The following is a 101,904-nucleotide window of genomic DNA, read 5'->3' as shown; positions in this document are numbered from 1 at the left end:
ACGAGGCACACCACCATTAGAAAATGTTAAAAAATTTAACTCTCTGCCTATATTGACTATATATAAAGTAATTCTCTTGAATAGGAATCAAATAAACACAAAGAAAGTATTTTATAATTACTTTATTACGAAATAAAAATTATAAAATACTTTATTCAGTGCGAAACCTGGGCCTGTTTGGCTGAACACAAAGCTGATATTCTGGCTGGAATCGAAGAAAGACACACACATAGCTCTTCGTCAACAGCTCTCAGTCTCTCTCTGTATTTGGTTTTTATAGCATACAAAATAGACAAATATACCCTCCATCCTTTTTATTAAACCACAATAGCAGTTTTTAGCGCAGGGAGCTGCGCTGAATGTCCAGCGCTGCACTTGACGCTCATAGGCTCCCTGCGCTAAAAACCACTATTGCGGTTTAGTAAAAGGGGACCATATTGTAAAATATAGACAGCAGATATAAATTCAGAACTGTGCATAGTAAGTGAAGGGAAGTTTTCATCTCTGGGAATTTACCCAGTTAACTATTAAGTTATTTGGGCAAATTCCTTTGAAAACTGTGGTAATACTGCCTCCACTTTGCTAAATTTAAAATAAAATCATTTTTCCTACCTTGTCTGGTGATTTCATGAATCTCTGGTTGCACTTTCTTCTTCTGACTGTGCATCCAATCTTTCTTCTCTTCTATCAGCCTGTATGCTTTCTCTCCTCCACACCTCATTCCCTCCCCCAACTTTTTCTTCCTCTCTCCCTGACCTTTCTTTCTTTTTTTCTGTTTCTCTTCTTTCCTTCTGTTTCCCTGCCTGCCCCCTTTCTTTCTTTCTCCCTGCCGTTCCCCAAGCCACTGCCACTGCCGCTGCCATCGGGGAACAGGACCCACCAATGGATAACAGGCCCCAAAGCCGACGCCGACGCATGCTCTCCCTGACGTCAATTCTGCAATCGGAGAGGAAGTTCCGCCTAGCCAGGCAGCGATTGGCTGGCCCGAACTTCCTCTCCGACTGCAGAATTGACGTCGGGGAGAAGAAGACTTATCGATTAGATCGCCAAGACAAAGTGAGTCCTGGGTGATCGACTCACTTTGCCTTGGCGAGCTACTGGCGCCCCTGCCTCGGGCCCCCTGTCAGCTCCGGGCCCGGCGGCCCTGCGGCACACCAGGCAACATCTCGCGGCACACTAGTGTGCCGCGGAACAGCGGTTGAAAAACACTGTTCTAGAGCACTATCTAGGGTTACCAGGGGAAAACCCGGATATGTCCTCTTTTATAGAGGACTGCCAGAGTTAGGGTTACCAGACGTCCAGATTTGCCTGGACAGCTTTTCAAAACCTGGCACTTTGTCTCCCCTTACTAATATTCATTAGGGCTAGCCTGAAAACCCAATTGGCCTGGTGTTCCTCCAGGACAGGGTTGGGAATCACTGACCTAGAGCACAGCGTCTGCTTCATCTGGTTCACAGATGAAAAGATATTTATAGTAGCTCCTGAGGCAAGTCTGATGGCCGAATCATGTACATGTCGAGTCATTGAGTCGATGAATGTGTTATTTTGATGTTTGAACAATAAAGATCTTCAAATTACCAGACGGATTGGAGCACACCATTCTTTTTCTAGACAATTCCACTCTGTTTTGTACATAGTTGCGGTTCTTTAGCTAAATTGACCATTGGGCTACCAGAGTTCACAGAAAATGCTTTAGTAATTGGAGGGATTGAGTCAGAAGATATTTGTACTTTCTCTCTTAGATATTTCTTCAACATTTCAACCAGTGATAACATTGGTGATTGTGGAAAATTCAACAACCTCAAGTTCAACCTGCGTTCATAATTTTCTAATCTCTCCAACTTTTGATGAACATTCAAATTATCTTTAATCAAAACTGATTGAACAGATTGCATTTTCTCAGATGTTCCTTCTAACTGCTGAACTCGAGCCTCAATACTAGTGACTGAATCCACCGATTGCTTTACCTGGTCTTTAATCTGCTCTGGAATCTGTAAAACATTATCTAGCCCAGCAGTCAATTCAGCTTCCACTGCACTTACAGCGTCCCACACGACCTCTAAAGTAATTTTCTCAGGTCTCTTCTTCAGCTTCTGGGTAGCTCTCTTACCAGCTACCGGTAGGCCTTCTGCGCTTCCAGTGTCCGCTCCAAGGGAAAAATTCCTAACTGGGCTTCCTCCTTCAGCTCCCCAACAGACTGTCAACGCTAGGTGTCCCATTAAACCGGGTGAGAGAGCAGGCAGCGTCCCAGCATTAGAGGAAGTCCCATTAACCACTTCAGAGTTAAAGACTTCACTCCCCAACTGCGCTCCACCTCTAGGCTGATTGGGAGTCTCAAGTTTCAAGTTTATTCATGTTTTTGATTAAACGCTTATCCTAAGGTACAAAGCGTTGTACAAAGAGTAAAAAGATAAAAGGACACTAACATTTAAAAAAATTAAATATACATTATACAATATAGGACATAGTCGGGTAACTGCTTTTTAAAGCCACAAGAAACAATAGGAAAGAGAGGGAGAACTACAATTTTAAAGAAAAAGTACATAGAAGGAAAGTACATTAGGGGAGTGGAAAGAAAAGGATTGCTGGCAAAGATATATGTTAAATTTGGAAAAACTGCTAAAATTGATAAGCAATACATTTTTAGTGAAAAGCATTGTATTTTCAGTTAAAGGCATCTTTAAAAAGAAAGCTCTTTAAACTGCTTTTAAATTTCTGCAAATCTTGTTCCATTCTTAGATATAGGGGAAGAGAATTCCAAGTCATTGGAGCAGTTACAGAAAAAATAAGAGCACGACGAGTTACAATTATTTTTAGGGAAGGGACGTTAAGGGTAAACTGTGAAGTAGATCTAAGAACTCTCGAGGGGTCATACGGTATCAATAGTCCGTCTAAAAATGCTGGGGCGTTGGTTTGTATAGTCTCGCGTTGTTCGGGGCTTAGCAAGGTGTCTAAATCACAAGCAGAATCTTCCTCCACGGCCTGCTCTTGCTCCTGAAGATTCTGTTCCTTCGGCAGAAAGAATTCCTGTAGTGTTCGTTGACCCAAAGCCGGAGAGGCAGCCGCCTCAGCTGGGTAAGTATGTGGCTTGCCCTTCCACTTCACCATTGCTGCAAGCGAAGTCGCTACTCAAGTGGAACTTCCTCCTGCACGTCCGATCACAGCGCCATCTTTCTCCTCCTCCGGGACATCCTCTTGATGCAAAAGTTGTTGCCAACGATCTGTCACATTCCAGAAAACTTATTTTCCAACAGAACAATGCCCCACCACATTAGGCAAAGGACACTGTAGAACTGCTACATTGGGAAACCCCAAACTTCATTGGTCCAAACCTCTGTCCTGCAAATTCACCAGACTTAAAACTAATTGACTACCGGATCTGGGGGCTGATACAGGAACACGTCTACCAGACAGTGATATGACATTGAAGACCTTAAACAATGCCTCATCTCTGTTTGGGCAGAGCTGAAGCAGTGCATCATTGACAAGTCTATAGACCATTGAAAGGCAAGGCTGAGGGCACTTTGAGCATCTGTTTAATTGAAACATTACTTTATAACTTTACATTTTTCTGCAAGATATGCCATAAAACTTTTTTATTATTTATTAATTTTACAAAATACACAAGAAATCCTCTAGTTACAGCAAAACAGTATGTAAATCTTAATTTCTAATAAAGATAATACCTATGTTAGAAGAAAATTAACAAAATTATGAATAATATATCATGAATCAATATTCAACTTAAATTATTCACATAGGTATATAATTTATCACCAAATTTAAACTCTTATGTCCTCAAAATAAAGAGCATAAAGAAACAGTATAAGATAAGATAGAGAGCTCTAAATAACTCAAACAACTATTTAGCATGCCATAAAACTTTTTGATGGGTTTTCATTCAGTTTACAATTTGCTTTCACAAGGTAGTATTATGGTGCAGTGAGAAATATTTACAACATTTTACAACAAGCTCATTCAGGACACAAACTAAATTTCATAAGAATTGGCAGGAGTCAACGTTACTATTTATTTACTTGCAGCCATGTTTCCTCCAAATTCCAACAGCCTCCCATGTTTTGTAATGATATTCACTATTCAAGCAATGAATGTCCCAAGTTTCAGTCTGGAATTCCTGCTGCCTCTCGGGGCATTCCAAGCCTCATTCTGATGCTTCAACTGCCTCTCTCCGTATGTTCCAAGCCTCATTCTGGAAACACCAGATTTTGACTATACTGTTACAGGAATCCCACAGCAACCTCTTCCATCCCTGCAGGTTCCGGGGCATTCCTGCAATCCCCATTCCTGTGGCAGCTTAGTGTCCACACTTCTAAGACTCATTGCCTGCCATTTCTGCCTGGTTTTCTTTAATTCCCAATAAACTTTCTCAGGTTAACTCTGTAAAGAACTGGTAAACTAGGATCCCAAGTGGAGACCCCATCTCCTTTAATGACTGATCTTCCTAGGACATAGCACCCCAAACTGTCAGTCAAAACCCATTATGAAACCTGTTTAAGGTTCATGCCCAGATCACCCCAAAGATCATCATTATCCTACATCACTAGGGGTTTGCTCACTTTCTGTAACCACTCTTCTCTTAGAAACATGGCAGATAAAGGCCAAATGGCCCATCCAGGCTGCCCATCCGCAATAACCATTATCTCTTCCTCTAAGAGATCCCATGTGCTTATCCAAGACTTTCATGAATTCAGTCTCTGTTTCCACCACATCTTCCAGGAGACTGTTCCACGCATCTACCACCCTTTCCGTAAAAAAGTATTTCCTTAGATTACTGGGCAGGAAAAAATACTTGCGGTTTGTTGCTGTGAAGCAGTCTGTCTGCCAGTGAGTGAACTGTCGTAGACATGATTTTGTTTAAGTCTTTTTTTTTTTTTTTTTACAGTATGCCCTAAGGGCTTGAAAACTAAGGTTTTCTGACGTAAATGAATATGTTTTTTTTCTGAAGAGGGAGAGAGAGCAGCGACTGTTGAAGGAGCAGGTCAGAAAAAAACTGACAGGAGGAGGGGAGGGGGCTCGAGGAGTAGGGAGTACGGATGCTATTTGGCTCAGACTCCGGAGAACACCTAGCACAAGTTTCTGGGTGATGCTCAGGCCCCAAGCACTGGAGGCACCAGCAATTTGGGTCAGTGACTGAGATGGGCCAAGCAGTGTCCACACTTTTTAAGACCCGTCTGTGGCCAGAACATCGATGGGAAGACTCCACTAAATCAAAGTCAGAGGCCAAAGTGGTCGAACAGGCTGGGCCCAGTCCACGACAGAGAAAAAACGAAAATGTTTTTGATTTTGATTTTTTTTTTTTAAAAAGAAAGTTACAATAAAAAATATGACTTAGTCACAAATGTGCGAGAGCAGGAAGGCAAACAAAAAAGTTTCAACAGCTGTTGAAAAATGTGTCGTCTTAGCTCCATGGAAACTAAGAAACTGAGAGACCGTGCACCTACGTCGGGCAGGAAGGCACTCGCACATGTGCGGTTCTTGCTATCGCAAACTTTCTAAAGACAAAGTGGCAATGCACTTTTAAAGAGGTCCGTACCGGGACTCCGTCGGTGACATCACCCATACGTGAGAATATCTGCCTGCTTGTCCTGGGATAATATAATTTCCTGAATCACCTCTGAATCCTTTTAAAAAATCAGTGTCAGGGTCACCCCTCCAGTCTTCTGGTACTATGTTGGATTTCAGAAAAAAAATTACAAATAGCTCTGCAAGTTAATTTTTCAATTCTATGCGCACTCTGATTTATACCGTCTGGTCCAGGCAATTTGCTACTGTTCAATTTGTCAAACTGATCCATTATTTCATTCAGTGTTAGAGATTTGTGTGTTTCTCTGATTCATCAAAATTGAATACCATTTCTGGCACTGGTAATTCCTCCACATCTTCCTTGGTGAAGACTGAGACAAATAATTAATTTAATCTTTCCACTATGGCCTTGTCTTCCCCAAGAGTCCTTTTTATCCCTTGGTTGTCTAGCAATCAACTGATTCTCTTCCTGGCCTCTTGCTTTTAATATACCTAAAAAAGTTTTTACTGTGTTTTTGCTTCCAGAGCAATCTTCTTTTCAAGGTTTCTCTTCACCTTCCTTATTAGCACCTTACATTTGACTTAAAATTCCTTATGCTGTTTACAATTATTTTTAATCAGATTCTTCTTCCACTTTCTGAAGGATTCTCTTAGCTCTAATAGCTTCCTTCACCTCAACTCATTAACCACGCAGGCTGTCATTTAGTCTTCCTTTTTTTTTTTTTGTTTTTAAAGATGGAATCTCTCTAGTCTGGATTTCCAGGATGGTATTTTTGTCTCCAGAATGGTATACCATTGTCTTAGATGTTGAGGAGCATCGGTACCGGCTGAAGGAGCATACTGAACGTAAAGTCAAACTATGCTCCCTAGATAAAGAATGGTATCTGGGTACCAAGCAACGTCAGTGCGGACTGCAAGATCTGGTTCTCAAGGAATAATGCAAGTACTGCTTGGATTGGGCTGATCCTGAAGGTGTCACAGTTGGTACCTTGCTCTGGCATGACTGGAGGACCACAGTCAACTCTTTGCACCATTTCCCTAATCTGGTCCTGAAAGGACAGCACTAGTACCAAAGCTGTTGTAGGTGGTACAGGCTGCTTCTGACATTGAGGTGTTGGTGATCTCAACAAGGCACGCCTCAGGGAAGACTTTGGTGTCTAAGACTGTCACTACAGAGGCATCTGTATCTTGGCAATTGACATCGATGTTGCAGAGGAGGCTCCAAAGAGCTTTTTGTGTTGCAGATGCCTTAACTTTAGAGACCTTTTCTGCAGCATGGAGCAGGACTCAGGGCGATGGACAGGACCAAGGCATTGAAGACACCAACAATTTTTTTTTTTTGAAGGGGGGGGGGAGGGGGGCAGTGGCTGAGATGGTCCTGCTACACCGAGTGCACAGCTGAAAACCAACTGGCCGTTTGGTCATTGATGAGAAGACTGCAGATGTGAGGTCAAAGACTCAATTGTCAAGGGAGACTGAGTAAACGAGATACTGAAAATAGGTCAATACTCCTTGCCTAAAAACAGGCTCTAAGGTGCCCAAAGGCCCCAAATCATAAAACAAGGAAAAATGAAAAATTATTAAACCTGGTAGGGGGAGACGGGGAGAAACAGAAAAAATATGAAGAAAAGAAACAGGAAGGCAGAAAAATATGCAACTTCAGTGCACTTGGAGGCACTCCAAGCAAAGGTAGTTTAGCAGTTCTGCAGAAAAAGTCCTGCGAACTGACATCTGGCAGGAAGTTATCAGCGCATGCACGATATGGGCAGTCTCAAGACTTTCAAAACACTTTTTACACTATCTGTACCAGGCTCTGTGGATGACATCACCTACTTGTCTTAGGATAACTAAATGTATTGGTGAAAACATCTTACTGCACTATTTACCAAGGAAAAAGTAAGTTCTTAGGAACAGACAGTCATAGAAGTGATGGAAAAGGGGTTACATACCTGCAGGCAGCTAAATATACTTCAGGTAACCATTACTTATACAGAGCACTACAATTTTTTTTTTTAATTTCTTAAACAGCAAACACACTAGCAGATAACCATCTCAGCACTCTCTCCCATCCACAGCACTGCAAATGATAGGAAACTGATCTCTACCAGGCTACAGGAAAACACATCCCCAAAGATAGTGGAACCATGCCCCTTCTCTGAAAAGGCTCAGGGATTCTATGTCAGGAGTCAGACTACTTAACAGCGTTTGAAATGAGGGAACAGTTCTCTGCATGGTTAGTCAGTAAAAAATTTCATCAGCTGCTGGCTTAGGCTTTTTTTCTTTAAGAAACTGCTTGTATACATGGTTTGCACTGATATTTAAATGTGGCTGCATTATTTAGAGAACATAGAATGCTCTATGCCTCTGAGCTTGGGAAGGGGCCTGCAATAAGGAATCGTCTTGCAGACTGAAATAGTCACTGAACCAAAGGCAGACCCTTCACCTTAATCACCTATAGTAAGGATGAGAAACCAAAGTAATGTCAAGCTGGACTTTGGTAAAGCTATCTCTATGTAGCATGGGAAAAGTCCTAATGGCACCCATTCCCAGAAGAGTAGCAACAGCGTCACAGGACTGGGAGTGAAATGCAGCTGTAGTCATGCAACACTGAAAGCCTCCCCTCCACCACTTTTTTTTTTTTTTAAGTGCTGGCAGCCAGTGTGGTGTTTGTACCCAGTCTGCCAGCCACAGAGAGCTGCCAGTGGAAGAAATACCTAGCTCTTTGCAGTTGAGAACTTGAATACTTTATTTAGTCCCAGTAGAGCTTCATATTCAATTGGGCATCTGAGTGAGAATACAATGCCATTTGCTGAAGCAGCAGAACGGAAGTGAACTGAGCCTGGCAGTTTCCTATTGATAGTGTTTCCAGGTCCATTGGGCAGTAGGCTTTGCTTTTAGGCTGGTGAACACCTACAGACACCATTACACTAGGGCCCTTTGGATTAGAGTTCATACCTTACAAAGACACTAGCTCACAGAGCTGCAACATGTTATAAAGAAAAACCCACATGTACTGTTTCACAGCTCTGTTGGTGGTATGTGGAGGAAAACACTAGTACCATTTCGATTGGCTTTAAAAGACTTGAGGCATAAACTTTGAGAAATGCTTTTACTTTTATTCCTTTCTTGCTTTTAGGAGGTAGTCAGCAAGAGAGCAGATCATTTCCTGCTTTGCCAAGCAGCAGTCACACAAGAGAGGACACTTAAATATACTCAGTTTTCTAGACTCTTCTGGAGTGACTCTGGTAGAGCAGATCAAACTTGGCACTATCAAGGAACATATAACTTGTGTGGCTGATAATATTCTATTTATCCATGGAAAAATCCTTTTGTAAAACTTCCTTTTCTTTAATCTCATACAGCTTGACAGCTTCAATCCAGGAGATACTCAATGAACTTCTCCCAAACTTTGAATCATAGAATTAAGTACCCCCAGACCAATAGAACCAGCATAACCAGTTCCAGGCTAGCAATGACTACAGCTCTCTGAAGTCTTACTGGCATGCCCAAAAAAACCTAGTCCAACAGAAGACTAGGGGACTTATAAGATCTCCCTGAACCAGAACTCGATCTGCTCAAGACTGAGAAATACTGACTGGTTCAGGGTTGCACAGGTAATTTATTAAAACTTGACACACTGCCAGTATACTGTATATGAGGGTCATTTCATAAATAATGCATATTATTTTTAAAAATTTACATGTTTTATTTTTTTTCCCAAGTATTTCTTTACAATCCTTCAATATAGTCTCCCTGTAGGGCATGGCTTGGGAGCGCAGCCGGATGGTCAGGTGAGGACTGAGCTCTGCATTTACAAGCATTTGAAGGTTATTTTAAGCCGTTAATTCAGCTTCATTTTAAAATAATTTTTGAGGTTCAAATCTCATAATGGCCTCGAGTAAACAGGCAAAAAATGAAATGGCTGGCACAGGAGGGGGGAGTGCTAAAAGATCAAAGATAGAGCCGGTGACTCCTTCTAAGGTGCCATTGCCTAAGGATGATAATGGTAACATCTTTGCAGTTGAAGCTAATTACAGATATAGTTTCTGACAATGCTCAGAAATTGAAGGAGGTTAAAGATGAAGTTAAGAATCTCACAGCACGTATGGAGCAGTTTGATTTAAAAGTTGAAAACATGGAAAAAAGAATAACAAATGAAATGGAATTAAAGAAATGTAAAGTATACAGGGAAAAAGTGGACGCTTTATCTAAGGAGCTGGAAGACTGTATTAATAGGGGGAAACGGAACAATTTGAGAATTATTGGGCTCCTGGAGGGAGTTGAAAATAATGATGCTGTTTTTTTACTTGAGCAATTTCTTCCAAAGATTCTGCCTCTCAAATCAAAATATCCATTAGAATTTGAGAAGGCTCATAGGATCCCTGCAAGAAGAACTGGCAGGGATCAGAGACCATGTCTGATGATTTTTAAACTTTTGAGGCATCAGCAGGTAATGGAAATTATTCAGCTTGCAAAAGAAAACAAGAATCTGAAATGTCAAGATTCAAAAATTCATATTGTGCCAGATTTTGCTAAAACCACTGCTGAAAGAAGGAAAAAGTTACTTGATTTAAGACCTCAAATGAGACATCTTGGTGCTAAATATGAATTGCTTTACCCTGCTATAATGAGGGTTACTTATGCCAATAAGTCACTAAGTTTTGATGATCTGGACAAGTTAATAGTTTTTGGATATATGTGAGCAACTGATGGTGTCATAAAAGGAACTAAGGAAAAAAGAAATGTGACAATGTTAAAATATCTTTATTTTGTTTGATTTTTTATTTTTTCATGGCAGTGATTGCTATATAAGAGATTGATTCGTTGAAAAAATAGAATCTTATTTAAATTCAATTGCAGTAACTGTCTTGGATACATGGTTCTGGTGGATAAATTCTTTTTAGAATTCTTCAAAAGAAGTTCCATGGAATTATGCAAATCAGTTCGTGGACTAAGGCCTCTAAATTCTATTTGCTACCGATTCCACATTTACTCTGGCGTTGACTTTTTTGTAAATATCAGCAGGATTCATCGGACTTCATATGGACACACTACTGGATATATTGGTATATTTATGAAAGATATAATGTATTGTTCTTACTTTATGCCTGATCCAGAAATATTTCTTCATAAGGATATGTGCGATAGCGATGGATTTGTGCAAGTGTAAGGGTTCAACGTGGATTGAACTATATCAATTTCTAGCGTCTTAATTTATCGGTTCAATCTTCTTGGTGAAACGAAAAAGATCTTCACTTTGGTTCGGGGACTGTAATTTGGATTTTGGATGTCATTACATGGGTTTATGTAAATTGCTTTTTCAGCGTGATTGGAAGGATGGATTTTGCTAATGGTATATTCCTCAGTCTGTTATTGTTCCTCCTGGGTCAAAGGTAACACGGAAGCAATTTATACACTAAAGCAGGGGTGTCCAATGTCGGTCCTCGAGGGCCGCAATCCAGTCGGGTTTTCAGGATTTCCCCAATGAATATGCATGAGATCTATTAGCATACAATGAAAGCAGTGCATGCAAATAGACCTCATGTATATTCATTGAGGAAATCCTGAAAATCCGACTGGACTGCGGCCCTCAAGGACCGACATTGGACATCCCTGCACTAAAGGGAAAAAAAAAAGTTTCAAAGGATTAAGCATCGTTCGTATGAAAAGGAAGAACTGTTGCTCGATGGATGGACATGAGGATGAGACTGTTTTGGTTATGTATTTACACAACCTTGAGATTCTAATGTTTTGTTTAATATATGTTATCTAAATATTTATGATCTAAATAGGATGACTTCGGGTCATATTTAGTTATTATTAATTCAAAGGATAATTACAGAGCTGTGTGGTTATTAAATGAAATAGGATGGGTATGTTTTCATTTAATATTAGTACTAATACATTATACCTTTGAAGAATTGAGATTTTATTTGTTGTTTAACTAATTTAAGAATAATTTACTGGAGCACATTTAAGGTTGAATATGTTTTGAATGGAGTTTACATAATGATTCTTTTTAATACATTAATTTTTATGTTATGGACTAATAAGGAATGATTTGAGGGGTTGTTTTTTAGATGGGACATTATATAATAATAAGAGATTTATATTTTATCTCATTTCATTTTAAAGTTTCTTTAGACAAAAGGATTATAACTTAAAGTCTTGGATAATATTATTATTTAAAATATTGTAAAGTCATCTATTTCTTTGATAATTTGATTCTTAATGGTATTTTTTTAAAGTAAGGTTCATAATTAATACTATTATTTGCTAATAATTAATATGCTTTAGTTACTAATGAAAAATATTTTGCATTCAACTTAATTGTATTTTAGCGGCTTATCATACTGCTATAATCAATTTAAATTTATTCTTGTGTAGAGTATTTCTTCACCCGATATCAAATGTGCGTTTCCAAGATTTCAATATTAAATGGGGGGGGGGGAGGGGGGTTTAGGGAGGGTTGGGATAATAGGGGTAAGGTTCAGGTTCATATTTGTAAAATCAGGAAAATGATGCCTATTTATGAAGACTGGGAATATTTGTTTTATTGTTTTGGAAAGATTATTTTACTTATAATTTAAGGATGGATATTAAAATTTTCTCCTTGAATGTAAATGGCCTCAACCATCAGATTAAAAGGAAAAAAAATTAGCATTTTTAAAAAAACAGAATGCAGATATCTACTATATTCAAGAGACCCACCTGTCTATAATAGAATCAAAGAAACTGGAAGGGGGTTGGGTGAAACAATGTTTTTTCGCCCCTGCAGATGGGAAAAAAGCAGGGGTAGCTATTCTGATTAATAAAAAATGTTCAGCCAATTTTAAATTAGTAGGTTCAGATCCGAAGGGTAGATGGGTCCATGTGGAGATGAGTATGGGAAATAATGCCCTGGCTTTGTTTAATGTGTATGCCCCTAATTAGAATCAAAATGAGTTCTTTAAAATGTTACAGCAATTGTTACTCACACTGGCTGCTTCTAAATTAGTTGTGGCTGGAGATTTTAACGCTGTTATGGATCCATTATTGGATAAAAAAAACCTTGTAGAAATATAAAATCATTAGGGTTAGATAATTTGGCGCATTCATGTGATTTAAAAGATATTTGGTGTATACTTCATTTTAATGATCAGGAATTTTCCTTTTGTTCACAAGTTCATAAATCTTTCTCTAGAATTGATTATATTCTTGTCTCAACTCAAATAGTTCAGCAAGTGATTAAAGCTTCCATAGATCCAATTATTTTATCTGATCATGCGGGTGTATGGATTGAACTACAAATAGATCAACAAGAGTATAGGAGACCTATTTGGAGATTTGATAATACATTGCTTGTAGATACTAAATTCTTAGATGAATTACAAATAAAAATTATTGAATTTTTTCAGTATAATTTATTAGATGAAACTTCTTTGGAAAATGTTTGGGATGCTTTTAAGGATAAGAGGTAATATTTCATACTCTGCTTATATTAGAAAACAAATTAAAAATCAATATTCTAATTTGGAAAAGGAAATTAAAATTTTGGAATCTAAAATGATTGATAAATAGGAGCATGACACTTTGCAAAACCTTTTAAAAGCAAAAGATAAATATAATAAATTAGCTTCAAAATTAATAAGGAAAGATCTTTTTTCTCAGCAAACTCCGTATTATGGAAATTCAAATAAGGCGGGCAGGTTATTGGCAAATTACCTTAAAGCAAAGAAAAGAACAAAAATTAGTGCAATTAAAGATGAGAAAGGAGTTATGCACTACCAAATTGATATTTTAAGTAAATTTTTAAAAAGATCTATACTCTTCTGAATCTTATGATGGTAGGGAGAAAGATGGTTTAGATTTTTTGAATTTAATTATTGGTCCGAAGGTTCCTGATCATATGAAAAGAAGTTTAGATGAGCCTATATCACTAAAAGAATTAGAAACAGCGTTAAGTCTCTTAGAGTTGGATCCGCTCCAGGTGGTGATGGATATACAGTAGAATTTTATAAATCATTTCAAAATTCCCTATTGCCTCATTTGTTAAGTTTATTTCAATCGCAATTATCTAAGGGATGTATTACAGGTACTATGGCTGAATCATTAACAATTGTTTTGCCAAAACCAAACAGAGATCCCACTTTGGTTTCAAACTACAGGCCTATTTCATTAATAAATGTTGATGGTAAACTTTTGGCTAAGGTATTGGCTTTGTGCTTGGCCAAGGCTCTCCCTTTTATTATTGATATGCATCAAACTGGATTCGTTGCAAAGAGACATTCTTCTAATAATACTAGATTGGCCTTTCATATGTTAAATTTATCTAAAGAAATCGCTGATCCGTTTTTTTCTATATCTTTGGATGCGGAAAAAGCTTTTGATTGTGTTAAATGGCCTTTCATGTATCAAGCACTGGAATGGTTTGGTATAGGTTCGGGATTTATACAAATGATTAAAACTTTGTATAGCTCCCCTTCTGCAAGATTATATATTATAATTTCTCTGATCGTTTTACGTTGCAGAGAGGTGTTAGACAGGTTTGTCCTCCATTTCCTTTGCTTTTTGATGTTGTATTAGAACCCTTATTAGCCATTCAACAAGCAAAGGGGATACAGGGTATTCTCTTTTTCTGATAGAGAATACAAAGTTTCGGCATATGCAGATGATATTATGCTTTATTTGAGAAATCCAGAAACTACCATTCCATGCTTATTAGAATTGATTTGATACATTTAGAAAGTTTTCAGGTTATAAAATAAATTGGAGTAAGTCAGAAATTCTTCTTAATGTGCATTGGTTGTTTTTTTTATTTATAATTTTGAATACTTTACAATATCCAACAGTTTGAAAGAAAAAAGGATAACAGCAAAAAGTAATACATACCAAATCATACATACATACAAAGCTCCTTTCAAGCCCACATTAATAGGGAGTATATCTCATTATTTCTAATAAAATAAAATTCAGGAAATATAAAGGATAATAATGATTCTTGATTTATTCTCATGAACCCTGAGTCATTTCTTAATCCGGGATACTATTTTATTAATTCTCCTCATATTCTCAGTAAAGTGAAACAAATCTCATTTCTATTTCTTTTCTCTTGCAATCAAAAATTGTTGTAGTTGTATTGGATCCCAAAATGAATATTCAATGTCTTGTAATTTAACCATACATTTACAGGGAAATTTCAGGTAAAAGGATGCATCCAGCGCCAACACTCTATCCTTCAGTTTCAAAAATTATTTCCTCCTCAACTGTGTGGTTCTGGATACATCCGGAAAAATCCTGACCAAATCCCCACAGAATTTTGTTAACCTATTTTTAAAATAAAGTCTCATTATCAACATTTTATCCATCTCGCTCACGCATGTTATTACCAGGGTGGACCTAGTCTGAATCACATCCTGTGTGTCTTCTAAAAAATCAGACAAATTTATCTCTGGTGTGGTCAGATGGTCCTCCCCCTGGGCAGATTCAAGTTTTTTAAAGGGAATATAATAATAATTGTTTATTGGAAAATTCTCTGCGTTGGTCAATCCCAGTACTTCTTTAAAGAACTTCCTTAATAAAATCTCAGGTGACAATAGGTGAGTTACTGGGAAATTGATCAAGCGTAGATTTTTCACTCTATTCATATTCTCCATAGATTCAATTTTAGAATGTATTACTGTTGAATCTTTAACAGCTGATACAGAGACAGCTTGCAAATTATTACATTGATTTTCTACCACATTTAGTCATTTATCCAAACAGCCTAAATTAATGTCCACATTTTCCAATTTGGAAGAAACTGACTGAGAATAATCTCCCATTTGCTTCATCATTGTCCTGAGAAACCCTTCAACTCTGGATATTCCTAACCATAAATCTTTTAAGGTAATATCCTGTGTTTCTTCTGTTCGTGTGGTTTCATCCTCTCTGCCCAAAAAAGTCAAAGGTTTAGGTATTTCAGCATATACTAATTTACTTGAATGGGTGGGTGAAGTCACTTGAACATCGGATATAGTGGGGGTTATATTCCCACCATCACTGGGTACCGGATGAAGGGGGGGAGTACGATTGAGAGGACTTATTGAGGCTCCTAACAAGGAGGAGTCTACATCTGGTGGTAACACTGGTGGATTATCCGATAATAATACTAAGTGTCTGTCCATTGGACCAGATACCACTGGTGTGGAACTTTTAATCTTTATCTTTCTTTTCCCCATATTCTTAAAGTCATATAAAAGGAATAGAAAGATTTTATATTTTTACCAAACCTGTCTCCGGCTCCTGAGCTCCGCGTGTCTCCCAAGGGGCCTGGTGTGCCCCTTAGGGCATGCCCCTTCGGCCACACCCTGTGGCCGCGCGGCTGCGGCCCGACTTTAAAGTGGTGGAGACGGACCCGGTGACGTCAAGGGGTCCGTCTCTGAAAGTGCCTGCCTGAAATGCCAAATTAGCGTTCAGCCCGCTGCTGCAGGAGACCAGGAACAGGCAGCAAATCCTCCCAGGTAGTATCCTCAAATATGAGACAGCTCCCAATTCAACCGCGGCAGTGGCCCGACTTTAAAGTGGTGGAGACGGACCCGGTGACGTCAAGGGGTCCGTCTCTGAAAGTGCCTGCCTGAAACGCCAAATTAGCGTTCAGCCCGCTGCTGCAGGAGACCAGGAACAGGCAGCAAATCCTCCCAGGTAGTATCCTCAAATATGAGACAGCTCCCCTTAATGTGCATTGTAATAAAGGTTTATTTGATTCTTTCTCATTTATATGGAAAGAGGATGGATTAAAATATTTAGGTATCATAATAAAAAAATACTCTGGAAGACATTTTGAAAGAGAATGAAAAACTTTTATTAAAAAAAAAAGTAACAGAAATGTGTGAGCAATGGAATCCTTTACATCTTTCTTGGTGGGGGAGAGTTCAAACTATTAAAAAGTGTAGTTGCTTACCTGTAACGTAGGTTCTCCGTGGACAGCAGGATAGTCAGCCACATATGGGTGTTGTCCCAACAGCTCCCAATTTGCGGATAAGCTCTCCAATAGCTCAGAGAGATTTTTTTTTCTCTCTTTCTGAGCACATGCAGTGCCCGAGCCCTACCCATTTCCCCCTGCTTCCCCCTAATCCCCAGGATGTTCCTAGCTGTGACCAGTTTGCAAAGACCAAGTCCCAATGTCCGGGAAGCATTATTCCATCCCGAGACATCGTTTTTGTTCAGTTGCCAAATGGCTCAGGTAACAGTGGAAGAAAGCTCTTCCAGAGATGCAAAACAATGTCAACACATAGGTTCTTTTTTTTAAATAAATCTTTATTCATTTTTAAATCTTACATCAAGTGAATTATAAATAATACATCAATTTTCACAAATCACTTGTAAATACAATCATATATTCTTATAAAATAAAAATAGATACCCTCCCTATTATCAATATTCCCATGACCTTATAATACATGTTTCCCACCCTAACCCAATATAAACTAACCATGTGCTTAAGACATCTGATCATTAGAGTAAGTAATCAATGGTCCCCATATTTTTTTTAAAAAAAATTAAATTTTCCTTGTTGTAACGCTATCATCTTTTCCATCTTGTATATGTGGCAAACTGAGTTCCACCAAAATGTATAATTTAACTTAGTATAATCTTTCCAATAGGTTGTTTCAACTTTGGAAAAAGGTTGAAGTCTGATGGACTCATGTCTGGACTGTAGGAAGCATGAGGTAACACCTCCCAGCTGTATTTGTGTAGTTTTCAATGACGACATTCCCTATGGGTGGGCAAGAGTTGTCATGAAGAATGAGTGGCCCAGCTAAGAGCAACTGAGATCGGTTTTTGTGCATTTTTTGCAAAAAATCACAATACACTGCTGTGACACTTCTTTCATATGGAATTTGTCTATGATGATGATGCTTTCACGATCATAAGCAAAAATCATTATTTGACTTTTGATTTAGCTCAAAATGTTTTTGAGTTGTGGGGAAGATGGAGCTCTTTATTCGTTGGACTGTAATTTCAGCTCTGGCTCAAAGTCTCTGACTAGAAGTCTGCACGGGAACGGGGATCCCCTTAAGGTCAACAGGACGCTTCCCAGGCCCACAGGACTCCCGCGGGAACCCCTCCCAGGCCCATGGGGATGGAACTGGGATCTCCCATTGAGGTCTACCTAATTTTCAAGATACCAGTCTGGCGCCGCGGCGGGAATAGCCATTCTGAGCAGTGAGCTCAGCACGTAGGCACTCAAGTGTGCCTACGTGCTGAGCTCACTGCATTGCTGCTGATTGGTCGGGCAGTGGCACATGTAAGGGTAGAACAGGAAGTCAGCCTATATGAAATCCACCCTCCCCACCCATAACGTCCTCCCTCAACCCAGCTGTGGCCAATTGGAAACAAAGACACGCGACAGGGATCCACCTCCACCTCTTTTGGAGGAAGGCTGAGAAAGTTGAATCGGGGCTCTCCAGTGTGCAGGGAGAGTGTGAGGTGGGCCGGGAGAGGACATCCTGTTATTCTTAGAATGCCTTCATTTTCAGCGTTTACAGATTTCCCTTTCATGCAATAAGGTACTGAGGCTGGTGCAATCAGATTACAGAGATCTTTATTCGCCTTATGTGTATAATTGGGGGGGGGGGGAAGAGGGGGGCAAAAACTATGTCCGACACACTTCGAGCTTCTTACATTTCTCAGAGTTATCCTTTGTGCAGTTGTGAAGCACGCACATTGCACAAACAAAACTATGTCTTCACAGTGTAGAAATTATTTCAGAGGGCTAAGGCAGGGGGAAGAGGAGAACTGAATGGAAGGGTCGATGGACAGCTGAGAATGGCATGCATGGTGATAGTGTAAAGAGACATACTGCAGGAAAGGAATTCCCTGTTAGTCTCTCATTTAACTTTTTTTTTTATGACAGCAAAGAGCAATAGCAAAGAAAAGCTGGCCAGAAGCCCTTGATAAGACATTAGCAGCACACTGCATACTGAAGCAGAGAGATAGATGAATGAATGATGGAGTGGAGGGAGTGATGGTATGATAGACAGATTCAGGCTTCTTAGTCAACTTCTTTAAGAGCTTAAACAATATGGCCAAATAGTGTCAGACAGGTTAAAGAGTAGCCTAATAGTGCAGAGGCCTGAGATCCAAGGGAACTAGGTTTGATTCCCACTGCATCTCCTTGTGATTCTGGGAAAGTCACTTAACTCTCCACTGTCCCAAATGCAAATACGTACTAAGGAGACAGGAAACTTATGGGGGACGGGTGGGGACAGTGGGGATTCTGATGGGGACGGGTTGGATATCTGTCCCCGCGCAACTCTATCTCTGACCCACATTTCATCAATAACAATGTGATTCATGAATGCCTGACCTTCAACGTGGAACCTTTGTTTTAGCACGGTTGCATTGTCTAGGTGGCTCTGCTGCTGTTCAGCAGTCAAGAAGTGGGGGACCCATCGCAAATAAATTTTTCTCTTTTTTAAATCATTTGTCAGAATTCGGTATACTGATGTCAGTGGAATCCCTGTGGTTTCAGAAAGTTCCTTGCGTGTCACACGATGATCTTGTTCAAGAGCATCAGCCACGAGTTTCACACATCATTCATCGGTTTTTGATTTCGGTCTTCCTAGTCTTGTATCATCACCTATACTCAACTTGACCACTCCGAAACAAGTTGCCCACCGAGAAACTTGATCCCGTTAACTCACCACAAACGTCATGTAACGCACTGTGGATTTCTGTTGGGTATTTGCCACATAGAGTTTCAATCTTAATGTACGACTTATGATTGCCAAGACAGTACCCGAGACATCTGCAGCCTCCATTTCCCACACTTGGCACAGCAACACTATGTACACTACAGAACTCCTAAGCAAATGTCCTGCTGCTTCAAGCACTGAAGTGAAAGTGAAACAAGGTTTACTGCAATTGCATCATCCACTCCCCAATGTTGCCAACCTGTGCATTATTTATGAAATGACCCTCATATATTATAAAAAATTTAGGCAGTATACAAGACATGAAAACGAAAGGAACTAAAATTTCAATATCTGGGGGCCACTGACAACTTATTGCAATGATTAGACACCATTTTCCATTGCAAGTACATTTATAATATGGGGGAGGGGGTGGTATAAAGTTCTATTTAAGGTTTCATCATTAGATAAGAATGTAATATTTATACAAACTTTATGATTAAAAGTTTTGTGGGAAGGGTGGGTGGGGAGGGAATAAATTTATGTAATTAAGATAATAGAAAGAAATTAAAGTGATATGTATAAATTTTAATGATGTAATATTGTGCACTTGATGTAAGATGAAAAATGAATAAAGACTTTGGAAAAAAAATCTGAAAGCATAAAACACAACCAATCAGCTTGGTCTGGAGTTTCTACTTGCTGTTAAAGCAGTGCAACCCACTTATCTGGACTGGTTTGAGAGACTAAGAACGCACACATTGTATTCGAGTCCATCACAATTTTCTGTCAAAAAAACCCCTGGCATTAAAAGCTCAAAATGCTTTAAGAGTCAAATTTTTATTTTTAAAAGAAACTGGGTACAAACAGGTTTCAACATAGTTCCATGAAACATGAAAGCAGCATTCTAAAAAATATACAAGCAAACACTGAATATGCAACCTGTTAAAAAAAAAAGAAAGAAAAAGTCTACTTAAAGGGGGAAAGCTTTCACCATTTTAACAGATACAAGCGTGAGATTGAGCAAGTAATTTTTAATACAAAACCATAGGGTGGGAGTGGAAAGAAATCTTTAAGTCTTTAAAGAAATGTTCACCGTTACAAAACATAGCACATAACCAAAGGCGTTTTGAGAGGGAGGGAGTGGCAGCAAAGAAGCTAATACACATGGCAAGGAGCTGCACAGTATAAGGCAAAAGCAGCTAAAGAAAAACATGTGAAACAGTTGCCACTTTCAATGGTTACAGAACAGATGTTTCTTTCCCTGCAGGTGGAAATACATTCTAGTTCCCTTCACTTTGGACAGATGCAATATAACCACCTTATTTCAAGTAAGGGGGCTAGGGAATTGAGAAACTTGTATTTTATGTAAGTGGGAGTACTGAATATAAAAACAGAACAGACTAAACAGGAAATGCAAATTGTGCATCCTGAGTGAAGCAAGTCAGATTTACTTCAGCCAAGCTGCTGAACAAGCAGTTAAATAGTGACCTCGGGCAAGGAAAAATGGGCAAGATGTTACCATCCTCAGCCATATAGAAGATTGGGTTTTTCAGGATATTTGCAATGAGTATTCAAATTTACTTACATTTATATCCAAGAATTCACACAATTATCCTAAATAACCAAACCAGCCTGTGGCTCCCAAAGTCCACAATTGCCTTGTTTGAGTTATGTTCCCCCAACTTACCAGGCAGTGGGGGGCTACAGGTTTTCCTAAGTGTGAATGACAGAAGGCACAGTCTCTCAAGATAACACTGCAACCAATGATCTCTAGAACATTTACTGATGTACAAAAAATGATGCAGGCAGAGATGAAGAGAGAAAATTGTATTTACTTAGCAGTGAAAACAGATTTTTGATAGGAAGGAGGCAGGCAGGGCCTCTGCTGTATGCTACGGAGTAAACATGAAGCACAAAATGCCTACCCAATTGGTCAAGTTTTTCCTGCAAAGTTACAGCATGCCTGTCAAGATAGGAGAACAAGGAGTCTAAATATATTTTTTGAAGATCAATGACCAAAGATAAACCATTTACTCAGGAGTCTCAGCAAAGAAACTACCATTCAAATGATGGCAAGGGAGGGGTGAGTTCCGACTGAGGCAAAAAGTAAGCTTTCTGGATTCTGCTTTCATTCCTCCTCCAAGTTGCTCTTAACCACAGGGATGGCACTCTCACTGGTTGTACTAACTGGGGTACTCCTGTGTGTCAGGCTATTGCTTTCGCTCTGCTGCTCTTCCTCTGGCATCACTTCTCCCAAGATGCAGGAGAACTTTCTGTCGCCAAATTGCACGCTCAACTTGGTCTCGAAGAATGCCTGCAGTCCAATTATGGATTGCACCACCTCTTTGTCCTGTTTAGACCAAGAATATATGGATTACATACAGTAAGAAATCTGTACATGAATACAGTAAAGGACACAAACCTTTTTAACTTCCCATAACATTAAGTAGGTTACTAATATACCAAGAAACCTACCTATAAGCACTGAAGTAGTCAATAAGAAAGTTGAGTGTCTGCTGAAACAAAAATGGTTGCCTTTATCTGGGAGGTAATGGGAATTTCAATTTTAAGGTCTCCCAATAGTGAATGGTGTTGGAATGGAAATTTCTTACAAACAGAGGTTGCAAGGATTGGGACAGGGGCAGATAGTGAAGAAGTCCATGGATGAGAAAGCAGTGCTCACCAATCTTGACAACTACAATACCAATATTCATGATTACTGAAAGCATGCAACCTCCAACAGATGAATAACAATGACATCCTAAATAGCATTCACTTAGGTTGTGATCCCAAACACACTTTAGAGCAGTGGTCTCAAACTCAAACCCTTTGCAGGGCCACATTTTAGATTTGTATGTACTTGGAGGGCCTCAGAAAAAAATAGTTCATGTTTTATTAAAGAAATTATAATTTTGCATTAGGTAAAACTCTTTCTAGTTTATATATCTTTCCTTTAGGTTAAAAGTCTTAATAATAATATTGTAATTTATAGCTAAAGAGACATATGATCAAGAAACTGTTTTATTTTACTTTTGTGATTATGATAAACATACAGAGGGCCTCAAAATAGTACCTGGCGGGCTGCAAGTTTGAGACCACTGCTTTAGAGTGACAACCCACAGTTTGGGAACCTATAGGTTGGAGCAAATGGCACTGGAAAGGTAAAGCTAGCCTGAATGATAAGTTAAAGAATTGGTGGATGGTGTGCTCTGATGATGTTGTTAGGAAAAGTAAGAAAACATCAAATGAGTAGTTCTCATTCTCCCTCATCTACTGGTAGGCAGGCATATATCCACTCGTCAGGAAAGGTCTGGAGAAACAACGAATGCGGTTTTGTCTGTCCACCACAATAGCTCTGGCTGAAAAAGGGAGACGGACAAGGACTCGCTGCAATGGATGTATGAGAATCTGGGGCCATAAGATCACCAGGTAACTGTCATAAAGCCCAAAAGCTGAATCCCATGCTCTGGGAGCCACTTGGGCACAAAATCTATGCTTTGGCTACCTGCTCCTGCCTCAAATTAGTAAGTAAGCACATGCCCAGGACTTCCAATTCCTGAGTCAGCTAGGGATGCCTCTTCAAAGTTGATGACCCAGTCAAGGCTCTGCTGTACCAGAATCACACAGAACCACTGAAGCTACCTGTGCCAAGGCAAATTAGGATGTTAAAGTAGGTCACCGCCGAGGATGGGGTTGATAGGTGATGTTAGGAATTAGAAAAGAGATGGTAAATAAGAAAGGCCACAGTGCCTCTATCGCACATTAATTGACCACTTCCACTCGGATGGGACCACTGGCTCTGGACTGGACTATTCGCGCAAGGAGCACTCAAGTCATGTAGGCTAGCATCTGGGACAGAGATGGAGGATTTAACCACCAGGCCAGACTGTTCTGAGCCTCAGTCGTCCAAGGGAGCCAAACATGCAGCAGATCTCTCTGCAGACTTGAGTGAAATAAGTGCATCCTGTAGCAGGCACAGGTGGACCCTCGCCCAGGGACCCACATCTATGGTCACAGCCATAGACCCCCCAGGACCTGCAGGTTCTGCCAGGCTGTTGGGAGCTGGAGTCTCCAGGAAGGCACGTATCAGCTGGCAAAGCTTCTCCTGGCACGAGTTGGGTAGAAACACCTTGTTCAGCCCATGGTAAAGCAGACCCCCAAGTATTCCAAGTCCTGTGTCAGAATGAGCTGGCTTTTCCAAAAGATTATCACCCAGCTGAGGCGTTGAAAACAGCTAAAAAACCTGGCGAACCACCCGACACCCTGACCACCTGACTCTAATGAGCCAGTCATCCAGATATGGATGGATTTGTATTTTGAGTTTTCCGTAAGTGGGCTGCCACTACCATCACTTTGGTGAAGGTCTTGGGCACTGTCAACTCGAAGGATAAGGCTGCAAACTGGAAGTGCTTCTGCAGAACACAGAACCTCTGATATTTTCTGTACTCTGAAAAAAATGGAGATTTGAAGATAGGTCTCAGTCAAATTCAGAGAAGCTAGAAATTCCCCAGGAGCCACCAAAGCGAGCACAGACTGCATTGTTTCCATTCTGAAGCAGGGAACCTTGAGGGATGCATTGACCGCCTTGAGATCCAAGATCTGTCTTCAGTCTTTGGAGCCTCTTTGGCACAATGAAGTATTAATAGAGTACCCGCAGGAGCCCGAGTGACTCTGGGATAGATTTTATGGCCATAATGTGCAGCAACCTTTGGACTGTGATCTCCACCCGAGCCGCCTTGTCTGTTTTAAATTCTTTATTCATTTTTGCACATTACAACAAGTGTAGCAGATAAACTCATATGAACTTATAAATACACACTTGATTAACTCTCATATAACACTTTAAGTATAACATTTCATTACAAATTAATATTCTATAATATTTAAACTATTCTTATTAAATAGAAAAACCTCCCCTCCCATCCCAATATTACAGACAAGTACCATTACAATGAAACTATTGATATATCATATATTATGAAATAATAAAAATAACCCCCCCCCCCATATTTCCCCTCTATTCAAATATCTTATCTTGGGAAAAGTTTATCATTCATTACAAAAATCTGTTAATGGTCCCCATATCTTCTGAAATTTACCAAAATAACCTTTTTGTGTCGCTATTGTACATTCCATTTTGTATATATGACATACAGAATTCCACCAAAAGTTATAATTTAACCTGTCATACTTTTTCCAATTGTATGTTATTTGCTGTATTGCTACTCCAGTCAAAATAAATAAAATTTTGTTATTATTTGACGAGATTTGACTCCCCAGGGAGTCCAGAAAGAGCTCTGAATAAAGACCAATAAATCGAGTTTGTAGCCATCTCAAAGAATAACCAGGACCCAGCGATCAGAGGTGGTGGCCATCCACTCTTTCAGGAAGGCCGAAAAGCACAGTTACTTACCGTAACAGGTGTTATCCAGGGACAGCAGGCAGATATTCTTAACACATGGGTGACGTCACCGACGGAGCCCTCGGTACGGACCTTTTTAACTAGAAGTTTCTAGTTGGCCGCACCGCACGTGCGCGAGTGCCTTCCCGCCCGACGTAGGAGTGCGTGGTCCCCAGTTAGGATAAGCCAGCTAAGAAGCCAACCCGGGGAGGTGGGTGGGACGTAAGAATATCTGCCTGCTGTCCCTGGATAACACCTGTTACGGTAAGTAACTGTGCTTTATCCCAGGACAAGCAGGCAGCATATTCTTAACACATGGGTGACCTCCAAGCTAACAAAGAGGGAGGGGGGATGGTTGGCCACCATGAAAATAAATTCTGTAACACCGATTGGCCGAAGTGACCATCCCGTCTGGAAAAGGCATCCAGACAGTAGTGAGTAGTGAACGTGTGAACTGAGGACCAAGTGGCAGCCTTGCAGATTTCCTCGATGGGCGTGGAACGGAGGAAAGCTACAGAAGCAGCCATAGCTCGGACTCTGTGGGCCGTGACAGCACCTTCCAGTGAGAGACCGGCCCGAGCATAGCAGAATGCAATACAGGCAGCAAGCCAATTTGAAAGTGTCCGTTTGGAGACAGGACGACCCAAACGGTTGGGATCGAAAGACAAAAATAGCTGAGGGGATGTATGGTGAGCTCTGGTACGATCAAGGTAGTAAGCAAGGGCACGCTTACAGTCCAGCGTGTGCAGCGCCTGTTCCCCAGGGTGCGAGTGAGGCTTAGGGAAGAAGACGGGCAGCACAATGGACTGGTTGAGGTGAAAAGCCGAGACCACCTTGGGAAGGAATTTAGGGTGGGTACGCAGAACAACCTTGTCATGGTGAAAAACAGTGAACGGTGGGTCAGCAACCAGTGCATGTAGTTCGCTAACTCTCCTGGCAGAGGTGATGGCAATTAGGAAAAGAACCTTCCAGGTAAGAAGCCTGAGCGAAGTTGTGGCAAGAGGCTCAAACGGAGGTTTCATGAGTGCTGAGAGAACTACATTCAGGTCCCAGACGACAGGAGGAGGCTTGAGAGGCGGCTTGATATTGAAGAGCCCTCTCATAAATCTGGAAACCAGAGGATGAGCCGTGAGGGGTTTTCCGAGGATAGGCTCATGAAACGCAGTGATGGCACTGAGGTGGACTCTGATGGAGGTAGTTTTGAGGCCAGCGTTGGACAGCGAGAGCAAATATTCCAATACAGTTTCCACCGCTAAGGAGGTGGGTTCCTGATGATGCCGGAGACACCACGAGGAGAATCTGGTCCATTTCTGATGGTAACATTGGAGGGTGGCCGGTTTCCTGGAGGCGTCCAAGACGAGGCGGACCGGCTGAGATAGATTCTCTGGAGAGGTCAGCCCGAGAGAAACCAAGCTGTCAGGTGGAGCGAAGACAGATTGGGATGCAGTAGAGACTGATGCTGCTGTGTAAGTAGAGTAGGAAACACAGGAAGAGGAATGGGCTCCCTGGAGCTGAGTTGGAGCAGGAGGGAGAACCAGTGTTGTCGAGGCCACCGAGGGGCGATGAGAATCATGGTGGCGTTGTCCCTGCGGAGCTTGGACAAGGTCCGCAACATCAGAGGAAGTGGAGGGAAGGCATACAGGAACCGGTCCCTCCAATCGAGCAGGAATGCATCCGGGGACAGACGGTGAGGAGAGAAGAGTCTGGAACAGAAGAGGGGCAGTTGATGATTGTGAGATGCTGCAAAGAGGTCCACCTGCGGCGTGCCCCATCGAGCAAAGATGGAGAGCAGAGTCGGAGGGTCCAACGTCCACTCGTGAGGTTGAAGGATGCGGCTGAGATTGTCGGCCAGGGAGTTCTGTTCGCCCTGGATATATACCGCCCTGAGGAAGAGATTGCGGTCTGTGGCCCAGGTCCAGATGCGCAGAGCCTCCAAACAAAGGGGGCGAGATCCGGTGCCGCCTTGTTTGTTTATGTAGTACATGGCGACTTGATTGTCTGTGCACAGGAGGAGGACTTGAGGACAAAGGAGATGTTGGAAAGCCTTGAGGGCATAGAACATGGCTCTGAGTTCCAGGAAATTTATGTGATGACGACGCTCCTGTGGGGTCCAAAGTCCCTGGGTGCGTAGATCTCCCAGGTGAGCTCCCCACGCATAGGGGGATGCATCCGTGGTGATGATCATAGAGTGAGGGGGTAGATGAAAAAGAAGACCCCTGGAAAGATTTGAGGAGTTCAACCACCATTGGAGAGATTGCTGAAGAGATGATGTCACAGCGATGGGATGAGAAAGAAGATCTGTAGTCTGTGACCATTGGTTGGCGAGGGTCCACTGAGGTGTGCGAAGGTGGAGACGTGCCAGAGGAAGGACATGCACCGTCGAGGCCATGTGACCCAGAAGGACCATCATCTGACGGGCAGGAATGGAGGGATGCAGAAGCACCTGACGACAGAGGTGGAGCAGGGTTTGCTGACGATCGGAGGGGAGAAAAGCCCTCATTAGTGTGGTGTCCAGAACTGCTCCAATGAACTGAAGTCGCTGGGTGGGAAGCAGATGCGACTTGGGGTAGTTGATCTCGAACCCCAGGAGGTGGAGGAGAGAGATGGTGTGATGAGTAGCCTGTAGCACAAGTTGAGACGTAGGTGCTTTCACCAACCAATCGTCCAAATAGGGGAACACCTGGAGGTTGTGAGACCTGAGAAAGGCCGCCACTACTATAAGGCACTTGGTGAAGACCCTGGGTGAGGAAGCGAGGCCGAACGGTAGCACCTTGTACTGATAGTGGTGGTGCAGCACCTGGAACCGCAGGTAGCGGCGAGAATTCTGATTGATGGAGATGTGAGTGTAGGCCTCTTTGAGGTCCAGGGAACATAGTCAGTCGTGTTGAGAAAGAAGAGGGTAGAGCGTGGCAAGGGAGAGCATTCTGAACTTCTCCTTGACCAGACACTTGTTGAGGTCCCTGAGATCGAGAATGGGACGGAGGTCTCCCGTCTTTTTGGGTACCAGGAAGTAGCGGGAGTAGAATCCCTGACCCCTTTGATCTGGAGGTACTTCTTCGATGGCATTGAGAAGGAGGAGGGATTGAACCTCCCTCAGGAGGAGGGGGGTTTGAGATGAGTGTGAAGCAGACTCTACGGGAAGATTGTCCGGTGGAAGAGTCTGGAAATTGAGAGAGTAGCCGTGGCGGATGATGTTGAGGACCCACTGGTCCGATGTGATGACCTCCCAACGGCTGGAGAATATGGTGAGACGACCTCCGATTGGTTGTGGAAGAGGTAGCGAGGGTGGATGACTGGCTATGCCCTGGAGAGAAGAGTCAAAAGGGCTGGGATTGCTTAGCAGGCTGAAGAGGCTTGGAGGGTTGAGTGGTCTGAGAACGAGCCTGGGCATGGTGCTGCTGTTGACGGGGCCGCCGAGGTTGTTGAGGAGGCGGATTGAGTGGCCTGGCTGAGAACCTGCGCTGATAAGATGACTGAGGTCGATAAGGTCGGGCAGGCGGAGCCTTCTTTTTTGGTTTGATCAGGGTGTCCCACCTTGTTTCATGGGCGGAGAGTTTCTGGGTGGTGGAATCCAGTGACTCTCCAAAAAGTTCATCCCCGAGACAGGGGGCATTGGCTAGACGGTCCTGGTGGTTGATGTCCAGGTCGGAGACTCTCAGCCAGGCCAAGCGGCGCATGGCAACGGCCATGGCAGAGGCACGGGAGGTGAGCTCGAACGAGTCGTATATCGAGCGGACCATAAACTTGCGCAGCTGAAGAAGGCCAGAGATGTGCTGTTGGAACAGCGGGACCTTGCGCTCCGGGAGGTATTTCTGAAGGGCAGACAGCTGCTGAACCAAATGTTTCATGTAAAATGAAAAATGGAATGAATAATTATTTGCCCTGTTGGCCAGCATGGCATTCTGGTAGAGCCTCTTGCCAAACTTGTCCATGGTCTTACCCTCTCTGCCAGGAGGGGTAGAGGCATAGACACTGGAGCCCTGAGTCTTTTTCAAGGTGGATTCAACAAGAAGGGACTCATGGGGCAATTGAGACTTGTCGAACCCTGGAATAGGGATGACTCGATAGAGGTTGTCCAGTTTACGTGGAGCCCCCGGTACCGTAAGGGGATTCTCTAAGTTTTTGTAAAAGGTCTCCCGTAGGATGTCATGCACGGGGAGCTTGAGGAACTCTTTAGGAGGCTGTTCGAAATCTAAAGCCTCCAGGAAGGCTTGAGACTTCTTTGAGTCAGATTCTAAAGGAAGGGACAGGGCTGCAGACATTTCCCTCAGAAATTTAGAAAAGGAGGACTGCTCCGGTTTGGAGGTGGCATCGGGTGCCGACGGGTCCTCCTCAGATGAGGAGGGATCCTCCTCGGTACCGAGAGGGGTTTCCTCCCATAAGTCAGGGTCCCGGACCTCTGGTGCATGTCGAGACACCGGGGTGGAAGGTGAGGTATGGCGGGTTTTGGATAAAGATTTTCCAGACCGCACCGAAACGGTACCAGGAGAGGAAGACCGGCGTCGATCCCGGTCCCGGGAAGAATGACGCACTGCTTGGTGCCGAGGAGGATCCGATGTGGTATGGGAGTGCACCACTGGATGGGCATGAAGCTGCTCAGCCGAAAGAATCGGCATGGAAGTATTGATGGGTACCGAAGGGGTGGATACCGGGGGCTCGGTACGGGGCTCGGGCCGGTCTGGTACCGGAAGGAGCGGTGCCAGGATAGTGGGCAACAGGTGTTTGAGCTGCTGCTGCAATTGTTCCTGGAGTTGAGCCTTTAAGATGGCCGAGATACGGTCATCTAGGGGTGGCATCGGAACCGCTTTCTTTTTCTTCGGTTCCTTAGATGCCGCTCCACGCCCCGACGAGGCACTCACCGAGATCGGGGCGGAGCGCTTGTGGGACCGGTGCGATGCCGGCAAGGTCGGCGTCGCCACCGTAGTAGGAGGGCGCTCAAGGGAAGAGGAAGGCTTCTTAGCCGGCTTACCTGGCGCCAGAGACGCCGATGTGGGGTCGGGCGGTGTCGAGGTAGACGGTGCCGATTTCTGTGGTACCGTTGTCGATGTCGAGGAGTCCATCGCCGACCCGGTGCCGAAGAGGAGAGTTTGTTGAATTCTTCGGTTTTTAAGGGTTCTCTTTTGAAGAGTGGCACAGCGGGTGCAGGAATCCGCCCGATGCTCCGGACCCAAACACTGCAAACACCAATTGTGTGGGTCAGTGAGGGAGATCGGGCGTGCACACCGCTGGCACTTTTTAAAACCGACCTGCGGGGGCATGAAGGGGAAAACGGCCTCCGCAAAATCGAACCCCGAGGCCTGTATAATGGCAACAGGCTCCGCCGGGGCAAAACGAAAAAAGGGGAAAAAAAGCAAAGTTTTTTTTTTTTTTTTTTTTTTACAAAGCAAAGAAAAAAGAAACCCGAAGGCAAAGGAAGATAAAAAATGGAAAAAAGCACGAGCGGGAAGGCAAAAAGTGGTTTCAACGGCCGTTGAAAAAACACACGCGTCTTCTTCGCTCCGCGGAAACGAAGAAACTGGGGACCACGCACTCCTACGTCGGGCGGGAAGGCACTCGCGCACGCGCGGTGCGGCCAACTAGAAACTTCTAGTTAAAAAGGTCCGTACCGAGGGCTCCGTCGGTGACGTCACCCATGTGTTAAGAATATGCTGCCTGCTTGTCCTGGGATAAGCCGCCTTCCCGATTTGCGGAGGGCCGACTGAAGACCTGGTGTCATAAAATTGTTTCTTTGAGGTTGATGCAGAGTGGATACACGAAGACTATGGACGCCGGGTAACAGCAAACCACCGTTTGACTGCTAGGATCTCTGACTTTAGGTGCCCCCATAGTACTGATGGGAACGTCTGGAGGGACGAAAACTAGAATTCTATTGGGGTCTGCCATCTGGCAAGGACTTGGGTTTATGGTCCTGCACACTAGCCATGTCGTCCAGACCTTTACCAAACAGTAATTGCTTTTTAAAGGCAGTTTACTGAGGGTCTCCTTGGAAAATGAGTCACCAGACCACTGCCAGATCCACAACATTCTACACAGAGAGATAAGAGTATGTTGAGAGCTTGCTCACCACTCCAAAGAGATCATACAAGGCATCTGACACAATCCACGCCTGAAATTAAAAAGGGAAGATTCTGAAGCACAATAGTGTCAGGATCATGGCAAAGTTTTGAGTGGCAAGCTCAGGCTCCAAAGGAAGTAGCCATGGCTACTTTCAGCCCAGAGGCCGCAGAGTCAAAACTATTTGAGGACAAAGCCAATCCTACGATCCTGTGCATCTTTCAGCACAACCCCTCGTTCATTACGGAGAGAAGTATGCTTGGTAACCTGTGCCACCAAGGAATCAACTTTCAGGGACACAAAATACCAATTAAACATGTCTGCCATTGGGTAGAGTTAGGACATGGCTCTAGTTACTCTCAGAGGACCTTCCAGCACTTTCCATTCTACACGAAGCAACAGACCGATACATAAAGACAGTAAGTAAACGCAGGAGAAACAAGACTCCAATGGTTCAGTAAAGAAATTTCAGACCTAGTTAAACAGAAAAAAGACGCATTTATCACCTACAAACATTTAGGCAGAGAGGGGGCAAAAGAGGACTATCTAGACAGATCTAAAGCTGTCAAAACAGCAGTCAGAGAGGCCAAACTCCGAATGGAGGAAGAGCTAGCTCAGAAAATTAAGAAAGGGGATAAATCTTTCTTCAGCTATATTAGTGACAGGAAAAGAAACAAAGATGGGATAGTATGCCTGAAGCAATCGGACGGTAACTTTGCGGAATCAGATTCTGAGAAGGCAGAACTACTAAACCAATACTTCTGTTCAGTGTTCACCCGCGAAGTGCCGGGAGCTGGTCCACAGCTGCAGACGGGAGATAACCAGAAAGACCCGTTTCAAGATTTCGAATTTACACCCAGTAGCGTCTATGACGAACTATCAAGACTCAAAGTAAACAAAGCCATGGGACCAGATAACCTACACCCCAGAATGCTCAGGGAGTTAAAGGAAGTCCTGGCTGAACCATTATCTGTTTTTTTCAATCTTTCCCTAAGCACAGGAAGGGTCCCCTTGGACTGAAAAACTGCCAACGTAATCCCACTCCACAAAAAAGGCTGCAGGACAGAGACAGCAAACTACAGACCAGTGAGTCTCACGTCTATAGTGTGTAAACTCATGGAAACACTGATCAAACAGAATATTGACACAATCCTAGACGAAGAAAAACTGCGTGATCCACACCAACACGGGTTCACCCAGGGAAGATCCTGCCAATCTAATCTGATTAGCTTTTTTGACTGGGTTACTAGACAACTGGACGCCAGAGAGTCACTGGACATGGTATATTTGGACTTCAGTAAAGCATTTGATAGCGTCCCTCATCGAAGATTACTGAACAAGCTGAAATCGATAGGATTAGGAGACACTAACTACATGGGTTGGGGATTGGCTGAGCGGTAGACTTCAGAAGGTGGTGGTGAACGGTACCCCATCCGAAGCATCGGACGTGATCAGTGGAGTGCCGCAGGGCTCGGTCCTGGGCCCGATTCTATTCAACTTATTCATAAGAGATATGACGCAGGGACTTAGAGGAAGGGTATCACTGTTCGCCGATGACGCCAAACTTTGCAACATAGTAGGCAGAAGATTATTATCTGATAATATGGCACACGACCTACTGCTTCTGGAACAATGGTCGACTACTTGGCAGCTAGGCTTCAATGCTAAAAAATGCAATATAATGCACCTGGGTAAGAGAAACCCGCGGAGAACTTATGTACTAAATGGTGAGACCTTGGTTAGGACCACGGCGGAACGCGATCTAGGAGTGATCATTAGCGAGGACATGAAGGTTGCCAATCAAGTGGAGAAGGCTTCCTCCAGGGCAAGACAAATGATGGGATGTATCCACAGAAGTTTCGTCAGCAGGAGACCTGAAGTTATGATGCCGTTGTACAGAGCCATGGTGAGGCCTCACTTAGAGTACTGTGTTCAGTTTTGGAGACCACACTACCGAAAGGACGTGCTGAGGATCGAGTCAGTACAGCGAACGGCCACCAGGATGGTCTTGGGGCTCAAGGATCTCACGTATGAAGAAAGACTAAAGAAATTGCGGCTGTACTCACTTGAGGAAAGAAGAGAACGGGGAGATATGATTGAAACGTATAAGTACATCACGGGACGCATCGAGTCAGAAGATGATATCTTCTGGCTCATGGGACCCTCGACCACCAGAGGGTATCCGCTGAAAGTCAGGGGAGGGAAGTTTCATGGCGACTCCAGGAAGTACTTCTTCACCGAGAGAGTGGTGGATCATTGGAACAGACTCCCACTCCAGGTGATAAAGGCCAGCAGCATGACGGATTTTAAGAGAAAATGGGATACTCACGTAGGATCTTTAAGGGAGTAAACTCAGGGGGGGGATACTTGGAATGGGCAGACATGGTGGGCCATAGCCCTTTTCTGCCGCTTTTTTCTATGTTTCTATTAGCATTTTTGTGATGTTCAGATGATCAGGACGAAAACTATGGCTTTATGCTACTCATGAGAGGGAGTATTCTGCCTCTGCTGACTGCCCAAACTCCAGTTTCAACTTCTGGAGAGATTTGGAAATTAACCTGAGGGCTTGAAGTCTCCGCGCCATGGGGTCCTCACTCAGGTCCAGATTGTGGAGATTGCAAGCATAGCTACATCTCCACAGTGGTGGTGCCTGCTTGTGTAAGCAAAGGCATGGTTAAGTCATCTGGATCATCCAAGTCATCAGTCAGATCATCATCCCTTGTCAATTCGGGGATTCTGGACTGAAGACCCATGTCTTAAGAAAGGGGGACCTCAAACGCCAGCAAAGATGCCAAAGGAGACATATTTGGTGCCTTTTTCTTTGCTAGATATGCCTGGAAAAGAATGTTATTAAATTCTGGGGGGGAACCCTCATCCAGAGTAGCAGATGCCTCCTAGGAAATCTTTTTTGGTGCTCTTAGATTTGCCTTCGATGCCAAATCGCAGCTGTGTTTTGCTGGGGCCACAAGTACGCCTTCCTAGGGGACAATTCTGACTTCTTGGAATGGGCATGGATGGATTGGGCAGTAGGACCCCAAAAGGTGTTGAGGGAGCCAGGGCTGACAAAACCTTACCCCCTCTTCATGCGCCGCACAGCATGGGGAACATAGCTGCTTGCAAGGCAACCATCCACTGCAAACGGGGCATGAATCCAAAGAATCCTGCCTTGTGAAGTCCATCCGAGTAGTTTTCTTGCAAAAAAAGCATGTAGAGGCAAAAAATAACTTTAAAAATCCAAGATGGCCACCTCAGGAGCAACTCAAAAGAAAATAACGCAGGGAAAAAAAAACCTTCCCCAAAACACAGCAATTTTATGGGTGAGGGGACCTAGAGTTAACGCCCAACTGCCCAAAGGAAAAATTTGGTTCTTACCTGCTAATTTTCTTTCTGTTAGATTGTAGACCAGTATAGTTCCTTTACGGATGGGTATTATACCTCACTGCTACCAGCAGGTGGAGACTGAGATCAAACTTGTACATCAGTATAGCTTCCCCTCTACTAATCCAGTCTGCCGAATAGCCAAGCAGAACCTAGGACAATTCTTCACGGAAAACAGTAAAAGACACCCTTTAGGAGTGTAAAAACAACAAACATCTTTGAACAACTGTTGGAAATAAAACATCCCCACAGCTCACCAGCTAAGCCATCGCCGCTGTTCTTAATTCTCTCCGGCCCTAGAAAAATAATAGAACCCGCAGAAAAATTCAAACTGCATGCGAGCAAAAACCTACAATCACTGCACAAAGACATATAGGGTGGGGAACTATACTGGTCTATCAAGCGATACAGAAGGAGAAATTAGGTTCTTACCTGCTAATTTTTTCTAATTTCTCCTTCTGTATCACTTGATAGACCGGTATAGTTCCTTTACGGATGGGACATTCCAAAGCAGTACCCATCAAGGGTGGGATCTCTGAAGGGCCGACACCAGAACACGTTTACCGAATACTGCGTTCTGATGCATTTGAACATCTACACGGTAGTATCTGACAAAGGAATGCAGAGAAGACCAAACTTGCAAATATCCACTGGAGGCACTAGGGAAGACTCAGCCCAAGAAGCTGCCTGACCCCTAGGGGGAATGAGCCTTGAGAAATTCTGGAACAGGCTTCTTCCTCAGAAGATAAGTGGAAGCAATAGTCTCCTCGAACCAGCACGCAATAGTAGCCTTAGAAGCGCCATCCCCTTACGAGGATCCGCTAGAAAGACAAAGAGATGATCTGATCTCCTGAGTCCTCTGCACATAAGAGCGACGGACCCAACTGACATCCAAAGTGCACAGCTGTCTTTGCTCAGAAGAGCCCTCCTGACTACCCAACACCAGGAGGACTACAGATTGATTGACATGAAAAGGAGAAACTACTTTTGGCAGAAAGAAACAGGCCTCAAGACAACCCGCTCCCTAGAAAACTCCAAGAAGGGAACCCTACAAGAGAAAGCCTGCAGCTCAGAAACATGTCTAGCTGAAGTAATGGACACCAAGAAGACCGCCTTAGGAGTAAGGTCAAAAGAACAGTCACCCAACGGTTCAAAAGGAGGGCGCACTAGAATTGAAAGAACCAGATTCAGATCCCAAGATGGAAGAGATGGCTGCACAGGAGGCCTGAGCAACTTGGCCACCCGCAAGAAGCAAATTACATCAGGAATGGCAGTCAAACACTGACCTTTCAACAACCCAAGAAAAGGCTGACAAGGCCACAAGCTGAACCCTGAGAGAAGACCAAGCCAGACCCCTATCCAGGCCATCCTGCAAAAACTCTAAGATGTTAGGCAGGGAAGCGTGAAGAGACACCACTCCACGCGCATCATACCACTCCTCAAATAGACGCCAAACTCTTACATAAGCCCAAGAGGTGGAAAACCTCCAGGACCCCAAGAGAGTTGAGATCACTTTATTTTTTTTTAAATTCTTTATTCATTTTTCCATCTTACAAATGTATAAAGAAAACATTTGAAATTGAATACATCACTTGAATTTCTCTCCTTTATAATGTTAATACATAAAGTTTACTCCCTTCCCTTAACTAATTCAATCAAATATATCATATATTCTTTTCTATTGATCTAAACAATTAATAAAATTTAGAACCCCCACCCATCCCCACATTTGCAATTGAGATCACATTATCTGAATACCTCTTCTTACCTAGGTGATCCCTTTCAAGAGCCAAGCTGTAAGACAAAAGGGACCCGGATCGAACATTGGAATGGGACCCTGCTTGTCCTGGGATAAAGCACAGTTACTTACCGTAACAGGTGTTATCCAGGGACAGCAGGCAGATATTCTCACAACCCAGCCACCTCCCCAGGTTGGCTTCTTAGCTGGCTTATCTTAAATGAGGGACCGCGCGCATACGTCGGGTGGGAGGGCACTCGCGCATGTGCGGTGCGGGCTAGCCAGAACTTTCTAAGTTCTTAGAGTGCAATTCACTCTAAAGTGTCCATACCGGGGCACCGTTAGTGGCATCATCCATCAGTGAGAAAGCAATGTTACTTACCGTAACAGTTGTTATCCAGGGACAGCAGGCAGCTATTCTCACTAGTGGGTGATGTCATCCGACAGAGCCCCGATACGGACATCTTGCAAGCATGTCTTGCTTGAAGAAACTCAGAAGTTTCGAGATGCCCGCACCGCGCATGCGCCAGTGCCTTCCCGCCCGATGTACCGGGCGCGTCTCCTCAGTTCAGGTAGCTAGCCTGAGAAGCCAACCCAGGGGAGGTGGGTGGGACGTGAGAATAGCTGCCTGCTGTCCCTGGATAACAACTGTTACGGTAAGTAACATTGCTTTATCCCAGGACAAGCAGGCAGGTATTCTCACTAGTGGGTGACCTCCAAGCTAACCCCAATGGGATGGTGGGAGAGTTGGCAACTTAAGAGAACAAATTTTGTAACACTGTTTGGCCAAACTGTCCATCCCGTCTGGAGAAAGTATCCAGACAATAATGAGAGGTGAATGTATGAACCGAGGACCAAGTGGCAGCCTTACAAATCTCCTCAATCGGTGTCGATCTGAGGAAGGCTACAGAGGCTGCCATTGCTCTGACCTTATGGGCTGTGACCTTACAGGGAAGGGATAATCCAGCCTGGGCATAGCAGGAAGAGATACAAGCCGCCATCCAGTTGGAGATGGTGCGCTTCGATACCGGTCGTCCCAACTTGTTTGGATCAAAGGAGACGAAAAGTTGAGGAGCAGTTCTGTGTGGCTTTGTGCGATCCAAGTAGAAAGCTAGAGCACGTTTACAGTCCAGAGTGTGCAAAGCAGATTCCCCAGGATGAGAATGAGGCTTTGGAAAGAACACCGGAAGCACGATGGATTGGTTGATGTGAAATTCAGAGACCACTTTAGGTAAGAATTTTGGATGAGTACGGAGAACCACCTTGTCATGATGGAATACAGTGAACGGTGGATCCGCCACTAGGGCCTGAAGCTCACTGACTCGACGAGCTGACGTGAGGGCCACTAGAAAAACCACCTTCCAGGTGAGATACTTGAGTGGAGCCGTGTTGAGAGGTTCAAACGGAGGCTTCATAAGATGAGAGAGGACAACATTGAGATCCCAAACCACAGGAGGAGGTTTGAGAGGAGGGTTGACATGAAAAAGTCCTTTCATAAATTTGGAAACCACAGGATGAGCAGACAAAGGTTTCCCTTGTAGAGGCTGATGGAAAGCCGCAATAGCACTCAGGTGGACTCGTATAGAGGTAGACTTGAGGCCAGACTGGGACAGGTGTAGAAGATAATCCAATACAGAAGATAGGGAAGCTCGCTGAGGTTCCGTGGCATTGGAAATACACCAGGAAGAGAATCTAGTCCATTTTTGGGAATAGCATTGTCGAGTAGCAGGCTTCCTGGAAGCCTCCAAGACCTCCCTCACTGCTTGAGAGAACTGGTGAGGAGTTATGTTGAAAGGAACCAAGCTGTCAGGTGGAGGGACTGCAGATTGGGATGAAGTAGTGAACCTTGATGTTGAGTGAGTAGTGAAGGAAACACTGGAAGAAGTACTGGCTCCCTGCTGCTGAGTTGAAGTAGAAGGGAGAACCAAGGTTGTCTGGGCCACCGAGGAGCAATCAGAATCATGGTGGCATGGTCTAATCTCAATTTGACTAGAGTCTTTTGAATGAGAGGAAAAGGAGGAAACGCATATAGGAAACGGTTGCTCCAATCCAGCAGAAAAGCATCTGCCTCCAGGCGATGAGGGGTGTAGATCCTGGAGCAAAATTGAGGCAGCTTGAAGTTGTGGGGGGCTGCAAAGAGGTCGATCTGAGGTGTCCCCCACTGAGCAAAAATCTGATGAAGGGGGTCGGAGTGGAGCGTCCATTCGTGAGGCTGAAGTAGACGACTCAATTTGTCCGCCAAGACGTTGTCCTTCCCCTGAATGTAGACTGCTCTGAGGAAGGTGTTGTGGCGAACCGCCCAATCCCAGACTCGAAGAGCTTCCTGACAAAGAGGGGCCGAGCCCGTGCCCCCTTGTTTGTTGACATAATACATGGCGACCTGATTGTCTGTGCGAATAAGGACCACCATGTCGTGAAGCAGATGTTGAAAAGCTTGGAGGGCATTGAAGATGGCCCTGAGCTCCAGAAGATTGATTTGATGGAGTCGTTCCGCACTGGTCCAGAACCCCTGAGTGCGAAGACCATCCAGATGGGCCCCCCATGCATAGTTCGATGAATCGGTCGTTAGAACTTTCTGATGGGGAGGAGAATGAAACAGCAAACCTCTGGATAGATTCGAAGAGGTCATCCACCAGAGAAGAGACTGCCGTAGAGCAGGAGTGACCACAATGTGACGAGATAACGGGTCGGACACCTGAGTCCACTGAGATGCCAGAGTCCATTGAGGGATCCTGAGATGTAGTCTGGCAAAAGGCGTCACATGAACTGTAGATGCCATGTGGCCTAAAAGGACCATCATGTGCCTCGCTGAGATGGATTGGCGAGAAGACACTGACTGGCAGAGTAGAAGGAGAGCATGTAAGCGTGGAGGAGGAAGGAATGCTCGAAGTTGAATGGTATCCAGGACAGCCCCTATGAAGGGGAGAGACTGGGTGGGCTGAAGATGAGACTTTGGAAAGTTGATCTCGAAGCCCAAGCTCTGCAGAAAACAAATGGTTGTCAAGGTCGCCGAAATGACCTTGGGAGCGGACGGGGCCTTGATCAGCCAGTCGTCGAGGTAAGGGAACACCTGGAGACCCATGTTCCGGAGTGCAGCGGCCACCACTACCAGACACTTCGTGAAGACTCTGGGCGACGAAGATAGGCCGAAGGGAAGCACTCGATACTGCAGATGCAGATGTCCCACCCGGAATCTGAGGAACTTGCGGGAGGCCGGATGAATCGGGATGTGAGTGTAGGCCTCCTTGAGATCCAGAGAGCATAACCAATCGTTCTGCTCGATGAGGGGATAAAGAGAGGCAAGGGTCAGCATGCGGAACCGTTCCCTGACCAAAAACTTGTTGAGGACCCGAAGGTCCAAAATGGGACGCAGATCGCCCGTCTTCTTCGGGACCAGGAAGTACCGGGAGTAAAACCCCTGGTTTTGTTGATCCACCGGTACCGGCTCGACGGCCCGAAGCCGGAGCAAAGCCTGAGCTTCCTGGAGAAGAAGAGCGGTCTGTGTGGAGTTGGAAGGATACTCTCTTGGAGGATGGTCCGGGGGGACCCGTTGGAAATGAAGAGAGTATCCCTCTCTTACGATGGAGAGGACCCAGAGGTCCGTGGTGATCGCCTCCCATCGATGACAAAAATGATGGAGGCGACCCCCTATGGGAAAATATGGGGTAGACAGAACGAGATCGGTTATGCTCCCTGGAGGAGAGTCAAAAAGGCTGAGTAGCCTTGGGAGCAGCCGGCATCTGAGGCTTTTGCTGAGTCTTCTGAGGCGGCTGTCGCTTTGCAGGCTGTCTCGCAGGAGGGGCCTGCCTCGGTTGATAACGCCTTTGGTAGATTATAGGCGGTCTAGAAGGACGAGACTGTTGTGGTTTAGGCTTAGGCCTCATGATAGACTGGAAAGATTTTTCGTGGTCTGACAGTTTTTTAGTAACAGTCTCGACAGACTCATCGAACAGATCCGCTCCCGCACAAGGCACATTTGCAAGTCTGTCTTGGAGATTCGGATCCATATCAATGGTGCGAAGCCAAGCCAGTCGACGCATGGCGACCGAGCAGGCCGCAGCACGAGCCGAGAGCTCGAAAGCATCATAGGAGGATTGCATCAATTGGAGGCGCAACTGGGACAGGGTCGCCACCACCTCCTCAAACTCAAACCGAGCCTCAGCATCGATGAAAGGTGTGAACTTGCGGAGTACCGGCAAGAAAAAATCCAAATAGGACGAGAAGAAAAAATTGTAATTGAGCACTCGAGTCGCCATCATTGAATTTTGATAGATACGTCTACCAAACTTATCCATCGTTCTCCCTTCCCTGCCAGGAGGCACGGAAGCGTAGACTTGGGAGGGGTGCGAACGTTTAAGGGAAGACTCGACTAGGAGGGACTGATGAGAGAGTTGAGCTCCCTCAAACCCCTTGTGGTGCACGATGCGGTATCGAGCATCCAACTTGCTAGGCACCGCAGGTATGGAATACGGTGTCTCCAAACACCGCATGAGAGTCTGGTCAAGTAACTTATGCAGGGGAAGCCGAAGTGTCTCCGCCGGAGGATGAGGTAAATGCATGGTGTCCAGATACTCCTTAGAGTACTTCGACCCAGTATCTAAGGTCACATCTAAGTCATCCGCCATCTGTCTGAGAAAGGATGAAAAGGAAAGTTGGTCCGCCAAGGCCGGCCGGCGAGACGGACTAGAAGACGTGGAAGCCTCCGGTTCCAGGGAGAGCTGAGAGCGGCATGGAGAGTATGAGGTAGATGGTTCTTCATACTCCGGTCCCTCTGGCTGGGATAAATCTGAGGATGAGTATCCCATACGCTGCATTTTCTTCTGTGGAGACACCTCCGAATGACGCGAGGAGTGTCTAGAAGAATGTCGAGATCGATGCCCCTCCCGATGCCGGGATGGGGAACGTGATCTTCGATGCATCGATCGATCCCTTGAAGCCTCGAAGGAATGGATTGGACTCGATGCAGTGGAGCGCATGGGAGGCAACGATGCCGACTCACGCAGTGCCACCCAAGTCTGGTATGGAGTGCGAAAGAACTCCTCCTGCGATGCAGTATGCCCAGGACTCCGATTATCAGGGGCCGATGTAGTACCCTGGTGACGTGGAGGTGTAATGGGCTCTAAAGGCGGCATGTCAGAAAGGGAAGCCCGCCTAGTGGGTTCCGCCGCCCTCCGCCGCTCCCCCTCGTCGAGCAGGGAAATCGAACGACGAGGAGGAGGAGGAGGGGGCGGACCGCTCTCCGGGACCGGGACCGTAGTATCGCCCTGAATATTAGCGATAAGCCTCGGTCCCATCGTCCGCATGAGCTCAACAAATTGAGCTTCGAGCAGGGATTTAAGCGATGCCGATATGGAGGGATCCGCACCGAAAGGGGGTCCTCCTGCACGGTCATCGCGTTCCTTCGTGGTCGAGTGCTTCTGCTTGGTAGCTTTGGGCACTTTGATGACCACGGGAGGGACAGTGGAAGGCGGTACCTGAACCGAGGAGACGGGAGCAGGAACCGATGCTGAACTCGATGCAGAAGCCGGTGTGAACGATGCTGGCTTCACGATGCTCGATGCATGAGTCGCAGATGCAGGCTTCGAACAGACCGGTGAAACATCTGTCGAAGTCGAAGCAGATGGCTCCTTAGAAGACTCCATCTTAAACATGGACTCCCAAAGTAAGCAGCGCCGTTTAAAAGAGCGCGCTGTGAGCGTGGAACAAGGCCGGCACGATTTCGGAACGTGTTCTGGACCAAGACACTGAAGACAGCGCCGGTGTGGGTCCGTCAACGAAATCGCACGCTGGCACTTGCTGCACTTTTTAAAACCGGTGATAGGCCGGGACATAGGCCGGAAAAGTGACGTTGCTAGGTCGAAGGAGCTAGGTCGGAGCCACGAGGCCGGCCCGGCCGAACCGCCGGACGAAATAATTGTAACTTTTTTTTTTTTTTTTTTAAATAGAAATAAAAGTTCAAAGAAAGTAAGTAAAACAATAAAACGCGGGGAAAGAAGGCAAAATACTGAAATTTCAGTCAGCGCAGAATTGAAGAGAACTTCTCAGCTCCGCGGAAAGAAAAGAACTGAGGAGACGCGCCCGGTACATCGGGCGGGAAGGCACTGGCGCATGCGCGGTGCGGGCATCTCGAAACTTCTGAGTTTCTTCAAGCAAGACATGCTTGCAAGATGTCCGTATCGGGGCTCTGTCGGATGACATCACCCACTAGTGAGAATACCTGCCTGCTTGTCCTGGGATAATATGCTGCCTGCTTGTCCTGGGATAAAAGCCTTACCACCTGCTACCGGAGACTGAGGAAAACTGGAGTAGCAAGAGGGGCATGCTATACTGATATAAATTTAATCTCAGTCTCCACCCGCTGGTAGCAGTGAGGCATATTAACCATTCATAAGAACTATACCAGTCTACCAAGCGATATAGAAGTCAATCTTCTGGAAACCCTCAACTGGGTCTATTCTCCCCTGCAGGGGATCCTTCAAATCTGGTGCTCATGGAGATTTTGCCTTTAATTCTGTCTTGTCCTATCTAACCAGTGTACTCAAATGAATGGGTCTATGCTGACAAGCTGCTGGAAACAGAATATTGGAGGGCTGATGTCCACCAAGTACCTTAAATAAGGTGACAAGCTAGTCATATCTCACCCTCTGTTGATTCGGTAGCATAAACCCATGTATCTGGATTGGTCTGGGTAAGGATGAAAAGGAATGTACAAACTGCAGGCAGGGTGAGGTGAACGAAGCTTACTAAGCATGTCACTTGCCAGTCTGTATACATTCAGAAATCCACCAGCTAATCAAGAAAAAAAAACACATGCCTCACCTCAGCAAGTCTGTTGAAATTTGTGAACATGGTCCAAACATCCCTCACAAAGTCATCTGGGGAGCAGTATGGTGGATCCATTTTTCCCTGTAACTTTGCTCGGATCAGTGTCAGGTCAATAGGGCTCTTGTTGTCCTGGAGATGAAGAACTTTAAAATTATCTACACAAATTAAAAGCATTCCCACATCCAAAAAAAAAAAATAAATCCTGCAACTATCTTCTTAAAGCAGGAGTTCTCAATCTCTACTCTCCCCATTCCCAAAATCAGGACCTAGCTTATGAATACAGTGGAACCTTGGTTTACGAGCATAATTCATTCCAGAAGCATGCTCATAAACCAAAGTGCTTGTATACCAAAGCGAATTTTCACACAGAAAGTAAGGGAAACTCACTTGATTGGTTCTCCCCCCCCCCCCCCCCGAGGCCACAGGCACTGCTCCACCTCACCCCAAAAAGACCCCCACCCCCGAGGCCACTGGTGCGCTTCCACCCTCCCAAGAACAGGCATCGCCCGCCCAAACACAAGCCCTTACCCCAATCTGGCACCGGCATGCAGCACCAACCCACAAGACGTGCCGGTGCCTGAAGATCCTTTCTCTTGCCTGGGCTGGGCCTTGAGGGGAGAGGGGGACATTCACAGGCGGGGGCTCACAAATCAAGTAAACGCTCGGTTTGCGAGGCATGATTTGCTCGTCTTGCAAAACACTCACAAACCGCCTTACTCGCAAACCGAGGTTTGACTGTACTTGCAAGTGTGACACTGCATGCAATTACCAGAGTAAAAGGTAAAAACATTTTCTATAACCACAATGTCCCCCCCCAAAAATGAGTGTAGCAAAAAACTAAGAACTCAATGGAAATGTGGAGACAGTGGAACAATTTCCAGGCTCAGCAAATGTAAAATTAAGATTGCTTAGTCCTATGCTGTTTTCTCCTTTTCCCAAAGATTTAGCAGACGGGAAAAGTGACACTTACCGAGGAAGAGGACAGCCTATGGAAAGGTCGGCAAGGCTCGTAACATAGCAGTTCCAACAACAGGCGCTCACATTTCTGAGAAGAATGAAGGGAAAAATTAACTCTCAATTTTCTTTCCTTTAGTCTTAGAGGATTAGTCCAATATTTGTGGGTTGTACCCATTTACCAGCAGGTGGAGATACAGAGTAATGAGAAATTAGGTCTTTACCTGCTAATTTTCTCTCTTTTAGTCCCTCTAGACCAGCACAGAAATGGATGGGTTTACACTCCTTTGCCAGAGGTTATGCTCTGTTGTAAACAGTCAAAAAGGCTGAGAAGCCTTAGGTGCAGTAGAAGGCTGGGGTTTCTGTTGCTTCTGAGGTTGTTGTTTTTTCAGAAGAGGGTGAGTATAAGGAGTCGGCTTTGGAGCAAAATGCCTTTGATAGATAACAGCAGGGCGTGCAGGCTTGGCAGGAGCTGGCTTTGGTTTAGGTCTGACTATAGAAGCAAATGATTTTTCATGGTCAGATAATTTCTTGGTGGCTGCCTCGATGGATTCATCAAAGAGGTCATTGCCCTGACAAGGAAGGTTAGCTAAGCGGTCTTGAAGGTTAGAGTCCATGTCAATGGTACGAAGCAAGGCAAGACGACGCATAGCTACAGAGCAAGCAGCCGCTCGGGCAGACAACTCAAAGGCATCATAAGATGATTGGAGGAGATGCAGACGTAATTGAGAGAAAGAAGCAAGACTTCTTGAAACTCAAAATGCATTTGGTTATCCAAATAAGCCAAAAACTTTGGTAGAAGAGAAAGAAGAAATTCAAAATAAGTGATGAGTTAAAAATTATAATCGAGGACTTTAGAGGACATCATAGCATTCTGGTAGATGCGACGTCCAAATTTGTCCATAGTTTTCCCCTCCCTTCCAGAAGGAACTGTGACAGACCTTGGAAGGGTGGGATCTCTTCAAGGAGGATTCAACAAGCAGGGATTGATGAGATAACTGTGAGTTGTCAAACCCTTTGCGACGCACAGGTTTATACCTAGAGTCCAATTTTCCTGGAACTGCTGGTATGGAAAAAGGTGTCTCCATGTATCGAGCAAAAGTCTGTTTCAAAAGCTTATGAAGTGGAAGCTTAAGACATTCTGCCGGAGGTTGAGGAAGATGCATGACTTCTAGATACTCCTTAGAATATTTGGAGCCAGTATCCAATTGAACATCCAAGTCTACAGCCATCTGTCGCAGGAAAGACGAGAAAGATAGCTGTGAAGCTTCGGCATGGAAAAAGGCATCAAAGGAACCTGGTGACTTGGCGAGGCAATCGAGACCGGAACATCCTCGAGGTCCGGCATCGGAGACCTCGAATGAGGAGTTGGTGGTTGGGTCGAGGTTGGAGTAGATCGAGGCTTCGTCTATCCTGAGAAGAAGAACGATGCCTGGAAGGATGCCTCGAATGGTGGTGAGAACTGTGTCTGGAACCAGATCTCGAGGACCGAGGAGATTTCGCCTCGGAGACGTAAGCAGCCGATGCTGATGTATGAATAGGGCTAGAAGCTGTAGATCGAAGCTCCAGAGGCTTGGTGGAGGAACCTCAATGCACTTGCAAAGAATCTGCTCCTTGCTTTTCGTGCTTGGATGGCAGACCAGACACTCGCAGAGACTCTGCTCCCTGCAAAGAGTGTGGAAGTTCAGACTGGGGCATAGGAAGCAGCTTGACCTCGCGGGAGTCTGCTGAATGCCCAGGCAGGATAAGAGGAAGCAGTTTAGGTCCCATGTTAGTAAGGAACTGACTAAACTGCTTCTCTAACATGGTCTGGAAAGAAGCAGGCAAGGATGGATCCGCATCTGAAACCGGACCACCTGCCTTGGCTGGAGGTTCCTTCGAGGTAGTGTGAGTGTGTTTTGACTTAGAAGTCTTGGACACTTTAATCACCACTCGGGGAACCGACTGCTGAGCTTTCTGACCTGAGAAAACAGGGGAAGATACAGCAGATGACGTCTAAGCAAGAGCCGCTGCAAACGACGAAGGTCTGATAAGGCTCGAGGTGGAAGCAGTAGGCGCAGAAGGAGCCTCGATGGAAGTCGAGGCCGAAGACGCTTTCAAAGTAGAGGGATCAGTAGGAGATTCCATCTCGAAAAGCTTGTCCACCAGAATGCAACGACGCTTGAAAGCACGAGGCTGAAGTGTTTGGCAAGGCAGGCACGACCTAGGATGATGTTTCAGCCCAAGGCACTTGAGGCAACGTCCGTGAGAGAGATCGTGCACTGACACTTGCTACATCTCTTAAAGCCTGTAGCAGGCTGGGACATAAACGGAAAAATAGCCGCCGCAAAGTCGAAGCCCTCGGGCTGCGGCGTCCTGGAAAACGAACAGAAGAAGAAAAAAAAAATTTTTTTTTAAAAATTAAAATAAAAGAAATAAGATAAAACAGCGATTCGTGAAGAAAAAAAACAAACGCGGTTGAGAGAAGGGAAAAAGTGAACAAAGTTAAACGCAGAGAGTCAAACAGACTTCTCGGCTCCACAGAAAACTGAGAACTGAGGAGACGCGCCCTGTGCTGGGCGGGAAGACACTCGCGCATGCGCGGTGTGGACAACTCGAAACTTTGAGTTTCTTCAAGCAAGTCTGCTTGTGAGGTATCCGCATCCGGGCTCCGTCGATGATGTCACCCATATGTGAGAACACCTGATTGCTTGTCCTGGGATAAGCGCAAACCCATCTGTCTGTGCCAATCTGGAGGGACGCTAAAGTCTTCATTTACAACCAAGAGGTTTCCCCAACTATGAGGATCATTTCATACATAATGCACAGGTTGGCAACATTGGGGAGTGGATGATGCAACTGAAGTAAACCTGGTTTCACTTTACACTTCAGTGCTTAAAGCAGGACGTGTACATAGTGTGGCAATGACAAATGTGAGAAATGGAGGCTGCAGATGTCTCAGGTACTGTGTCTGTTGACGATCAGAGGTTGTATATTAAGACAAACTATGTCGTCATTGAAAAACCTCATGCTCCCTACAGTCCAGACATTGGGCAACTGAACAAAAACGCTGTCTTGGATGGAATAATGAAGCTTCTGGACGTTGGGACTCAGTCATTCCAAAGCAGGGAGACTATATTGAAGGATTGTAAGGAAATACTTGAAAATAAACAAACGTAAACAAAAAAAAATAAAAAATAGTGTGCATTATTTATGAAGTGATCCTCGTATTTAATACTCCCCCTCAGTGTTCCCGCTAAGCTGCGCTGGGGTGCGCTGACGCACAAAATATTACCTCGCAGCGCACAAGTTTCTCGTCACAGCGCACACAGTGTAGAGCACAGTTCTTCAACCGCCGGTCCGCAAACAAAATCTTGCCGGTCCGCGAAGGATTCGGTCCCCGCCGCAACGAAAGGCCGGCGTCAGCTGACTTGCAACTTCCTGTTGCAGTCGCTGTGCCGGGACTCCTGCCTTCGCCGGGACTCCTGCCTTCCACCGCGTTTGCCTCCTGCCTTGTCTCCGCACCTCCAGACCAGCAGCGGCAGCTGTGTATGCTTTTAACTTCGGCACAGAGCTGCCCCTAATCAATAGTTTAGCGCGGTTTCATAAGGCAGCCTCGGGGCCTTTGCTAGGCCGGCCCACATCGCATCATCGAAGCGGGCCGGCTATCAAAGGCCCCGAGGCTGCCTCATGAAACCGCGCTAAACTATTGATTAGGGGCAGCTCTGTGCCGAAGTTAAAAGCATACAGAGCTGCCGCTGCTGGTCTGAACTCTTGGGCCGCTGAAGGAGGGCAAAAAGCAGCTGTCCTGGAGGTTTCCCTTCCTCTCGCCTTTACAGGTTCCTTTTTTCCACCTTTTTTTTTTTCCTTCAAACGGCAACGGGCCCCATCATCGACATCAATCAAGTAAGTTCCACTGTCAATCAAGCGGTTCTGCTCGGCCAAAGCTTCCCCTGTGACATGAGCCACCCTCAGGGGAAAGAAAGTGACCCACAAAGGTGAGGGGAAGGGGGGCAGATGATGGAAGTTGGGGGGGGGGGGGAGAGAGAGAGAGAGAGAGAAGGGGCAGATGATGGAATGGAGGAGATGAGAGAGAGAGAGAAGGGGACAGATGATGGAAGTGAGAAGAAGGGAGAGAGAGCAGAAGGCAGAGAGAGCAGAAGGCAGATGGATGTCAGTTGAGAAGGGAGAGCAGATGCTGAATGGAAGTGGGGAAAGAACACATACTGGATGGAAGGAGGAGATAAATAAAGGGGGAAGAAAATAGTAAGATAATGGAGGGGTGAGGGAAAGGGGTGACAAGCTGTGTGTAGACACAGTGAAAAGAGGGAAACGGGACTAAATAGTAAGAAAGAATTTAATTTAGATGGAGGCAGAAAATAGAGAAGGAAGACCAGAGAAGAAAAGGGAAGAGAGAGCAGAGAATGATCAGATCTGAGTGGAGGAAATGAGAAGAGAGATATGCTAAAAACCACAGGGGGGAGGGAAGGATAGAGATGCCAGACCATGAGGGGAACAGAAGGAAGATGATGGATGCTAGACCAAATTGGGGGGTGGGGGGGGGGGCAGGAGGAGAGATGGCAGGGAAAGACAGACAGTGAATGGAAGGGGCAGATGCTGGACTGAAGAGACAGAGAAGGTTATCATGCTGCTGTACCGGGCCATGGTACGCCCTCACCTGGAGTACTGCGTCCAGCACTGGTACTTTAAGAAGGACACGGTACTACTCGAAAGGATCCAGAGAAGAGCAACTAAAATGGTTAAGGGGCTGGAGGAGTTGCCGTACAGCGAAAGATTAGAGAAACTGGGCCTCTTCTCCCTTGAGCAGAGGAGATTGAGAGGGGACATGATAGAAACATTCAAGGTACTGAAGGGAATAGACTTAGTAGCTAAGGCAGGGAGAACGAGAGGGCACTCTCTAAAGTTGAAAGGGGATAGATTCCATACAAACGTAAGGAAGTTCTGTGGTAGAAAGCAACATATTTATTTGGCTCATAACTTGCTGGCGCCCGATATTTTTAGCTCACAGTGAAAAAAGTTTGCTCACAACACCCGCCCGCTTAGAGGGAACACTGCTCCCCCTCCCAGGTCATTTCACCCAGTGATTACAGCATTATACCAATACAGCTCAAGACATACAGAGTCAGACAATGGCCAAGAAGCTTTTGACAGTGGTTATTAGGAATCTGACAGTATCCAAAAAAGTAATACTTATAAAAAAAATTGATCCTTGGACAGGGAGGCACACTCTAGATCTCCCTCTGGCAACCGAACATAGCACACTGGTTTGCAGATGAGTGCACCCATTTCTATACGCACCGTTTGGAAGGTTGGAGATAACTTCTCAGAACTTGAGTCTGCTTGCAGGATGGTGCCGGTACTGGCTGGCAGCTCTGGGACTGGCAAATCCTGACAAAGCAAACACTTCCACTCCATGCTGTGAAGATAAGAAGAAAAACATGTGAACATCTATGCACAAGTTAAATTTTACATCTACGCAGACGATATCACTATAGTTATTCCCCTTACAACCCTGACTTATTTTTTTTCCAATTCTTTATTATTTTCAAACTTACAGTAAGTGTTAGAATAAATACAACATTTTATACTTCAATATCATACTTAATATATCATTAATAACCATATCATCAGAGAACAACAAGCTTTTATTAGTTATGACAGGGGTTGCCATACAACACATAACCAACAATTGGAAAAAAATCACAGAAACCTTAGTTATACATTTTGGTGGAATACATTATGCCATATATTTAAAATGGAACGAGCAATAGCAGTACAAAGAGGGACATATACTAAATTTATAAAAATATGGGGGCCATTGGCAAAATATTGTAGTGAATAGTCAGCACTTCTTCTCGTCTCCTTTTCGTTTTCTTTTTTTAGCACACTAAAGGGGGGAGGGAGTTGGAAATAATGTTATATATTATGTTATACTATGATATATAATGTGTATATTTTTATTGAAAATATGATGAAGGGTGGGTGGTGGGTTTTTTTTAATTTTAATTCTTTATTCATTTTTAAAACTTTCATCAAGTGTACAACGTATCATAATAAACACAATTAATCAGAGCACTTGCATATCTTATCATTATAATCTAAACATACAAATGTAAGCCTCTCCCCACCCTCCCTCAAATCTCTTCATTTATAATATTGTATCCCTCCCATTACTATTTGTTGTATGACTAATAGAAAAATGGCATTTAATCATGACAAAAAGACGTTAATGGCTCCCAAATTTTACTAAAATTATTATAATTTCCATTTTGTATCGCTATTGATCTTTCCATTCTATATATGTGGCATAATGAATTCCACCAAAAATTAAAGTTCAACCTAGTATGATCTAGTGGTGGGGGGGGGGGGGGTAATTGATTTTACTAGATGTTTATATGGCAGATATCTAAGTGCTATTCTGGAATAATTTGTTGTAATACACTCTTTTGTGCACTACTTGTTTAATTTGAAAACGAATAAAGAATTATTTAAAAAAAAAATAACCATTTCAGAATTAGTCCCCCCTCCCTCCTAAACAATCATAATGCCCAACATATAAAATTTATATAATAAACCTCTGTACATTATATTTAAATTCATTATCCCAACATATTTCCCCCCTTTCCCCTCCCGGATGTGCTTGTTTATAGGGGAAAATAGTACTTAGACACTATACTTTGCTAATGGCTCCCAAGTATCTTGAAATTTCTTAAAATTCCCTTTCTTGATGGCTGTTCGTTCCATTTTATACATATGGCACAATAAATTCCACCAAAAGCTATAATTAAGCCGGCTCCAATTCTTCCAATTGCTCGTAATTTGTTGTATGGCGACTCCTGTCATTATCAATAGAAGTCTGTTGTTCTTAGATGATATTTGGCTTTTTGCTCTCATTGACATACCAAATAATATAGTATCATAGGTCAATGCCACCGGGTTTTCTAATAAACAATTAATTTTGGCATCTCAATGGCCATGAATTTGGTCTTGGAAAATGAGATGTACTGTGTCCGCATCTATGAGACAAACTTAGTTTTTCCTTTTACATAGAGCATTTTGGACCCCAGTTAGATTACAGAAGTTAAATAGCTCTAAGTCTAATAGATGCTGGCATTGTAATCTTGAGATTGGGACATTAGATCATTTGTTGTTATATTACTGTCCCTTTATTTTGACATTTTGGAAATCAATCTGGATCCAAATAAATTGTTTTAGAGAATCCTGTGGCTTTGTTGTATGACACAATTCTATTTGGTATGTCAATGAGAACAAAGGGCCAAATTTCATCAAATAACAAGATTTTATTGATTATGACAGGAGTCGCCATACAACATATCACGCATAATTGGAAAAACTGGAGCAAGCTTAATTACAATGGAACTCATTGTGTCACATCTATAAGATGGAGAGAACAATAGTCATATAAAAAGGGAATTATAAAAAATTTAAAGAGATATGGGGGCCATTGACAAATTGTAATGAATAGATACCATTTTTCCATTATATAGTATAATTCAAGTGAAGAGATGGGAGGGAGGGAATTCTGAATTTTATTAAATGTTTAGATCAGTAAAAAGAATATTTCATAAGATATATTTGATTATATATGTTATGGTAGGGGTGGGAGGGAAGGGGTTAAATTTTGAGTATTATTGTTAAAGATGACAGAAATTCAAGTAATGTATTTAATTTCAATTGTCAATTTATTGATACACTTGTAAGATGTAAAAATGAATAAAAATTTTATTAAACCTAAAAATTTGGCCCCAAAAAAGCATAATAAATGGACAATAGAACAATAAATGATCTAAAGTCCCTGCTTCTGAGACAAAGAATCATCTGTCATTCATTTTAAAGCAAACTGAATTATGGATGACTGAATTCAAAAGGAAACTCAACTCAGAAAAACACAAATTTTTCTTGGCAAGCCCGAATGATAAAATTAAAGACACATCGATTTTCTTGACTGTTCAAGTCTTCCCTATTGACTTCCTTAAAAATTCTGGGAGTGACTCTGGACTGACACCTTACTCTAAATGTACACACCAATTTATTGGTTAGAAAATGCTTCTCGATATTATGGAAACTCAGAGCCATCAGAAAATATTTTGATGCAGAATCATTCCGCTTATTGGTTCAATCTTCCATCTTAAGCATGCTTGATTATTGCAACATCATTTATTTGGGAACCTTCAAAAAAAACCTTCAAAGTCTTCAAAATTCGGCAGTTCGACTGATTTTTGGGCTGAAAAAAATCGGAACACATAAGTCCCTATTATCAAAAACTTCACTGGCTGCCCCTGGAAGCACGAGTTTTGTTTAAATTTTTTTGTCTGTTATAAATCAATATTTGGTCTGGCCCCTATGTACTTGGTTTCTCAATTTAATCTGGTTAGTTCTATTAGGTCCACAATTAGAATTTATATGTTCATCTATTCGACAATAAAGGCCTGCCGCTACAAAAGATCCCTGGACAGAACTCTTGCCTTCCAGGCAGGTAAATGGAACGATTGGCTGGGTAACATTATCATGCATTCCTCATCCTACTTCAGTTTTAGAAAATCAGTAAAAATGAATTTGTTTAATCGATTTGTAACCTAAGAATTTTATAATTTTTCACTTCTTCCATTCTGTAAGCTTGTGTTCGATGACTCTATATTGTGACCATTTTGCTGATTGTCCAGCACCTCTTGCTGTAAACTGCCTCAAACTATCATGGCTTTGGCGGTATATAAGAATAAAATTATCATCATCATCCTTGCTTCACTCCGATTACTTCCTCCTCCATGTAAAGTATGACTCCAAAAGTCATTTCTTAGTATATGACTACCAATAAAATCATAATACATTTCTACATGTGCACTAAAAAGAGATTATGTACTAACCCTGGTAAGCTCTTTCCAGTAGATAAGTGAGACATTCTAGTCTCCAGTCCAGTTCTTCCTCTGCCTGTCTTTGACAGGAAGGAGGGAACCGTCTGAAGGGAAACCCCAACCTCCAAACTATGGAGGAAATGGGCTTAGCAAGACAAAGCCTGTAGTTCTGACACATGGCATGCTGAAGGAATGGCCATCAGAAAACAGTATTGAGCGTCAAGTCCAAGAAGGAAGTATTTCAAAGGGGCTCAAAAGGCTAGAAGGCACAGGGTTAAGATCTCAGAAAGGGACAGGTTGCTTAGCCAGTGGTCTGACACAAAGAGCCTCCTTCAGAAAATTAGCGACATCAGGATGAAACGTCCACAAGGACCAAAGCTCCCGGGATCTAAAAACGAGAGAGAGCCCGATCACCTAGACCCAAAGAGAAGCCATGGAGAAGCCTTTATCCAGCCCTGCCTGAAGGCAGGTGAGAATCAGTGAGGATGGAGCACCACCTGGTCCTGGACGCACCAACACTGGAAGGCCTTCCTCACCTTAGCACAAACCAAAAACATGAACGACTTCTTAAGACTTGAGAAGAGCATCTACAACCATAGAGAATATCCCCTGGGCTCTAAGGCTGCGAGTTCAAGAGCCATGCTGTAAAAGCAAATGGACCTGGAATCTCCAGACACTGAACTCAGCAGGAGGAGATCCGGATGGTTATTCAGCTGAAGACTGCAACTCCTGCACAGATGCATCAGATCTGCGTACCACGGGCCACAAGAACAAACTGGACACTCCAGAACACCACGGCCCAGATGGGCTGTGATCCATCAATTGATCTGGTTAAACCTCAGCCAAGGAGAAAAGACATACAGGAGAATCTCCTGAGTCCACAGCTGCTCCAGAGCATAGAGTCCCTCTCTCTTCTGGGCTTGGATCTGTGACTGAACTAGTGATCCGTCATCTTGATTCTTGCCAAGGCTAGGAGGTTGAAGTGATTCTGACCCCAGCCCATCACGAGTGCTCAGCATGCTGCTGCGGACAAGGCCCATTCATCCGGAACCAGAATCTGTCTGCTGAAGAAGTCTGCTCAAACATTTGTCTATTTCCACCACATACGTTGTCATCAGCTCTAGGAAGCGATGTTCTACCTAAAGAACAAGAAAGCGGGCTTCCTGAGCCTTGGTCCCTCCCTGATGATTGACGTAGGCTACTGCCATCGCATTGCCGGAGAAGACGCTGACCACTTGGTCCTCCAACTGGTTGAGTGACCATTTTTGCTGAGAGAGTATCCAACTTCCCTGAACAAGAGAATGATTGTAAAGGGCTCCCCAGCCCCGAAGGCTGGCATCTGACATCACCACGATACAAAAGGCAATGTGTAAGACGCTGACCACTTGGTCCTCCAACTGGTTGAGTGACCATTTTTGCTGAGAGAGTATCCAACTTCCCTGAACAAGAGAATGATTGTAAAGGGCTCCCCAGCCCCGAAGGCTGGCATCTGACATCACCACGATACAAAAGGCAATGTGTAGTGAAACACTCCCGTGGAGCGACTGTGGAAATCACCAATTCACACTTCCTCATGCTTCCAGAGTACAAAGAAGATAGGCCTATAAGGCATACCTGTGCATAGTTCAGAGAGTGAAGCATGCAGCAGAGGATGCCTGTGCGCCCTAACCCAAGGAACCACATCCAGTGTGGCAACCAGGTATCCCAGAAATGGAATACCTGGGCAGCCAGAATCCATGCAAGTCTTATACCCTTAATGGCGAGATCCTAGCAAAAACGGTAGCAGAACAAGACTTGGGGGTAATCGTCAGTGAGGACATGAAGTCTGCCAATCAAGTGGAGCAGGCTTCGTCCAAGGCAAGACAAATCATGGGCTGCATACGAAGGGGTTTCGTCAGTCGTAAGGCGGAAGTCATTATGCCATTGTATAGATACATGGTGAGGCCCCACCTGGAATACTGTGTGCAATTCTGGAGGCCGCATTATCGCAAGGATGTGCTGAGACTGGAGTCGGTGCAAAGAATGGCCACCCGGATGGTCTCGGGACTCAAGGATCTACCATACGAAAAACGGCTTGACAAATTACAGCTATACTCGCTCGAGGAGCGCAGAGAGAGGGGGGACATGATCGAGACGTTCAAGTATCTTACGGGCCGCATCGAGGCGGAGGAAGATATCTTCTTTTTCAAGGGTCCCACGACAACAAGAGGGCATCCGTTGAAAATCAGGGGCGGGAAACTACGAGGTGACACCAGGAAATTCTTTTTCACTGAAAGAGTGGTTGATCGCTGGAATAGTCTTCCACTACAGGTGATTGAGGCCAGCAGCGTGCCTAATTTTAAGGCCAAATGGGATCGGCACATGGGATCTATTCACAGGGCAAAGGTAGGGGAGGGACATTAAGGTGGGCAGACTAGATGGGCCATGGGCCCTTATCTGCCGTCTATTTCTATGTTTCTATAATTCCATGCCGACAGAGCCAACCACTTAAGAGGAGAAAGCTGGGCACAGAGGTTCCACCAGCAGGCATCTGGCAGATGGACGTGGCCTGCAGCATGGTTGAAAAACTCCTTGGTATCCCAGCAACTGCATGATCGTCAGATGGCTCTTCCAGAAGTTAACAATCCAGCCCATGTCCTCCAGCACCTCAAGTAAGGACGATCCTGGAGACCCTTTCTCTTTGAATGCACGCCACAATGTTAATCATCACCATGGTGAAGGTCCGGGACATTGTCACCAGCCCAAAAGGCAGAGCCAAGAATTGGTAATGCTGGCCCAGAACATGAAACAAACAATTGCAGCAAGCCGGAATAAAGGAAATGTGCAAATATGTGTCTGAGATCTAGAGAGGCAAGCAAATTCTCCTGGGGCCATTGCTGCAATGACTGAATGCATGACCTCCATTTGAAAGCGTGGAACCTTGAGAGCTGCATCCACAAGCTGGAGATCCAGAATAGTCCTCCAATCTTCTGAGTCTTTCTTGGGCACAAGAAAGTATATAGAGTATCTGCCTGTGCCCAAATGTTCAGGCAGCTCAGGCTCTATAATTGAATATCCTGCCAGCGCTGGTCTGAATCCTTAAGCGTCTTGACCAGGTGACCTGTAGGAGTCCACACTTGTCTGACAAAATTCGCATTCAAGCGGGAAGACAGTGAGCCGGCCTCTTATAAGAAGAGGAGCATCTCTTGACAAAGCACCATTCTGCCTCTTCAGCAGGGGGGCAGAACTGGAGATGGAATGCTGGGAATGCCTGTAGTTATTATACCATCATCGGTAGCCCTTTGAAAATATCTGCGACATGGCACTTGCATACGGTCACAATCGCTGTGAGCCGAAATTAGAACGACCAGATTCCTAGGAGGGTCTGTGCATGCTTAGAGTCTAAGGGCAATGATTAATCCCAGAATCCATAACGCCGAGCCAAAGTAGCCTTGGAAGCGGAAACACCCGTCCGCTGTCTGAACCAAAGCTTTCTGTGGGAAGAGATCAAATTCTCCAACACCTTTGCCAAACCCGCATAAGGTTATACAATGCATCCACCATATATATCCCTGCTATAAAAGGTTGAGGTGGGGAAACCACCGCCTCTCTCCAGTGTGCGCACTGAAGAAAGACAGGCAAGAGTGACAAAGCCTTCGCCAGAGCAGAATTAATGCTTAAAGCAGCTGTGTCACAATTTGAGGACCACATCCACCCAGCAGTCATACATAACCTCTAACACTGCATCACTCACACTGGGGAGAGAGGTATGTTTATCCACCTTTGCCACCAAAGAATCCACCCTGGACTGATCCAAAAGTTGCTGACACTCCTATGCCAAAGGATACCAGCATGACATAGCTCTAGCAATTTTCAGAGCACCCGCCAGTGCATCATTTGCTCCGAGACCAGGACACAAATATCAGGGTGCTAGGGGAAGGTAGAAGACTAAACACACACCACAAAGCCAGGAGTAAGAAGTGGACGGAGCCAGATGAGTAATCAAAAGAACTCCTTCAAAGATGCAGAAATAAGGTCTGGCAAAGCCATGAACACAAATAAAGCGCAGAATTGTGAGTATTTCCATGCTCCAAAAACCTCAAAGACCCAGTATACAGTCCCTGATCTCCCATCCTGGGAAGTGCTGCATCTGCAAATAAGGAGGTCAGCAAGCAAGTCATCTGCACCATGATCCTCCAGATCAGGGTCAGACAGTGCAAGCACAGTGACAGGGTGAACTGAAGACATGTCCAAAGGAGTAACGCCACTAAACAGACCACTCCAGCTGCTGGAGACTGAGAAAAGAATGAATGTAAAAGGGACTGATGCCAAAAGTCAGTGTCTCAGCCTCCACATGCTGGCAGAGGAATGTAAACACACCCATTTCTCTGCAGTCTGGAGGGACAATAAAGAAATTTGCGTTTCCTAAGCTGCAAAGGATCCACAGTGGCCTGGCGGACGGACTTACCAGCAGAGCTGAGTCTCAAGAGTCACCAAGGCCATCCTGCAAGGCTAGCTAAGCGCTTGGTCACCTGCTTCAGCAGGGGAGAGGCTAAGCTGGACACTGCGCCCACCCCCCCAGCACAAGAGCACACTAAAAATGCTAAATATGCGCAATCCTGGTAAGAATCCACGAGAGCCAAAGGACTCCTTCCCAGCCAGTTTTTAGGTGAAATTTTCACATATGAAGCAGGAAGCTTTAGAAAAAAAAAAGATTGCTAAAAAATCCAAGATGGCCATAGTCAAATTCACACCAAAATCACAATATTTATCACATTTCCCAAACCCTAAAAAAAAGTCAATTTTAGGATTTTTCAGGAGGGGGAGCATAGGAAAACATTTAGAAAAACACTCAAACCCCCACTTTTCAACCTGCCCCAATTCCTCTCACAGGAATTTTATATATATATATTTTATATATATATATTTTATATTTATATATATTATATATATATATAAAAAATGAATGGAAAAAATGGTTACAATTAGTACTATTACGGGCGCGGGGTCTGGAGCGGAGATTGGGTGGAGATGAGCACGACTTAGCCCAGTGTTCTTCAACTACCGGTCCGCGGACCAGTGCCGGTCCACAATATAATTTTTTTATTTCCGATCCATAGGTGTCAAAAGGTTGAAGAACACTGGTCTAGAATGTCTCACCTGTTGCACTGGAAAGTAGATTAACAATTCAAATGACTGTTCCTTCCCAAGTTTTCTATGCTTCAGTCTTACCTGTTAGGCTCTGTCACAACAGGAAGGTGGCAGTCTGTGTGGAAGCGTGTGGCACACTGGTTACATGCCAGGAGCTCCCCATCTTTCTGGCACACTTTACAGCTCAAAGCACCAGAGGATGCTACTGGTGGCAGAGTGGTTGAGAACTCTAGAGTGGAAGCCTCGCTGGTGGCACCAACATTTGGAGGCACCAACATTTGGGGAACAGTAATCAGGCTCTCTGTGGTAGTGTCTTGTGCAAGGAGAAGAGGCTTTGCCTCGCAGGATTCAGCCCCAGGTGGCATTATCATAGTCTCCATGGTCTCTTCCTGTGGGCAGAACATGAAAGATATTGAGCACAACTTCCCAGCTCCCTCTTCGCTAAGTGCTCATACCCTCCATCACCTCCTACCTTCACCACAGCCTCTTCTGGCATATTCCCTCGCTCTATGACTATCAAGCTGAAATCTTCAGTTGTATTTCCAGGAAACACTTTAAAAACAGGAGGCTGGCTGTCTGGCGTTAGGTCCACGTCCAAGCGCTCCAGGCTGACTCGGGGAACTTTCTTCAAAATATCATTCACATCCCCATCCGAGCTACGAGGCCTACAAAACAACCAGAATATTCAAGACAGACAAAATGCTATCAGGAGATGTGGGCTATTGTGATGCAACATGTTATAGCCAGAGATAATGGGAGTTTATGAAGTGCTCAGTATCTTATTTGTAGAACGTTCTATATCAGCAGCTTACTAGCCAGTGATTTTCCCCCACTACCTCTAAAGAATGAATAATGTCCATTTTACCTTTTCAGTCCTGATACATTTGGGTCATAACCAGATGCTCCTTCTGTCAGGGAGAAAACAAAAAAGTTTTATGCACAAAATATCAGCACCCATATGTGAAAAATAAGACATGAAAGACCTAACGGGCAATCACCTTATACCATCAGTGTTGCAGAACCCACTTCAGAACAGAGACATTTCTATAGCCTCCTTCAGCAGCACAATGATGGGTCAGGTCATTACCATTTGTATGCCACTATTATATCTCTTTGCCCTAGGCAACATCACTGCTTCCACATTCAAAACTGGTGCAATTTAACAGCAATCTTCTGTACAGCTCTTACCTTTCTCACAAATCATTGTGATGCAACACTCCTGCACATGCCTGTATCTAGAAGATATGAATTGGCTAGGGGAAAGCTCTGGCACATTGGCTCCGTCCGATGTCAACAACTAATATACTGGTTGTCTGCAAAGGGAGCTTTTTTTGTAATTTTAATCTTGTACTGCCAATTAATACTGTGAAAGGCCAGTAAAAGGCTGAACAGCAGACGTTACTTAACCTTCCAGTGTGCCTCAGGAACATTTAAACAGATTAAAGGACTACATATGAGCCATCAAAAGGCACAATGGCAAATTTTAAATTAAACTCTTCAGCTAATACTCAAAAGAAAGCTAAATCCTAGGGCAGAAATACAGACTATGCTGGACAGTGATTTCAAGCTCAAAATTGAATAGTAGAGGATATTGGCCCCTTCCCTCTTTTAGCCCTAGTTCTGTTTTCAGTAACTGTAGTAAATGAAGCTGTTTTATTACATGTATCTAGCTAGGTATTTGGGGTCTGGGTTGGCCATTGTTGGAAACGGGATACTGGGCTTGATGGACCTTTGGTCTGTCTCAGTATGGCAATTCTTATGTTCCAATACATGCATGCACTGAAGAACTCAGAATAGGATGGATTAAAAACAACAACAACAAACCAAAACATTTTACCTCCAAAGGCATGGCTTGACCCCTCCGTGAAGTCTATGACCTGGAAAATGTAAATCAATAAATAAATCTCAAGGGTTCCCTATGCCAAGCAGGTGGAGTTTATGAACAAGGGCATATAAGTCAAATGGATACAAGAGGAAAAAAAAGTACAACCAGCCACTCATGAACAGATAAGTCATGTATGAAAATGGATAGGGTTTTCAACCAAATAGTAAAATAATTCAATTTTAAAATTTAAACTTAATTTTAAAATAATTCAAACCAACTTGGGCAAATTAGCACTTGCTCTTATGTCAGTTGGTTCATCAGTCCACTAGTGTGCCGCTCAGGTTATTTGCCCCTTTCACAAAAAAGCTACCATGAGTGGGACAATAGTACAGCCATGTACTGTGGTTGAGAGCACACTGTTGCTTCCTCTACAGTAACAAATGTCTGAGGACCCACACAGGAACCATTAAGCTGGAGCATGAGCACTAGTTGTACCATGATGGGAGGATGCCACCTTGCTGCACCAACTATATGAGCTGAATGAAGTTCCTGGCTGTGACAGGGGCAGTAGTGGTTTCTATCCTGGCAGAGGATACCAGGGTCTGGGAGCAGTACCTAGAGGCCAATTTTATCCCCATCTCCCATCTGGCAGATGTTGATTAAGAGGCACCAGTACCTGGGGAGCAGTGGTGGAGGTGGAGGAGTGCTTGGAGCCTGCTGTGGAGTTCATGTTCTGGGACCTCTTGTTCACGGACTGCAAGCCAGAAGCAGACTGTAGAGTGGATGATCCAGACAGATTCTGAACTACCCCTGATTTTTCTGAAACTATTTTACCTGTTAAAGGATAGAAAAAAATTTAGTGATCTTTACAGCATGTTTCAACATGCAAGGACACATTCTCTAGCTAAGTTCACAAAATGTCAAGAAAGTACATTAATGAATGCTGCTAAAAAGGTGTCTTCCCTGCAAATTCTTTTGTTTAGTCAAGTGGTTCCCAACCCTGGTCCTCAAGACACCCCAGCTAGTCAAGTTTTGAGAGATATGCATGCACTGCCTCCTTGGTTTGGAGAAATTAGGTTCCTACCTGCTTTTTTTCTTTCTTTTAGTCCCTCCAGACCCGCACAGAAACTGATGGGTAATAACTCACCACGACCAGCAGGTGGTGAGACAGACACAAACTTCTGGCTGTAGTACAAGTGGGCTTTGCAGTCCCAAAAACAATCAGTCGGACGAATAACCAAGCAGAACTAAGAACTATAACTGCAACAGCACTCCCAGAAGGAGAATAGAAACATAGAAAAAAGCGGCAGAAAAGGGCTATAGCCCACCAAATTCTGCCCATTTCAAGTATCCCTTCCCCCTGAGTTTACTCCCTTAAAGATCCCACGCGAGTATCCCATTTTCTCTTAAAATCCGTCACACTGCAAACCTGCTGTAGTAGTTCCGCTATTTCCTCCTTTAGTTCTTTCAATACTCTAGGGTGGATTCCGTCCAGGCCTGGCGATTTGTCAGATTTAAATTTTTAAATCTTACTCTGAAGGCGGTCTTTTTGGTGGCCGTTACTTCCGCTAGGCGTGTTTTTGAGCTACAGGCTTTCTCTTGTAGGGCTCCCTTCTTGGAGTTTTCTAGGGAGCGGGTTGTCTTGCGGACTGTTCCTTCCTTTCTGCCAAAAGTAGTTTCTCCTTTTCATGTCAATCAATCGGTGGTCCTCCCAGTCTTGGGTAGTCGGGAGGGCTCTTCTGAGCAACGGCAGCTGCGCAAGTTGGATGTCGGTCGGGTCCTTCGCTCTTATGTGCAGCGGACCCAGGAAGTCCTGAAATCCGATCAACTCTTTGTCCTTCTGGCGGGTCCTCATTGGGGGGCTGGCGCTTCTAAGGCTACTATTGCGCGCTGGATCAAGGAGACAATTGCTTCCGCTTATCTTCTGAGACAGAAGCCCGTTCCGGAGTTTCTCAAGGCTCATTCCACTCGGGGTCAGGCAGCTTCTTGGGCTGAGTTGTCGCTCGTGCCTCCAGTGGATATTTGTAAGGCTGCGGTTTGGTCCTCCTTGCATTCCTTTGTTAGACATTATCGGGTAGATGTTCAGGCGCGTCGGGACGCGGTGTTCGGAGAGCTTGTTCTGGTATCGGCCCTGCGGGGGTCCCGCCCGTGAGAGGGACTGCTTTGGTACGTCCCATTTGTAAAGATTAACCTCTACTGGTCTGGAGAGTGCTAAAGAAGGAGAAATTAGGTTCTTACCTGCTAATTTACTTTCTTTTAGCTTCTCCAGACCAGTAGAGGTCCCCACCCTGTCTGTTGTTGTTGTTGTTGGGGCTGTTTTGCGGGCAGTTTTTGTGTTTTGCTGCGGGTTCTAGTATTTTTCTAGGGCCGGGGAGAATTAAAGAACAGCGGCTGTGGCTCGGCTGGCTTAGCTGGCGAGCTGTGGGGACATTTTCCTTCTGGTATTTCTCCTCTGCATTTTCCAACAGCATTTGGGTATGTTAATTGTTACTCCTGTTCGGAGTATTGTTTTCTTTCTGTTTTCCAGTTCTTGGTTCTGCTTGGCTATTCGGCAGACTGAGGTAAATAGAGAAGGGAGTATATTATATACTGTCCCACAGTTTTGTTTTCAGTCTCCACCTGCTGGTCATGATTGGATATATACCCATTTGTAAAGATTAACCTCTACTGGTCTGGAGAGTGCTAAAGAATGAGCAGTTTTTTTCCTTTAAAAAGTGCTCTTTGCGCAATACACAACCTAGCTAAAAGAAAAGTGCCAGTTAATAATAAAAAAACAACAGTCAATTGAAGGCTCATTTCAGACCGGTACTGTCTCAGGTTTCTTTTTCAGAACAGACTGCAATGGCTCTTTAAGTCATATGCCTCGCCAGTATCGGTGGCAAGACTCACAGCTGAAGCACCTATATAAAAATTTTGGGGAGGTGGAGGAAATGAGACACCCCTGAAGTCAGACAGACCCCCCCCAAAAGTGTACCCTCCCAGCTCAGTCTGGCACAAGACAGAGACAAGAAGGCCACTAAACAACTTCCAACAGCCCTACACTAACCAAGGGAAGACTGGCAACACCTTACCACACCTGCTTGGAGACTGAGAACAAACTGGTTATATTAGGGGCAGTCTCCACCTGCTGGTCATGGTGAGCTATTACCATCAGTGAACTGTACCGGTCTGGTTGAGGTGCTAAAGAAATGTATTTTTCCATCTGAGTATTAAACAAAATCAACACTAGCTCTGAAAGAGAACCTCAACCATCCCCATTTTCCAAATTTCTTCACCAATACGATTAGAAAAACTAACAACGTAACGCCTTTAACATTTTCTGCCATGATCTAGGTCAGGGGTAGGCAATTCCGGTCCTCAAGAGCCACAGGCAGGTCAGGTTTTCAGCATATCCACAATAAATATGCATGAGATAGAGTGCATCTCAAGGAGGCAGTGCATGCAACTCTATCTCATACATATTCATTGCGGATATCCTGAAAACCTGACCTGCCTGTGGCTCTTGAGGACCGGAATTGCCTATCCCTGATCTAGGTCATTATGCACTTGTAATAGCCATTCTTCCACTCACCAAAACTCTCTGCGTATTTGGTCCACACATCTGAATCCCACTGAAATTTCATGTCTCCAAGGGCTTCAACAGATTCTACCGTCATCTTCAGAGCACGGTGCAGCTGGAAATAGATCTGAATAATCGAGAAGGAAACAGCAGAATAAACAAATGAGAAATAAAGCCCCACCCCAGCGAAACGTTGAACCTAAAAACCCCAGAAAACTGAAACATCCACTTGCTCTATCCAGGGCTGTTGGAATCAGGCACTATCTCTTGGTCTGGAACAAAAAATTAGGTTCTTACCTTTGGCTAATCTTTTCTTTAAATTTTTTTTTTTCCAACACAATAGTCAATGATTCCGCCATAGTACCTTTAATACAACCTTTAATAAGTTGTGACTGATATAAATTTAATAAATGAGGTAAAAGAAGAATTTGAAATTATTTATAAAATTCAACAGTAAAACCATCCCCACCTGGAGCGGATCCAACTCTAAGAGACTTCAATGCTGTTTCTACTTCTTTTAGAGATATGGGCTCATCTAAACTCCATTTTATATGATTAGGAACCTTCGGTCCAATAATTAAATTTAAAAATTCCAATCCATCCTTTTTCCTATCTACATAAGGCTCAGAAGAATATAGGTCTTTATAATATTGTAAAAATTGACTTAAAATATCTCCAATTTGATTATGAATAATTCCTTTACTATCTTTAATTGCAACAATATTATTCTTTCTTTTCTTAGCTTTAAGGTAATTTGCCAATAATCTTCCAGCCTTATTGGAATTTCCATAATACATAGCTTGTTTGAAAAACAAATCTTTCCTAATTAATTTTGAAGATAACTCATATTTTCCCTTTGCTTTTAAAAGAGCCTGCAAAGTATCATGCTCCCAATTAGCAATTAATTTGGATTCTAATAATTTAATTTCCTTTTCCAATTCAACATATTGCATTTTAAATTGTTTTCTAACATGAGCAGAATAGGAAATTATAAAGCCTCTCATGGTAGCCTTAAAAGCATCCCATACATTTTCATTTGAAACATCTTCAGTTAAATTAAACTTAAAAAAAAATCAAAAATTTGTAATTTAAAATCTTCAAGAAATTTTGCATCCACAAGCAATGCATTATCAAATTACCAAATAGGTCTATGAAATTCTTGTTGATCTAGATGCAACTCAATCCATACTCCTGCATGATCAGATATAATAATTGGATCTATGACAGCAGTAATTACTTGTTGAACTATTTGCGTAGAAATAAAAATATAATCAATTCTTGAAAAAGATTTATGAACCGGTGAACAAAAGGAAAATTCCCGATCATTAAAATGAAGAATACGCCAAATATCTTTCAAATCACATGAATTAACCAAATTATCTAACCCTAAAGATTTTATATTTTTACATGGTTTTTTATCTATTAAAGGATCCATAACAGCATTGAAATCCCCTGCCACCACTAATTTAGAAGCAGCCAGTGGGAGTATTTTGCTGAACTGGCTTGAAGATACTGCTCCCGACTACTCTCTTTGGCGATGTCGGATGATTACCCTATTGATGTGGGAACGGAGGGATGTGTTGGACTTTGCTTCTCTCCAAGGCAGGGTCTTTCAACATACTTGGGAACCCTTTTGGACAACAATGACCCCGCTGGCACGGAGCCGCTTGCTGAACAGTTGAATCTCTGTATTTTGTTTTATTTTGCTATACCTGGATTGCCTAATTCTTGTATGATTTTTTCTGGCTGAGATGTGCTAGGAAGGAGGACCCTGGGGGGGTTTCTTTACTTTGGGATGGGTTGTGTTGGGGTGGGGGGGGCTTTTTCTCTGTGGGGATGGGGGTTTGTTCTCTAAACTGCTGAGCTTACGTGTTCTTGGTTTGTTTCATGTTTGATGGTTTTGTTGAGCTCAATAAAATATTTGAATATAAAAAGGGGAACCCAGGAGTCCAAAACTAAATTCCAACAGGACTAAGAGGGGAGCCGAATTAGTCTTACCACCTACTTTAATGTAGACTGAGGAAGACTGGATTGCAAGAGGGGAAGCTATCCTGATATACAAGTTTGTTCTCAGTCTCCACCTTCTGGTAGAAGTGACGTATATAACCCATTTGTAATGACTATACCAGTCTACCAGGCGTACAGAATGGATTTTAGATTCTATTGCTTGCATTTCCAAATGCAAACTTCAAGAATTACATAAAGATGCATGGATTATCATACTTCCCTAACCAAATTTTATACTTGAGGCAATGAAGGGTTAAGTGACAACCAAGATTACAAGGAGTATAATATGGAAGAGGGTTTTCATACTGATAAGTTCTGGAACCTAATATGTTGCACAGTGATAGCTTAGTAGGGTATTCATTGCTGGCTTACTATCTATGGAGCGATCTAACAATCATCTGACTGTGGTAGTGATTTGTAAACCCCAAGTAACTAAGTGTCTTTGGTTATCTTAGTTCTGACAAAGGATATGGAAGAGTTAAAGGCTGCATTAGAGTAAGAGGAAAGAAGTCCACCAAGCTTTTTCTTCTGTTTCCATCTGCTCATTGAAGGGCATAACCCATTTAATACCAGCTGATCTAGAGTAAATAATTAGAACTGGGTTTGTGGTCTGTAAATGCTTGGGGAACATAAGGATCTCACCAGCTTCTTGGACAGTAGCAGAGCTGTGTTGTTGTCACTCTCCAGGGCCCATGAGGCAAAACGAAGGATATGTTCCTGGTGTCCCTGTAGTCTGGTCATGGACCAATGCTGCCTTTCTAATCTCTCCTGCTGTCCCTCGGTTACTTTCTGTGAAGACAAGGTTCATACCTCTCAGTAGCAGAAAAGCCATATTTTTAGGGTTTCAGAAGCTTGTAATATGTAATTAGTATACCTGCACATCATTCACTAGTAACTTGCCACGCTTGTTCAGTTCCTTCATAATATGCAGAATGGCCATCTTTATATCCACCTGCACTTTCTTCTGTGCATCTGCCACTTGACGAATTCTGAAGGGGATAGGTCACCATCAAATCCAAGGAGAAACAAGACAGACAAGAACTTAGGACTCCTGTAGCTGAGATTTCAGCTAAAAATTACACTGTGCTACACAAAGGCGATAAGCTCACAGCAATAGAAGATTAGGTTCTTACCTCAGTACTCTTCTTTCTGTTATGACACAGGATTCTGCACTGAAGCAATTGTCTTCCTTTAGTTGAAAACTTTGCAGAAAGATGTCACTCATATCTTTCAATTCTTCCCCTTCACCAGTGAATAGCCCCCTCTTCATTAGTAGCAAAGCAATTCAACACCATTGAAACAGAAGAAAAGAAGAGGGCATAGGGAACTTCTTCAGAGACAACATATATATGCACTGTATGTAACTCATGAAAAAAAAGATCAATCAACATGAACTCACAACTTAGGAGTATCCAGGAACCAACCTGATGTGTGCATCTAGCACTATTTCATAAGAAACCCCAAGGTTCAATAAACTATAGTGCTGCTCTTAATAAAAGTTTTTAACATGCTCATCCAAATGACAGGAGAAGCAGTCCTGCGACAGACCCCAGCAATGTCTAGGGCAATAAAGAGGTGAACTGGAATCTGCACAGGGCGGACTATACAGAATCCTATGTCTTCTAACAGAAAGATTACCAAAGTAAAACAATCTTCCATTCTACTGCAGACACAGGATTCTGTACTGAAACTGATGTACCAAATGCGGCATCCTCTCGAGTCACGACATCCACTCTGTAGAACCTTGTAAAGGTATGGAGAGTTATCAGGTGGAACGGCCCGGAATTCCACCAAGGAGGTGGCAACACTTTAGTCGAATGTGCTGAGAGATTGGTAGCCATTTGCCACAGGCAATATAAGAAATTGTCATGCAAATCCATCTGGCAATCGAAGCACTGGAAGCTGGTCAGCACAAAAATGTGGTCCGAGAGATGTGAATCACTGGTCCTTTCCACGTAGTGAAGTAAAACTCTTCACACATCCAGCCTATGCAAACTCCTGCCCTGCTTAACTCATAGGGTGAAAAAAGGCAGCAAACAAATCACTTGGTTGATTTGAAAGACTGACACCACCTTCGGTAGAAAGGAAGGTACCATCCACAGTGAAACACCAGCCTCTATAATCCTGAGAAAAGGCTCTCTGCAGGAGGGAGCCTGTAATTCTGAGATTCGCCTTTCAGAGATTACAGTCACCAGAAATACAGTCTTGATCATAATGTTCAAAAGAGACTCGTCTTTCAGAGGCTTGTACGGAAATGGAGAATACAATCTGAGCATTCCCTTCAAGAACCAAGTGACATCTGGATGAGACACCAGTGACTGTTTACCTCCCCCGAGTCTGAAAGGCCTGTCACCTGGACTTTGATATGCCACGGCTCAGTCTTTTTCTAGTCCGGCTGCAGAAATGCCAGGATTACAGGAATTGGTGCCTAACAAAGTTCTACATGTTCCTTGGCGCACCATAGCTGCAAAGCCTTCCAGGTCTTAGTGCAAGCTGCAGACACTGAAGACTACTTTGCCTCAAGTAAAGTTGCAATGACTACCTATGAGTAACCCTTGCGTGTTAGGGCTGTGCACTCACAGCCATGCCATAAGACCAAAGTGCTCTGAATTCTCCATGGGGGACTAGGGACTGGGCCATGAATGAGGAGCCCCGGATGAACTGGCAGCTTGGGACACATGCCCCTTTGTAGCTGCACCAAATCCTCACATCAAGGCTGAGGCCAGTCTGGAGCTACCAGTATTAACAGACTCAGGTGGTTCATGACTCTGCAGATGATCCAGCCTACCATGGCCCATGGTGGGAACACAGGAGACACTGGGCCAGGTCTGAACCAGGGCGTCCTGCTATGCACTTCCTAGTTCAGCTCTTGGATGGTAGAAACAATTAGCCTTTGCATCCTGAGTCAAACGCTCTTTGGGACAGGGATCACTCCCCTGTATCTATTCCTGCCACAGAGTGCCACCTGTGAGCTTCCACCCACTTGAACATTTGTGTCTATAGGCGCAATAGGGCACTTCTAATACCTCCCTGTCTGTTCATTTAAGCAACCACGATTACATTGTCTGAAAATACTCTGACCACAACCAATGTTTTCAATAAAGTGAATGGCTCTCAGTTCCAGACGATTTATGAACCACTTGCTTTCCAATGACGTCCGCATCAACTGGCCCCTCAGCCAGGTGTCTCATCTTGAGCATCACCCATGAGGTGATTGAGGTGCATGCCCTTCGATAAGGAGTCCCCTATGGTGCCACCAACATAAGCTTCTCCTTGGTATGGATGAACCTGTATGCCCATCTTGCGAAGATGAGCTGCCAATCTAAAAGGTAGCATCACAAACTGGAAGCTTATCTGGAGAACATGAAATCTTATTTTCTGTGATCCGGAAAAATGGGAACTTGAAGATATGCCTCCGTTAAATCCAGTGAGGCTAGGAGTTCCCCCAAAACCACAGCTGCAATAGCTGACTGGACTGTCTACATGCGTAAGCATAGAACTCACCATATCTCATATCCAGGATAGGTCTCCTATATTATGTGACATTCTTGGGCATTATGATGTACATGGAATATATGCTGGAACCCGATTCTTCTTCAGGAACTAGTTCTATGGCATGAATGTCCAAGAATCACGTCACTCGGACCCTGACCATTCTGGCCACCAGGGGAGGCAAGGAACATAACTGGATCTTTGACCCTCTCAAATAATATCCAGGACCCAGTGGTCCAAGATCTGTTCTCATTCCCTCCAGAAAGTAGTCTCACGCCAATATGAGGCAGCTTGGCAGTCGACTCAGTGTCATTTAGACTTATTGGTGGCTGTGCCGCCACGCAACAGAATTGTTGACCTCTATAGTTGCTAAGTGTCTGGACCCTTGGAAAGGTCTCTGGTGGGATCTCCAAGTGGAACGAAAAGTGCCTCTGCCACCCATTGAACATCAAATTCTATCTGGTAGAGATTTGGGACGGCGATCCACCAAGTTGACAATGAGGTCATCCAAGCCTTTGCCAATAAGTATCTGCTCCTTGGAGGCTAAATATCCCACCCACTGCTTAATCCAGAGTATCCAGCAGGCATAAACGGCGTACCTTGCTAATGACTCTGATGATGTCAAAGAGCATCTGCCACAATCCACTCCTTCCATAAATACGTGTGAACATACGTCCTCCAGCTCTGTCAGACTGTGCTCCAATCTAGTATGACAGACCCGTGTTACAAAGGAGGCAGCCACCACCACCAGTTCCCAAAGCTAGCGCTTCAAACTATCTTAAGGACCACATCCATTCTGCAATTCTGTATGTCCGTCAGTATCACCTCACCCTCACTAGAGGTACACTTGGTTACTTGAGCTACTGCGGAATCCACTTTCAGCTGAGAAAACTGAGTCAAAGGGTAAAGCCTGAACATAGGTTTTTGCCACCTTTAGGAAGCCTTCTGGGGATTTCCATTAGTCGGTGGTGACAAGCGAGGTGATGTCCGGATGTGCCAGAAAGCACAGTTACTTACCGTAACAGGTGTTATCCAGGGACAGCAGGCAGATATTCTCACATGTGGGTGACGTCATCTACGGAGCCCTAGCGCGGACAGCTTTTCAAGCAAACTTGATTGAAGTTTAAAGTTTGCTATGCTGCACCACACATGTGCATGCCTTCTTGCCCACTAGAGGGCGCATCCCCACCTCGTGGTCCTCAGTTCCATAGCCAGCAAAGAAGCCATCCCCGGGGAGGAGGGCGGGTTGTGAGAATATCTGCCTGCTGTCCCTGGATAACAGCAGTTACGGTAAGTAACTGTGCTTTATTCCAGGACAAGCAGGCAGCATATTCTCACATGTGGGTGACCTCCAAGCCAACCAAAAAAGGGCAGGTGGGAGGATGGCAATTTAGGAAAACAGATTACGCAAAACCGACTGGCCAAACCGGCTGTTGCTTCTGGACAACGTATCCAGACAGTAGTGGGAGGTGAAAGTATGAACCGAAGACCAAGTGGCAGCCTTGCAGATGTCCTCCACCGGAGTAGACCGGAGGAAAGCGACAGAAGCTGTCATCGCTCGGACTTTATGTCCCGTGACCCGACCATGCAGCGCGAGACCAGCCTGAGCGTAGCAAAAAGAAATACAAGCAGCCAACCAGTTGGACAAGTTTGGTGTCGTCCGTGAATTTTATTATCTCGCACTTCGTCCCTGTTTCTAGATCATTTATAAATATATTAAATAGCAGCGGTCCGAGCACCGAGCCCTACGGAACACCACTCGTGACCCTTCTCCAGTCCAAGTAGTGGCCCTTCACTTCTACCCTCTGTTTCCTACCCGCCAACCAATTTCTGATCCATCTATGTACGTCTCCTTCCACCCCATGGTTCTTCAGTATCCTGGGATGGATGCTGTCTGGTCCCATGGCTTTGTCCACTTTCAATTTTTCAAGTTGTTCATAAACATAGAAAATAACGACAGAAAAGGGCCACAGCCCATCAAGTCTACCCACCCTAATGACCCTCATAACTTCACCCCGCTAGAGATCCCACATGCGTATCCCATTTTTTCTTAAAGTCTGGCACGCTGCTGGCCTCAATCACCTGCAGTGGTAGTTCATTCCAACTATCAAGCACTCTTTCGGTGAAGAAATACTTTCTGGAGTCGCCATGAAATTTCCCTTCCTTGATTTTCAGCGGATGCCCTCTTGTGGCCGAGGGACCTTTAAGAAAGAAGATATCGTCTTCCACCTCGATACGGCCCATGATATATTTAAACGTCTCAATCATGTCCCCCCTCTCTCTACGTTCCTCGAGTGAGTATAGCTGCAATTTATTCAGTCTTTCCTCATATGGGAGATTCTTGAGCCCCGAGACCATCCTAGTGGCCATTCGTTGAACCGACTCAGTTCTCAGCACATCTTTTTGATAATGTGGCCTCCAGAATTGTACACAATATTCCAGATGAGGTCTCACCATGGATCTGTACAAAGGCATTATGACTTCGGGCTTCCGGCTGATTAAACTTCTACGGATACAACCCATCATTTGTCTAGCCTTGGATAAAGCTTTCTCCACTTGATTGGCAATTTTCATGTCTTCACTAATGATCACTCCTAAGTCACGTTCTGCTTTAGTCCTAGCTAAGGTCTCACCATAGATTTCTGCTGCCAAGGTGCATGACCTTACATTTTTTTAGCATTGAAGCCTAGCTGCCAAGTCGAGGACCAATGTTTCAATAAGAGTAGGTCCTGCGTCATACTGTCGGGCAAAGTGCTGTTACTTACTATGTTGCATAGTTTGGCGTCATCGGCAAATAATGTTATTTTACCTTGAAGCCCCCGAGTCAGGTTTCTTATGAATATGTTGAAAATGATCGGTCCCAAGACCGAGCCCTGCGGCACTCCACTGGTCACCTCCGACATATTGGAGAGGGTACCATTAACCACTACCCTCTGGAGTCTACCGCTTAGCCAGTCATTGACCCATGCAGTTAGTGTTTCTCCTAATCCCATCGATGTCATCTTGCTCAACAACCTGCGGTGTGAGACGCTATCAAAAGCTTTACTGAAGTCCAAGTACATGACGTCCAGGGATTCCCCCATATCCAGTTTTCTTGTTACCCAGTCGAAGAAGCTAATTAGATTGGATTGGCAGGACCTTCCCTTCCCATGCTGGTTGGGATCCCGTAGATTCTCCTCGATCAGGATCGTATCTAATTTGTGTTTAATAAGTGTTTCCATGAGTTTACTCATTATTGATGCGAGACTGACTGGTCTGTAATTTGCAGCCTCCGTCCTGCAACCCTTTTTGTGCAGTGGAATGACGTTAGCTGTTTTCCAGTCCAAGGGGACTCTTCCCGTACTCAGGGAAAGATTGAAGAGCACGGATAACGGTTCCGCCAGGACATCACACAACTCCCTAAGAATCCTGGGGTGTAGATTGTCCGGTCCCATGGCTTTGTTCACTTTGAGTCTTGATAGTTCGCAGTAGACACTGCTGGGTGTAAACTCGAAGTTCTGAAACGGGTCTTCCGAGCTTTGCCTTGCCTGCAACTGTGGACCGGTCCCCAGCGCCTCGCAGGTAAAGACTGAGCAGAAGTATTCATTTAGTAGTTGGCTTTATCAGAATATGATTCTATATAATTCCCGTCTATTTTCCTAAGGCGTACTATCCCATCTGTGTTTCGTTTCCTGTCGCTAATGTATCTAAAGAAGGATTTATCCCCTTTTTTAATGTTCTTTGCTAGATTATCCACGCCATTCTTATGTGTAATTTTGCTAGCAAATTGCAGTGCTTCTGCAGGATTTTCTTCTGTGAACACAGAAGTGTTTGTTAAACATGTTTGTTTTTCCTTATTCTCCACAAAGCGGTTCATACCTTCTTTCAATGTCATAATTCCATTTTTCATCTTACTCCTTTCACTAATATACCTGAAAAAATTTTGTCTCCTTTTTTTATTTCTAGCCATTTGTTCTCCTGGACATGCTTTTGCCAGAGTTATCTCTCTTGGCTTCTTTCAATCTCATTCGGTATTCCTTTTTGTGCTCCTCTTCTTGAGAATTTCTATATTTCACGAACATCAACTATTGCCTTTATTTTCTCCGCTACTAATTTGGAGAAATATACTGGTTTCCTTTTTTTCCTATGTTTATTTTCCTTACATAAAGGTCTGTAGCCATTTTTATTGCTCTTTACAGCTTGACCACTGTTATCCACTTTTCTTATGTCTTCCCATCTTATTCGCTCTTTCAGATACTCCCCCATGCTACTAAAGTCTGCACATTTGAAATCCAGGACTGAGTTTTGTGTGGCTTCTCTCCACTTTAGCTGTTACATCAAACCAAACTGTTTAATGATCATTACTGCCCAGGTGGCACTCACTTGGACATTAGAGACAGTACCCATTTGTGAGCACTAGATCCAGTATCGCTTTTTCCCTCATCGGTTCCATAACCATTTGTCTGAATAGAGCTTCTTGAAGTACATCCACTATCTCACTACTTCTTTCTTACAGCTGAAACATCTCTACAGAAAGTATTTCGGGGAGATGGGGGAAGGGACTCGAACCGTCGAGTGTGACACCCCCCCCAAAGTCAGACAGACACCCGAAAGGGTCCCTCAAAGCTCAATCCGACAGCTTAGACGTGGACCAGAAGGCCTCAAAATCAAAATCCAACAGCCCTACACTAATTCAGGGAAGACTGCATAGGCTTACCACCTCCACCTGCTGGAGACTGAGGGCAGACTGATTGTACTTGGTACTGCACTATCCAATTGTACTACAGTCAAAAGTTTATGTCTCAGTCTGGTCATGGTGAGCTATTACCCATCAGTGAGCTGCGCCAGTCTGGAGAGACACTTAAAGAAAAATCATTTAAAATCTAATATGGCTACCGCCAGTAAAACCACACCAAATACGGCCCATGAGACCTTACCTGAAACTCAAAAAAAACTCAGAAAAAGTGGTTTTAGAGGTGGGGGAACATAACCCTAACCCTGGAAACCCTTAGTTCTACATTTTTCTAACCACCCCAATTTTCTCCATAGGGAGTACTCACTGTGGCTTCTCTGGTGCCTTGTCAACTTGCAGCAAGCAGCCTGCTTGCAGGGAAAGGATTTCTACCTCAGAAACTGCTGGAAAACAAATTGGCTGCCGATCAAGAGGACTCTGACTGAAGCCTCAAACCCCCGTAAATCCACATGACGTGTCGGAGAGAATTATACACAGCGGGGAGGGGGGGGGGGGAACCCCTCGACAGACAAAAATACTTAAAAACAAAAAAAAAAAATGAAGCAGAGTAGATCAGAACACACCTCAGTTCACTTGCAAAAGGAAAAACTGGAATGGTAGCTATTCTCTACTGGTGAAGGGGAAGAGTTGAAAGATATGACTACTCCCCTTCTGCAAAGTTTGTGACCAAAGGAGAACTGCTTTAGTAATCCTATGTCTTTGCAACAGATTTTCTAAAATCCTCTAATTAGCCGACAGCAAGCATATAATCCACTTGCACAAGTACACAGCATCAGTCATCTCAATCTATTCAGCAAAGTGTCATTTTAGTTTGAGAACTTATGCAGTATACCTATCCTAAAGGTAGAGAAAAGCAGTTTACAAAATGGAAAAATTCTCAGCCAGCTGTGAATTTCCTTTATTCAAAGGTTTTCCAGAAAAACAAATCCACATGCTCATCAGGGATCCAGCCCTTCAGTTTAAGTTTAAACTGGTCCAGAAGCTCGTCTCAGACCCCTCATGCATATAACAAAGAGGAATCTCAAACCCAAGCATCCTTGCTGGGAAAAGGGAGGGAATGCAAAAGGACTTGGATCATCCCAAGTTGAGACAATTTCTCTTTTTCCACCCCTCTGATATGTAAAACCCAGGACTTATATAGTGAAGCAAGAGCTATAATATTTCAAGAGAAGGAAAAAGCCCCCCCAACAACCCAAAATACTCAGCTCGGTAAAAGCAGTACTGAAAGACTGAATGCCTCTCTCACCCTAACAAAGTGCAGTAGTGAAAAATAGACTACACAATTTTACAAATCACCAAACTTCTTAGATCTAAATTAGATTTCTGCATAGATTATAGACTCATCTTTCCCCCCCCCCCTTTTTTTTCTTTTTCTATTACCTACCAAATGTGTTCCCTGCTAAATGTTTTCTTTCTCTCTTCAAAGATTGTAGTTCATCACTTTCACTTTCTTTATCAGTTATGTATTAGAATGGATAGAATGATTGTAACTATGTTAGAGTTTTGTTCTACCCCCCATTTTTAAAATGTTATACGCTTTGAAGCTTTTGATATTGCGTACATAACAAAAATTTAATGAACTTGAAACTTGAAGAAACCTATAGAACTACAGAAACCAAAATGGACTACATGCTTGTATTAAAAAATGCCTGCTAGAGATACAGGTCATTCCATTCTACGTACGCGGCTCGAACATCCATCGTAGACATCTGGAGAACATGATGTTTCTCCTCCAAGCGTTTCACCAGCCCCGCCAAGATCTTTCTTTGATTTTTTACTGCATCGTCCAGGAACCGATACCTAAATAAGCAGAACCAGCCGCCATTACTCAGTACAGTGTGCAGATAACATCTTGAGACTATTCCAGTTTCACAGTCAAAGTGACATTAAAATTTAGAAAGATCTCTAACTGGATACACACAGATCATACTTTTGCAGCTCCGATATTCCCATACATGTTCTAATTATAAAGGGCATAGAGACCATATGAGTTCTGGGGACTAGAATGCTTACACAGGTAGTCATTCTTAAATGTGCAGCTTAAACATATGGAAGGTGGTTAAGTGCATAGTAGAGAATGACATGGGGAAAAAATTTGTCCCCGTCACCGCCCCATCCCTGCGACCACCGTCCCTGTCCCCACCCCATCCCCACAACTACTATCCCCACAGCATCCATACAAGCCTCAGTACTGCAATATTTAGCTTATTATTCCTTCCTTATAAATCAAAGTTCTGGCTGCTGAACTAGAGAGATGCTCAGCTGGCAGGGCTTTGTTTATACATTTTTATAAACACAACTAATATACTACTTTATCCTAAAGCAAAAACAAAAACAAAAACAAAAAAACCAGAGGAAATAAATAGAATTTTTTTCTACCTTTGTTGTCTGCTTTCCTCATCTTCTCATTCTATACCTTCCATCCACTGTCTGTTTTCTCTCAGCATCTTTCATTTGCTCTATTACTGCACCTCCCCCAATTGATCTGGCACCCATCTTCTTCCCTCCGCTGCCCCCATAGTCTGGCATCTCTGTCTTCTTCCCTTCCAGTGTCTTCTCCCTACTCTGTCTTCCCCATTTCCCTACAGCGTCTTCTCCCCACCACCACCCTTCCCTCTCATCACCTCACCGCCCTTTAGCACTCCTCACGTGGCCTGAGAATCTCCCTCCCTCTTACTTTCATGGCGCATTAGTAAAGTGACTTGCTGAAGTCGGCCGAGCCTGCCTGCAGTCACATATGTGTGGGCGGAAGCTTCTCCTCTAACGCAACCAAATGTTGCGTCAGAGGAGAAGCTTCCGCCCACACACACACACGCGCGCGATTGCAAGCAGGCTCGGTTGGCTTCAACAAGCTACTTTACTAATGAGTCGCGAATGCAAGGGGGAGGGAGATAGATTCGGTAGGTAGGGGGCTGCAAACGATTGGTGACCACGTGTGTTCCCTCCCTTAACTGCAGGGATAAGGCTATTCACCACTCCATGGGGCCTTGTCCCCATGACCGCAGTGAGTACTCCTACCCCCCACCGTTTCGTCGGGTTACCCGCAGTTAGCCACAGGTAACAGCCACCGTGTCATTCTCTACTGCATAGATCACTATAAAGTCAGTGGACACTTTAGATGTAAGCACAGCCTTACTGGTGATCATTGTGAGATTGCAGCTGACAGTCCCGACAGGTCAGCGTGTCACATGTGTCACAGAACAGCAGCAGAGGCTCGTGCTTGTGAAGTGGACAAAACACAGAACGCTCCCCCTCATTTGATTTTGATGCACCTGAAACAGAAAAAGGAGACCAGCATCTCAGTTTAATATGCTGCTTCCATAAAATACCAGTGTGCAATCTAGCCGCTATAGTAATAGGTACAAAACAGAATTAAGAATGTTCTAGTGTTTATCCTCAAAAGGTAAACTTTCAATGAAATAGAAGCTCAAAATTCTAGAAACATTGGAGCAGACTTAATTACAGTGGGGGGGGGGATGCCGGATCACTGGGGATGGCGCTCGTAAATTCGGTTTCCGAGGCGCCGATTTTGCGAATGTTTTGTTCGTCTTGCAAAACACTCGCAAACCGGTACACTCATAAACCGAGGTTTGACTGTACAGTTTTTGGTGGAACTCGTTGCCATATCTATAAGATGGAGAGAATAGCAGTACAAAAAGGGAATCATAAAAAATTTAAAGAGGGGGCCATTGACAAATTATTGTAATAGATACCATTTTTCCATTATATGTACAATATAAGTGAAGGGTGTGTGTGGGGGGGGGGGAATTCTGAATTTTATTAAATGTTTGGATCAGCAGAAAAGAATATTTTAGAGGATATATTTGATTGCATATGTTATGGTAGGGGGTGGGAGGGAAGGGGTTAATGTTAAATATGATAGAAATTCAAGTGATGTATTTAATTTCAATTGTCAATTATTGATACACTTGATGTAAGATGTAAAAATGAATAAAGGTTTATATATATAAAAAAAAAAAAAAATCTTCAAATCTTATATAGCGTACTTCTTCTGTACCAAAGGGAAATGCCAAGCCCAGAATCAATCTATGACCAATTCAAGCTAAGAGACAGAAATCCTAAAAAAAAATAAAATTAAAAAAAAAAAATAAAGAAGACTTAATTTGAGGGAGTGGAAAACCTGAAATGGTAATCTTCTGCAGTCCATGCGGATAAAGGAAAATAACCCTATGGCCTAGAGCAGTGGTCTCAAATTCAAAACCTTTGCAGGGCCACATTTTGGATTTGTAGGTACTTGGAGGGCCTGAGGAAAAATAGTTAATGTCTTATTAAAGAAATGAAAATTTTGCAGCGGCCCTCCAGAACGAGACGTGGGGGAGCGGCCCCACAGCGGAGGTGAACTCCGGGCCTTCTTAGAAAGTCAGCAGCCCGAGGACTCGAGGGGCTTCGATCGATGTTTTGCCCCGCGGTGGACGAATGTCTCGAGCGCCTTGGTGAAGAATCGGAGGAGGACGAGAGGCAGCGAGAACGACACACCTTGCCCCGAGGGGCCTCGATACGGGGCTCAGGCTGGTCCGGCGCACGCGAGGTCGAGGTCGGATGAAGGTGAGCCAACACAGCGGACAGCTCCGATGAGATCATCGCCCGGAGCATGTCCTGAAACACCGGCACGGACAGCATCGAGGGCATGTCCGATGCCGCAGTGCACTCCATCGAGGGCGATCTTGACTTTGAGTATTCCCGAGTGGTGGAGGCAGGACAAGAAGACTTAGAGGATTTCACCGGGACCGTAGGCAATGAACTCCCTCCATGACCGGTCGGCGTCCCCAAGGCTGACTTCTTCGGTGGAGCGGAACCTGAGGAAGGAAGAGGGGACTTACCCGGAGCCGAGGATTTCTGGGAACTTGAGGTCAAGGCCGGGGCCGAAGCCGAGGCCGACCTCGAGGCCGAGGGTTGGTCGGCGGCAAAGAGGTCCGCCATGCGGGCTCTTCGTCGACGGAGCGCCCGGTGTTGAAAAGTCGCGCACCGGGGGCAGGACTCGGTCGGATGGTCGGCCCCCAGGCAAAGGATGCACCAGCGATGCGGGTCTGTGATGGATAATAGACGATCGCACCTGGTGCACTTTTTAAAGCCGGTCACAGGCCGGGACATAGAATACAACCGGACGCGGCCCATGAGGCCATGCGGCCCCGACAACCCGGGAGCCCCCAGGTTAAGCAAAAAGAACCGCGACTGCGCGATTCGGAGCAGGAAAATAAAATAAAATAAAAGAAACACGCGCACAGCGACTTCCAACGAAAGAAAATAAGAAATCGCGGTGCTAGAAGGCACTTGGGGCAGAATCTAAAAAATACAAGACTTCTTGGCTCCGCGGAAAAAAACGAACTGGAGACCACAAGGAGGGGATGCGCTCTCTAGTGGAGCAGGAGGCACACATGCGTGGTGCAGCACAGCAAGCTTGAATCTTCAATCAAGTTTGTTTGAAAAGCTGTCCGCGTCGGGGCTCCGTAGATGATGTCACCCACATGTGAGAATATCATACCTGCTTGTCCTGGGATAAATAACCCTATGGCCTAGAGCAGTGGTCTCAAATTCAAAACCTTTGCAGGGCCACATTTTGGATTTGTAGGTACTTGGAGGGCCTCAGGAAAAATAATTAATGTCTTATTAAAGAAATTAAAATTTTGCATGAGGTAAAACTCTTTATAGTTTATAAATCTTTCCTTTCGGCTAAGTCTTAATAATATTGTCATTTATAGCTAAAGAGAGACATATGATCAAGAAACTTTTCATTTTACTTTTGTGATTATGACAAACATATCGAGGGCCTCAAAATAGTACCTTCCAGGCCGCATGTGGTCCCCGGGCCGCAAGTTTGAGACCACTGGTCTAGAGAATGTCTCACCTATAGCACTGGAAATGAGAAATTAGGTTCTTACCTGCTAATTTACTTTCTTTTAGCTTCTCCAGACCAGTAGAGGTTAATCTTTACAAATGGGGTATATATCCAATCATGACCAGCAGGTGGAGACTGAAAACAAAACTGTGGGACAGTATATAATATACTCCCTTCTCTATTTACATCAGTCTGCCGAATAGCCAAGCAGAACTAAGAACTGGAAACAGAAATAAACAATATTCCGAACAGGAGTAACAACTAACATACCCAAATGCTGTTGGAAAATGCAAAGGAGAAATACCAGAAGGAAAATGTTCCCACAGCTCGCCAGCTAAGCCAGCTGAGCCACAGCCGCTGTTCTTTAATTCTCCCCTGCCCTAGAAAAATACTAGAACCCGCAGCAAAAAACAAAAACTGCCCGCGAAACAGCCCCAACAACAACAGACAGGGTGGGGACCTCTACTGGTCTGGAGAAGCTAAAAGAAAGTAAATTAGCAGGTAAGAACCTAATTTCTCCTTCTTTAGCACTCTCCAGACCAGTAGAGGTTAATCTTTACAAATGGGACGTACCATAGCAGTTCCTCACACGGGCGGGACCCCCGAAGGGCTGACACCAGAACACACACACCGAACACCACGTCCTGACGCGCCAGAACATCTACCCGAAAGAGTCTGACAAAGGAATACAAGGAAGACAAAACCGCAGCCTTACAAATGTCCACTGGAGGCACGAGCGACGACTCAGCCCAAGAAGCCGCCTGACCCCGAGTAGAATGAGCTTTGAGAAACTCTGGAAGGGGCTACTGCCCCAGAAGAGAAGCGGAAGCAATAGTCTCCTTGATCTAGCATGCAATAGTAGCCTTAGAAGCGCCAGCCCCCCTAAGAGGACCAGTCAGAAGGACAAAGAGATGATTTTGTTTCCTGATCTCCTGGGTCCGCTGCACATAAGAGTGAAGGACCCGACCAACATCCAACTTGCGCAGCTACTACCCAAGACTGGGAGGACCACAGATTGATTGACATGAAAAGGAAAAACTACTTTTGGCAGAAAAAGAAGTAACAGGCTTCAAGACAACCTGCTCCCTAGAAAACTCCAAGAAGGGAGCCCTACAAGAGAAAACCTGTAGCTCAGAAACACGCCTAGCGGAAGAAATGTCCACCAAAAAGACCGTCTTCAGAGTAAGGTCCTTCAAAGAGCAGCTGCCCAACAGTTCGAAGGGTAGGTGCATCAGAATAGACAGAACCAGACTGAGATTCCAAGAGGGAACAGAGGGCCGCACGGGAGGCCCGAGTACCCTGGCCGCCCGCAAAAAGCGAATCACATCAGGAATGGCTGTCAAACGCTGACCTGTCACAAACCCCCGAAAGGCTCACAAGGCCACAAGCTGAACCCGGAGAGAAGCCGAAGCCAGGCCTCTATCCAGGCCATCTTGCAAGAACTCTAGGATGTTAGGCACAGAAACGCGAAAAAAGACCATTCCCCCGCCTGGCACCACCCCTCAAAGAAGTATCAAATCCAGGTAGAAAGCCTCCAGGACCCAAGAGTGTAGAAATCACCCTATCTGAATACCCCTTCTTACCAAGGCGACCCCTTTCAAAAGCCAAGCCGTAAGACAGAAGGGAGACGGGTCGAACATGGGAATGGGACCCTGCGTCAGAAGGTCGTCCAAGGGAGGCAGAGGAAGAGGATCCGCCACCAGAGTGTCACCAGATCTGCGTATCACAGATGTCGAGGCCAATCTGAAGCCACCAGAATCACCAGACCCGGATGGCGAACAATGCGGAGAACTCTGCCCACTAATGGCCACGGAGGGAACATGCACAACAGCCCCTCTGTTGGCCATGGTTGAACCAGAGCACCCAGACCCTCGGCCAATCCATCCCTGCGACGACTGAAGAAGCGGAACACCTCGGCATTGCCACTCGTGGCCATCAGGTCCATCAGGGACTGACCCCAAGCCTGCACTATCAACTGAAAAGCCACGGGGCTGAGACACCACTCTCTGAGATCTAAGATGTGACTGAGGAAGTTCGCCTGAACATTCTCCACCCCGGCCATGTGAGAGGCCGAGAGGTCCAGAGGCGTGACTCCGCCCCAAAGCATGAGCCGAGCCGCCTCAAAGCATGAGCCGAGCCGCCTCCTCCGCCACCTGAGCGCTCTTGGTGCCTCAACGATTGACAGAAGCCACCGCTGTGGCATTGTCAGACAGGACTCTGACCGACTTGCCCATCAAGAGGGAGCGGAAGGCTAACAGCGCCAGAGGGACGGCTCTGGTCTCCAACACGTTGATCGACCAGGACGCCTCCTCCATGGACCAGGTGCCCTGAGCTGAGTAACCTAGACACTGAGCCCCCCCAACCGAGGAGACTGGCATCCGTGAGAAGCACCGTCCACTGCGATAGATCCAGACTCATCCTTTGGACCAGATGAGAGGTCTGGAGCCACCAATGAAGACTGCAGCGCGCCAAGCCTCGCAGAGGGACAAGGACCTCCAAACTGTGCCTCTGGGGTGACCATCTACGGAGCAGAGCATACTGAAGAGACACATGTGGGCCCGCGCCCACCTCACAACATCCAGGAACGCTACCATCGACCCCAAGACTCGGAGGAAATCCTGCGCCCAAGGACACCGGGACGCCAAAAGAAGGCGAATCTGAGATTGCAATTTGCTTACCCAGGCCTCTGGAAGGAAGACCTTCCCCAAGGAGGTGTCGAACAGAACCCCAAGGTACTCCAGATGCTGAGCGGGGACCAACCGACTTTTGGAAAGGTTGACCACCCAGCCCAGTGACCGGAGAAACTCAACCACCCGAGCCGCAACTCGGGCGCTCTCCTGCAACGACTTCGCCCGAATCAACCAGTCATTCCAGTAGGGGTGCACCAGAACGCCCTCCGACTGCAATGCCGCCGTGACGACCACCATCAACTTGGTGAACGTCCGGGGAGTCGTGACCAGGCCCAAGGGAAGCACACAGAACTGATAGTGCAGACCCGACATCGCAAAGCAAAGAAAGAGCTGAGGAGAGGTTCGAATGGAAACAGGCAAGTAGGCCTCCGCCAGAGCGAGAGAAGTCAGGAACTCCCCCGGCTGAACCGCCAGAAGGCCAGACTGCAGTGTGTCCATGCGAATAAAAGGGAATTCTGAGAGTCCTGTTGATCTCAGTTTAAACCAAGGATGGACCGAAAGGTCCCCTCCCTTTAGGGCCCCACAAAGGAAATGGCGTACCAGCCGATACCGCACTCCTGAGGGGACACTGGACAACTGCTTTGAGATCTAGCAAGCGCTGAAGGGTCTGGCAAAAGGCTAGCATCTCCCATGCCACCTGACATGGAGAGGCTAGATATGATCCGGCAGAGAGCGGGCAAAATTCAAGAACATAACCGTCCCGCACCACCACCAGGACCCACTGATTGGACGTGATCTTGGCCCACTTGGGATACAAGTTGCGAAGCCAGGCACCCACGGGAACCAAAGGGGGCACCGGCAAAGAGCCATCGCGCAGGATGGGCAGCAGGGGAACCGGGGGGGAACTCCCAGCCCCCCCGACGGGCCGCCTGAAAGGACTGCATGCGCTAAGCCAACCGACCCCGGGGAAAATCCGGAAGCCTGGAAAGAAGCAGTCCCATGCCCCAGGCGAAACTCCCGTAGACGCCCCCGGGCAATGCCAACCCGAGACGCCGGGCGGTCACGGTCCTCAGGCAGACGGGGCACCTCAGAGTCCGTCAGAGTCTGAACCACCGGATCTAAGTCCTCTCCAAACAAAAACAACCCCCGAAAGGGAAATTTTGGGAAGTTCAGTTCTAGACGTGGCAACCACCGACCAAGTGCGAAGCCACAAGGTACAGCGTGCGGCCACCAAAAGTCCCAGACTTAGCCGCACCAAGTCACAAAGAACAACCAAGAGGAACGAGGCAGTCATCTCAATCTTTACCACCTCCTGATCCACTAAGGACCAGTCATCAGACTCACGATCCAGGACACGCTCAGACCACCGAAACAAGGTGCGAGCCACCAGCCCCACACAAATAGCCGCCTGGACCCCCAAGGCAGAGACATCAAAATTATACTTAAGAAGTGTCTCTAATGTACGCTCCTCAGAGACCCTAAGAGCAGAACTGTCCATAACAGGCACGTTATGCCGCTTAGTAAGTGCCAAGACCACCATGTCCCCCATTGGCGAAATTAAGGTAGCCCTATCCCCCTCCGGGATGGGATATCCATGAGCCAAGGCGCACACCAAACGAAACGGCGCCCATAGGCCACTGCGCCAGCACAAAATCCCGAAAATCCTGACGCACAGGAAAAGAGCGGGAAACAGGACAGAACCCCCTGAAGCAGAGGGACCCCCATATGCGGGGTCTCCGGTGGTGCAACTTCAAAAATGCAGCACCAAGGAGACCTGCTACATCAGGTCTAAAAGCTCATCCCTCTGAATAAAAAGCGCACCACGGACGCATCTGCTCTGGAAGACGGGAAACCTGCCGCCCCGCTGCCAGCGGGCGTCCCCTCTAGAGGATCCTGGAAGCCCGCCAAAGTGGCCAGGTCCTCAAACATGCCAACATGCTCCTCCGACTACCAATTTGCAATCCAAGCCCCCCGCGGGCGCTTGGATGAGGGAGGAGGAAGAGGGGACGCCAAACGAAAAGAGGGAGGCAAAGCCACAGGGGGCGCGGAGGGAAACCACCCCCGAAACCCCCCAGGTGCACGTGGGACCCCCAATTGTCTGCACAAAGATAGAAATTAAATTGGGGGCAAAAAACCCCTAGGGGTCCCCAGGGACTCCCTGCCCCAGCAGGGGTCCCTGCTGAAACCTGCCCGTGTTTGCAATACAGGGGGGAAGGTCACCTGAGGTTGCAGACAAAATGGAGGGGCCAGACAGAGAAAATGGTGAAGTTCCCGCCAAAAAAGCTCCCTCCATGGCCTGTAGCGGCTGAGAAGCCTGAACAGTCCCAGCAACAGGCAAGTCGGCATCAGCTGTCAAAAAATCAGCTGAGAGGGAATCCTTCAGGAAATCCGTCCGTGGGCGGTTGGGGGAAGACCAGGCTTCCCCACTGCTCACAGCCGACTCGCGAGGCACCATCGGCGGGGAGCTCTGGGCGCCCGCAGCCGCTGCAGCTCCACCACCTCACCGGCCCAAACCGCCGAGTTCAGGCCGGCTGCGAGTGCCTCGCGGCTGGACCAAATTGTGTCCCACTCCCCCGGAGAAGGGCACAATTGCTCCATACGCGACCTAGCTAGGAGAAAAAGTGCCGGTTAGTGCAAAAATACAGTAAAATACAGTAAACTGACAGGGAAGCAACCCTGCAGACCGGCACTACCTCAGGACTTTTTTTTTTTTTTACAGAACAGACTCCACAGGTTCTCGAAGCAATATGCCTTGCTTGATTTAGGGGGCAAGGCTTACTGCTGAGGCTCCTCTAAAAAAATGTGGGGAGGTGGAGGAAGTGGGGGGAGGGACCCCGCTCGAGACCCGCCGGGTTTGACACCCCCGAGGTCAGACGGACCCCCAAACAGGGACTAGAAACCCCCTAAACAAATTCCAACAGCCCTACCAAGGGAGATGGGTACAGATCACTCAACACCTGCTGGAGACTGAAAGAAGACTGATGTAAATAGAGAAGGGAGTATATTATATATATTCACAGTTTTGTTTTCAGTCTCCACCTGCTGGTCATGATTGGATATATACCCCATTTGTAAAGATTAACCTCTACTGGTCTGGAGAGTGCTAAAGAATGGCTATTTTAACACATTTCTTCCATCCCCAGTATAGAAAGCAAAATCTGATAAGCTTCTCAACTTCATTGCTCTGACAGGTAAAGGGTACTTGTCTCAGGCCACATGCACTTTTTAAAGAAGATAGATGGAATTGTTACCTGTGACTTTTACTGTGTGATCTTTGGTGTACTTCACTCTCTGGTGGGCCCCTACACAAGTCCCACATAGCCACTCTGTGCACTCAATACAGTAACTCGTGGCCACAGCATTGTCTTCACAGCTGGTGCACCTCTGGAAAAGAGCAGACAGCATCTAGGTCAGGTCTTCTACTTGAGTGCAGCTTTAAAAGTTTAATGAAATAAAACTCTCTAGAAATACTTCCAAACATTATAATATGCCATCAATATAACACATCACTTTTTTTTTCAAATTCTTTATTCATTTTTTCATCTTACATCAAGTACACAATATTACATCATTTGAACTTGTACACATCACTTGAAATTCTATCATCATCTTAAATACATAAATTTATTCCCTCCACCACCCACCCTTCCCACAAATATTGTAATCAAAAATATCATATAAACATTACATTCATAATATTGATTAAATCTTTAATAACTATATACCACCCCCCTCGTAATTATAAATGTACTTTCAGTGTAAAATGGCATCTAATCATTACAATAAATCAATGGCCCCCAAATTTTTAAAATTATTATAATTCAGGCGTGGCTTGGAGCCGCAGTAAGATGGACAGGTGATAACGCAGCTCCTCCATAGCAGGTTAATGATTTAAAAAAAATAAGCTATAAAATATAAAATTTTCAATTGAAACGGCGCTTTCTGTGGATACAATGGCATCGTCAAAACAATTGAAGGGGGAGATGGCTGGAACAAGTGGAGGATGTGTGAAGAGGTCAAAAACGGAACCATTGACCCCCTTCAATAGCTCCGTTGCCGAGTGAGGACAGATGCGATATTGTGACTGAACTCAGGCAGATTAAAGAAATTGTATTAAATAATTCCAGAAAGATACAGTAAGCCATAGATGAGGTGGCTAGCCTTACAAGGCAAATGGCAGTTATGGATATTAAGGTGGATCAGCTGGAAAAAAGAACTGAGGCGTACGAAGCTGAAATTCGGCAGTTGAAGCCGGATAAAAAGTTACTGGTGAGCCTTACAAGAGATCTTGAGATTGTATTAACCGTAGCAAACGGAATAATTTGAGGATAATTGGTCTGCCGGAAGGCATAGAAAAAGGCTGCCATTGCTCTGACTTTATGGGCTGTGACCCTACAGGGAAGGGGTAATCCAGCCTGGGCATAGCAGAAAGAGATACAAGCCGCCATCCAGTTGGAGATGGTATGCTTCGATAAAGGTCGTCCCAACTTGTTTGGATCAAAGGAGACGAAAAGTTGAGGAACAGTTCTGTGTGGTTTTGTGCGATCCAAGTAGAAAGCCAAAGCACGTTTACCGTCCAGAGTGTGAAGAGCAGATTCTCCAGGGTGAGAATGAGGCTTTGAAAAAACACTGGAAGCACAATGGATTGGTTGAGATGAAATTCAGATACCACTTTAGGCAGGAATTTCGGATGAGTGCAGAGGACAACCTTGTCATGATGGAACACTGTGAAGGGTGGATCCGCCACAAAGGCCTGAAGCTCACTGACCCTGCGAGCAGACGTGAGGGCCACCAGAAAACCCACTTTCCAAGTGAAAAACTTCAGTGGAGCCTTGTTGAGAGGCTCAAAAGGAGGTTTCATAAGTTGAGAAAGGACAACATTGAGGTCCCAAACCACTGGAGGAGGTTTGAGAGGAGGATTGACATGGAAAAGTCCTTTCATAAATCTGGAAACCACAGGATGAGCAGAGAGAGGTTTCCCTTGTAGAGACTGATGGAAAGCCGCAATAGCACTCAGGTGAACTCGTATAGATGTAGACTTGAGGCCAGACTGAGACAAATGTAGAAGATAGTCTAATACAGAAGATAGGGAGGCTCGCTGAATTAGAAACACACCATGAAGAAAATCTAGTCCATTTTTGGGAGTAGCATTGTCGAGTAGCGGGCTTCTGGGAAGCCTCCAACACATCCCTCACCGCCTGGGAAAACTGGTGAGGAGTTACGTTGAGAGGAACCAAGCTGTCAGGTGGAGAGACTGCAGGTTGGGATGAAGTAGAGATCCCTGATGCTGAGTAAGCAGTGAAGGAAACACTGGAAGAAGGAATGGCTCCCTGCTGCTGAGTTGAAGTAGAAGGGAGTACCACGGTAGCCTGGGCCACCGAGGAGCTATTAGAATCATGGTGGCATGGTCGGACTTCAGTTTGACCAGAGTCTTTTGAATGAGAGGAAACGCATACAGAAAGCGAGTTCCCCAATCCAGCAGAAAGGCATCTGCCTCGAGACGATGAGGAGTGTAGATCCTGGAGCAGAATTGAGGCAGTTTGAAGTTGTGGGGAGCAGCAAAGAGGTCTATCTGAGGCGTCCCCCACAGTGCAAAGATCTGATGAAGGGGGCTGGAATGGAGTGTCCATTCGTGAGGCTGGAGGAGACGACTTAAGTTGTCCGCCAAGACATTGTCCTTCCCCTGAATGTAGAAAGTTTTGAGGAAGGCGTTGTGGTGAATCGCCCAATCCCAGACTCTGAGAGCTTCCTGACAGGGAGGCCGAGCCCGTGCCCCCCTGCTTGTTGACATAATACATGGTGACCTGATTGTCCGTGCGAATGAGGACCACCATGTCGTGAAGCAGATGTTGAAACGCTTGAAGAGCATTGAAGATGGCTCTGAGCTCCAGAAGATTGATTTGATGGAGTCGGTCCGCACTGGTCCAGAATCCTTGAGTGCGAAGACCATCCAGATGAGCTCCCCATGCATAGGTTGAGGAATCGGTCGTGAGAACCTTCTGGTGGGGAGGAGTGTGAAACAGCAAACCTCTGGATAGATTCGAAGAGGTCATCCACCAAAGTAGAGACTGCCGAAGAGCAGGAGTGACTATGATGTGTCGAGTCAACGGGTCTGACACCTGAGTCCATTGAGAAGCCAGGGTCCACTGAGTGATCCTGAGATGAAGTCTGGCAAAAGGCGTCACATGAACTGTAGAGGCCATGTGGCCCAGGAGCACCATCATGTGTCTCGCTGAGATGGACTGGCGAGAAGACACAGATTGGCAGAGATGAAGAAGAGCATCCAGGCGCTGAGGAGGAAGGAATTCTCTGAGTCGAATGGTATCCAGGACCGCCCCGATGAAGGGAAGAGACTGGGTAGGCTGTAGATGAGATTTGGGAAAGTTGATCTCGAAGCCCAAACTCTGCAGGAAGCAAATAGTGGTCAGGGTCGCCGAGATGACCCCTGGAGCTGAGGGGGCCTTGATGAGCCAGTCATCGAGGTAGGGAAATACCTGAAGACCCCTGTGCCGGAGTGCAGCGGCCACGACTACTGGGGGACTCTGGGGGACGAGGACAGGCCAAATGGAAGCACTCGATACTGCAGATGTCCCACCCGAAATCTGAGGAACTTGCGAGAGGCCGGATGAATGGGAATGTGAGTGTAGGCCTCTTTGAGATCCAGAGAGCATAACCAGTCGTTCTGCTCGAGGAGGGGGTAGAGAGAAGCAAGGGTCAGCATGCAAAACCTCTCCTTGACCAAAAACTTTTTGAGGACCCTGAGGTCCAGAATGAGTCGCAGGTCGCCCGTCTTCTTCGGGACGAGGAAGTATCGGGAGTAAAACCCCCGGTTGTGTTGGTCCACAGGGACCGGCTCGACGGCACGGAGCCGGAGCAAAGCCTGAGCTTCCTGAAGAAGAAGGGCGGTCTGTGTCAAGTTGGAAGGATACTTTCTTGGAGGGTGATCCGGGGGGACCCGATGAAACTGAAGAGCGTATCCTTCCTTGATGATGGTAAGGACCCAGAGGTCGGTGGTGATAGCCATCGATGGAAAAAATGATGGAGGCAACCCCCAATTGGGAAAACAGGGGATGGCAGAACGAGGTTGGTTATGCTTCCTAAGAGAGAGTCAAAAAGGCTGAGGAGCCTTGGGGACAGTAGACTGTTGAGCCTTCTGTGGAGGCTGTCTCTTCGCCGGTTGTCTCGCAGCCGGAGCTTGTCTCGGAGTATAACGCCGCTGATAGATCAAGGGCGTTCTAGCAGGTCGAGACTGTTGAGGCTTCGGCTTGGGCCGAAGAATGGACTGAAAGGATTTTTCATGGTCAGACAACTTCTTCGTCACAGTCTCGATGGACTCGTCAAATAAATCCGCTCCAGCACAAGGAACATTGGCAAGTCTGTCCTGGAGGTTCGGGTCCATGTCAATGGTCCGAAGCCATGCCAATCAACGCATAGCCACGGAACAGGCGGCAGTCCGTGCCGAAAGCTCAAAGGCATCGTAAGAGGATTGCATCAACTGGAGACGTAGCTAGGACAGTGAGGCCACTACTTCCTCAAATTTGAAGCGAGCCTGAGACTCAATATAAGGTGTGAGAAGAACAGGCAGGAAGAACTCCAAATAAGTTGCAAAATGGAAAGTATAATTGAGAACTCGGGAAATCATCATCGAGTTCTGGTAGATTCTCCTCCCAAACTTATCCATTGTCCTGCCCTCGTGACCCGGAGGCACCGAGGCGTACACCTGGGACGGATGAGACCGCTTGAGGGAGGATTCGACCAGCAGGGATTGGTGAGAGAGTTGAGAGCCCTCGAACCCTTTGTGATGAACCGTGCGGTACCGGGCATCCAACTTGCCAGGGACCACAGGAATGGAGTATGGTGTTTCAAAACATCGCATGAACGTTTGGTCGAGAAGTTTGTGCAGAGGGCGGCGAAGAGACTCCGCAGGAGGATTAGGCAAATGCATAGTATCGAGGTATTCCTTGGAGTACCGAGAACCGGAGTCCAAGGTAATGTCCAGGTCATCCGCCATCTGTCTGAGGAAAGAAGAAAATGACAATTGATCTGCCAGCACAGGTCTACGAGAAGGACTGGACGAAGTCGAGGCCTCGGGATCCACAGAGACCTGGGATCGACAGGGGGAATAAGAGACACACGGCTTCTCGAACTCCGGCCCCTGCGGATGAGACATGTCCGACGAAGAATACCCCAGTCGCGGCAGCTTCTTCTGCGGTGAAACCTTAGAGTGCCGCGAGGAGTGCCGTGATGAATGTCTGGACCGATGCCCCTCTCGGTGCCTGGAGGGGGATCTAGAATGACGATGCTTAGAAGGGTCCCCTGACGCCTCTAACGAGTAGATGGGACTCGAGGCCGTGGAGCGTAGAGGCGGAGGATTCGACGCCTCTCGAGATGCAGTCCAGGCCTGGTAAGGAGTGCGGAAGAACTCTTCCTGTGACTTGCTATGCCCAGGGCTTCGATTACCTGAAGAGGGATTCCACACCTCTTTGTCCGGGGGTGTTATGGGCTCTAAAGGGGGCATGTCACTAAAGGAGGCCCGCCTCGAGGGACCGGCCGCCAACCGCCGCTCCTCCTCGCCAAGCAGCGAGATCGACCGGCAAGGAGGAGGGGCGGTCCGCCCCCCCGGAATCGGAACCGGGAGGCCACCCTGGATCGTGGCAATCAACTTGGGTCCCATGGTTGACATGAGCTCGACAAACTGAGCCTCCAAAAGGGACCGTAACGATAAGGAGGGATCCGCCCCAAAAGGGGGTCCTCCTGCACGGTCTTCGCGCTCCTTCGTGGTAGAGTGCTTTTGCTTGGAAGCCTTCGGCACTTTGAGAACCACGGGTGGAATGGGAGGAGTCGGTACCTGATCCGAGGAGACGGAGGAAGGCACCGGCGCCGAAGGTGGGGTCGAAACCGGGACAAACGAAGCCGACCCCAGGAGACCTGGCGTAGTAGGATTGGTGGAGGGCTTCGTAGCTACAGGCGAAGCACCAGCCTAAGTCGAAGCTGAAGGTTCCTTCACAGCTTCCATCTTGAACATCGACTCCCACAAAAAACAGCGACGCTTAAACGCTCGCGCTGTGAGAGTGGAACAAGGCCGGCACGATTTCGGGAAATGTTTCGGACCAAGACACTGCAGGCAGCGTCGATGCGGGTCCGTCAGCGAAATCGCGCGCTGGCACTTGCTAAACTTTTTAAAATCGGTAATTGGCCGGGACATAGGTCGAAAAAGCTCCGCCGCAAGATCGAAGGAGTGGGGCCTGAGCCACGCGGCCGACCCGGTCGAATCGCCGGAAGAAATTTTTTTTGTGTGTGAAAAAAAAGATACAAAAGAAATAAAACACACGATAAAGAGCAAAATAAACTCAAAACCGCGGCAATAGAAGGCAAAAGAACGGGATTTCAGTCAGCACAGAATCGAAGTAAAACTTCTCAGCTCAGCGGAAAGAAAAGAACTGAGGAGATACGCCCGGACCATCGGGCGGGAAGGCACTGGCGCATGCGCGGTGCGGGCATCTCGAAACTTCTGAGTTTCTTCAAGCAAAATATGCTTGTGAGACGTCCGTATCGGGGCTCTGTCGGATGACATCACCCACTAGTAAGAATACCTGCCTGCTTGTCCTGGGATAATGTATATTTAAAAAAAGTTTGCGTTTGGATTTTTCACCATATTGACACTTTTCGATGCAGACATTTGACTGCAGACATTTAAATTTTGTTTTCATTTTTTAAAAACATGCATTAGAACTTAACACTTGGGAAACTTGGCAAATGTAAAATGTATTTAAGGCATGCTGTTTAACTGAGAAGTGTACAACGTTTGGACTAAGTTTTGCAGACTTACCTTGCTGGATTCTTTTTGGAGCTCACTTCCCCCTGCAGTGGTACTCTCCCTCAGGAAATAATTCTCCACAATATCCTTCTGAAAACACTGATGTTTACACACTGGACAATTAACTGAAGCTGTGAAGACCAGAGGAACGAGGTTATTTTGGCCTGATTTACACAATACAACTAGCAGAGATTCCAGTTCTATTTAGATTTAGCTTATGTCTTTCCACTTCTAGCTTAATGCAAAGATAGATTATTGAGGTACACCTAATCTTTCTTGTAGATGTGTCTAGTGGTCCTGAACACTAGGGTCTTGTACCTTAACTAGAAAGTTGCTTGCAGAAAACTGTCAATCATGTTTTCAATTCCACCTCCTTCCTAGAAAACTGCCCCTGCCCTCTCAGTTTGTACAAAAGCAATCAAGTAGCACTTTAATAAGTCATAACAGGAAGGAGGAAAACTGCGCTTTTCTTTTACGAGATAAATCTTTAAGATTGTAGAAAAAAGTTTATGCAAATTTTTACCTATATTTTATGTCGTATAACAACTGTACATTCTCCAATCTTTTTCTTTCCTGCACCATTTGAAAAAGCATTTTATGGCTACAAAACTCATCGAACTACATTTTTAACCTATGCCTATATAGCTTAAAATAGGTCTGAAAGTACACCAAGGTTTCATGTGTTTAATGTTAAAATATGTTGAAAATGTAGATAGTCACTGGAATAATGAGAAACCAAATTGGAAATTTGTAGCTAACTGTAAATTTTTATTCCAGGATAAAAAATTAATGTGAACAAAGAACAGTATGGTGAGGAAACAGGCTTGGGCAAGCAAGCAGGAGGCAAGAAAAGAGAAGGAGAGAAAAGCAAAGCTGAGAAAAGGAGAGGGGAAGGAGCAGGATCATCGACAAAGTAAGAAAATACGGCGGTGGTAATCCATGTGGTGACGAACAATGTGTGCAACAGGAACCAAAACAGGGAAGTACTGAAGGACCAGTTCCGGATGCTAGGAAGGAAGCTGAAGATCAGAACACAGAGGATAGCATTCTCGGAGATCCTGTCGGTACCCAGGGTCGACGAGAAGAGGCAGATGGAGCCGCAAACAGTCAACACGTGGATGCGGCACTGGTGTAAGAAAGGATTCCACTTTTGCGCAACAGGACAATGTTCTGGGGGAACCGCAAGCTATTCAGGAAGGACGGACTCCCCCTCAGCAGAGATGGAAGGAGGCTACTTGCAAGCAACATCAAGACAGAAGTTGAGAAGTTTTTAAACTAGGAAGAAAGGGAAAGCTAACGTCGACCAAGAGAGAGTCAATGGTTCGGGAACTGGTATACCCGGATACCGTACAGGAAGATAAAGGGGAAGACTCACCGGATCACAGGCAAGACAGATCAAAAGGGACACACAAGGGAAGGAAATGCATGAAAGGAACAGGCCGCAAACTCAAGTGTATGTACACGAATGCAAGGAGCCTAAGGAATAAGATAGGTGAATTAGAAGTTATGGCACAAAAAGATAATGTGGACGTCATCGGCATCACAGAAACATGGTGGACTGAGGAAAACGTCTGGGACACTGTACTACCATAGAGAAAGAGTGGCTCAAAAAGTTGGGGGCATTGCCATATACGTCAAAAGAGGGAATTGAATCTACTGGAGAGAACATGCCACAACAGACGGATAAGTTAAAAGTCTCTATGGGTCAAAATTCCGGGAACAAATGGACTGGAAACGAAGATCGGCATCTACTACCGACTCCCAAGGCAGTCCGAAAAAATTGATGGAGAAATTACAGATAAGATTAAACGCAACCTCAGGGGAGGCAACACAGTTATCATGGGTGACTTCAACTATCCGGGGATAGACTGGAACCTAGGCACCTCCGGCTGTGCTAGGGAGACCAAGCTCCTGGATGCTGTAGGTGTCTGCTTCTTGGAACAATTTGTCAAGGAAAATACAAGAGGAAATGCAATTCTGGACTTAATTCTAAATGGACTGCGAGGTGGTGTAGATGTAGAAGGGATGCTGGGAAACAGTGATCACAACATGATCCGCTTTGACCTGGATGTGGGGGCAAAACATCAGTCAAGAACGACGGCCACGGCACTGAACTTCTGAAAAGGGATCACGAATAGATCAGAGAAGGTTATTATGCCGCTGTACCGGGCCATGGTGTGCCCTCACCTTGAGTACTGCGTCCAGCACTGGTCACCATACATGAAGGACACGGTACTACACGAAAGGGTCCAGAGAAGAGTGACTAAAATGGTTAAGGGGTTGGAGGAGTTGCTATACAGTGAGCGATTGGAGAAACTGGGCCTCTTCTCCCTTGAAAAGATGAGACATGATCGAAACATTCAAAATACTCCCTCTCCAAGGTAGGGAGAATGAGAGGATACTCTCTAAAGTTGATGGATACATTCCGTATAAATGTAAGGAAGTTCTTCTTCACCCAGAGAGTGGTAGAAAACTGGAATTCTCTTATGGAGTCTGTCATAGGGGAAAACACCCTCCAGGGATTCAAGACAAAGTTGGACAAGTTTCTGCTAAAATGTAACGTACGCAGGTGAGGTTGGACTCATTTAAAGCACTGGTCTTTGACCTGGGGGCCACCGCGTGAGTGGACCACTGGTCTGACCCAGCAGCGGCAATTCTTATGTTCTTTTTTTTTTATCATTTTGAAATATTTTTCAGTAAAATACATATTGAAGAGATACAAGAGTTTTAATATTGAAATAGGAAATAATAAACAAATAAATCAAGAGTTCCTCACTCTACATCAATACTCTTGTAATAGACCTCATTATGGAGAGAGACAATTTCACAATCAGAAGGAATGATATTATAAAAAATTATTAGAAATTAAAAGCAGTGATACATCCCCATTTATACTATAGACTTTGCATACTAATGTTCACTCTTGGAAATCTGTTATGACCCCTTTGCTTTCCAAGAAGAATTGCAACTGGTAGGGCTCATAAAAAATATAGGAATTTTGATCCAAATAAATCATGCATTTACAAGGAAATTACAATTGAAATTTTGCTCCCAGTCCTTTCACGCTATCTTTCATTTCTAAGAATATTTTCCTTCTTGTCTGTGTAATTCTTGATACGTTTGCAAACATCAAAATTTTACTATTCAAAAACTAAAAACTTTCTTCAACTTAAAAAAAAAGGCGAAGGAGTGCTTCTTTATCTTGATGAAATACAAATGTTACAAAAAGCGTTGAACACATAACAACCTCCTCTTGAGTATTCTCCAATATATTTGATAAATCCAAAGGACCAGCCATCGTTATCTGAGAAGTAACCTCAAAACCAGAAGAGGAAGTTTTTTTTGGGAGAAACTGACAAAAAATAAAATTTTATGTAGAGGAGGAAGTCTATTTTCGGGATATTTAAAAATTTCTTTCAGAAACTTATAAAAAGTTTATTTTGGTGTCATAGTCAGTGTCTTAGGGAAGTTTAATAGTCTTAAATTCAATTTCTTAGTATAATTTTCAAGATTTTCTATTTTTCTAAGCATCAAAAGTTTATCCTGCAGAATAGTTTCAGTAGTAGATTTTATTCTCTGCACTGACTGTTGGGAATTAACTTTTTCTCCCTGGGACTTCAAATCCTCTTCAAATTTCTGTAATCTCAATGACTGAGTTTGAACAAGAGGGAAGATTCCCGAACATACCTTGTAAAGGGGAATCTAACGCAGTCCAAATAGTGTCCAAAGTAACCTCAGCAGGTCTAACAAGGGGCTGTAATGTTGTTAATTCCCCTCTCTCCGCTGAACTCCGCTGCTTGAAGATCTCAGCCACGAGTTCTGGTGAAGCTGGCAAGCCCGATAGCTCCGGGGGCAGCAGAGTGTCCACTGCCGACACTGCTGCCGAAGTTCCCTTCTCTCACGACTGCAAGGGAGATGCAGGTCCCGCAGGACTAAGCGAAATCTCACTTCCTAGAACCAATGCTTCCTTCGCGTCTGGCTCAGCAGGATTGCCCCGGGGCGAGGATGTATAGAAGCTCATGAGAAGTCCTTGCTTTGTTAAGGTAGGTTCAGGCTGTCAGGTTGAAGCAGCCACCCTGCCTCATCTTTTCGGCATAATAATTTCTGCTCTGGGAGCTTTCAGCTTAATAGGACAAAGTTCTTAGCGAGAAAAACTCAGAGCGTCCTTTCACTACAGCACCACATGTTGCTCATCAAATGCTGCTAATATTAGACAAAGTTTGTGAATAGATGTATCGCCTTTCTTATTGGAGGTTATTGGAGCTTTAGGAAAGATAAAAATATATTCCTCTGAAACCTAAACATCTTTAACGGACCAATGAAAGGACTGAGTAAGGCCTTGTGGATGCAAGAAGTTAATTAAGACATTATTGTGCTCTGAAGAGATTTCAGAGAAATTTCCAATCCACCAATAAGTGTACTACATGCAAGCAACATATTGGCTAGGCTGAAAGTTGAATAAAGGAGGATTATCAGTTTTAGTGACATCAGCAATGAAAAATGTTTCATCTCCTGATACTTTGCTGACACAAATTTTGGTTTCATCAACTGGCTTAAACTGGTGATTTTTCCCGAGTTCCAGTTACTATACAGCCATTTCCAAACTTGGGTTCCTAAATAGGTCTTAATTTCTCAATATCTTCCTTTGAGATGAGTAAGAATTTGACCCCAATAATATTTTCTTCAAAGGCTAAACAAATCATTTGAAGTCGAGATCTGATTTTCCAGATTGGCTCAAATACCTTAAGCTCCTCCTAAGGGACCTTAGGTATCTAACCCAATGAGTTATAGGGGAAAGCCCACCATTTTGAAGAGGTGGGCATGCCAGCAAGGAGTGGACATCCCTGTTGCCGTTTTCCACAACAAGGTATAAGGAGGGGGATTCTGACCCGACTCCTCCCCAGGCTGTTTGTGGGGTGGTGGGAGGTCCAAGGTTTGGTCAGCCATGAGTGTGGGTGTGGTCCAGAAGTAGCTGCCAACATAAGTTTTATATTTTGATGAATTATGCGGATTCACACAGAATGGGTTCCAGCAGAATGCGTTATAATATACCATTTTGGACGAAGCTCACAAAATTTAGAGAAAACTTCAGGCCCATGGCATTGTTGATATTATACCCAGAGTTCTTTTAAGTTGCATAATAACAGGCACTTTGGCTTTTGCATCGATTCACCATTTATCATAATAGACTAAAGCCCTAAGCGTGCATGCGCACTCCCACCTGCGTGCTCCCATTTTCCATGCGCTGTAGGGACCCGCAGGTAGAGTGCGCATGCGTGCGGCGATGCGGAGCCTGTCTGAAGGATAAAGCCAAGAAGCACAAAATCTATAAGGAGCACATCTGAAGATCTTATGAGAAGGCTGTAAGTTGCAGTATATAGTACTCCCCCCTCCTTTCCTAAGTTTGCCACCGCCGCTGCCGTCCTTCCCCAGAACCCACGCTCACGGCATCAGAAAGAAGAGGCCGTACAGCGCTGTGTCTCCCGCGGTTTCGGAGTGTGAACTGGCCAGGGCAACGTCAGCGGGGGCCGGACTGGAGCTGGAAGAGAGAGGAGCTGCTCTCCTCCCGCCTCCAACCGACTTTAATTCCTGCCTCCCAGGCTTCTCCTCCTGCTCCGGCTGGGCCCGCATAAAAAACCCAAAAACTCCGAGTTCGCTTCGGGTCCGGCAAGGGCTGAGGGTCCTGAAACCTTCCGATTCAAGCAGCGCCTGCAGCACTCTACACACGCTGCTTCGGGGCCTTCTACTGCCCCGATTTGCTGGGCAGTAGAAGGCCCCGAAGCAGTGTGTATTAGAGTGCTGCAGACACTGCTGGAATCGGAAGGTTTGTCGGGACCGCGGAAAAGGAAAGGGAGGGGTAGGGGAAATGCTGCTGCTACACAGGGAAGTGGTGTGGGGGAGGGAATGCTGCTGTGGCTGCTGCACAGGAAAGTGGTGGGAGAGAAATACTGCTGCATAGGAGGCAGAGACAGATAGAAAGAAAAAAAGACACAGGAGCAGGGAGAGACACAGAAAGACAGACAAAGGGGGCCAGGGAGAGACAGACAGCGGTTGGGAGAGACAGAAAAAGACACACAGACATATATTTTAGCACCCGTTAATGTAACGGGCTAAAATACTAGTAATAGATATAATCTCTCTTGCCAGATCATAATTGAGAAAATTCATCATCCTGATAGAAATCTTTGACCCTTTGCACAATGTCAATTGAAAGTATCTTCCCATCTCGGAGAGAGACGGGAACCATAAGGCCTTGAGCATGCGCAGACAGATGCTCAAGGCCCAGTCCGGCAAGCAGCACGATCTTCGGGCATTGGTACCTCCTGTGGGTTGGTGCTGTGTGCAGGTGCCAGATGGGGGCAAGGCTTCAGTTTGGGCGGGCGCTCGCGAGGGGGGAGGGGATGTGGAAGCGCACCAGTGGCCTCGGGGGTGGAGGGTCTTTTGGGGATGTGATGGGGTAGAGCAGTGCCGGTGGACGCAGGGGGGGGGGGAGAGGAGGTGGAACCAATCAAGCGAGTTTCCCTTACTTCCTATGGGGAACTCGCTTTGCTATACGAGTAATTTGGTTTACCAGCATGCTTCTGGAACCAATCATGCTCGTAAACCAAGGTTCCGCTGTATGTGGGTTCAGCAGTCCCAGTGTAATATCTATGGCACTTTCATTCTCTAGGTGATAAAGGGGGGTGTGACTACTGTGTGGGGAGAGGAGCAGAACCTATTAAAAAATTTATTTATTTTTTTAAAAGGCACTGGGAAAGAAATTCTACTCGGTTAAAGTTTTTGCATCTAGTAGTAGACAGAAAACAACAGAATCTATGAATCCAATAAACGCCCTGCAAAGTTCCCCCAAAGCAGCACACACAACTAGCTTTAACCAGCCCGATAAGGAGCCGTTTTTCAAGGTTAGGGAAGAGATTTGGGGCCGAGCCCACACCTTTACCCCCCCCCCCCCAAATCTCCTTTCCAGCCTGTAACTATAAAGCCACCCTTCCGCTTTTAACCCTTTATATCACAGCCAGAACTCCGTCACATCGAGCCCTGTAACCCTACGCTAGGGAATCAAGCACCAGGCTACGGCTGCAAAGGAAGACGCATGTCCGGGCCCGAAGGACGCCGCCATTGTTGCCGCCACCAGGGCGAAGCTCCGCCCCCTTCTCTTCCTCGCGCCCCTTCTCCACCTCCCCCCCCCCAGGCCGACACCCGCTCCCTCGTGCCAGCGCCTGGCAGAGCCGGAGAGTTCGGGGTTCTCCCCGCCCCGCTCGACGACCAGGCCTCGGCTCCCTTACCTCCTTCGGTCGCAGCCGGCTGGCCTTCGGGTCGAAGGCAGGCCTGGCACACCGAGTGCAGGCAGGGCAACAGCAGCGGCTCCCGCTTGGTCCTCAGGCTCATCTTACACACGCCGCAGTTCTCCAGCAGCTCCAAGCTCTCGGGCGGCAGCGCGGCGATGATCGTGGTTCCGCTGCTGCCGCCGCCGCCACCGGCGGCACTTTTCCTGGCCGTGGGAGTCGTCGGCGTGGTGGTGGTGGTGGCCGCCATCTTTCTGTACCGTTTGCTTGCGCTGATTTGGAGTTTATTTTACCGAGCGAAGCCCCTCCTGCTCCTTCGCGAGCGCGTCTGCCCTCACGGTGCGCCCACGTTGCAGACGTGCCGCGCCAACCGCCGCTTTGTTCTCGCGCCCGCCTCGAAACCGCCTTAGTTCACGCCTTCCTGCCTGCGTGATGACGTACGCCGTCCGGGTCGTAGCGACCCCCTTCGCGCGTTGCCCTTCGACCGCTGGCGGCGTGCGCGTACCCCGTCTTCCCGCCAACTACGATAGGATTAAAGCGGGAGCCCGCGAGGCGTGCACGCGGGAGAGAGGCGGTGCCAGAAGTTCGCTAGGCCAATCGAAAGCCTTTTGGTCAGGGAACGGGCGGAGCGACTGCGAGCAGATCGAGCGAACTGGGGGAGGAGTTTGCAACTTCTTACTTTTTAAAGCACGCTGTTCGACGTGCTAAGAAGCCATCGATTGAGAATTTTAGGAGTGAGAAAAAAATACTCCATTTAACTCACATCTGGCAGCATTATGGGGTAAAGATCTAGAGCAGGGATCTCAAAGTCCCAAGGCCGCAATCCAGTCGGGTTTTCAGGATTTCCCCAATGAATATGCATGAGATCTATCTGCATGCACTGCTTTCAATGCATATTCATTGGGGAAATCCTGAAAACCCGACTGGATTGCGGCCTTCAAGGAGAGACTTTGAGATCCCTGATCTAGAACAATTGCTTACAGCCTACTACTTATGGGGAATTTAGGAAACGCTTAAAAACATATCTGTTCCTGAAGTATCTAGGCAGCTGACCCGTACTTTCTCCACAATAATTGATCCCTAGAGCTGTTAATCACTAGCTTTTACCACAAGTTCAATCAATTTGTACCATCTTTTAATCCACAGGTGTCGAAGTTGGTCCTCGAGGGCCGCAATCCAGTCGGGTTTTCAGGATTTCCCCAATGAATATGCATGAGATCTATCTGCATGCACTGCTTTCAATGCATATTCATTGGGGAAATCCTGAAAACCCGACTGGATTGCGGCCTTCAAGGAGGGACTTTGAGATCCCTGATCTAGAACAATTGCTTACTTATGGGGAATTTAGGAAACGCTTAAAAACATATCTGTTCCTGAAGTATCTAGGCAGCTGACCCGTACTTTCTCCACAATAATTGATCCCTAGAGCTGTTAATCACTAGCTTTTACCTCAAGTTCAATCAATTTGTACTATCTTTTAATCTTTGTAAACCGCATAGAACTTCATGGTCCTGCGGTATATAAACTATTATTATTATTATTATTATTATTATTAAAATGTGCAACTATATGCCCAAAGCTTGCATTATATTTCATGACCCTGCTGAACTGAAAGTTGAGATCGATGATTAGGTTTACAGGCAGTCCCCGAGTTACAGACACCCTACTTAAGTATGGCTCGTACTTAAGGACGCATTTGATGCCACTGAGCAGTAGTCCCTGCAGCATGGCCTCCTCTACTTCTCTAGCAGATTCAGGAATGATGCATGGCCACATTAAGAACGGTGGGGTTGTAATGTGCATGCTGTACCTTAAAGCAGTAGTTCCCAACCCTAGCGGCCTGTCTGATTTTCAAGATATCCCTAATGAATATGCATGAGAGAGTTGTGCATATCTGTCACTTCCAGAATATGCAAATCTCTCTCGTGCATATTCATTGGGGATATATTGAAAACTGGACTGGCTGGGGGGTCCCCCAGGACAGGGTTGGGAGCCACTGGTAGGGACAGTGGGCCCTTTTGCCAGCTGGGAGCAGAGATAAGCAGCAAAAATCCTAAAATCTACAAGTTCTGAGTTACATACAAGGCTGTCTTAAGAATTGCTTTAAAATCATAACTCATTCTTAACCTGGAGACTGCCTGTATACTCGGTCAAAAAAGCATGGGATGAATTAGAGAATTATGGGAATTGAAGGGATGGAGGCAGGCAAGCCGATTCAAAGATTTTAGCTGAAGCAGCTAAAACAACACACACACACAAAAAAGTGTTCTACTGTCCCTGATTTTATCCTCCACTTCCTCAGCATGCAACACATGACTGTGCAAGTTAGCTTTATCCTTTTTGGTCTTCTATCATTCTGTGCAAAGGTATATACTTTAATATGTAATCCAACATCCAGTTTCCTTTATTTTCATTACTCAGGTAATTTCTGGGTTTCCCATCACTTGAAATCCTCTATACTCATTCCACCATATATTCTTGACAGTTCGGAACCTAATCATATCATGCACAGTTAGTTCAAGAAGGTAAGTAAGTGTGGGTACAGCAGGGGGAGAGAGCACTGTAGTTGGTGTAGCTGTAGCCTTCAGGATGCAAAGTCAGGAGTCTTAACAGCTCCTACTGTTAGATTAGTTCTATTCCCTCAATTGTTTCTTGACCTCAAGTTTTGGGTTTTGTTTTTAGTTCCAGGCGCTTTGTCAAAAGAAATACTGGATGGCTGTGGACTACACAGGACTGTTTGTAAGATGAAGGCATTCAACTAATGGTTCTTAGTCTCCATTTGCTAGCAAGAGAACATATGCCCATATATCTGGGCTGGACTGGAGAGATTAATAAAAAAAAAAAGATTTTACAAGATAAACTGTATCATCACCTTAAGAAAGAGAGGCGATAGTGGAATGCCTCAGTGATTAGGCTTGAGGCCTGTTCTGTTTAGTATCTTTGTGATCTGCAAACAAGTTACAAGTAGGACTGCACGTTAATCATGTTAATGCTGCAATTAATGTCTTGACAATCACAGCATTTCAAGTATGCTCTTACCAACTGTCTCCACCTAGCTTCTCTACCTCCATCCCCTCCCTGATCCAGCATCTCTCCCTTCACTTTTCTCTCTGTCTGGGGTTCAAGGAGAGACTTTGCAAAGGG

General features: G+C 45.3%; 1 protein-coding gene across 1 annotated transcript; it reads right to left on the bottom strand.

Annotated features, from left to right (window-relative positions):
* Positions 1–20,020: 20,020 nt before the first annotated feature.
* On the bottom strand, positions 20,021–99,246 carry TRIM28 (tripartite motif containing 28). Its single transcript, XM_033960694.1, has 17 exons — positions 98,761–99,246; positions 91,487–91,605; positions 84,909–85,041; positions 76,307–76,442; positions 74,854–74,970; positions 65,821–65,935; positions 65,589–65,735; positions 62,952–63,066; positions 60,057–60,214; positions 59,393–59,432; positions 58,421–58,463; positions 58,028–58,220; positions 57,637–57,944; positions 48,851–48,968; positions 43,569–43,643; positions 42,593–42,727; positions 20,021–21,552 (listed from the first exon to the last, which is right to left on the bottom strand). Exons 1-17 carry the CDS (start codon positions 99,008–99,010, stop codon positions 21,331–21,333), a joined length of 2,424 nt encoding a protein of 807 aa, XP_033816585.1. The 5' UTR covers positions 99,011–99,246; the 3' UTR covers positions 20,021–21,330.
* Positions 99,247–101,904: the final 2,658 nt, after the last annotated feature.

The sequence above is a fragment of the Geotrypetes seraphini genome, chromosome 10 (assembly GCF_902459505.1).
Source record: "Geotrypetes seraphini chromosome 10, aGeoSer1.1, whole genome shotgun sequence".
Lineage (NCBI taxonomy): Eukaryota > Metazoa > Chordata > Amphibia > Gymnophiona > Dermophiidae > Geotrypetes > Geotrypetes seraphini.
This window is presented reverse-complemented; position numbering and strand designations above follow the sequence as displayed.

Excerpts from the sequence above, each read along its gene's own strand:
- TRIM28 (XM_033960694.1), bottom strand. The coding sequence starts at position 99,010 with ATGGCGGCCACCACCACCACCACGCCGACGACTCCCACGGCCAGGAAA. Across the intron at positions 85,042-91,486 it reads TCCAAAAAGAATCCAGCAAG|AGGTGCACCAGCTGTGAAGA; the intron begins GTAAGTCTGCAA and ends GCTCTTTTCCAG. Across the intron at positions 59,433-60,056 it reads CCTCCACCACTGCTCCCCAG|GTCATAGACTTCACGGAGGG; the intron begins GTACTGGTGCCT and ends TACATTTTCCAG.